The 111,344-nt window shown below is 44.5% G+C and overlaps 7 protein-coding genes and 1 long non-coding RNA gene across 15 annotated transcripts; 7 read left to right on the top strand and 1 right to left on the bottom strand.

Annotated features, from left to right (window-relative positions):
- Window positions 1-16,424: 16,424 nt before the first annotated feature.
- Window positions 16,425-17,668, top strand: LOC135447374 (interleukin-8-like). Its single transcript, XM_064712310.1, has 3 exons — window positions 16,425-16,488; window positions 16,663-16,798; window positions 17,581-17,668. Exons 1-3 carry the CDS (start codon window positions 16,425-16,427, stop codon window positions 17,666-17,668), a joined length of 288 nt encoding a protein of 95 aa, XP_064568380.1.
- Window positions 17,669-18,229: 561 nt separating this feature from the next.
- Window positions 18,230-39,586, bottom strand: LOC135446928 (uncharacterized). The gene is made up of 4 exons (XR_010439931.1): window positions 39,557-39,586; window positions 38,918-39,019; window positions 36,663-36,753; window positions 18,230-18,286 (listed from the first exon to the last, which is right to left on the bottom strand). It is a non-coding gene; the product is annotated as an uncharacterized LOC135446928 (long non-coding RNA).
- On the top strand, window positions 21,295-23,896 carry LOC135447426 (interleukin-8-like). The gene is made up of 4 exons (XM_064712365.1): window positions 21,295-21,362; window positions 22,034-22,172; window positions 23,114-23,197; window positions 23,793-23,896. The coding sequence occupies exons 1-4, from the start codon at window positions 21,299-21,301 to the stop codon at window positions 23,866-23,868; spliced, it is 363 nt and encodes a 120-aa protein (XP_064568435.1). The 5' UTR covers window positions 21,295-21,298; the 3' UTR covers window positions 23,869-23,896.
- On the top strand, window positions 29,876-32,405 carry LOC135447425 (interleukin-8-like). Its single transcript, XM_064712364.1, has 4 exons — window positions 29,876-29,974; window positions 30,760-30,895; window positions 31,647-31,730; window positions 32,290-32,405. Exons 1-4 carry the CDS (start codon window positions 29,914-29,916, stop codon window positions 32,318-32,320), a joined length of 312 nt encoding a protein of 103 aa, XP_064568434.1. The 5' UTR covers window positions 29,876-29,913; the 3' UTR covers window positions 32,321-32,405.
- Window positions 39,587-42,637: 3,051 nt separating the features above from the next.
- On the top strand, window positions 42,638-43,558 carry LOC135447373 (alveolar macrophage chemotactic factor-like). Its single transcript, XM_064712309.1, has 4 exons — window positions 42,638-42,692; window positions 42,832-42,958; window positions 43,035-43,118; window positions 43,471-43,558. The coding sequence occupies exons 1-4, from the start codon at window positions 42,638-42,640 to the stop codon at window positions 43,556-43,558; spliced, it is 354 nt and encodes a 117-aa protein (XP_064568379.1).
- Window positions 43,559-48,877: 5,319 nt separating this feature from the next.
- On the top strand, window positions 48,878-75,185 carry MTHFD2L (methylenetetrahydrofolate dehydrogenase (NADP+ dependent) 2 like). Of its 4 annotated transcripts, none has more exons than XM_064711495.1 (8): window positions 48,878-48,994; window positions 52,189-52,373; window positions 52,673-52,795; window positions 57,406-57,558; window positions 58,261-58,368; window positions 62,003-62,095; window positions 66,073-66,198; window positions 73,564-75,185. In XM_064711495.1, the coding sequence occupies exons 1-8, from the start codon at window positions 48,888-48,890 to the stop codon at window positions 73,674-73,676; spliced, it is 1,008 nt and encodes a 335-aa protein (XP_064567565.1). In that variant the 5' UTR covers window positions 48,878-48,887; the 3' UTR covers window positions 73,677-75,185. The 4 variants fall into 4 exon arrangements, with proteins under 4 accessions (XP_064567565.1, XP_064567563.1, XP_064567567.1 ...); XM_064711493.1 differs by lacking the exon at window positions 48,878-48,994 and adding an exon at window positions 49,648-49,898; XM_064711496.1 differs by lacking the exons at window positions 48,878-48,994; window positions 73,564-75,185 and adding exons at window positions 49,713-49,898; window positions 66,413-66,602.
- A 104-nt stretch (window positions 75,186-75,289) lies between these two features.
- On the top strand, window positions 75,290-89,326 carry EPGN (epithelial mitogen). Of its 2 annotated transcripts, none has more exons than XM_064711503.1 (5): window positions 75,290-77,341; window positions 77,856-77,945; window positions 82,330-82,450; window positions 83,163-83,315; window positions 86,166-89,326. In XM_064711503.1, the coding sequence occupies exons 1-5, from the start codon at window positions 77,305-77,307 to the stop codon at window positions 86,197-86,199; spliced, it is 435 nt and encodes a 144-aa protein (XP_064567573.1). In that variant the 5' UTR covers window positions 75,290-77,304; the 3' UTR covers window positions 86,200-89,326. The 2 variants fall into 2 exon arrangements, with proteins under 2 accessions (XP_064567573.1, XP_064567572.1); XM_064711502.1 differs by lacking the exon at window positions 86,166-89,326 and adding an exon at window positions 83,600-83,730.
- Window positions 83,187-110,985, top strand: EREG (epiregulin). 4 transcript variants are annotated; one of them, XM_064711500.1, is made up of 6 exons: window positions 83,187-83,315; window positions 98,180-98,285; window positions 108,647-108,730; window positions 108,877-109,000; window positions 109,565-109,711; window positions 110,573-110,985. In XM_064711500.1, exons 2-6 carry the CDS (start codon window positions 98,219-98,221, stop codon window positions 110,631-110,633), a joined length of 483 nt encoding a protein of 160 aa, XP_064567570.1. In that variant the 5' UTR covers window positions 83,187-83,315; window positions 98,180-98,218; the 3' UTR covers window positions 110,634-110,985. The 4 variants fall into 4 exon arrangements, with proteins under 4 accessions (XP_064567570.1, XP_064567568.1, XP_064567569.1 ...); XM_064711498.1 differs by lacking the exon at window positions 83,187-83,315 and adding an exon at window positions 84,625-84,704; XM_064711499.1 differs by lacking the exon at window positions 83,187-83,315 and adding an exon at window positions 86,157-86,248.
- Window positions 110,986-111,344: the final 359 nt, after the last annotated feature.

Below are 111,344 nucleotides of genomic sequence, written 5' to 3'. Positions count from 1 at the left end.
AGCTCTGCACTGTGTGCTGCTGAGCACAAATCTCCCCACTGACACCACAGACTGCTGGGAAGCTGTGAAACCAGCCACATCTGACACCTAAAAATGCCCCTGTAGTGAATATTGGCAAGCAACAGCCCTGAAGCATTAGAAAAATTCTTCACGGAGAGAACTGTGTAATATGTGTGCATTGGAGATCCATACAGACAGTAGAGCAGATGGCCCAGAAGCACCCATGGCACTTATTTATTAATTTGGTCTTGAAACCATGAGCCCAGAGAGCACTGGGGAGGAGAAAGTGCAAAGCAGAACAGACCAGGCTGACTCACTGAGGTTCTGCCCTGAGCTGGCTGTCTTGAGGGGACCACTGTGACTCCTCTCTGAGCAAGTTCATGCTCTCACACAGACACTCCTTGACTCAGCTCAGTCTTCTCACTGGAAATCACCCTGCAGACACTGCAGCTGCCTGCTCTGTGTCACTCCTGGCCTTCCATAATGCTGCTTTTCCCTTACAGGATCAAATAACCCCTTGGAGCATTGTGCTGCTAAGCACATTTCACCAAGAATAAATTCATTTATATACTTACTTCATCAAATTCTTATCCTTCTCCTAAGTGTCCGATTGTATGGATCACATTTTTCTTCTCATTCAGATACTCAAGGCCCAAATTCTTAGGGTCTAGAGCTTATGGTGGCATTTATATGTCCCCCTCAGGGCAGAGGCGGTGGCATTTCAGCAGCATTGGAGGAAACAATAGAGTCTCTAATTTGAAGGGCCAAACCCTCTTTCATGCTTGGCTCATCCATTTACCAAACTATGCTAGGCTTAGTGGGAATTAAGGGGGCTAAACTTTCATTTGATTGTCGAGCACATCTGAATGTCTTTCTGGCATAGAGGGGCTTTGGAAAAACAAATCCAGATGAGAGGGCCATGGAACGTGATGGAGTATCAAACCACTATCTGATTTGGACTGTGAGCTCTGCCTGTGCCTGTGCAAGGCAATATAAACAAGTCAATAGCTGTTTGGGAGATGCTGAAATTCTGGAAAGATTCTTCCCTGCGCAGTTTTTTGGAAGGTGTGTCTTCTAATTTGGAATTTGATCCGTCTGAAACTGTCATTCTCAGCCCCATGGGCAAAACCTTGATCCTAGCCAGTGCACATGTCCTTACAAGTGAAGAATCTGAATGCACTGGGAATGCAGAGTCAGCCTCTGAGTTGATGCTGCCCTAGCTTTTAAGAAGCACGCAGGAAACCGCAGGATGCTGGCTGACAGAGCCCATCTCCAACAAGAGGATGGTCAGTCAGCTAAAAAGCTGCAGAGTGTCTGTAGGACTGTTACCTGGAAGCTGTGCTCGCCCTGGTCTGTGCACAGCGCACAGGTTCTAACCAGTGCAGGAGCAGACACAGTTTCAGGCATGAAATGCTATGCCTGAGGTGCTGCAGAAACACGAACTGCATTGAGCAGTAAATGTCAGCGGTGGGTCTCAGGTGAGAGCAAAACCCTCTCGTACGTACACAGCTCGGGTGGTGTGAACTCGGTGTGCGTGACCGGGTCCGGCCAGACACGCAGATTTTGGCTCTGCTGTTGGACTGCCCGCACCACGGCGGGGAGCGGTGCCGTGCCTGGCCGCAGCCACGAGAGGGCGCTGCTCCCCAGCGGATCGCGCTGCGTGGGGCACCGAGAGCAGCGTGTTCCGAGCGTGGATGGACACGAGGGGATGCTGCTCACCCTGCGGGCTCCGGACCGCCGTGACCCCGGGATGTGCCTTGATGCTCCCGGGAGAGGGGTGTTCCGAGCGTGGATAGCACTGCTACGAGGGGATGCTGCTCACCCGCCTGACTCTCAGGGGGCTCTGGACCGCTCCCGCTGTGCCCGCAGGATGAGCCTCGGTGTTCCCGGGAGCAGCGTGTTCCGAATGCGGATAGACACGAGGCGGTGCTGCTCACCCGCGAATCGCTCTGCGGGGCGGCCCCGCAGTTCCTGGGGGATGAGCCTCGGTGCTCCCGGGAGCAGCGTGTTCCGAGGATGGATACCCTGCCTCACAGCTCTGTCATACACCTCCTCGCTCAAACACACACGGGAACAACTTGCCTTCCCAACTAGCCCGCCCTAAGAAGCGCTGCTGTTACATTCTGTTGTGCTGCGCTCTATGCAGCGACCCGCGGCAGAAGAGAGAAGGACGGACGGACGTGCAGCTGCCCTCCGCACGCTGCGTGGCACATGCTGAACGCCCACACCAGGGTTTCGCTGCCCAGGACTGCCCCTGTAGGCTCTGGGGCTGCAGGAGTGGATGTGGAACTTAAAAAAGGAATCCATCCTCAGGGATACTGGGACATGAAAATGTCAGTTTTGGTTACAAACTCGACAATGGGTCAGTGACAGGAAAGATAACTGGTCCTGGACAATACAGTACTACAGGCTCCTGTTTGGCTGAAGGTTAAAGAAGCACTTGAAAGAGAAATCCCAATATTCCTAGAAAAGCCAAATACTATTAAAGGAAAAAATCTGCACCAAAAGTGCTGAGTCCTGGACAAAACAAGAAATGGACATGGCCAGTGTAGCCTGTTGTGTCCTAAGGGCAAGATGCTGCTTCTGCCCTTGTGAACAGGAAAAGATCCTTTCTTTTAGCTTGCAGATTTGAGTTGCTATCAGGAAACAGTGTCTCCTCCCATCAAACACTGCAGTCACATAAACAGGGATCCTGTCAACTGGATCTAAATTGTTTGAGATACTGGTACTGCGAGGTGTACCAGCATTGGGTCACCTGCAGGAAGTGTAGGAGCTGTTTTTTACCCCAGCTGCTGCTCTGCCTGTCTGCTGGACACTGTTTGCATTGGCTGCTGGATGGCACCTTGTTAAATATTGTAAGCTTCTGACTAGTTATGACCCATCAGGATAACCTGACAATTTCTGGGTTCAGGCTGATGTGTCTGAAACTGACACAGCAAAATGTTACAAGCACAAAACTCAGAACAGACTAACGACACAATGCAGCACTTGTCTTCCAGAGAAAAGGCCCACTTGGGCAGTCAGCAGCTTGCTATTTCCTGGGTGGTTTGTGGGTGCACGCAGGGACGTGCTGCTGCAGGTTACTTCCAGGGTAGCTTCAGAAATTAATCTGCTTCTCATAAAATAAAACATGAGTATCTCTTTGTCATCATTTCTGAAAGTCATGTGGGCATCAGTTTGTTCTATTTCTGGAAAACGCAATCCTCAAGGACACAATTCAAGTCCATGTTTGGACACTGTTGGAGCGGAACCTGAAATTCAATAAGAAAACTTTTAAATATGCAGTTCAAAGCCTTTACAAGATGCAACCATTTTATTTTGGGTGTTTTTATACACCTCTCATGCATTTCACGGCCAACCCTTCTGGTGGTTATCAATGTGCCCTGCCATTGTGTTGTACCTTGTTCAAAATAAAAGCCAGACCAAAAGGTATTGGAAAACATTTAATCTCATTGTGTGTGATGTCAGGAGAAACTATTTAATTCTTTTTTTGCTAGAGTAGAAAAAGCAATTTCCCAGGGAAAGAATGTGCAGTAGCTGTTAATAGTAAAGAGCTGCCTCTATGTAGCACCTTTCACCTAGGAACACGAAGAAATTTAGTCTAAAACTTCCCCATTAGTGACTGAAGCATTATTATTAAAAACCTAAAAAATAGTGAAATCCGTGGACAAGGATTTTTCTAAACGCTGACATGACTTTGAGTAACCCAGATTCAAATATACCTGGTTTACAAAAAGAAGAGAAGGCTCACTCTGAAAATCACCCCACATCCAGGCTTTCAGAAAAACCAAAAGCATTTGCAGCCAACAACTGGACCAGGAAGCACACTAGGTAATTTCTGCCACCACTGCCAAGGAACAGAAGATCCACCCTAGAGCAAGCACATGTGATTTAAAGTTGTTCAGTTTCTCACTGAGCAAGGAACCTCACATAGGAAAGTAGTAAAGGCCTGTTTACATTGAGGCATGTATCCAAGACAATTAAAAAAAAATAAAAATCAGAGATATGTGTCTAAAACTCATCTGTCATTTAAAGATGGAAGGCCAGGAGATCCAGAAAAGGGTTTTCTGGTGTGCTGTAACTTGAAGGAAAGCTTCTGTATTTTACCTTTGCTGTTTCAGAAATTATTAAGATTTGAGTTTTATTTTTGGTCAGAGCACTTAGGAAAAAATCAGGCATGCAGAAAGGTCACAGAAGGCATCACAAGCTGAAGCTTGTTTGCAGTCTGTAGCTGAAGGAAGTTGAAGGACAAAAGTCCGTTGAGTCTTTTCTTCCTGCAGTATTTCCAGCTAAATCCTTTCATGACCCGTCAAGCTCCTCTAGCAATTTACCTTCATAGTCCTGGGACCTCTCCATGCATCCCTTCTTGCCCACAGGCTCAGAGGCCCATTTAAGCTTGGGCTTTGGCAATTTTCCTGGTTTTGAACTTGGTTGGAGGAGCGCTTGCGTTGGGCTCAGCCTCAGCTCCAAGTTTTCCTGGCCATGGATGGCACTGATCCGGGTGCCTGCCCTGTCACTTGGTTTTCTGGCTTCACCTGGGACTGGCTTCATTGCCCTGAACTTTGCTGCTGCTGTGGGCTTTTGGCTGGACTCAGAACTGCCAGGATCTCCTTGCTCAGGCTCTGTGGGAAGGAGCAGGGCCAGTGAGGTGCCTGCCCAGCTTGCTGGGTTTGGGTGCTTGGCTCCCCATTCCTTAGGGAGCTGCTGGTCCCTCCTGGGCCCCTGCCAGAACTTGCCCACTTGCTGCAAACCTGAGCACTGGCTGCTGGTAGTATTTTCTGGGTGCTCTCTCACTGAAGATGTAAAATCAATTGAAAATAAATGTGGAAAAAAATAAATATTATGATTCATGTGAGAGCAGGGGAGACACATAAAGATGCTTTCAAGTGGATGCTCTGAGTTCACTTCTGCTGCAAGTAGCAACATTCTCAGCTGGTACCCTGTGATAGCATCCCCTTCTTAGTGGTGTTTGGCCATCTAATGCTTCATCCTGGACCCTTTGAAGTGAAATATTAAATGATCAGATGCTTATTATATTCATCTCTTTCACACCTTCTGAAACAGCCATTAAACCTTTGAAGCCAAAGAGTAGTGAAGGATGCCCACAAGAAAGGAATGCCTCACATACCAACAGGAAGTCTTGGCACTGTTCTTTACTTTAAGGATCTTGTTAATGCATGTGAGATGGGAGGAAAATTATCAGATTACAGAAGAGGAAAGTGGGACAGGGAAATCACCTCAGTGACTTCAGTGGGGTGAATAAGACCCTTGCAATCCCCAACAATGTGTTAAGACAAATAATGCAGAAGAGAAGAGAAATAAATCATGCAAATCCTTCATTAAAGGATTGATACCTGTGTCAGCTACAAGCAGGAAGTTCAGCTTTCAGGTGGTGTCTGTAACAGGCACTACTAGGAAAACAAAATGGGCTGCGTTGAAACCAGTGTGTCACTGGTGGCTGAATTTCCTGGCTCTGAGGTGTGGAATGAAATGATAATCCACCTCAAATCCTTTATCCTGTGATAGTTTATTTGTTTATGAAACATGTTGAGGGTGAAATATATTGCTTGAGTCCTTCCCAAAGGATTATAAGGCAGATCTGTCCCAGAAACAAAGAAAGCAAGACACTATGTTTCTGAGTCACAGATTTACACGATTTATTTTCAAAGGCTTAAAGTGCCCAAAACATTAAAGATAAGATTATGTACCCATGATTTGTATTGTTTCACACAAAACATACAGAATAAAGTTGATGTTTCTTTCAGAGGTGTTCTAAGTCCACACTTCTAAGTATGCTTGGTAACTCCCATCCTTACTTTAAAAAGAAAGAAAGCCCAGTATCACTTACATTGTCCAAGGTCTGTACTACTTGTGTTTGAGAATTGTGCCATTTCCTTATCTGTGTAATCCATGGCAATCCTCTATTCCTGTTTTTAAAATGCATATATATGTATATAAATATTAAAATAATAATCATGACATTCTCAAGGCCACTAACTTTTCTCCATATTGTGTATTTTAGTGTTTCTTTTTCTGAACCTCTAGCAATTATTCGGAAAGCCTCAGTAACTCAAACTCATCTCCTGGTAGACAGGCACCTTCAATCTGTGCAGCCATGTAATTGTGTTGAGGAGAAGTCAGGCTTAAAGAAATAAAAACTTTGATCTTCAGCAGTAATTAATTTTCTCTGGCAGTACCTTTGAGGATGAGTCTCATCTTTGATGAGGACTTGGCAAATCCTGGCTTAATCAACTATCCCAGAGTCACAAACCTTTGCTCCAAAGCCAAGAGCTGCACTGAAATCTCTGCAGTTCCAGATTAACACTTTAGGCACGTGGTTGTCTTTTCTCTGAATCTATCCATCTTCCAAATCATGTGCATGCAATAAATATAATTTACTTGCTGAATTTGTCTTGGATAGTCCTTATAATTTTCTTTCATCACAGACTTGCCTAAAGCTGAAAATTCCCAATGCAGTACATTGCATTGCATTCTCTTGATTACTGCTTTCCCAGATACCCAAAGACTTCAACTGCAATTAAAATGTGAAAATCAGACCATTTATTCAATGGTACAGCTTTAAACATGAAAGGCCAGCCTGTTAACTTGCCTGCGAAAATTAGCCTCACATTCCACACATCCAGAAAATAGGCATATCACAAAGTGATTTCATATCCTTGGCTTGAGCCTGAGGGAAAATTCCTGCTCCTGGCAGGATGGTGCCCTGCTCTCCTGAGAGCGGGACCACCACATCTCTTCCAAAATGGCACTGTCCTCGTGTGTGTGCCACCAGGGCAGAGGTGACACCCCACACAGGGCTCCCAGGATGACACTGCAGTACCAGGACATTGCAACATGATGTGGGGAGGATTTGATTGTCTTGCTGGAACTCATTACCAAGTTCCTGCCTCTAAGAACAGGAATCACACGAAAATGCCCTTTGGATGTCCCAGCAATGAATCACTTTGAAATGGGTGATGGCTGCCTCACAGGTTTGAGGATGAGGCCCTGAAAAGCAGCAAAGGTGCAATGTAGTGGCCTTTTGCAATTCCCCTGGGCAGCAACTGCTCCTGTGCCTCCAGCCTGCTTGTTCTCCCTCTGTCCCATCACAGTCACATGCAGCTCCAGCTGCAGTGCTCCAGCTGGGATAGAAGATGTGCACTGCAGGTCATCCCAGTATGGTCTGATGGCTTCCTGAGCAGCACTGAGTGCTCCATGCCCTTACTGGCTGCTGCTGAGGCTCAGGGATCCAGCATGCTGTCAAAGATATCCAGCATTTCTTTAATTTACACCCACTTCTCCTAGCAGGAAGAGCAAATGTGACCCAACTTGTCATGAAATGAAGTGACCTTTATGTTAGTAAGGCTAGTTCTGTGATAAAATGGCATTATGCTTTGAAGTTCCATTGTGTTGTGTAATTGAAATTCATGGTGCCTTGGTTCATAAGGGCTGTAGAGCCATTGCCACTAATCCCTCAGGTATTTTCTGTCAGCTAATACAGTGTCTACTGTCTCTGGTGCTTCATGCTATGGATCACAGTAAATAATTTTCCAGGCTGTGCTGTTACACTGAGACACACAGTTTTGAGGAAGCCGCTCAGATGTTTTTATTTCTTTTCCAGTCCTGGCCTCTTGTTTCCACCTTTGCAGCGCAGCTTTTGCACCACCTACTCAGTTATTTCACCACTGGTGTCCTAGAGTCAGATTATAAAATGGACCCCCTCAAATAAGAATCACACTAAAAGCAAAATGACCAGCCCTGAAATGAAAGAAATCTGTCTACAATGACAAGCATCCCAGAAATCTCAGCCCATCCTATTCCCAGGTCTCAAAGTCAGTTCCAAAAGTCCTCCACTGAAAATCCACTGTGTCTGCATATTAAGGAGAACCACTATTCCTTTCTGGATTAATCTGTAGAAAACATAGTAAAACAGCACAATAGATGTATATTGGGAACTATCTTTGATTCAGAGAAGAAAGACAGACAAGCAAATAAAGGAGGACTCCAAGGAGCTCTCAATGTGTAACACAATTTCCCTTAATGCTCTGCTTAAAGAATAAAATGTGATTTTTGGTATCTTCAAAAGGGAGGCAATCAGTTTTCTGAACTTCTGCCATTTGGCTTATGTTTCCTACTGTCAAAAAATCACATAAGTACTCAAAAAATGTGTTTAAAAATCAAATTGCTTTGCTCTTATGCCTTCTGCCCCAGACACATGCTTTTCATCTGCAATTTCTTTTGGTAAATGATTACCATTATGTTTGGCATTTCCTTTTGGAATAGGCTGTGAAAAGGATAGGACATGCAGTGGCTTATAAAGGATTGCAAGGATTACTCTCAGAGTGCTCTGGGATGAGTTCAGACCATGACACACAACTTTGTAAACAGGGATCACAAAACACCCAATCCAGAAAGTGCATGATAAAAAATTCTACTGTGACAGAGAGCCTTGGACAGGATCTGACTGTCCATCATGGCAAGCTTGTTTACACCAGGACAACAAGGAATACAGCAACTTTTTCATTCTGCGTGTGCATTTCAGGGTTTTGAAGGTAGATAAATGGAGCCTATCCTGAAAGTGGACATAAAAGACAAAAAATTTTAATGAGGATGCACAAACACACTCCAGAACTCATTTTCTGCTTCCTGTCCAATTCTGTACCTTGAAAGTGAAGCTTTATTACTTGAAGTTTATAATAAGTTTACTGCAAGCTGAAGTGTGATCTGTAGCTATTTCCCACACCTCTATAATGTACTTCAGGAACTTGTGTGAAAGGTGAACAGTGACGTTCAAGCCAACAAGTGAACATCCTGCTCATCTTGCAACATAACTGGAAGGAAATTGTTTTCAAACTTTAGTTAAGTAACTGTTCTTTGATCAAAACCACTGTCCCATAGCTCTCACTAAAGTGCAAACCAAATCCTGATGTACCAATAATTATGCACCACCACTGCTACAGGCCTGGTAATTGCTGTTTATGACACTCTTGCCTGAAAACTCTTTGTGTCCCAGCTGTAGGAGCTTCCTAGGCCTGCTATGCTCATGCCGACTTTTGTCACTTGTCACACTCAACATGCAATCAGCCACCAAGGTGCACCCACCTATTGTTACAAGAGTAACAATAAAGCCCCTGTGCAGTAGGAGAAGAGTGGACTCTTCACTCCACTGTGTCAATGTGCTGTGAGAGTCTTAGTGGATTTGATGGGACAGAACTTGGCTAAATGGCTCAAGTAGAACAGTAAAACTAGAATACATGGGGAAAACCTTTTCAGGAGACAATCTTTAAAACCTTACATAAGCCAAAAAGTAGATGAAGCATGAAGTCCAACCAAGAAGAACTGCTCCTAGGTGTTATGAATTTCATATTTACTCTCTGACAGTCTGTGAGAAACTCTTCTGGAGGATATCTTACCAGCCAAGGAGTTTCTGTCCTCTAAGGCTGCTGAAATAATGGGGGTTTTTCAGGAGATACAGAAATGTCCTCTGAAGAATATGTGTGATTGGTGGCATGAACCTTATGAAAGGCTGCCAGCTGGCATGCAGTCACACATGCCAGTTCAGAAATGAAAATGATAAAAGAGTGGCTGGCATCAAAGCCCATAATGACTCCTAGCAGTTTCCAAGCTCTCTGGTGGTTATTGCACTTCAGAGGAATGGGGAAGGGATATGGTTTTCTGTGGGTGATTAAACATTCGGCTCTGTGCCCTGTGCTCATAATGGATAGTTTCCTGATGAATTGTGCTGGGATTGGATATCTCAGCTGGTTGGACCTAACAAACAGGTATTGTCAGACCTCCGGGAAAAAGGTGCTGGGGAAAATCAAACTGCCTGCTGTGGGTTTATATCCGTGATCTACATTAGATATTCAGATGTCTGAGTTTGGTATCGACCGCTGATGTTCTGTGTCATACAGCAATGCAGGTCTTCATGCTAAATAAAAGTGGGTTAATTCCTGACTTCTAATCATTCCTTCATCTAAGGAAATTAGCTCAGTCCTGAAAGTAGGAGAAAGAGTGGCATACAAGAGTAATTTCCACATTTCATTGAATCCAAATGACAAATACTTTTCCTAAAATGAAGAGGGGGATATGCCTTTAGTGCAAAGAGAATCCAAGCCCAGAAATAACAAACACGGAGCCCCAATACTGAAGAGAGGATAGGGTGGGAATAGCAGAAGAACAGTAGAACTTTTCCAAGTTCACAACACACCTTAGGAATTGCTAAAGGTATAGACACATTTGGAGTTCTAACAGTGAGTGTCCAAGCCAGCTGAGATCTTGGCTGGTGGTGGTTAGGCAAACATCAGGTCCAGGGACATGAGTCAGACATACAGAGAAAGGATCTTCCTCTGAGGAAGAAGATTGATCTGGGTGGGAAGTGATTACAAATCACTACTTCAAAATGTCCAGTCACTTTCTTCTGAAGAGTTAAAGATTAGCTTCATCCTTTTCTCCCAAAGCACCAGGGTGAATTACAAGCACACTAGGAAGTTAGTGTGCAGAGGAGATATGATTCAGTGTATAAATACCAAGAGAGTTAGGCAGAGATTTACACTCCTGAACAATGGTATTTTAAATGTTAAGTCCACAAAATCCAAGATGCTTTACACCCGTATAGTGTTGCTTTCCAAAAATGTTGTAATTCTTTAGGCAAGCTACAGAGGCTTAAAACGATATGAATTCTGTCTTTGTACCACAGGGCCTTTAAAAATCTAGAGAGCTACTTGTGAGTGCTTGGAAAAATCCAAGGTGCAAGTTCCCAAACTCTCCCTGTCACACAAGTATTCTGGTTTGCTGTTACATATCTGTGAGGAATGGGAGACGGCAAACAGGTCATACCTGAAGCATTTGTTTGACCAGCTGCTAACTCATGATCAGTGTTACAAAATTCACTGGAGTTAAAGGAAGTTCTCTATGGTAGGAATTCCCAACAAATCAATATAATGTAAATTATTCCCTTTCCATTTCACATAGGAATGAAACAATGAAGGAAAGAAGAGGAAAATCCAGTGACAAGAAAAATCAGTTTGATTTTCCTATAAATCATTACCTTCCAGCACAGTGTTCCCAAGCAGGGAAAGTAGATGCTGGAATTTGAGGCCAATGCACCCACTTTGTCTCCTCATAGCTGTTGTGCTTTGCACCATCTCAGTGCCTCTGAGTTCAGGACCTTGTTCTCTTTAGATCTATATCCAGTGCTGAGGTGTGACTCCATTGATTTTAATTTATTCCCGATTTACACCAGTAGGGGGGTGATTAGAACTGCAATGCCCATGGAGTCTGCCATAGGGTTGCTAATTCTTCTTCAATTCTTGAAAAGATGATATCTTTGGAAAAGCTGTCATTATTTTATCCTTCCCTCCCAAGCAGGTAAACCCTAGAACACAAGCTTCTAGATTTGGGACAACTGAGGCTGCTAAAGAGGAGGCTGGGGGGTAAGAAAGGGAGCATAAGCAAGTGCTACTCCCAAAGATCTTCTCCAGTCCTTTCCCTATTCTCAACTACTCTTCCTGCTCAGTCCTGGAAGTCTTGGCTTTGTCACACTGAATAAAATATTTTTCTGAGTAACTCTTGTTCATGCATTGTAATAGGTTTTCAGTTAGATATGATGATTAATGAAAAAAGGTATCTATCTAATAGGAAAGACAATACATGGTGATACCATGTATTGCAATACTGCAATACTGGAAAGTCCCTGAGTAATCCTACTGCAATTAGTTTTTTCCTTAAAAATGCAGTTAATGCAATTAAAATGGTCTCGTCTGTTCTTTGAAAAAGTTGCTGAGTAGCCTGAATGCCCTGAGAGTGTTTCAGGCACCATCCTGTCCATTTCTTCCTTTTCTTTTTTTTTTTTCCCCCAATACTACTTCCCCTTCTGGAGATGATTTCATTTCCTATGCAGTTACTACATACATGGGGAAAACCCAGGAATACACAAAGACAGATATTTTCCATCAAACTTGATCAGTAAATGGCTTTTGTTGTGTTGTGAATCTGCCAAAGGGCACAGAAAGGAAGAATTGCAATTTTGGAGTCCTTCAAAGCGCTGAAAAATGTGAAACAAGTTGTGAGTCAACCACAAATACTCTGCTGGAAGCTCAGGGTGTGCTGAAACAGGGCTCAGCATCTCCATTAGTGAATTTTAGATGTGCAGCTGCAAGCATGGAGTATTATATGCATAGCACCAGGACCTAGAAGAGCCAGCAGGATTAACACTGGGAAATCAAGCTGGCTGGCAGAAAATTCAGGAGAGAGAGAGAGAGAAGTGCTAGCAATGACTTTAAGTATGTGATATGATTGTGTATTTCTGGAGCAGCTGTGTGTGCTGCAGGGACATCCACGTTCCGTCTGCTCTCGAGACAGAGATCTCATCAGCAGGGCAGGTGGAAAAAACCATTCACCAGCTGAGATGTTGCAACTGTGCCTCTCTGCAGCAAGAATCACGGGCTGCACGGAAAATACAGGAATAGGGATCATCATCTCCTCTGCTCTGAGGAAGTAGTGCTGTGGTCCAGCAGAGCTCTGCCTCTCATCCTTGTTCTCAGAAGTCTGTGCAATTTTATGACTAATTAATACTCCTTCCTTAAATCACTTTGCACAGTGACCTCTGTAACACCTTCCCAGTGCAGGACTGATTTGGCAAAGACCCTTCACTCCATGCCCAGCACTTCTACAAGTGAACAATTGCTATTTCCATTTTTTAAAAATGAAGGTAAATATCAAACACAAGCAGTTTCAGGAAGTGGGGAGGCAGCCACACAAATTTCAGCTAGCGTCTCCTGAGATGGAGGGCTCAGCAAAACAAATTTGGCTTGCAGAATTGCACATTAACTAAACAAAAGAGAATTAATATTTTTGCACAGGACTGATCAGACATTGTAGAAGCTCATAGGAGACAGATACTAAAAGTGAATCTCATGGTTACATTTCTTATTAGCCCTTTATTCTATATTTTTCATGTAAAAGTCATTCACTGAGAAAGCTGGCAAATTTAAAATCTTGTGGAGTTTGCTAATATCTAATTAAGGAATAGTAGTGGGGAAAGACATAGAGTTATGGCATTTGTAACTATAATTAATTCTTTGTTTGGCCCTCTCAAGTCTGTCAAGGAAAGGTTCACATTAGAGACCATCTCACTGCTAAAACACAAATGAAACTAAAGATCCCAAATGCCAGGAAAAAAAACCACAAAGATGTTGAAGTCTTTTCCTATTGCAGATCAAAAATATGAGGAGATTTTGCATGCAGGGTCACAGAAGCGTAAGAAATTAAGAGGAAGAGTTTGCCTAAAGGAAATGTAAAGCAAAAGAAGACTACCCTTTCCTGTGGAACCTAGCACTCTTTCAAAAAACCCCATCAGGTCACAGGGACTGACTCAGCTGCTCAGCAATTTTAAAATCATCTTTTACATGTTTGGATGTAAAATTCCAGGCATGAGGCAGAATTACTAAAGATAGTAGTGAACAGTCATTAAGGGAAATGAGGACAGGGCACTGCAAGGATCCCCCCAGGGGAAAGAAATTCCTCACTGTTCATGTGGGCATAAGGAAATGTAAACTTTCTGGGCACTCAACACACAGAAAATTATCTGAGAACTGCAGTATTTTCACCTGGGTATCTCAGCCTCTCTCCTGCCCTTTGTTTTCCATAGTATAACTGATGTGGAAGCCTTGATTAGTGGAATTACTGAATCCTATGCCTACTGTAGCACCTCCAGGTTGATCTGAACTAACCCTACACGTACCAGTTTGCCATGTGATTTGGACAGGTACTGTTGGACCACACACCAGTGTCAGAAGTTGACACAGGACAGCCTGTGTGTCATATACTGCTGATAAGCATCAGTACTCAGAAATCTTATCACTTGGTAGCTGTTAAGGCACTCTCCTGCCAAGAAAGTGGAAGCTTGTCAATAACTGTATTCATGACCCTTATGACAAAAAGGTATTTATACAGCTGGGGGATATCAGATATTGTTTATGACACCCATATTTAAGGCTTAGCAATGGCTCTTTTCAGAGTGTGTGTGAACTAGAATCCAGCAGCTCTTAATTCACCCACCTCACGTCTCCAAACAAGATCCTTTGAAATCAATTGGAACAGCAGCCGCTTTCTTTGGACCAAATCACATGGTTTACAATAAAACATGTAACCTTTTCATTCAGAGTTCATTTCTTCTGACTTCTCTCTGTAATCACAAGAGAGATTTTATCTTTGTGGACTGTGAGTTTTTGCAGGCCACTCCTGAGCACTCTGCTCCCTACATCATAGCTCACAAGTCAAAGCACAGCCTCCAGTGCTCAGTTGTCCCACTGCTCCATATCAACATTTGTTATGCTGTAACCATGATGTTGTCTCTGATAGATGTAAAACACCTAAGCCCTTTCTTTATATTTGAGTAAAATACACAGAGCCACAAACATCTGCTCTGTCTGGACCAAGAAAGCAGAAATGGCATTTCCTTAAAACCAAACAGGCAGAAGGATTTGCACAAAGAGAACAAAGGATAAAAGCTTCATTGCATATAGAGTCCAGAAAGAATATCTTCTTCCTTGGGATACAGAAAATAATTTGTGAAATTAAAGAGGAATAACAGTTTGTTGGAAATATTTGGGAAAAAAATCCACACTCCTTAGGCCCTGCAATTCATCCTCCCATTTTCTCCTTGTATGCAGGCTGGAAGACTTTTCCATTGATGCTCTAGCTTGCATTTCTGTAAACAGCTTGCTCTGCATGGAAATGGAGTGTGAGAGGAAAATAAAAAGTCCAGAGATAGGAAGAAACGATCCAGTCTGTTGGACAGGACAACACTTGGTAAAAAGAGGTTAACCTGGAGACATGATAAAGCCTACAGAAGTATGAAGCTAGTGGAAATCAAGGATAAGGATCAATATCTACTTCTTGTAATCCTGTAAAAGAATCAGGAGGCAGCAAACGAAACCAGAATCAGACTGCTAGGGATAAGTCTCAAAGACACAGTCTTTTCTTACAGATTCCTAGACACCTGCTGATTGCCATGATTGAAGAGGAGAATCCCCAGGCAGACCTCAGGTCAGACAAGCAAGGGCTGTGATGAGGGGTTTTTCTATTTATCTCTTAACTAATCCAGCTGTATTTGCTGCACACAAAAGTGACAAGGAAACCAGGTGCTTAATTCCATAGCTTCTGGAATAGCTACTGTTCAGATCATGTGCTCTAAGGCAATTTATAAACTACAGACAGGGATAGATATGGTAATGGGAACTGGAATTCAGTCTGGCATATGTAAATCTCTGAGACCTTCATGATCAGCCAGAGAAAAATAACCTGCATTCATTCATATTTGGCCCTATGTTTTGTTCCTTTGACTTCTCCATTACCTGGCAGAGGAATAGTAATGAGAGTCCTTATTGTTTAACCCAAATAAGGCCTAGTTGTATTATAGTATTTGTGTCTACTGTTGAAAGAAATGGTTGAACACCTCTGACATTGTCAGAATAATCCTTCTTCATGATCCCATCTTCAGTTTTCTTTATTTCCATCATAATCAGAAGAAATCTTCTCTTTACAGGGTCAAATTTAAATTCACAAAAGTGCCTCACTTTTTTTCAGAAGCAGAATCCTACAGCAGCTTTTAGAATTTTCCTTTGCCCAAATTCAAAGCAGCAAATAACTAAGAAGTTTTTGCTTCAGAAGAAGCAGTCATCCTCAAAAAACAAAATCCAGCTTAGGTTAGACAAAGGAATTCATTGTATTATTTTCTGTTTGTTCTCAATGGTTCTACAGAGTCTCAGTGGTACCATTGCTTATTTCAGTGAATCTAGATTTGAATTCATCAAAAGAATACCGTAAATATTTCTGGTAAAGTTATCTCAGCATATAAAACAGTTTTTTAAAATGTACATGAATATAAGGATATGGAGAGCTAGTATCTATAATTTCTAGAATTATTGGCTCCTACTTCTGTCATGTCTTACAACAGAAAAAAATAAAAGTGAAGTCCAAACACACAGAGATAGAAAATCACAGAGCAAATGCCTTTGAGCTGTGGTAGAAAGTCACAAGGAGGACACAAGTACACATAAAAATTATTCCAAGAAGAAATTACAAACTCTCTACAGACTCCACACAGGTCACTGCAGGGCAACTCTACATGTCTTTACTTCATAAAGTGTTTTCTATGAGTGAGAAGCAGCTTTGTGGTCACCAAGGGAAAGGGGCTTACCCATTGACCTGTGACTCAGAGCTCAGCCGCATCTCGCAGGTTCGGAGTTTCCCGGGTATGACCCCCCCATCCCTGTGATGCCGGAGTGCCCCGGCTGGCCAGGCAGGATATAAACACAGCCTGCCCCAGAACACAGGCACTTGTCACCCTGGGATCTGCCACAGCTCACTCCACCACACAACCAGGCCCAGGCCACACCAGGAAGACACTCTCTTGCATCATGATTGGCAAGACTGCGGCTGCTGTGCTGATCCTGCTCCTGATCTCAGCACTTGGAGCACAAGGTAAAGAAACCTTCCCTCGAGCTCTGCTGACTAGTGGCCAGAGGAAATGCTGGAGGGGAGACACTGTGCTGTCTTACCGGTGCAGCAGAGGGCTCTCCCAGTGCTGTCAGCAAAAACCCCCAAGCTGTGCTTCCTGTGAAAATAATGAACCACTCCACTGCTTTTTTTTTCCAGGTGAGGCGGTGCCACGCTCAGCCATCGAACTCCGGTGCCAGTGCATAAGCACCCATTCCAAGTTCATCCATCCCAAGTTCATCCAAAACGTGAACCTCACCCCCAGCGGACCTCACTGCAAGAATGTTGAAGTCATGTAAGTGTTTTGCAAAACCTTCCTGATTACTTAACAAGAAGGAAGCAGATTTTGCTCTGGATAGTGTGCAAGTGTTCTGTGAGCAGTGTGAGCAGTCTGTAGAAGCAGCTGCTTAGAAAGCAGGACAGCAACATTCCCTGCCCCTACAATGTGCTATGTGTTGGGAACTGAGGGTTGTTTTGCCAATCTCTACTTGTTGAACGCATGCAGTATTTTTACCTAAATTCACAGTCATCAGGCAGCAAATAACTTTCTAAAACTCTGAATTCCACTGGCTTGTGAAAATGCATGGAGCCATGCTGAGCAAGAGATAAAAATATACTTTTTAAGGGTTAGGTCAAAAAAATGATCACACTTCTGCTCAAGTCTATGAAAAAAACTACCATTAGCATTCAAATCGTTCCAGTTACATTCCAGAACTTTTTCTGTAAGTAACCAAGTTCCTATGGACTGGTAGCTCCTCTGGACTGGGCAGTACAATTTCTGAATCAGGATGGAAAGATTTAACTCTTCAGTGAAAGACTGACACCAAGCCAGTTGGGGAAAAAAAACAGTTTTGAAGAGAGGGAGAGCCCTGCAGATGGTTTAATGCATCAAATAGACATGAGAATATACTAAACCAGTGAAAATGATCCCTTTATGTTAGGCTACAGCCTCAGTTTATACAGCTTAAAGTGGAACATGTCAGTGTATGCCTAGAATGATGTTATTATGAGAGAAAGGAGACATTGCCTTGGATTTCACTGAACAGCCCTTTTCCCGTCCTTTCTTCCCTGTTGCAGAGCTACCCTGAGAAATGGCAGAGAAGTGTGCCTGGAGCCCAGTGCTCCCTGGGTGAAGCTGATCATCAAGACAATTCTGGACAAGTGAGTAATTTCTCCTCAATAAGCACAGCTTATTGAAAACCAGTATTTTAATTGAACTACCAAACACAGACGGGTGTGAAGGGCTCCAAAATTCTGTCTCCTCAGGCAGTTATTGCCTTTGTGTTCACTAATTGTAACAAACACTGTGATTGCTTTGAGCCTTAATTACAGCATTAGCTATTGAAGCCTTACTGTGCCACACATCTCTGGGAAGGTTACCTTCCTCTCCCTTAAGGCAGAAGCATTTTGGAAACCTGCAGCACAAATGCTCAGAGAATCTGAGCATTAACTGACTGGTTTTCTCATGCTTGCAGTGGCAGAAAGCAGCAGTCAGTTTTTCAAACTACTGGCACATAGATAAGTGGGGGGAAAAACAGGCTCCAGTTGTCAAGTGAAGCATCAAATGATGGAAATGCACTGCTGTTGAATCATTTTGGGAATGTTATGACATACCCGTGTCCATTGGGTTCTGTCATAGCTTTTCAGGGTCCTGGGTACAGAAGCAGAGAGTGGTGGATTTCAGCTGACGTCAGCAAGCCTTACCTGTTCTATGGTTGTTTTTAATAGCTTCCTTTTCCATCTTCTTTCTTTCTAGGGCCAACACCAAACCTGAGACAGAGTCCTAAAACAAAGAAGAAAAATGTCCTGACTTCTCCAGCAAGGCAAGATAGGGAAGACACTCACCCAGCTTCTGACAGTTCACCTCCTCCTGCCTCCTGCAGTCACAATGTCACATCATTTAGAATATGGATTCCCTGGTCTGTAGTTAGTTGACAACCATACTTTTAGTCTTTTAAACTGGTCTCATTATGCAGGAAAGAAACCACTGCCACCTCAACAAGAAGGCAGGAAAAATGTCTTGTGAAGGAATATGGAGATGATTCTGGAATAATTTTTGCTAGACACAGCTGTAACAGTGCAGTGCATGCCCAGTGGAACTTCCACTAAATGACTCATTCTCTTTGTGCTAACAGTTTAGGAAAAGACCAGCAACAATTTCTCCCCAGCAAAGCATGGACAAGTAACTTCAAGTGCACCTGGCTCACTGGCACTCGCAGTGGGCTACTGGCTGAAGAGGGGAGTTCCACAACTAACACGCCAAGATTCTTGTACATCAGGTTTTGTGTCATAATTATTTATTGTGAATGAGTGTTGTGAAGGTATAAACATATATTTTAATGCCGTCTTTTGGCCAGAAAAAAAAAATTATTATTTATTAATTTATAGAACAATATTTATTTATTTATTTATTTGTTTGTTTGTTTACTTATTTATTTATATAAGATTTTTATGTTTACCTACCTAATAAATACTTGTTGAAATGTTTTCCCTTCGATTTTGTTTGTTATTAATTTCCTTGTTGGAACAGAGAACTGAAAAAAAGAGGAAGCCTTTTCTTTCAGTTTGTATCTCATAAGGGGTTCCAAGAAGGGCAAGGGGAGGATCTCATTTGTGGGAGCCAGCAAACTGAAACAGCATATTGCTGTGTCTGTAAGGTGTAGATAATGAGAGGAATTATGAAAGTTATCTACTGTCTTCCTCTTTCCTGTCAGTGTTTTCACAAGTCTGGACAATAAAATGCCCAGATAGTAATGACCACATACAGGTTAGTCACAAAAATCACAAGGCCATAGCAGTGTGGTGCTCTGACAGCACAGCACCTGAGAACGTGGCAGTGAACAAGGGGTTTCACTAGCTTAAAGAAACAGGGAAATCTGATAAACATTAAGGAAATCACTGATCATCCTCCCTAACTCCAGTTAGGGGGGAGGACTACATCAGGGGAAATCCTAAGACACAGAGCTCCAATTATATGGCCTTATATCTACCTGTAGCAGAGCAATTTACAAAGGAATGTTGAAATTCAAGCAGCAAACACTTGTGAACTGGGAAAGCTGAGCAAATATTTTGATATTTGTTTAGGTTTAGTCTTTTCCAACAAGAAGCCACTCCATATTCTGCACAATCATCTCATGTTTGCTCATGGTGCAAGACATAAAAGGAGTTTTTGGCAGTGTTTGAGCAAGTTCTTGTGCAAGAGGACAACTATTCTGACCACATTTTCCTCCCTGTCCCCATATTTGCCCCTGTCCCACTGCACAGCATTGTACAGGCTGCTACTCCTCAGAATGCAAAGGAGTCAAGGTTTCTTAAGGAGACAGGTTTTGTTCAGACTTGTCTTACAAGTCTAAGCCTTCCTGTAAATAATCCTGAGGGATTTTTATAAGATATCTCCTTTCAGAGATGTAATTTGGAGATAAGGATGTTGCAAGTATCAGCCAAGAATGGGGAGAGGTTGGGAAAGACCACTTGATCTGCACAGCCATAAAAATCTGGGTGTATCCTAAAGGATTGACATCAGTTTTAGTGTAATGCAGATAGGCATAACCTCTGCCACCAGCAAAATCCCAGTCAGGTTACTGGGAGCTGAACCACAGCTGAGAAAGGGCTTTTCTCATCAGTTCTTCTGTCCAAAATGTCAGCAATGGCTGCACTTGTAGGACCCTGGGCAGAGCATCTGCACCTTCCTCTGTAGGCTCATTGGTGAGACGCTATTCCAAGGGTAAAAATTCCAACATATCACATCTCTGTTCTGTGTGCAGTCACAGAATACCTTCCTTGGAAGCACAACAACCACTCTCATGCTTCCAAAAATGTGTTTTGGTGCTCTTGGAGGCTGCTAAGTGAAGCACTGTGGCTCTTCTGACTTGGTGTCTACCTTCACCAGACTGGGCTGCTCTTACTTGTCAGTAGAAGTCACTTATGACATGTGTTTATCTGCTGTCTTAAACACCTGTGATTATTCTAAAAGCATGAGGTTAGAAAGAAAAACAAGCAACTTCCTAAGTGTTTATTTTAACCAAGTATCATTACAGCCCTTACTGCCAGATACTTTCTCCTTTCATATTATGAACAGATTAAAGTTTCAGAAGAGCTTAAGTGACTTTGGTGATGATGCCTCAGTCATTTTAAGCTCATCATTTCCTCCTTAATGACTAGAGAGACTTCTCAGTACAGAATAACTAAATCCCTTTAGCCAAACTGAAAAAGACAAAATCCTTTCAGAGAGCAGGAGAAATTAGTTGAGTCTTGTCTTCATAAAACACTGACCAAATAACTTCATCCAATTCATATCAAAATATAGTGTGCAAGATTGGGATGAAAAGTTCTTGTAATTATGCTGGGTAAATGTTTGTGCACAAGGCACTTCAGCATGATGCAAAGAGCTGAACAGAAGTTCTATATGCACAGAGCAGGGGAAAAGTCTCTTTATTTTGGCTCTCTCTTGGAGAGATGTCTGGTAATGTTGCATTGATTTCCTAGTGCAAGCTTAGCATTGTTGGCTAATGTCAATATTCCATGAAGAAGTGCAAACAGAAAGTGATGGATAACAACAATTTAAAGAATAATAGAAAATATACAGCAGCAAAAGGCAGGAAAGTTTGAAGTGCCACTGAATGGACTGTACAGAAGTTTGGGTTTCTTATGCAACGCTCTCCTGTGTTAGGAAACCTGCATGTGCAGATCCCACCTCTCAGCACTCAGGCTGCTGGGAGTGCACCTTTCAGGTATAAAACCTGATGGGAAACAGCACCAGAGCAGGACCTCTGTCAAGAAGAAAATCTGCACAGCAATGGATGGCAAATCTGTTGCTGTCACTTTGGTTCTCTGCTTGGTCTCAATGGCAGGGTCAGAAGGTAAGAAAATTATTTATTAAAAATCATGTAAGCAATTAATCAGTATACACATGCAAATGCAAGTGGGCTTATGCTACGTCCATGACAACTTTTTGCAAGAGAAGTGCATCCTCAGTAAACTGTCATTCAGAAGCAAAAAGGATCATTTGTACCTCTTAGGAAGCTGTGGATGTTTCCAGGAGTAAAATATGCTTCTGTCTGCAAATGGATTTATTCCTATGCTACAATATATGCTTGTCTCTAGATTTTAATAAGTGCTTGAATTAAAATAGGACCTTTTCCCCTAAATATGTCAATAAAGATCTTCTTTTACAATTGACAATTCTATCCTTTTTGCAATTTTATTCTTAGTAGGCAGGTTGATGACAGAGCAAGAATTATCCTGTTTGCAAGAAAGAATAAGGAATATCTTATTCTTATCTGCCATGATCAGATGATCGTGGCAGAACCTTAGAAATCCAAGTTTAAACTCAAATGCACCTGCACATCAACAGATCTGAAAACGCAGCTGCTGTGTTGTGCAGATGCAATTACTTTTATCTTAGCACGCAGCAAATCTGAGTGTCTGAGAAACAAGAATGAGGCTACAGGAGAGAATGCAGTTTGCTTTACAGGGGGGCAAATAAAAACACTGTTCATGTACCCAGAGACAGCAGAATTTTGTTCCACAGGTAAGGCCCTGGAGAAGACCGATGAAAGAGGCTCCCAATGCCAGTGCATAAGCACTCATTCCAAGTTCATCCCTCCCAAGACTATTCAGGATGTGAGATTAAGACAAAGAGGACCTCACTGCAAACATGTGGAAATCATGTGAGCACTTTTCCTCAGCAGCACTTTGCTTCCTACAGGAGGAACCAACCCGGCATTTCTCATCCTTTTTACTCAAGTACTTTGAGTGGCAGGATGTTTCCCTAGCAAGCCTCAGAGACATCAAGTATCAGGGATGAGGCCCTATGTCCAAGTGAATAAGCTATTTCCCAGCCAGTGTTACTAGCAGCTTCCAGACAGTATTTTAATTCTCTTTCTGTCATCTTACTTATGAAGAACATCAGAGGGGAGAATCAGATCCCCACAACACAGAGCACAATTAATAACTTAGACATTGAAGAATCAAAGATACAAGCTTGATCCTCTTGACATGAATTAAAATGATTTCCTCTGCATGTGGCAAAGTTTGAAAGGCCCCAAGTTATTTCTTGTGTCAGAATTTCACATGGAGCATTTCCCTGTTTGAGGAGTGGGGAATTTGGATTATACTCCATGTGGGTACGAAACAAAAGATACAGTAAGCTTCATTTAAAACCACTCCTGGAACTATTCACAGGAACCAGAGCAGTGCAGTCAGCAAACAGAAAGGCTCTGTCAGGCTTTTATGCTTTCACTATGGTTTCTTAAGCAAATAATGGTTATACAATTATACCCTCTGTGCAGCACTGCATGGCATCCTGTTCCACCTCACTAGGCATTGGTAATTTAAGCCAGGCTTGGTTAAAAGAAATACTTTTAAAGATAATTAAGTTCCTGAAAGATCTGCTAAAGAGTGGCCAGATAGAGAACTGAAACCAAATAGAAAATTCATTAGGTTCATCATAAGATTATAGCATAAACACCTATACTGACATCATTCATAAAAACCCCCAAACACATAAGATAAAACCAAACAAGTCCTTCATCTACTGGCTAAGAGAAATTTGCAGCCATTAGCAGAAGTGTGAGGGACACACCTAACTCCTGTGCTCCTTTCCTGGCAGAGCTACGCTGAGAGATGGCAGGGAAGTGTGCGTGGAGCCCGCTGCACCCTGGATCCGGCTCACTGTAAAGACTCTGCTGGCCAGGTGAGCTGTTCCCTCTCCTGGAACACCTGCACCTAAAAGCTCATTTTAGAAGGCTACTTAAATTCTTGGCATGCAAATGTTCACCCTCTTCAGGCATAGGTAATTCTTTCCATCAGTTCTCTCTAAAGCAATATTTCTACATGCCTGAGGAGCGAAACAGTTTCCTTTGATATCTTCCTGGTGTGTTAAACAACCCAAAAGGCCATGGCTATGATGGCCCTAAACATCTGCTGACAGACAGCACATTTTGTGTGTTTGACACCTCCAAAACCCAAGATCTCAAAAACTCACTTCCTCTTTCTGGGTGTAATTCAGACAGGCAGCTGGTATTTCCAAGATCTCTCACTGCTGAAGACAACTACAATCAAATCCCTACTTTGCACACAGGCAGATGAAAGTTCTTTCTGTGGGAGCAGTTCATGCAGGAACAGTTTTGGTTTTGGTTTTTTTTTTTCTCTGCACAAATGTCCATTGGTTGGCACAGTAAAAATGAGTAATTAATGATTGGTGAGCACTTACTGCTCTCCCTTAGCTTGTATTAATATTAATTGTTTCTTTAATTTCTGAATTTACTTTATACTTAATCTAATTACAGGGCCAAGGACAATGTTGAGTCACCAGTCAAAGAAAAGTCAAGGAAGAATAAACCTTGGATTTCTGCAAGGATGTGAAATGAGAGAAAGCATTGCTGCTGAGAATGCCATAATTTCTGATGAGAATGCCCCTTCTGCTACATCATTACAGTTGATTATTTTTCTTTCCCTGAGATGGTTGCTGATTCATGCTATTTTCTTTGCTGTCGCTCCCTCTTAACTTCTGTCAGTGATAGATCAAGAAGCTCAAGGTTAATGAAAGTGTTTAAGTGTTGTAAGGATGAGAATAAACAAGATTAAGTTAGTTACCCCTAAATGGCCTGACTGAAAGAGAAATAGAATGGATACAATTAGCAAACACATGAATAAACACATAATAAAGAAGCATCTGTGTAGCTTTGAAGGAAGTCATCTCTCACACACTTGTTGCAGTTGTTTGAAGATGAAAACAAGACAGCATGGACAGATGTGATAGGTCTCACAGGCAGAGCCAAACTGCCTTTCTGAAATGCTTTCACAGCCCTCACTAAACATTGGAAATAATGAGGCAAAGAAACATGTCTTGGAAATGGATAAGTAACAGATGAATACATGGAGATGAAGGGCAGAATGAAAAGATCAATTTATCAATTTTCATTGATGAAGGGACATCACCCATGGATTCTTACACCACATTGTGTGGGGTCCTGCTAGGTTTGGCCATCCCACACAGGATCTGGGAAGGTCATTTGCCATGAGCTGAAGTACTCTGGTGATGATAAATGATGATGTGCAAACAAGGCTTATCTATGAAGAACTGCAGAAGGACCTTGGGAGAGTCACTGATTAGGCAACAAACTACTAGGAGAAATTCCCTGCAGGAAGTAGCCAAAGTGATTGACACAGGAAAAAAATTAGAGCTCCTACAGAAGTAAAACATTCTAGGCTGACCTTCAGCACACAGGAGAGATCTCAGGGAGATGCTGGGTGCACGATAGGAATACCAGATCAGGAATGAAGAGTGTTTGTAAGTGACTAAATGGGATATGACTGGGTGTAAGGAAGGTGCAAGCAAGCACGGGCTGATACCTGAAATACCTCCTGTCTCATCAACAGTTCCAAGTCACTGTAAGCCTGGGGGTAAAGACTGGGAGCTCAGGGATTTCAGAAGGGAGCAGCTAAAAATAGAGACACTACATCACCCTTGTTACTTCTGTTTGTTGTGCTGCAGTTTCCACTCGCAGACAGGAGGATGCAGGCAGAAAGACACACATACATATATATACCAAGAGAAGTTTAGAAGTCATCTTTCCAAAGAAAAAAACCACATTATTTACTTCAATATAACAGAAAATATTAGGTCAATATTTTTCTCTCATGTTAGTTTACAGATTAGTCTGAGTTGGAAGGGACCCAGAAGGATCATCAAGTCCAACTCTTATGTGAAAGTCCAATATGGGGATCGAACCTGTGACCTTGGCATTATGAGCACCATGTTCTATCTGACACCCTAACAGACCACATTCTTTATTATATAAAAGGATTTTGCAGCTTACGTATTTATTCTGTGTTGCTTTTCCAGGGTCATGGTGAATGGTTATATAGCTTAACATTATTGTTGATGTGTCAATTCCCATTGATTTATTGGTAATTTCTTTCTACAGTCAAAAAGATGTTTTGTCTTAGTGACTTGCTTCACACTGTTTATGGCTGGCCATATAAATCTGATTTCTGAGGTAGAAAACACTGAAGTGCAGATTCTAGCAGCATTCATCAGACTAGGCACACATGATGAGAGTGATGGAGGACTCAAAAATGCCATGAGTGCCCTGTGGGGTCAGTTTTGTGAGCCCCAGGGTGGGTGGTGGGGTTTGAAGTTTGACCCCCAGCAGCCCCCTTGTGGAAGCAGCTTAGGACTCAGATGTGAATCCATGAGCTGACTGAACATCTCCACTGTTCCTCCCTGCAGCTGCACCACCAGGCTTTGGTGAGCAGCAAGGTTTTACCTGTCCATCAGCCTGAGATCCATTGGGTCATCAAAGTTACATATTACAGTTTTTACACCAAACAGATCTCAGTTATGAGAGTCAGAGATGAGGGTGTGATGTGTGTTATGGCCACTGACCTCCTCTAATTTAATCAAAAGTTCCTGGCACAAACTTCTTCAAACTCACCATGTGTTTCCTCCTGCCACTTCCAGGTCCTACTTACATAGTCAGAAAATGCCTCTGGCCCAGCTGATAAGAGGCAGATGCAAGATAAGCAATAAATGCAGCCTTATAGGGCAGGTAAAGCCCAGGTGGTGGTGCCTAACAATTCTCTAGGTGGACTTAGTATCTCTTCTGTTCACAGCGCGTAGATAAATTTTATTTGTAGTAGGTATATTTGTTAATATTTTCTAGTATTTTATGTTAACGCTACAGGTGATACTAATGTATCCTTTTCTTCTATTACTTTACACCTTATATTAATATTTTCAATGCATTTTCATGTTGAGTTAGAGCAAATGAAGCATTTCATGGAATGCACAACAATTTTTTAAGTGGAAGCTACAATACAGAATTGAATCTTTTCAAGCAGAGCTGAAACACATATCAAAAATGAATATGCAGTAACATACAACTGTTTTTATAAATACATACATTAAAAGGCAAATCAACCTAAAAGCTGTGCTGCTACTTTGTGATTCCAGAGGGATTCAGGAAAGTCCAGCACTTGCTGTGATCTGACTAAGGCTACATAACCATCTATATTTAAACACTGAAGTTTGAAAAAACCCCACAAGCTGTCCTAAACCTTTCTCCTTTCCTTGCTACCACTTCCCCCTATAGCAATTCTGATGTCTAGCAGATATTTTGCTTTTTGCGTGTCTGTTCCCTAACCATTGCCTCATTGCAGACTTCCACAAGTGTTTGCACAACACTGGGCACAGCTTCTGAGCAGCGGAAGCGATTGTTTCCCAGCTCCTGTATTTGTCCCTTCAGCTCTCTGCAGCTCAAGTCGAATGGCAGCTGAATGCCAAGGCCCTTGTGGGCAAAAGGAGGTGGTTTCAGAGGCCAGAGTGAGATTTTCCCTGGGTACAAGAGTAGCTGGAACAGAGGACACACAGGAGGCAGGAGTTGACAGACCAGCTGAAACCTCATTCCAGCAAAAGCTTGGCCTCCTGGGCCCCTAGGTCTGTTTGCACAACTTCTCAAGGGAGAGGATGGAATTTGCCTAAAACAAAACAGACTCAATTTTCTCAGGGTAAATTTATCAGCTCAGGAGCTGGAGCATTCTTCTGGACCTGGAGCTACTCAAACAGTTATGGACTGAAGGTCAGCCTCAGTACACCAGAATCCCCCTTAGTGTGTCCCTTGTGCAGGGGCATCCTTTGCTACATGCAAAGACTAACGGGTCCCAGTCAAGATCCTAAAGATGCCCTTTTGACTTTTGTGCTTATTAGACAAGCTGATGAGTCACAACAAACCACTAGTTTCCATCCTGCAACATGGGGAACACAAGCTATATCCTGCCTTAGAACATAGGCACGGGAGGTATTTGCTTCCTTTTCAGTATTCTTTCAGTAGTCAGACTGTTGTGTAAGCGCTGTTTTGTTCCCTGCCAGCGTGGTTTTTACAGGGTTCAGCCTGGAAGGAAGGTCTCTGCTCGCGGCAGTATCAGCTCACTCAGTGACGCCATCCTTCCAAAGGAGCAGCAATTCCATTTGCACAAGTCATCTCTGATGGCTGGCAGGGAAACGAGCTGCCACAATCCCATAATGGATTTGCAGTTGTCATGACAAAAGCCTGGATGAGATCCTGGGCACAGTACTGAAGGGATGTAGGGAGAGCTTGGGCAAAACATGGCACTCCCAGAAACACAGCTCAGGAGTGCCTGGCCTTTGGGCTTGATCTCATGCCTCAACGTTTTCACACCTCAGATTGTCTCTCTTACTCCCCCTTCACACAGTCCCAATGAAACTGCAACTTTGGTGAAAAAGTGCAGGGATTTATATTCCATTACAAACATCCTGCTCTTTTAGACAGATACTCTTAGTTCAGGGCAGGGCTCATCATAGGTGGAGCAGGCTCTTGGCTTCAGCTCTGCCCTGGGGATTTCTGCAGATCTGTTACTGCCACACGCAGGAAATAGCTGAGCCTGGTGGTCAGGAGCACAAGAACTCACTGATTTCACTTGGGGATTTGAAGGGGAATTCTCTTTCATTTCCTCAGATATTGATAACATTTCAGCACACATCAAAATTATAGAATAAGGCTGCAAGTAGTAACTAAGAAAAGTGTGATCTCTAATCAAATGTTAATTTAACCTCTGTGTGTGTGCATACATATGTGGAGACACAGAGAGAACTCAAAAGAAAAAAAACCAGCAAAACCTTCCAAGTAAACTGGTTAAAACTCCAACATCTACAATCTGGCACCAATGAAACCACACAACATATACATCATAACAGAACATTAGCAATAAAATATAACCCTAAGTTCCTAGCACAACGCTCTCCTGATTCACATCTTTAGAGAAGTAAATATATTTTTCATTGCAGTTGTCTAAGAGACACAGTTAAGGAGCAGCACTATCAGGAGCCAGTATCTTTTGTCAACTTAATAGTCAGTAAGAGTTAGGAGTGACAAAGCTGCTGAATCTTTTTTTGACATAGCCCACGCAGTGATAGGAAACAAATTAATTTTTATCACAAAGTTCCTCTTATCAAGTTAATGATAAGTGGTAGTACACTTGAAACTACAATAAATTATGGGCAAACAAACATTCTTACTTTAAATAAACTGCAATGCTTTACATGCTAAAGAGGATTGAGTTTTTATGAAGGCCCCAGATTTGGGGAGAAGTGCCTCATTCAATCCACAGATCCCAAAACGACAAAGCTTTGAGTCTGAAGACTACAAGGAGCAAAAGTCATCGTGTCAAAAGGACGGTGTTTTTACTGCACTGAAACAGAAGGCTTTCTCCCAATCACACACATTCCAGCTGGGTTTGAAAATACAGATCTTAATTCAAGCAAAAGTTCAGCATTTGACCCCATCCTCCCTTGGAATTGTCTCCCTTGCAAGCTATTATCCCCAGCCACGGCAAATAGAAGCTCAGCATTCATACAACAAGGATCCCCAACAGAAAACTCTGTACAGTGCCATAGCTCTCACTCTTGTGTCCCTTTGCTAGGACCTAGGGTTGCTGTCACTGAAAAGATTCCAGGAAATACTTGTTAAAAATGTCTGGAATTATGGAGGAAACAAAATCAGCTGTGTTCAGCAGGTCATGCTGTTTAGCTTGCATATAAAGCTTCCTCTGTTTATCATCCATTAACACGTGTAACATGAAAAGTACAGGCACGATTTTCAAATCCATTCAGAATTGAGCATCTGCTTCCAGCAGAAAGCTTTGAATACTGCAGCATTTATTAGACACAAAGAATTAGTGATGAATTTACTTTGAACCATGCCCCTTGAACAGAGGAAGAAAACAACTAAAATGAAAATATTTTATGTCAAAATAATGCTGAGGTAAAATCATGACCCAGTAAAGAGCTTCTCAGTAATTTCAGCACAGCCTGAATTCCACTCTGGTGGCTTGTATCAGGTAAGCAAAAGCTGTCACCATAAGTGGGAATAAGAAATTCAGTATCTCAAGTATAGACTTGATACATCTACAGAGAACAGTTATAACCCTGAAGAAAATAATAATAAGTGACAATCTATTATTATTATATTATATATTAACTTATTATATTATTTTGATAAATGTAACTGAAACCCTTCTAAAGTTGCATTATTAAATAAGGATATGCTTTAGAAAAAACACAAAGTTTACAATTCTACCAAAATAATTGGAATGTGTGACTATCACAGACATATTTTAATAAATTAATGCATTATATTAATTGTATTTGCAGAATAATTCCTCGTCATCTAGGAAGAAGTTTCACAATAGTCATGTGACTCATTTTTACTGCATCTGGGAAATTCCTCTAACGCAATCTCTGTGCCAGCAGAGTAACAGAGGCTGGGCACAAAACAGTATATAAGCAGGAATCAACAGTCCCCACACACAGCAGGAATCAACAACCCTTTGGGACTCCAGCTCACAGAACCAGACCTAAACAGGCCAGCAAAAAACTCCTGTCCAACCATGAACAGCAAACTCGTAGCTGTCCTGGCTCTTTTCCTGATCTCAGCAGCTGTGTCTCAAGGTAAGTAAAGCTTCTCAAACTCCCCCTGGCTGCAGTTTTGCCGAGGCATCAACTGAGATGCTTGCCCTTGCAGGGTAGCTTTCTATTTGTCTCACTAAGTTAGTCTCTTTGAGAGATTTTCAGCACCTCTCTTCAGTCAGAAATCTACCATGTAGACCTCAGACTGAAGAGTTACTGACATTTTGTGGGAAATATTTTAAGGGTGCAACTTGCATTTGCTCTATTTCTGTTTCTATTGAAGTGTATAACCTAGAGACAGGTTCTTCTATGGCTAGAGACAGATTTTTGCTCTGGAGTGCTTTAATGTTTCTCTCCCTTCCCACACATATAACAGTTTATCATCTCTTATTTGTTGCTTAGTGGCCATGCCACCTCAGGCAAGTAATACATAGTTGGAAAGGGAGAGCAAACGATTTGAACATAGAACATGGGCAAACCTCCAAGTAGTGAACAAATCTAGGGCTTTGTCTTCTGCAGAGTGGCCAAGGTTTTTATCCAGATATTAAAACAATCCAATTAACCATACTGTGCAATCAGTGTGGTTAGTAACTGCAAAATATGTGGGTTCATTTTTAAAAGATTAATTCATTTAGTTTCCAGTGTAGTTGGGCATCAGTTCCCCTGGAACCCAAGTAACCCTCCCCATAAGATGAGGATTTAGGCAGCTTGGACAAATGCAGTGTTTTAACTGAGAATGTTGTTAAAATAGAGCAGCTGTGCTTTATGTCTGATACATGGACCATAAGAGCACCTGCCAAACCCCAATGTGCCCTCTGTGCTCACAGGCAGGACCCTGGCAAGGATGGGAACCGAGCTGCGGTGCCAGTGCATAGCCACTCACTCCGGGCTAATTCCCCCGAAGTCCATTCAGGATGTGAAGCTGACACAGAGCGGCCCCCACTGCAAGAACGTTGAAGTCATGTAAGTAGCTCTGCAAGAGGTTCCCTCCCCTTCCCCTTCTGCTGCCACTGCTGCTGGGCTTTCAGGCTTCACAAGCACCACAGTCAGCATGCTGACCTCATGCAGCCTGACTTGGCTTTTATTTCGGGAGGGATAGTTTTAAGTGAAACACCCTGTTTTTCACCATCACTATGACCTTAAATATTGCTGAACTGACCATTGTTCAGCTGTCAGGGGACATATGAAACATTTCTAGTAGTAGAATGTGAACTTCATGGACTTGTCAGCTCTTAGTATATGAGGTGATTATGTAGTTTGAATCCTGCATTCGTTAGGCAGGCAGACTCAAGGAGAAAAACTGAATTTCAGTAAGCAGATTTGGGGAAACAGTGAACCAACCTAACCTGGTCTGAACAGTGCAAAGGAACTAAAATGTTAAAGTTTTTATTCTGCTCAAACAAACCTTTTCACCACTGGAGGTTTCAATAATTGTGTAAGAAAGCTTTAGTAACATAACTACATCTGAAACAGGTATTCATATATAGAGGGAAAGATTTTTGGGAATGTGTGTCTGCTTTGAGAGCAGACACAGAGACTCACAGTTCTGGATGGTTCTGGTCTCTTCAGTTGTATAAAGCAAAACAGCCAAATCTAACCTGGAGTAGCTGGGATTAATTGACACTATCTGATCTAAAAATGCAAGATTACATTCTGTGAGTAAAATAAATCCATATAGTAATTTTCTGACTTTTCTTTATTCCCTGCTTTGCAGAGCTACTCTGAAGAATGGCAAAGAGGTGTGCTTAGAGCCCACTGCTCCCTGGGTGCAGCTGATTGTAAAGGCAATTATGGCCAGGTAAGTCCCATTACCTTTCTGTCTGGGCAGCTGAGTGGCAAACCTCCCAGAAAATGCCAGTTTGTAGGATTCTATGCTGATACTTCCCATTCTTTCTTAACCAGATTTAAAGCACAGAGAAGCTTCCTGCTCAGCTACAGAATCAGTCTCAGTTTTTCTGGCTGTGCTTCAGGGTCCTTGCTCAAGCTGATATGTCAGTACTAAACCTCTGACTACCAGCAACTCTGTCTGCAGGGAAGCACAGAAGTGTTTTTCTCCCTTTGAAAAATAAGGCTTTAAAAAAGTCATCTTCCCCTTACTTAGTTGCTATTTTTGAGCGAGTGAGGTTCTTGCTGTGAGGAACTGCAGAAGCTTGTGCTGCAGAGCTTTCCCAGCTGGACACCAGGCATGCACACAGTGGGATTTCAGCAGTTTTGAAACATCAACTTTATTCTCCCTGTGCTTCAAGATAGCACAAAGAATGGGAAAGAGACCCCGCACCCTAAACTGTTTGTGCTATGCTAAGCAGAGGTAACTTGAACCTTATTTTAAATTATCCTCTTCTCTCACCTCTTAACAGGGCTCAAAAAAATTCTGACTCTCCCCTCTAAGAAACGCCAGGACAGAAAAAATCTGGGAACTGCTTCTGCTCCTCAGTCAAGAGAAATATATGGGAAGAGCGTCATTGAAGCAGTGCACAATCTTCCACATGCTGCACCCGTGTTATGATGTTAATGCTGGATGGTTTTATTTATTTATCTATTTATTTAACTGTGTGTATTTAAGGAAGTCTCACTTTGGTCAGTGTTGTCCACGGGACAACACTGAAGGAAAAGTGGTTTGCTGAAGGACATGGAGAGCCCTCGGCAGCCACTTGAGCCAAACATTTGCAGTGAGGTGCAATGCACCTGCAGCACAGTTTACTCACACTAAGCCTGATCATTTTGCTATTTCACCAGCAAATTGATGAATCCTCCTGCTCCCCTGGAGCGCACCAGTATGTTGTGTCAACAACAGCTTCCTGAACCACAGTCAGCCTGTGGCCAGACTGTGAACTGTAATGTCTCCCTTGAAAAACCTAACCTACAGAAAGTGTAATGCTCTATTTGGTATTTATGGGTTGTGATTTCCATGGTATTTATAAATGTATTTATTGAGCGGTTTCTATGTGAGAAAGAAAAGTTATAATTTATTTAATTTTTACTGGATTTTTCATTCCTGCTATCTGTTGGTGGAGAAATATTCACAATCTCATTACTCTGTACTTGATAATATGTCTAATTAGCTACTCCATCAGCTAACGGAAAAAACTGTATTTTACATACCTAGAGTTTGATTATGAGAGTGTAATTATTCCTAAAAATGTACTATTAAAAGTTTTAAATTAAAAAAAATTGGTTTTCTGCTTGATCTTTTAAATCTTCATTTGCTTTATTTGAAAATTCTACTTTATTTTTGCCAGCCTGATTTCTGAAACTGAAATGAAAATTTTTAAGTCCATAGTGCCATAACTTTCCCTGTTATGGAAGCCCAGCAATCCTGACTACACTAACACAGACTCTTAAGGTGGGCTAAGTAGCTCACTCTCCTCTCTTCAGTCTGTTCCCAATCCATGGGGACTAGTGGGCTCTAGAGCAAGGCCCCTTCTTTAATTCCCTTGCAGATAAAAGAGTTTTATTCCCAGATGCCTAAACACCACTAAGTGTCCACTTCAGCCTCACACTTGTAACTACTACAACAAAAGGCCACTATCTGACCATCAAAACAGGAATTTGCCACCTTTACTTTGGATACCCAAAGAGCAAGCACTTGTCCTGATGTAACAACTGCTTCCTATTCTGGTCCCTGATATGCAGTGTGCTGAGCACATGATTCCTCCCTCTCTTAAAAACTTCCCAGAAGGAAACAGGGAATAAGAGACAAAGGGCATAATTTAAAGACTATTGTTTATAACTAGAGTATAACTGGTTTTTTTTGAGGGATGCACACTCTTATCTCACTTTTATCTATAATCTAGATAGTAATAAAACAGCAGAGAGATTTTTGCTGGGTAAATTTGGGATCATAAAATAAGACAGCTGTCTCTGGCTTGGTTTTTCTTGAAGACCCTTCTCAGTAAGCTTGATGCCAGTCCTCTTCTTCACCATTGTTACTTTGGCATCAGTCAGAAGAGTTCTGCCACCTTAAACAACGTGTCCTGGGGCCCTCCAGCTATCAGGCCATGCAGAAGCCACGGGGGAGAAGTGCTCACTTTGGAGACATGCAGGGCCTGCAGTCTGTGTCTGTCTGGGTACATGTGCATGTCTGTGTAACTCAGCAGGCAGCTGGCCAGCGAGTGATGAAGGGTCAGATGTTTGCACCACGGGGAAAGGATGGACCCTGAGATTTCCCTGCAGCTAACTACGTGCTCTTGTCCATCTCCTCCTTTTCCCATTCCCATGAAAGTTTCTGCTCCCCTCGGTCACTTCATTTAGCATTTAACTGTCTTTCTACAAGACTGTCAGAAGACCATTCCACTTTACAGCTGCTGTGTGCATTCATCACCTGTCTTTCATTTCAGCGCCTTCCACGTCATGAAATGCAGCAGAGGTGTTTACATATCCTTTCTGTCCTCTGCTATTCTCTTGGCCCCTTTACTTCACCTTCCCTTCAAACCACTTTTATTTTCTTCTTGCACCAACAGGTTAATTTGGGGGGCAAGAGAAGTGGCAACTATCAACTGACCAAGCCATGACCTCCTGTCATTTCTCTTTCCTCAAACTCCCCTTCCCATGCCTGGTTGCTGGAGCTCTGCTCTTGTATGAAGAAGTGCAATTTGTCTCCTCAAGTGTCTATGATTGCTGTCCTTGCAATAATGAAAGTATTTTTCTCTCAAATGTATAAACACTGCAAACTATAGAGGAAGTCATGAGAAGAAATACTGGAAAGTCCCTGAAAAATACTCCTAACTCTTCCTTAGAAGTACAGAGAATGCAAACATGAGTTTCTCGGCCCCAATTTCTCTGTCTGTGCTGAATATTGGCTAACATAAACATAATGTTGGCTAACATAAACATCCTGGTTTTGTGTTAGGTGAAAAACGTGCTTAACTTGCTTTTGGTTATGGACTGCTTCCCATTCTAAAATGATTGTTTTTCTTATGCTCTTATCACTTAACAAGGGAAAAACCCATTTTTCCAGGAAAGTTATGCATAGGATGGACTTAAATTGCAGATTTGTTTCAGGAATTTATTCTTGTTTATAACAAGATATCATGAGCAACTCTACAGGAAATGGATCCTTTGAAAATTACACAAACTGCCATGGAAACTTTGGGATCAGCAAATAGGCATTTTGTTTCTGAGTGCACAGGTGAAACAAGAATTTTGCCACCTATAAAAATAAGCCTGAGATCTCTGCTGTTGGAAAATGTCATGAAAATTGACTTTTATATTACCTGCAGTTAAATTACTTTTAGTAACAGTCATTGGTGTCAGCCAGTGCAAAGACTACTTCACAATCCCTGTGGAATTCTGGAGAGGGAGATTCTGTGGAAGAATCAGGAAGGTTATAGGTATAACCAGGCTCACTGATAGTGTTTCCTGTGCCCTTTCATGAAACAGGCAGCAGTGAGACGTCTCTACAAGCTTCTGTGGGCACATTTCAACATAGCTATGCTGAATAACTTTTCATCACTAACAAATGTCATTTATTTTAACAAGCATCAACCTCTGATACACCCAATTATCTTATTCCATGGAAGTTCAAATTCATGAGGTATGTGATCAACATTTTTTTGAAAGAAAAGGGTTGCACTAGGTTTCCCAGAACCCATCTCCACTGACTCAGCCAAGAACACTAGCAGAAAAGTGAAGCTAAGACTGCACTACCCAAAGTGCACATTGGCAACTCCAGTATCAGTCTGTCCATTTCTCCTATTCCTAGCTAGAGGACAGGTGAACTCAGGAAAATACTAATATTTTTTATCTTTTGCAGAAAACTTTTTGATACATAGACACCTTATAAAAATCTGTGGAAATAAGAAGTTGTTAGGCAAGTGGCTTGAGAACATATTCGAATCATCTTACCTCCAGTGAATCAACTTACCTCCAAAAGAGCCTTCAGTTTTCAAGAAGGAGAGTCAAGCAGCTTTTCTGACTCAGCTAAATACAACAATAATTTTTAAGCATAAAGTAACATTCTTGCTGCACTCCTAAGATTCACAATTTCTAGCTTTTTCCTTGAAATAATTTTCCAGAATGATGAAAGTTTCATAGCTCATAAGAGAAGCAAATTAATAAGTCCACTCTCTTAGCCTGATTGTTTTATTAAAGACATATATAACGTTTGCACTGAGATAAGGAGACTTTTAAAATACTGAGAATTCTTCTTTTCCTCTTCTGTTTTCAAGGTCACAGTTTTTACAAGTTTGTAAGCAGACAGGAGAATCAGAATTCAGCTGTTGTGCTAAAGCCAAAATGTTAATAAAATTGCAAACGCTTAAAACACCATTTCTGTGTGAAGAGTGTCTAAAGCATCAGTGGCAGATTTTATGAAGAGTGAGACAAGATATGAATGAGAGCATGGACCATATGGGCTTCTTTTTTACTTGATGCAGAACTTCTTGAAGGAATGAGAATGTGTGTAAAAAGTACAGGAGATGCAAGATATACTAAGCCCAGAAAAGGACCAAAGAGCTGAACTTGGAACACCCCCTGCATTTTCTTGCTATTACTGAAAAGTAAGAGTTTGTCCAGGCAGGTGTCAGACCTTTGTGTGCAAGGAACTTAGTCACTCAATACAAACAGAAGAGCAAATGACTTGTCAAAAATCCTGACTCTTTGAAAGCTTTGTGGTTGACTTATCAATAACCAATGAAGGAATGCACAGCCACCCAGCTCGTTCATTGCTGAGCCAGACATTGACAGCAGCAGACCAGTAATAAAGCAAATAAATCTAGATTTGCTGACTTACTGCACCCCTGTAGTCAAAAATTCCATCAGTTCCTCATTTTCTGCTTTCTTCTCTGTTTGGTGCTTCACCTCTGAGAGTAAAGCCCATGATCCTGCAAAAGAGAAGCAACTGACGTGAGCATTGCTCACTCTGAGCACAATCTCAATGAGAAGAGCCAAAGAAAACAGGCTCTGCTGTAGCTGGTTCGTGTTGAACACTGCAGTTTCACCCACTCCTTGTTACCACCAAGGAAAACCCAAGAGGTTTTTGCATACACCAATCTCACAAAGGTCAGCAGGAGACTCAGCTGAGGAAGGAACACGGGAAAGAGCTGTCAATCCACCTGCACACACCTGACCTGTTGGCAGGCCAAATGCTGGAGTCATTTCCATGTTGAAAAGTTCTCACAATACTATTCCTGCTTAGAGGAAAGGATAAGGGAGAGCATGCAAGGTCTTCTGGTACTAAAATGACCATTAAAAAAAGAAGAAAATGCATGAAAAATCCCCTGTGCTGTTTGTTTCAAATGGCGTGCACCAGGAATACAAGCCAGGGCCATCCAGATGGAAAGGCTGCTGGTGGGACAGTGCTCCCTTAGAAAAATGAAGATTTGAACAAACCAAAAAAAAACTCATTAGAAAGCAATGATTTTGTCAAATTCAAGCTTGTTTTCAAGAGCTAAGGGCAAAGTTCATCTAAATTAAACTAATCTTAGCTCACATCAAAATAGAAATTGGAGCTAAGTGAAATTAGTATTTCAGTCAATGTCCTGATCAATTTCATTTTATGGGGACTTTCACTGTCTAGAAGAAAACCAAAGGTAAAAATGCTGCATTTCAATGAAATCAAATGTTGCTTTTTTTCAGTAGCCAGTTTTTCATGGAATGCTCCTAGCTTGCTTATTCTCTTGCCCCCTCAGTTTACTCCTGACAGCAGCACTCACTAGCAATTTTAATTTCTTGGTTCTTAAGAAAGAAAAAATGCTTTCCTCATGTTTGTTGCCACAGCTTTTAGCACAATGTCTTGGCATAGTCCTGTATCCTGTGTGTACTGAAGCAATTTGGAATCACACTATCTGGAAATTTTAAAAAAGGAAGGGTAAAAAGAAAGAAAGACAAGATAATGGGGAAGAAAACCATTGACAGCAAACTCAGTGGTGATCACATTTATCAAGAATGTTACCTGTGTGTTTCCTCCAAACATCTCCTTCTCTAAACACCTCCCTATAACAAGCTGAAAGGATGCATGTCCCTCTTGCTGCTTTGTAGGCCATTTTGGATAATTCAGTAACAATTAAGCAAATTCATTGGGATTATTTTTCCTTCCTTCCAACAAATAGCAGCCATTTTTTGTTGTCAGGAACAATCTAATTCATTTTACTACAGAGCCCAAGTACTCTGGAGACTAAACCTGCACATGGCACCCAAAGGGCTGTAAGGAAGCATTCATTCCCTGAGATGGCAGCTTCAGTGTCACCTAGGGTGTATGTCAAATATGACTTCTTCATTTTTCCTTCATTGCAACACAAGCAACGAAAGTAACAGACAGGACTGAAGTCTGGGGGTCATGAGAGAAGACTTCAAACATTTTGTGATTATTCCAAAGAGTGTTCCCATTTTCTTGTGGTCAGATGTCTCGTGTCACTGTTTTCCCAAGTGATGCCATCACTTTAACCAAAAGACCACAACTATTCAAAGCACACTCCCAAAAATTACTCAGCTCCACTGAGTCCAAAAACTGAAATTGCCTCAAGCCATGTTGGGGGGAATGTTGATTCTGGGACCATGGATTGGGGTTTTTTGCGTTGAATAGCTCATTTTTTAAGCGACTCATACTTTCTTTACTTGCAACTCTCTGCAGATGGAACAAATTTTATTGTATTTATTTCCAAACAGATAAATTCTAAGTTGACTGAAATATTTGTTATGCAGTTCACACAGATCCAAGGACAAAAGCCTGCAGGCAATTTGTAAGATGAAAAGCATTTTCTGCTCTTGGTAAGGCCAAGAGGAGCTCTTTCTGCCTTTCAGAAGCTGTGATGACCTCAAAGGCTTATCAATTGAACAACTCTGTGGGGGTGGAAGGAGTCACACAGTTGTAATCTTTGTCCAGGATCATGCCTGCCACTAAAAAGCCAGGAGATTTTTCCCCCTCAGCAGAGGTAAGATCAAATTGCTTAAAGAGTTGGGTCCCAAACTCAAAATAAAGCCCCTCTTGTCTCCTTATATGTTAGGTGTAAAATACCAGAACCAGTGAATCCACCACCAGTCACTCACTTTTTGGGAATTGTTGTGTGTCCAGGAGTCCCACTTAGTAAGGTGACAGTGAAACCAGTCTCCACAGTCCCATCAATGATCTCAGAAAAGGTCAGCTGGCACCTGAAACAGAAAAACAGAAATGATGGCCAAACACATGGATTGCAGAGCCAACAGGTCTGTTTGCCAAGGTAATGCCTGAGTAATACAAACACATTCCTTTCAGCTATCAACAGTGTGTGTGTGTGTGTGTGTTCACGCTCTGATAACCAGCAGTGGGCACAGATGAAAAACCTCTAACTCTGGTGAAGGGAAAAAAACCCTGAGGGCTCCTGAATGTTAAATTCAGGTGAAGATGCAGGAAGGCAGGCAGGAAGATACTGAGCATCATTTGCTATAGATCATTTTTTTAAATGTGAATTTTCACATCTCAAAAGGTATTACAGAAAGGAGCACACAGAAACATGTGATGTGTGCTCCAATGCAGCTGGCAAAATGGAGCTGGGGTTCTCCATGACACAAGGTGAACACCAGGACACTTCTATCTCTTACATCTTCTGGTATTATTTTCAAGGGCCTATGGACTGGAAACATTTCAAAACTTGAGAAACACACAGGGAAATTGAAGGAAATAAAACATCTGATAGATATAAAACTTACCTTGCACAAAACTGTAGCTTGAAATTTGGTTTCTGCCTCCAGCAAATACGTTTGTACTTCATGACAGAGCTGGATCCACAGGAGGAGTTATAGGTGCTAGGGAGCAGCACCTCATACAGACAGGGAATGCTATGAAACATACTGCTATAGGTAAAAAAGGTAACATAATGAAGATGAGAGGATATCAGCAGTCCATACCCTCTGACTTCAGTCTGTACTATGTAGCAGTGTCAGCATTTTACAGATCAGAACATAAATAATTCCTAATAAAAACCTTGGAGGAAATAAGACTGCTCCTTCAGAGATTGGCCATGTTAAATGGTTTCTAGGCCATGATCAAAGTTGACCTTAGTCTTATATGTGGGACACCTCCTCCAAGGTAATTCTCGTGCACTTAGGAGAAGTCCTCACTTGTTGAAGTGAGACATCTCTTGTTTAATTGTCTTGTAGCTCTCCTGGGCCTGCTGCCAGTGAATGGCTCCCACTACAGGTGCCAAGCCAAATAAATACCTGCTGTGGAAAGGCACACAGCCAACGACTGAAACAAAGGAGCTAAATCATTTCCTGCATGTAATGAATTAAGGACTGGATAATGTGAAGGCAATTGAGCCATAAGGTTTATTGTCTTTATGTACCTATTCAGGGCCTGCCTGAGCTGGGAGTGCTTTCTGTGTCCCAGTAACCCCAAGACCCAGGCTAAGGACACTGAGAGATTTCACAGAATCACAGAATCCTGGCGTATCTTCACACAACAGCTTCTGCTAAAGAGCTGGGTGAGTTGAACGGGAACTTCAGTGAGGCAAATACAAACCTTGTGGTGAGCTCTGTCCCAGCTACACTGACACCACAACTTAAAATAACTAATTTAAACTTAATCCAAAATTACCTTCAAAGTCTCTTTCCAATTCAAGCCATTTCACGATTCTATTTGTTCCACCTGCACTCAGTGCATGGCAAACATCTGTAATGAAAGAGGGCAGCAGGCAGGGAAAACTCAGCTTTCTGAAGTGATGCTGTCTGTTCCCTATCTTTTCTGTGCTTGCTAAAGGCATTTTGTCAAAGGTGGTGAAGGGAAACAGGGCAAAAGTTACAATTGAAGAGAATTACTCTGCAGCTCAGCCTTGTTGCTGCTGTCATCTAGACTGAAGAGACCTTACTCACATTTCCCCACAGAAGGGAGCTAGAAGCAATCTGAAGTCTGCAGGTACAAAGCCTTGCTCAGGCAGATGGTCTTGCATGTTGAAATAGCCCCAGAGACAACCATTTCCCTTGTTCCAGGCCTGTTTGTGCAAGCCCTGAGTCAGAGGACCAGGCTCTGTACCATCTGCTGCACCGCAGCATGTCCATGACCTGGCTGCTGCTCTCAGGGAGAGCTGGCCGCAGAGTTTCACACATTGCTGCTCCGTCTAAAAACAGCTTCACACTCCAGACCCCAGGAGACATCTGGAATTTCCTCAGCAGTAACCACTGTGGAATGAGGCTGATGGGTCAGTTCTTGTTAGCAGTCATGCAAGCATAAAGCCAAGTGCCGTCACGTAAGCTGTCCTTACTCATGCGTACTGTCCAGAGCAGTGTGTAATCTGACTGCGCACGAGTGGCAGTGAGGGATCTGCTCCCCACATCACTCTGAGCTGGATCTGCCAAGGATAACTGCAATGACCCGGAGCAGACTGTGCACCATCCTACCTGCTTGTTGCCTCAGTTTGCTGCAGCTGGGCAAATCCTTCTTGCTGCAAAGAACATGGCACTTCCTTGGGACAACCATATGGGGAACTCCCAGTCCAAGGCTTGTGTGGCTATAACCTGGAGGGAATGGTGATTCCACCTCCATCATCTCAAAGGATCTCAGTGAAGGTTTCTAATTAGTGGCTACCCCTAAGCAGACCATGTAGCTTCCTTTTAAGACCAAGCTAAAAGCCAGATGCTCCCAAGGATGTAGTTACCAAACTGCATCTGGATAGGGGTCCAAACTAGTCATTAGATATTTCCTGACAACATGGGTCAATCACCATTTGCTTGTGACATAAAATCTTCCTGCAGGGCTGATCTCCTGAGGAACTAAGCCAGTAGCTGTATGAAACAGCTGAGCTGTAGATGATGGAGCCCAGGAATGAGAGTCTTTGTGTCCCATCAGCTTGCTATCTCCTTAATCCCTTTTCAGGACTGCTTTATACACTGTATCTTATCTGGTTTGGGTCCTGACTTGGTTTTGTTCTCAGACAGTTCATCTAATCTAAGGCATTCAGGCAAATGGGGCAAGACACACACGGCTGACTGATCCTGGAACAAATTGATTTGCTGAACCCCACTCATGCTCACAAAAGTCTGTGCAAGAAAACAGATTTGCTAAAAAAAAACCACCCCAAAACCAAGACAAATAAAGTGCAATATTCTATTTTGTACTAAAACTTATTACAAAAGAAAGTAATCTAAGTGATCTAAACCTGTGTGTAAATGAAATGTAGAAAACCTGTATCATTTTGCTTCTTTATAACTGAACTCAGCAAAATGCCTTGACAGGAATGAAGATAGAGAGTGACCTCTGTATGTGAAGGAGTGGAACAGAAGGCTGTCAGTAGTAGAGTGTACATATGGAAATCCGAGGAAAAAAGTGTTTTCAAAAACTAGGTGAATGAAGGGGTGCTCAGGAGAACAATGCCCACTGAGTAAGAGTGGGCGGTTGCACATGGCTCGGCAGCAAGGCAGCCTCCAGAACCCAAATTCCCCTTTGGCGCAGCACCCTGCACCCTGCAAGCTAACGGAGAGCCCCCACAAAAAGCCGCCGCTCCTTTCGGAGAATGGGGTCCCAGCAGACGCTGGGCGGTTCTCGGGACGGTGCAGTGCCACACTTCCCTCGCTCCCGGACCTAAAGCAGCCGCTGTGCCGGGAACGGCCGCTCTTCTCTCTCCGCCCTGCTCCTTTAGCTGCATACACCCACCGGTGGAAAGGGGCCAACGGGGCACTGCCCTCTGGCTACACTCCGGGAAATTCCCCGGCAGCTCCCGGCCGGGAATAAAAGCACGGGAGGGAAAGGGGGCCGCCTCGCCGGCTCCTGCACCCTCTCCGCCGCCAGCACCAGCCATGAACCCGTACCTCTCTCTCCTCCTCCTCCTGGCCGCCGCCGCTCTGTGCCAGGGTAAGCGACCGAGCCGCGGTTACCCATCCGTCCGCGGCCGGGCCTCGGCAGGGGTGCGCGGGGGGCCGGGCCCGTCCGGGGGCCGGGGGGTTTCGGGGACTCCGGAGCCGAGGCTCAGAAGGCTCCTCTCGCCTGCCAGGTGCGCCGCTGGCCGGGGAGCTGCGCTGCCGCTGCGTGCGGACCGTGTCCGAGGTGATCCCGCCGCGGCGCCTGGCCCGCCTGGAGTTCCTCGCCGAGGGGCCGCACTGCGCCGTGCCCGAGGTCATGTAAGTGCCCGGCCCCGGCCCCAACCCCAACCCCGAGCCCGGCCCCAGCCTCACCCCCTCCCTGTCTCGCCCGCAGAGCCACGACGAAGAAGGGACTGACCATCTGTCTGGACCCCGTCGCTCCCTGGGTCAAGCTCCTGGTCACCAGGATCCTCCGTAGGTACGTGCCGGGCCAGCTGTCACCAGAGCTTGGGACCAAACTTACCTTCTTAAACCCAAGAATAACGAGCCACATTCTGTTATTGATTCCTGTGAGGAAATCTGGTTAGTTACTCCAAAAATATGTCCAGAAAGTGGCTTCTGTGCTGGGGAAGAGACAACCCAGCAGGCTGTCAGGGAGAGTATCCACAACAAATGCCTGATTAATTGCAAATCCAGCCACAGTACGTTCCATCATCACCATCAGGCATCTTTTCCACACACCCTATGCGATTTATTATCTGGTGTATGCAAAAAAAACTTATGGAAAAACTTCCTAGTGGGCTTTACAATTTGAATTCTACCTATTGCAGCTCAGCCAACAAGCTGTGCATGAGGGAAGGAACTCCTCGGAATGAAGTTACCTGTTTGCCACAAGATCCCAGGAAACAGATGCTGTGAGGACACAATAGCTCAACTCTCTAGTTTTGATGGATTTGTAGATCAGATGTTCTATGTTTCATTCCCTCTCCTCATAGTTGTTATTGCCTAATCCTCTGTATGGTTTTATTGACTGAGACAAAATGATTGAATCCATTTGATAAGACAGTGGAAACTTTGCTGGACACCTCTCAGCAGCCTTCTCAGAACTTGCTCCACCTTTGTGCAAACTCCTTCTTGCCAAATTCTGTTTGCCAATAAGTTCCTATAAAATATTGATATCTGAAAAGAAGATGAATGCATCATGAAGATGATTTTGTAAAGGTCTGCAGAGAGTGTGACAGGAGAGGTTTGAATGGATTGTGCCGATATCCTTGCATCAGGAGTAACAAGAGTGCTGGCTGGCACTTAACATTGCAGTGCCTGTCCAGGATTACATGGGAATAAAACCTGGTTCAGGCAAGAATGTTTTGCTGAATCTCTTTTTCCTACTCCAACTCTCCAGCCTCTAATACAGAATGCCTTGGACCTTTTTGCACAATGTGCTGTCTAATGAAATCACAAATTTTGCCCTTGAAGTCTTTTTCTCCTATTCAATACTTAGAAGGATTTAATAATTTCTATGAAATTGTGGGGGTTTGTGCCATGGCTGGTTTGGGTTTTAACCAGATAATGTTGAGGTTGGTTAGCTGGTTTGTTTTAAAATGAGTTTACATTACAATATTTGGTATTTATGCACAAGATCTAAAGGAACAGTAAATGTTCTGGAGAGACTTAGACATTTTATGTCTACTCGTATGACATAGTGTCATGACTCATAAAGAATAACTAATATTCATTATTCTGCTTTGGAAAATTGTATGTAAAGAGGTGGATTTCTCATGATAATGTAATGAAATATATAATGCAATAAAAATGTTTTTGTGAATTCCATGTTAACTGGAGCTGTGTACCGGTGTCAGTTGGGCCAGTGGGATGCAGAGAAGCAGCGACCTCTGTGTACCCCGGGATTCCTGGACACACCTGCAGAGCAGCTCCCTCTGAAGGGTCAGGGGCACTTTGTGCCAAGCAAACGCGTTTCTATATTCAGAGGCACATTACTCAAACCCTCTGATGTGAAGCTGACCTGAGCTGCTGGTATGAAGAGAGATTAACCCCAGGACGGATGAATGGAACCCAGGCCCACCCCTGCAATCTGCAGGAATTTCCATTCTTCTGTTCTCCAGCCCACCTTGAAGCTGGCTGTGTTTAAAGTTAAAGGCATTTTGCTGGGTGGGAAGGAGTTAACAATGTTTGCTATGGTAGGAAACAGTAAAAGTTTGCAACAGTAAATTTGTTTCCAGAAGAGAAATGGTTTGGGTCCCAGCTGTAACAAGGATCTCTGGCACTTCTGAAAGCCAAGAATTCCCTTGTCTGGATTCCTCAGTGCACATTTCCAGGACAAACAATCTCTTCTGTCACTAGGTACATGGTACTACTTGTTTAGTGACCAATCTACTGAAATGAAATCCACATGAAATCCACATGAAATCCGACAAAACCTTATCTGAAAGCACACCCACATGGTGGCCTTGCTGGCATGGGGCAGTCATGAGTGTTCTCCTGTGACACCTGAGGAAAGCTGGCTCATCCCCAGAACACGGGACAGACAAATGAAGGTAATATGGAAATCTGTCTCTTTGACACACCCATGAGTAGAGAGCATGAAATGTTCTTCTGTTTCCTTGTGAATTTCCTTGCACATTCTTTTCCTTGCAAAAATAAAAAGGTGAATTTTTTCCCCTGCCATTTAAAGGTGACCTGAGACTGTTGCTCCCTCTTCAGAACCTTGAGAAAGACCTGCCTGCCCTGGCCACCTCTCAGCAAACTCCAGTGTGTCTGCACACATGATGGCTTTCCCCCTGGGAATGGTGTCTGTCTGAAATGACCACATTGCCCTGTTACACCATGTCTGTCTCAGGAACAGCCCAGACAGAGCTACACACAGATTCACTTTACCAGAGCAGCAGACATTTGCAAAATCCCAGGGCAGATTTTTCACTTTCCCTGCCTAGTACACACCAAAGACCGTGACCAAAACACTAACAATAACCAGATTCTTTCAAAAACTGAAAAGTATAATTTACCAGCAGCAATAGATGCCTATTTAATATGCTCTTTTTTTGGAAGCCATGGCTCAGTAAAAACTTCTATAGTTCTTCCCTTGTGCTCTATGTCATATGTTTTTCTTCAGATGCAAGTTAATAGACTAAAACAGCAATGGAAGAATCTTGTGCAACTCTGGATTTTTGCCTCCCTGTTTACAGCAGGAAAGTACATTGCCCAAGAAAAAATGCTGGTAAAACAGGACACATCAAAAGCCTCCCAGGTTTTTAAAGTCCTCATGAGGTCCAAGAAGTGTTATCATCCGTTCTTTGAAATTGTCAAGATATTAAGCATGAATAAAGTTAATCTTCACAGCACTCTAAGGGATTCACATAAGTGACTGTAGGTAAGTCAAATGTACAAAGTCACAGTAAGCCTATCATTGCAACTTAAAACTATGATTTACACTTGAAATTGTTTGGGTTTTTGTTTTGGTTGGCTGGTTTGGGTTTTTTGGCTGTTTGTGTGTTTTTCACCCTGGAATTGAAAAGAGTGTTTGATTTTCATGTAAAATTCCAGCTTTGAGTAAATAGCATATTTTGTGCTAACTGGTAATGAGCTTGATGAACTGAAAACACTTTTAAAATATTGGAAGGAATGACTAGAAAATTGCTTAGTTTTCAATAGCTGCAGACCATGGAGCCAAATGCTTTCTTGGTGAAAATAAACATGCTTACTCACAAGGGTAAAATTATGACAATCAAAAATTATGATTGTCACCATCTGAATAACATGTCAGTCGTTTGTAAAGACCTCTCTAGGAAGGCAGGAAAAGTCCTTGAAAAATATATTCCATTTAACATCAAAAATAGAGGAACACTTCTGCAAAAACCCAGCCAAACACCTTGTTCCGTGGACCTGAGCTCACTATTCTCTTCCATACAAAAAGAGCACATTCAGAAGCTATCACCCTCCAAGACAGCAACAATTATTATAGAGCTTAGGGGTTTTCACCACTACTATTTGATTAAAGCGGCTGAACACATTTCAAATGAAGGCGCTACACTTCAAGGGTTTCAACAGAAATAAAAAGCAGATTCTTCTGCCCTCTGCAGAAACGGCTTGTCACGAAAAAGAAATAGCAGACAGGTTTTCTTAAAGCTCCCCTACGGACTGCGGAGATTTACCTTAAGGATGAGCTTCTCCCGCCCTCAGCCCCGCCCGTCCCTCAGCATCTCCCGTCCCTCAGCCGCCACCTGGATCTCTCGGTCTGTCCCCAAGCAACGTGGCTTCCACCTGTGGGGTGCGGCCGACATGGCTGCGGCCTCCTCAGGGCTCTTCTCCCTCTGCTCCGCGCTGCTGCTCCCGGCCTGGGCGCCGCTGAGAGGCTGGCGAACCTTCCTTCGCCTTCCTCCCGGAGCCCCGGGCCGGCTGCAGCGCCAGCAGCGCCCCTCGCAGCGCCGCCAGCTACGCGGCCCCCACCGGGGAGGTTTCCTCCTCGCTCCTTCCTCCTCACCCTCCTCGTCCCCCTCACGCTGAGGCGGCAAGCGCGGGGCGGGCGAAAAGGGCGGGAAACGCCTGAGGGGACGCCGAGGAGCATTTGATCAGTGTTTGGGTGAGGGACCGAAAGCGGCACAAAGGTTCTGGTACTGCTTTTACAAAGTAATAACAATGAAAATAGCATTAGAAAAACAATGATTTTAGAAAGTAATAACAGAAAAAAACAGCGATAAACATTTATAATGCCATTCACAAATATTACTGGATCATTTAGACCTATTTTTCATGCATGTTTTCGAGTAGAAACAATCTGATTTATCTGAAATAGCAGTTTCCATATTACGAAATAAGTGATAGACAATAATACCTATTCCTACTAGAAGTAGTAACAATTCTTTTTATATAGTGACAGTCTCCAAATTCTGTCAGATATTTGCAGAAGTGTGTGCTATTTTGACTTTTTCACTGGTTTCCATCATTAGGCAAGAGAACAGGGATTTTCAGCTTCTCTTAAGCTTGACTGACATATTTTAACTTGGTTTAACTTGTCTTTTGGGTAATTCTATAAGAATGATTAAGAATTACAGATGTTGCCAAGAATTCTAGTGTGTAGTCTAAGCACGCATTACAAATTCTGTGTGGTAAGGGGATCTTCCTGAGGATCTCACCTTAAAGCTTATTCTATTAAAGGGGGGGAGGGGGAAGAAAATCACACATTAAAGTTCTTTTTCTCTGATAACAAATCATCAAAACAAGCCCAGCACTTTATGTTTCTTTTACTTGGGTATGCAGATGAAATTAGCGCTGCTACTGAAGTCAACAAAAGATGTCTTTGTGAATTTAAAACAAATCAAACCCACACGGAAGTTCCCAGCAATCCCCATACCTGTTATGTCTGTCCTCTTGTCACTTGCCCCAAACCATTCTTCAGCTGACTTTGGTTCTGACAGATCACTCACCAGATGATTTAAAGATTTGGGATAACACTCATTTGTAGACAATCCCAGAAATTAACTTCTCTCCACGTCAGTCACATAACTAAAAAAAGCCCCAGAAAATTTATGTCAGGTCACAATTTTCAATGTGCTTTTCATATTAAAAGTTCAGCAAACGTGTTGCATTGCTGATGTCACCTATATAAGCCTCTCTAAGATTGTGGCATTTTCCTTATTGAAAGTGTGTGTTATTTTTCCAAAGCCTCTTGAAAGTTGCATAAACTCCAAAGAGTTATGCACATATTGTTGGTATTCCCTTCTATACCTTCGCAATGTTACCATATTCTTCGTGGGAATTAGACACGCTGTAGCATTAATGTCCCATAGCTGCAGAGTTCCCGACTCTAATCTGATTGGTTTTTTCGATTTTGGTTTTGGGTTTTTTTTTAACAGCACAGAGTTTGTGCCTGAAATTTGAAAGTCTCTACTTTACCCTGGCTGAACTTTCGCGTCTTCTGAAAGTAAAACCAGGACATTTGTGCCTCGTTAGGTCCCTCACCAAACACTGATCAAATGCTCCTCGGAGTCCCCTCAGGCGTTTCCCGCCCTTTTCGCCCGCCCCGCGCTTGCCGCCTCAGCGTGAGGGGGACGAGGAGGGTGAGGAGGAAGGAGCGAGGAGGAAACCTCCCCGGTGGGAGCCGCGTAGCTGGCGGCGCTGCGAGGGGCGCTGCTGGCGCTGCAGCCGGCCCGGGGCTCCGGGAGGAAGGCGAAGGAAGGTTCGCCAGCCCCTCAGCGGCGCCCAGGCCGGGAGCAGCGGAGCGTGGAGCAGGATGAGGAGCCCTGAGGAGGCCGCAGCCATGTCGGCCGCACCCCACAGGTGGAAGCGGGGTCGCAAGCGCGGGACGAGGGGAAGGGCCGGGACAAGCAGCCGAAGCCGGTGAGCGGTGGCCGGGAGATGCTGAGGGACGGGCGGAGCTGAGGGGTGGGCGGACAATGGCGTGTTTTTATCCAGGGTATAATGTGATAAGAATAATATTTTAGAAAGGGCAAGCCATTAAAACCCAGCATGCACATTGTCTGTGGAAGCACCTGAGCCACATTGCTTTTGGAAACATTTAACTTGTCAGAATCTTTGCCAGGACCATAGCAGAGCATGAAGCCTCACTAAGTTGACACATCCAAAGCTTTTCCCAGCTTTATATAGGAATTTTCCCGCTGTCAGTAGGCTGGTGAGAGTGCTGTTATTTTGGCATGCTTTTTAAATGCTATTTCAGATCTTGGTTTGTTTACTCCTTCCGCTCTGCACAGGCGATTTTTTTACTATAAAATCTGCCATTGAACATGACAGAAGTCACCAATATGCAATCTGCAAGCGATTCCCTGAGTTTTCCCCTCAGAAAACACGGGGGTGCGGGGAATAACTATGAGCGGCAGCAGCGATGCTTGTCCGTGGAGCTCTGTGTCTACCCACCCCAAATTGCGACGGGAACAGCAGCTCACGGGAGCCAAAGGCTGCAGCCAAGGCATCTTTTGCGCGGCTCCTGCTGTACCCTGAGGCTCCAAATCCCTGTCACGCAGATTCCTCAGCTCCAGCCGTCCCCAGCTCCGCCCGCTCTGGCCGCGGTCCCGGTGCCGGCGGTGGCCCCGCCTGCCGTCGCTTGGTTGCGGCGCCGCTTCCGTCGGTGGGGACCGACCGAAATGGCGGCGGCGGCCGCCACAGCCTTGTCCTTCTCCTCCGCCTCCTCCTCCTCTGCCGCGTTGCTGCGCCCGGGCTGGGCGCCCCTGAGGCGGTGGCGAACCCTCGCTCGCAACGCCAGCAGCTTCCCCCGCAGCGCCGCCAGGTACCTTGCGCCGATCGGGTCTTTTTCCTCGTCATTCTCCTTCCTTCCTCCTTCTCATCTTCCTCATCCTCGTACCCCTCATGGCGCGGCGGGTCCAAAGGGCGGGGAACGCCTGAGGGATCAGCGGGCTCGGGCCCCCCGCGATCGCCCTTCGGAACGGATGCCCTCCGATCCCCGCTGAGTTCCGCGGTTCTTCCCGGGGAAACGGGGAAGAAGCAGCGGGAGAGCGGGGGGCGAGCGGGCCGTGGCCCTGGCCTTGGTGATCCATTGGGGATTTAAGCGGTGCCCTTGAAATTGAAGAAACCCCTCGCAATGTGACCTTCCTGCCCCCTGCCTGAGGGAGGTCTGCGAGTTTGCTTGCTCCTGATACCTTAAAGATTTAGACAGAATTGCCGTGTATATTTATCATTTGGTGGCAAACAGGGCATGCTTTCTAGCGCTGGGGATCAGTGTCCGGACAGTAATCACCCCCTGCATTTAATTTATTGTGCTGTCTGCAAATGGATTCTGGTGTTGGTTTTGCAGCACTGCAGCTCTGAGCTCTTGCCTGGGTCTGCAAGGGAGGGTCTGTTTGAGCTCCTGCTTATGAACCTTTTCATTTACATGTAATTGTGTTAAGACCTGCCTGAAAGCTGACTAAAGAGGTTCAGCACATCACAAGTGCCAATGCTGAGAGCACTGTCTTTGTGATTTCAAGAATGAAAAGATCAGCGAGCTGAACAGCCATTGAGATAAGCATCTGACCCCTTGGATGTTCTGTGTATTGGTATTGATTCTGTCAGTTTTGGGAGAAACAGCTGTATTTCTGGACCAGTGCATATTCTACTTCTGTGCTACGCTGCTAGTAACTGTTTTTTCCAGTTCTGCAAAACGCAGATGTCCCTGCACTAATAGTTTTCCAGAGGTTTTTATGGGGTGTGGGACATGTCCTGTCCTGTGATGCTAGATGTGATCTCGGGCTTTTAGAGTACAAATTGATCTAAAATAGCAGTGCAGATCTTAGTTTGTGTCATGGCCTGCAAGTCACCGGGTTCATAAACAAGAAGAATTTTCTGTGGTAAATCCATGGTGGGTTCAGAGTAAGAGCATCCCTGGGTGGGTGGGATGACAGTGGGACAGGATGGTGCAGTGACACATATTAAATCTGTCATTTTAACTTGGTCATGAAATCTGTCACAAATCTATCATTAAACCTGTCATTTGCCAACACCTGGTCAATGTTTTAATGTGTGTAAAATTTACAATAATAAATTATTCATGACTTAGCTTCAATGTCTTGAATAGCCTGCTGCAGTGTAAGCTTTCTGTACAGGCAGTGATTTAATTTATTCATGCAGTTCTTGTGTGATATAGCCATCAAAGGACTTATCTAGGTTCTAAACCTAAGAAGCATCAACGTATTTCAGTATTTGCTATTTTTATATTTTACAGATGTGAGAAGTGCTATGTACTGACTCCTTTCCCATCAGCTATGAAATATGAGAACTACATCTTTGAGGCTTGGACAGAAAATAGTGTAAATAATGCTACATCAAATCAATTTTTAGGGAAATTTGAGGAGGGAAATGGGTAAAGTAAAACTTAAGGGAGTAAGACCATCCTCATATTTTATTCCAAAATGCAGGAGTTCATGTACATTTACATGGCTGGCTGTGTGTGTTGGGAAATGAGTTGTGGCTGGTGAGCTTCTCTTCCAAGTGCACTGATGGCACATCCACACTCTTCAGGTAAGAGAGTGGATGTGGGCACCCAGTTTGTGGAATTGGGAGTGGGGCTGCTGAACCTCATCCCCAGTGGGCTCCAGCTGTGAGCAGCAGGTGAACCTTGTTGAAGGGAACAGCCATGGAGTGCCCAGGGGCACTGGCCAATCACCACAGGGAGCAGAGGGCACACAGGTGCAGTGCATGAACATGAGGGTGTAAAAGGCTGAACAAGAAAGAGCAGAGGCTTGCAGCTTTCTGGAGTTGTGTGCTGTTACTCTGTGTGGGTAAGGGCACAGAGTCATCTGAAGAGCCATGGTGTCACTGTGTATGGATGAGTGCTGAAAGCCTTCTGAAACTGTATGGTGATACTTAGTGTATTGTGGCCATCTCAACTGTGACAAGTGGGAAAGCACTTCTTCTCCTGTGTAGGTTTGTAGTGTTTTAGGGTTTTTGAAGTAATAATTGAAGTACCACTACATGAATCAAAACATTTGGGAGTGTTGAAAATAGTAGAGTACACACTTGAAGGTGCCTTCTTCCTGATGCAATTTTAGCCCTAAGTACTGTGTACCTTTTTATCTTTGTAGTGATGAAGCAGCTGTTATCTCAGGGACGAGGCTTGCACACCAGGTTTTGAAAGAAGTTCGAAGGGATGTGGAATTGTGGATATCTGCTGGCAACCAGAGGCCTCACCTCACTGTCATATTGGTAGGAGACAATCCAGCCAGTCACATCTATGTCAGGAACAAGATAAAGGCAGCTGCAGCTGTGGGTATGTCATATGAGTCTTCCTTTAGTAAGCTTTAAAGAGAAAAAAATAAAGCAGGAGGAATCGCCTTAGTGTCTTAATTTAATTTTGCACCAACTTCTTCTACATGTGTTCTGATGCACCTAAGGGATTGCATGGATGTATGGAGAAAGTAGTTTTAATGTGATTTGAATGGGTGCTGCAAGTGTCATTTTGTGTTTGGAAACAGTTCTTAATAATCAGAATGATTTTTGGACTAAATGACTAAGCTGATCACTCTGTGTTCTTATTCTGACATGTCCTCTGTCTTTTGTTTTTATCAGGCATTTCTAGTGAGATCATACTGAGGCCTAAAGACATTTCACAGGACGAGCTCTTGGATATGACAGCAAAACTCAACAAGGATTCCAGAGTTAGTGGCTTATTAGTTCAGCTGCCTCTCCCAGGTGTGTGGCATCTTTGTCCCACTTCTCATATTACATGGTCCATATAAGAGGAAAGAGTTAAATAGTTTTGGGTTGCAAGTGTACCTTAGGGCCATAGGAAAGTCTTGAAAGAGGATCTGCATAAGGAAGGGTTGGGTGAGGTGTTTTTTGTTGAATATGCAGTTCATTTTAAAGAAAATAATTTCATATGTAAGAGTTGCCTTTTTTAGTGATCTGTCACAGTGGTGTTTCAAGGCATTTCACTTAATTTATCCGGTTTAATCTTCTTTATTTTTTTGCAGTTGTTGCACTGGTTTGCCTTGAATTTTATGCTTTCATTCTCTATATCATGCAGCATTATGATACATAGCAGGTGATGCTCTAGTCTTTCTCATAGCGATTCCAGGTTTTGCCTTAAACATTCAACATTTGTTTTCATTGTTGGTCCTAATGTTCCAGGTGAGCATTGTGCTAAAAAGCCTTGACTAAATTTTTGGGGTTTTATTTGCCTTCTCTTAATTTCTAATAAAATCTCACTGAAATATCACTGGGGAGTAGTTGGCCAAGTGGTATTTTTTCAGGGATAAAACTTGCAGAGAAATAAAGAACTAAACTGAAAATGTTTTTTATCTATAAAACAGCCAAACTGAGTGTTATGAAGGAAAAAATGCTTTGGTTGTATTTGTAATAAGCAGCAGTGCTCATGGTGAGGAGGGTTTGCACTTGGCAGTACATGAAAGCTGCCCAAAATGGGCCATGTAGTGAAATAAGTTCGCCACAAGGTGGGAGAATAACACCAGTCAGGAGCCACGTCCAGGCCTTCAAGGTAGGAGCTGATGGAATGTGGGCATTTTCCTTTGGAGGAGCATCTCTCCCAGTGACAGGGATTTGCAGCAGCAGGTGATGTAATTAACAGAGTTTAATTGCAGCCATGAGAACTGGAGAAGATGAAGCACCAGCAGCTTGGGGATGGGAATCATCCTGTCTGACACCTGTAGCAAAGGAAGTAGGCTTGTACACTGGACTCCCAGTGTTCCCTAAAAATGAGATGTCTCATGTGTCTTGCTGGTGAGGGTACTCAGGGGAATGGTTAGGTACCACTCACAGAAATGCATTTATTAGGAGAATATCAGGTTGCTAAAGTCTGCTTTCATCAGTGCACAGTTCAGAACTTCTTTTAGTCTGGTCTTCAGAACTTCTTTTAAACCTGGTCAACATGAGGAAAGAAAAAAAGCATGATGATAATTCTAGCTGTGTCAGTTGAACTGTTTGATGCTTCTGTGCTGAAGTGCTCAAGTCCTTAAGTAAGGATTAGTCCTAAAATTGTTTGGAGATTCCTCCCAAGAAGTGACACAATGACTACATGAAGACTAATTAGCCTCCCTCCAACCTAGCAGACAGGCACAGATGTTGCTTGTGGTAGGAAAAGCTTTAGAACAATTTAATCCATAGCAGAACTTTGTCAATATTGCAGTGTCTGTATAGTAAAGTAAAATGTGCAATTTGTCATGAACTGGAAATATTCAGTAAGCTCTTGCTGTGTTAAGTAGTTTTTTTTTTTTTTCTCGAAGGAACTTAATAAACTAAAGGGTTAAAAGCTAAGTTAGCTCATTTTCCAAATTTTATCTTTATATCTTTATAGTGACTAAGATGTAATGGAAGGAGACAAAGCTCAGAAGTTGTGAAAACTCTGTCAGTGGAGGCTGCTTATTCCAGAACTGCGGTTGTGGTGTGGGGTTTGGGACTTTTTTGCAGTAAACTACATAAGGTGTGGCTTTTGATCAACTTTGGGTTAAAAAGGGAAATAGCTTTGTTCTGTTGCACTATTGTAAGCTGGGGCAACTTAACTTTGAGGATTGTAATCTTTGCCTCAGGAGAAATTATTTTCTGTGCACTTTTGAGTGCCTTTCTTGTGATAGTTTTCTAGAAATTTTCCTTTTTTATTGGTTTGAGTTGCCTGGGAGAGGGCCACAAAATATTAATATATTTGGGACAGATGATGAAAATCCATGCAGTATTTTTTTCAAATGCCTTTTGTACTATGTTATTATTTTCAATACTCTTCCCTTTTGAAAACCAGCCTTTATTTTCCATGTCTTAGCACCAGAGGCAGTTGTTGTGTAAATAGGAATTTCTCTGTGGGCAAATGCTTGGCCAGTGATGCCCAGTGTAGTCCTGCAAGTTCAGCCAAAAAGGGAGAAGAGGAGTGGCTTGTAATGACAGCAAGGGAATTTGTATGGGTATCAGCTCATGTTTTATGAGACTGACAGTAAGATAATTAAGAAATTATTTTGTTCCTCTGGAAATTAAGAAGGCATGTGTGAGCTTCTTCTCTGGCTCACAGCTCTCTTGTCCCCAGCTGTGCAGCAGCATTTCCTCCCAGTACTGTAAATCCTGCTCTGGAATTCTGCAAATCAATTTTGAGTGTTGAAAATATCCATGTAAAGCATGATTTTTTTTTTCCTTTAACATAGTTGTGTCCATTATCTGTCAGGTTTTGGGAAGCTAAAGACAGTGTGGAGGAGGTGTTTTTCAGAGCAGTGTTCTGCACATCCTAGGCACAAGGAAAAGCATGGCTGCCAAGTTTGTGTTGGAAGAACAACTGACTTGCCTAAGGGTAACAAGTTCTTTTGCAAAAGCCATTTAATAGGTTACTCCAAATTTCTTCCTTGGTTTTGTTTTCCTTTTTAATTCCCAAGTTGACACGAAAACAGGGTTATGGTTGCTTTCAGTCTCTGTGAGGCAAGTTTCAGTTCTGAGAGACTCTTTCATCAATGTACTTAATATCTTAATTTCCGCAGTCTTTTCTCATTAGGATTCAAAAGCAAACTTGCTCTCATCATAAAGTGGAGAATTAAACTGTAAATCTTAGCAGCCTGGTTTAACTGTAGGGGTTTTCTAATTGGAAATCTTTTAACAGGAGATTAGCATGGTTTAAGTTCTACAGCATGCTTATCTTTTAATTATCTACCTCCTTTTAATGGAAAACCACAAAAACCTACTAAATTAAAACATCCTGTTTATGTCTTTAAAATATTTTACTGGCAACATCTGAATTTCCTTGTTGATGCATATTTTCCTTTATTTGGTTTTTTTAATCCTCCTGTACTGCTCTCTGACTTGGACACTGGGACATTTTGCCACACAGTTGCAGGATCCTGTTCAGGTTGTGGGTCATGTAAGGGATGCAAAAAGCAATTGCTCTGAGATGGAAATGATAAACCCTCAGCCTACTTGTCGGGTTTAGGGGAAAGTACTTTGGTTCACTCTTGCTGGGGAGGAACAACCAAATTCCCAGGAGGTTCAGTAACAAATAGGTCATTAACTCATAGAGGGTCAGTGGCTCTCGCCCCATCTACCTGCTCTGGGGGTCAGCTTGCCTTTCTCCCAAACAAAACCTTTCAGCAGGTCTGGGTTGCTGCAGGCCCTGGGTCAGTCAGTGCCATTATGGGGCTCTCAGCAGCCCATGGGTCAGTCATTAAGCCCAGTTTGCTTTTTTGGGTTAGTATGGGATGTTTTGTGGAGCTGTTCCTCTGTGGTGTTATGTATTCCAGGTTTATGCTTGGGTTTGTAACTCTGCAGGGAGAGCTCTGGCAAACACTTTTTTTTTTCATAATCAATACTAATGTTTATGCTGTGTAAGCTTTAAGCAGTTACAGAACTGTCTTGTATCAGTGCATATGAAAAATGTTTAGTATGAGTACACATGAATACAAAATTTGTGCAGGCAATGCCATTTAAGCCATATTCAGGGTTTTGAGATCACCAATATCAAGCAGTTTGGTGTCTTCTTGGTTTTTTTCATGAAGTACACTGTGTTTTGGTCCTACTGATGAACAGTTGACTAAAAAAAGTGTTGTTGGAAAAGGACAGCTAGACCTTCAAACTTACTTCAGCTTGAGATTTCCATTAATTTGTTTAAAAACTAGCTCGTGTGTCTTCTGTGGGCTTGGAAACCAGAAAAATGCATGTAACTGTTCTCCTGTGGTTTGTTGGGTATTGTACTCATATAGCTGTTATATATTGCATTCATATTGCTGTTGTTATATTTCTAGAGTCCTGTGCCTTATGAGCAGTTCTTCTCAGCAGTGTTGTTTATTCCTTCACAGTCAGGGCTCCTCCAAGACTCTCCCTAACTGCAAAGCCCACCCCCTTTTATCCCAGTTGCCTTCATGAGCCACAGCTGCTGTGGCACAGTCCAGTTAAGGACTTCACAGCTGTAGCTCATTTAGAACAATTAGGATTGGGGCACAGCCATTTACATAATACATATATTTTACAAAGACTCCTACTACAGTTGGACTTCTTGAGTCATTCCATGTTTTAAGAATTCCAGGTTGCAGAAATTACTTCCTTAAATATTTCCTCTAATAGTTACTGTCCTCATTCTCAGCTGCATACTGGGCTCTCATATTTTGGCAGGGTCTGTTGTATCAACACTGTAACAAATGGCTTAACCTAATCTTCAGTAAAGTGTTTGTTTGAAAAGGTAAAGCTGCCTTTAGGGGCAGTGTAGCTGGCTCAATGAAGAGCAGTAATTGATCACCCTGGCCAGGTCTGGGCTGTGTGATGATGCATTGATAGCACCTGACAAGGGAAGGAGCTGTAGCTGAGGGCTGTGTGTCTCCTAGATCACATAGATGAGCGGACAGTGTGCAATGCCATCGCCCCTGAGAAGGACGTGGATGGGTTCCATATCATGAACATTGGGCGGCTGTGCCTGGATCAGCCTTCCATAATCCCTGCCACCGCTGCTGCTGTCTGGGAGATCATCAAAAGGACAGGTAAGAGACTCTCCTCTCCTGGAACTCTTCTTGTCCTGGGAGGTGAACAAGGGATCAACTCAGGGTCAGGGTTCTCTAAATGCGTTGGGCTGATTGAAGAACGAACATTTAGAGTATTAATCTGAATAAGGAGCTGCCAAGTCGATGGCCACTTGTGCCATTAGCACAGCTATTATTTAAGTGTAGACAGTAGTATTTGGTGGAACACTTCAGTAAATTTCTGGGTTTTGTAGTTTTGCAGGAAATTTTCGGTGCTGTTGTTGTTCTATTTGTCAAATAAAAGATGGGATGCGTAAGCTCTTGTAGAGAAGGGAGTAAAACAAGAATAAAAAATGGGAGCACTTAATTCAGTACTGGAAGGGGGGAAAATGCATATGTTTTCAATAGTTGTAATTTTTTATTTACCATGTACGTGTCCTTACTGGTAGACATAAATACTTCCTGTTGTGGCTGGACTGAGGAAATTAAGTCTTTGCTAAGGGTGATTCAGGTACCCTGAATGAGCTGTCAGTTTTCTTTCTCTGAGGTGAAAGCTGAAAGTTTTGTGGATTCATCCCTCAAATTCAGCCTTGTGGATTTTCAAGTCGTGTTGATGTCAGCAATCCACAACCATAAATAATTCTGTTGTGGGGATTGAGAAGAAGGGTTTAGATATATCAAAATACTGGAATATAATTTTTTACTTTTTTTTTTCCCTGCAAGGAATACAAACATTTGGAAAAAATGTTCTTGTAGCCGGAAGATCCAAAAATGTTGGAATGCCTATTTCAATGCTTTTACATACTGATGGAGAGCATGAAAGGCCTGGAGGTAAGTCCAGGAATGTTATCCCAATGTTTCCATTTGTGAAGTCCTGAAAATAAAGCTGGCTAGAGGACTCAGATTTAAGACCAAGCTTTCCACACTTTTGAATACTTTTGACCAGACCAAGAAAATAAATTTGCTAACACATTTCCTGCCTTATTCTCAGGAGAGCAGTTTCTGGACTTGACTTTTTCTGGTGTTAAGTCATCACTTCTTCCTCCATTTGAAACAGCTACTATTTCAAGTGATCCTTGAGCATAGCCTTGAAGAGCTGCAGAGGCTCCTGTGATGTTTTTACCATGTAGCTGTTTATATGCCTTACCCTCATGCTTGTTCAATATTGATTTTGTTGGTCATGCACCAGTGAGCACACGTACACATATGTCTACATGTACACACACAGATTTAAGTATGAATAAACAAAAAAGTGTGGCATGACCCTTGAGTTGTGCTATGTCAGTGAGGTGTTGCTTGTAAAAGTACCTGAATCACCAACCAAGGAACTCTACAGTGTGAGTACCATGATTACTTGTTGGCCTGGGGAGTGTTTCTGCAGTGCAGTTTATATCCCCCTGGAAATTGAGTGCTGTGGTGGAAATATTTTTAAGGAATCCTAATTACAGAAGCCTACATGTGCTGCTATAATGGTGCTGTAGAAATTAAAACAAATATAGCTTAGATAGAATGCTGCCCTTTTGCTGCTTCATTTTGATGTTAGAAACTGCTGTGGTGGTATCCACAAATGAGGTGAACATGGACATTTAATTCCAGGCCTGTTTAATTGGAGCAGAGTGAAATCTGTTATTAATATAATAAAACACTAAAAGCTTTATACTAATCATAGAGTTGGTTTTTCCATTCAGCCTCTGTGGGAAAGTTGCTATTTGGAACTTCTCTCAGTGCCTGGATTGTAATTACCATTGCTGCATAGTTCTGGTCTCATCCTCATTCCCACGGAAATTAGTAGCATTTTTGCCATTTGCTGCAAATATTGGGTGACATTTGTTATTGGCAGTGCAGCTGACGTTTGAAGTAGGCTTGGTAGAACACAAGGTCATGTTACAAACTACTTACACATTTCCCACCTGGAAATGAGGGGACCTAGTGACCTGTGATGCTTTCAGCAGCTTGTTGCAAAACCCTCAGCAGCTGCATGGGCAGATTCTAGCTGTGACTGAATACTGTTTGCAGCTTCCAGCTTTTGAGTGGATTGGATCCACGGCTCAGTTTTGTTGTCTTGTATCCTGGCTTTCTAGTTCCTGTTTGACTGTCTGGTAGTGCAGCTTGGTTTGGGGGGTCAGTCCATGAGATTTTTGTGGTGCTTCATGGTCTTCTGCTAAAGTTGTGGTTCCTGACACGTCAGAAGGCTTTGATTGAAACCCTGCTTGCAGGCATTGCCAGTGGTTCTAGGTATGTCACGTATTTGGTGCAGGGACAGAAGAATCTTCATGGTCCCTTGCTGACACTGGAGCCTGGATACAGAAAGAGTTAACTCATGGAAGTTCTTTGCCTAATCTGAAGAAATGGATTTATTTGTCAGGTAGTTTCATAGTTTCCCAGTCTGCTGAGTGCTGGCACACAGTATAAAACAGCTGGCAATGAGAAAACAAAAGAATGTGTACTCCTGATAATCAGCTGGCATTAAGTGTCTATGTGCTGTGTATATGATGGTAAATAATTCTGTATTTGGGGTAATCTGGTGGAATTTTCCTCCCTGACTCACAGATGGGGCTCTCCTTGAAGTTCATCTTTTGCATTTGGGTTTAATTTCTGCTTTGAGCAGCGAGAGATTGGCCTGGATGGCATGTGAAAAGGAAGGGGGGCCAGGCCATGGTTTCAGCTTTTTTTCCTTTTTTGAAACTCGGGAGGATAGGGACTAGAGAAGAACTACAGTAAGATGCTGAAAAACCTTTCTCAGGTTATCAGTCAAGAAAGAGGTTTTTTCATCAACTGGGCTGATTTGGTTAATGTTTTTACAATTGAGAAATGATGCAAGGGGTGGGTATACATGGTACTACTTTTTGTTGTGCATTTTGTTTGGTTTTCTTTCTAGATTATGAACAAAAATTACAAGTTGGGGACTGTCATAATTTGTGACGTTTCATATGTAGATGCACTCATGTCCTGCAGGTGGCAATATCTGATCAGATGGAAAAGCTATGTGAACCCCTTCCAAAATAAATACTGTTCTGTGTTGGTAGGTCAAGAGACTATCTCTGTTTTGTAAGCTAGAGAATTGGCTTGGGAGTATGATGTGGAATCTTAATTGTTAAATATATTCCTCTTCTTTCACAGAAGTAGCAGTGTAAAAGTAGTTGTTTATTTTCTGTTTGGGCATGATCACAAAAAAAATGGAAAACCTCCCCTTTCTGAGGTGTCTGTAAGCTTCTGGACTGCTATTCTCAAGGTAGGGGCTTTTTTTTCCCCTTTTTTTTTCTCCTTTCATTTTTGGTAGTGAAGGCAGTTGCTTGATTTCAGGAGCTGACTACAGACACATTAAAACTTTACAGACAAATTAGCACCTATTTTATTCCTCAGAGATAACCTTGTAACTTTGGCTTTTATCCATTGGTTTTTCTCAACCTTTATGCTGAGTCATGATTGTGGTTTTGGGTGAGACATACTTCTTTTGCTTAAAGCAGGTATTGGAAGACTCCTCTATTTTTTTCAGCCTGTACTTTTCTGGTTTTGTCATCTGCAAATATTTTGATCTGCTTGTCTTTGGGGAGATAATGTGCACTGTAGAGCCTGGAGAAGAGGCATAAAAACTGAGGGGAGAGAGCAGTGAGGCCAGGGCACAGAAAGGTTGAAGATGAGATGCCTGAGAGAGATGAGAGGCACAGATTAGACCAGTCAGACACATTCCAAAGGAAGCAGATGTGATGGGCATGTCTGGGAAGGCAAAAGGTTTCAGTTTAATTGTAAATAACATGGCCTAGGTGTCTGTGATGAGCGGAAGGCAGAGATGGGGGTATGTAACACCTGAACACTGTGCAGTAAAAATAATTACAGAAAGGCTTGGCAGCAGTTTCTTGGAGAGCTGTTCTCTGCTTGCTTGGGCAGCCTTTAAGGGAATAGCACCCTGCTGTTGGATGCAGTATGAGCCTTTGGGCCCTCTCCCTGTGACTGCTCATGTTGTGGTCTCTCCTCAGTGTCTCCAAACATCACAAGGGTTTTCATGTCTTAGCAGGAGAGTTTATTATGTGTGCTTCTTGTGCTTCTACTGATGGTCTTGTGTTGAAGTTTGTGTGTGGCAAACAGCTGAGTCATGTGGCACCCTCTGCACACTGACCTTGGTAAAACACACTGGCTTCTGTGCTGGGTTTGTTTTGTGGCATTCCACTGAATGTAACAAAGCCATGGAAGGTTTTCCTTTCCCATGGAAGGGAGTTGAGCCCACAGTACATAAATGAATTCAACCTATGAGAACTTTTAAGATCAAATGTTTTTTCATGTGTGTGAGCAGCAAGTCTTGTGAGTGTTCTGCCTATGCTGATTTAAAAGTCACATCCCGAGACAAATCTGATCATCTGTTCTGTTGTTAATGTACCAAAGTAAATAATTTGCACCTGAGGGTAAATGCTGTGCTTTTTATAGTATTTTACATCTGACAATTAATTGTTTTTCTCTTCTGTTTCAGGTGATGCTACAGTGACCATTACTCACAGATACACTCCAAAAGAGCAGCTCAAGATCCATACACAGCTTGCTGACATAGTAATAGTTGCTGCAGGTAATGCTGGTTGGTGTTGATGCTCCAATTGCAGTATTTCAGACCTTCTGAAAAGAGGACTTTGCAGTCTGTGTCTGTGGCACTGGCTGTTTCACACCTCACTGAATAATCAGTTCTTGCTGAGGGTGTTGCAGTAGGTAGGATTTCTCCCTGTAGGAAGGGCAAGTGATTTGGCTCTTTGTTCTTGCCCTTCACATTTGCACACTCATAAACTGCTTCTTGTCACATGCGACACCTTTCCCTTAGGGAGACTTTGGAGTGAACTCAAGATTGGGAACTAGTCAGTGCATAGTTTATACAGGTGTAATTATGTAAATTAAAACATTCTCTGTGCCATGGAAAAATCATGAGTCATTTAAATTTTGACAGGAGGGTTTCTTTAAATCAGCTGGAGCCTGTATTCGTATGCCCACAGTATCATTCCACCACTGTTAGAATTAAGGCCAACCTTGCCAAATTAACTGGAGGTTTGGGTAAATGTTAGTAATGGCTGGGGCTTTTTTTCCTTTACAATTATCATGTCAAGAGAAAGACAATGGTAATTGCCTAGAGGAAGGGGACTGAAAGAGCAGTGTCTGTACTCTTAAAGCAACATAAACTGAAATACTTGGGGTTTAACTAATCTGTCCCAAAGAAACAAAAGGAACTCTGCTTCTAAGTAGCCTTTTTTATTTGTTTACATGTATTTGAAGTAGAATACAAATTAATTTTAAAAAATCAAGTGACCCAACTTAGTATGACCTTGGTAAAATTCTGGGTCCCATTGCAGCTCAGGGGTATCATCCTTCTCTTGTACTGTTTTGTTGGACTACAAGAGGATTGTCTTTCCTTTTTTCTGCTCCCTTTCCTCCTGTTTCTCATCCTGAAGACCCAAGACTTCCTTATTATTTTCTAGATGAAGACAGACAGGTACCTGTGTAAAACTTGTCACTTCATGTTGAAGTGACATGCCCTTGCCTTCAGGGTTTAACATTCGCTGGCAGGCCAGGATCAAGAAACAACTTATTTATCCCACATCTAATTGTTCAACTGTGGGCCTGACCAGAATTCACCACTGTGAATAAAAGACAGCAATGGTGTGCTAACTGGAAGTAAACCAGTGGCATTTCATCCAAATTCACTGCTTCCAGTTTAATCATTGCTTCTGATTTCTGTGCTGAACACGGTTTGTCATTGTTTATGTTTGGAGTTAGATGGTCCGGTAGCCATTCAGCCATGTTTACCTTTCACATTATTTTCCTTCTATAATTTGTAACAGGAGCATGATACAACACTCATTACACAACTTGAGATATACTTGGAATGATGAAAAAACCTGGGGCTAGGTTGTGCAAACAGGACTCGGCCCTGCCCTGGTGTGTGCTCTCGGGAAAGTTGTGTTTTAGAAAGGTGGAATCACTTCAAGCTTCCTTTTATTGCATGAGAACTGTGCCCATTTTACCTCTGGGATCACACACTCCCCGGAAATGGGTGATCTGTTGAGTCAGTGTTGCCTTTCTTGCAACTTGTACCTTGCCAGGTTGGAACAGCTGCTTTTACAGGCCCCTGCAGAATATGTGCAGAAGAAGAGAGCTTTTTTTTGTGTGTGCCTGCATTGGAAGAACAAGGTTCCTTTTCCTGTGTGGTACTTTTGCAAGAGCCATCTGCATCCTGGCTCCTGATTGGTGACTTGTTGCAGTGAGTCCCTTCTGATCTGGTGTTCCACCTCTGAGTGCTTTCCTGTTCACTTGCATTCATGGTTTTGGTGGTACTTCAGATCAGGTGCTTCTTTTCTCTTACTCCTGAAAGTAAGAAGATCTGGCTCTGTGTGCTGTCTCTCATTTGCCCCCAGGCTTGGGGCACCAATTTTCCTGATTTGGATTGAAACTATCCATGCAGTTGATTCCTTCTTATTCCTACCCAACTCCTTGCATCTTAAATTCCAACAGGCTGCTTTTGTCCAGCCTACTCCTCCCTAAAATTTCTTTCAATACCACGCAGCTTTTGGATTTCTATCTAAGGCATTGTTTCCTGTTAAGCACACCTGACACTTTGTATCTCGCCACAGGAGTTAGCCCCCTTGGCCTGTACTCCCTGCCTGTACAGACATCCCATGGAGTCTGTTCTTTTTGCCATCAGCCCAGCCCCGTGGCAGCAGTGCAAGTGCAGCTTTACCCAGCAGTGCTCCTAGAGCCACCTCAGGACAGGCAAGGCTGTGATGGAAGCAGCAGGACTCTGGAGCCAGTCAGTTTGCTGCTCCTGCTCTCTGGGCTTTCCAGTCTGCTGGGAGAAACAGGGCTCATCTGCCTGCCACGTTTTGGAGGGGGGATAAACAGGAAAAGTAGTGACTGTGTCAAATTCCAGACGAACTTCTGCTTGGACTGCTTGTGCTGTCCCTCAGGACATAATCTGTGGTCTTCTTGTGTCGGAAGTGCTGGTTGATCAGACCTTTTATTCTGGTTAGCTTCCTTGGAAATTCACAGTTCTTGCACCTAAACTCAGATTAGGTAGGGCCTTGTTCTTCCTTTGTTTAAAATGTGATTCATCATTTTCTGCAAAAATTGCCAACGAAAAGTTTTTCCATATTCTTCACTCAGTGCAGTTTAGGAGAACCTACCCTAATGTTTATCCCTTCCTACTTGGTATGTAAAGCAGGCTTAAGTAGCTAGATATGCTCATTTGGTTTGGGGGTTAGTTCATTTGTTGCTATTAAGTATTTGGCTTATTATCAAACCATTTTACAAAGCATGTAACTGTGCAGCTTCCATTAATATACTTGCAGCCCTATCACACACAGATCATTTACCCCCATAAGGCTGAAGCATTATCCAATTACCAGCCAGGTTACCATGGATTACATCAGATTGGGATGAAGGAGATGCAGTCAGATGTTATCAAACAAGGTAGGAAAGAGTTTGTGATCTTGGCTTGCTCAACATGAGAAGCAGAGTTTCAAGCAAGTATCTTATGGGGGAGTGAGAAATGGAGAGCAAGGAGTGTCCTGGTACTGTCTGTATCCAAATGGCTGTGTCAGTGCTTCAGCACTGCACATGGAGCCAGAGCCTTGTACACCAGCCCTTCCCTCCAAAAAACTGCAGTTTCAACCCATATGGATTTGGTTTCTTTTCCTGTTCGCCTTCTCCCCACCTGAGAGAAAGCTGCTTTGATGGGGAGAGGGGAGTTCAGACTCTCTTTTTGGAGGTAGTTTAACATTGCTTTCAGAACAAAAAGCTGATGGCATTGCTCAAGAAGCAAGGTGAGTTGTAATATTTAGTTTGGAAATTCCCACTACTGAAAGTTGGAGGTTGCACGGTAGGGAAGAAATTCCTGACAGGAGTCATAGGGCCATGGATACATTTCATTAGCTAGACTTTGAAGTGACCTTTTAGGTTTTCTGGGTCCCCACTGAAGCACATATTTGTGATGAGTATCAAGAAGCTTCACATTTAAATGTGCTGGAGAAATATGGTGCATATGAAAAAAGATGAGGTGGTTTGTTGTGGCACTTTCAGGTGGAATTTTTCAATAGCCAAATACTCCTACTCCAGGACCCCACACAGAGATGAAGAAGCCCATAAAGTTTGCAGTGCCCGGGGTGGGTCTCCCAGGACAAGTGCAGAAGTCTCCCAAATTGCTGTAAAGAGCAAGAAATGGTCCATTGTCCCTGTGGAAGATCAGTGTTGTCTGCTGGATTACTGTAACAGTTGAAATTTCCTTCTGGTTGAGTGTGTTTCTTGGCCCAAAACCAATCCCATGGCACAACTTCTGGTGGGATGTTTTTTGTGGGTTTTTTTTCCTCTTTTCTCTAGTAGTGGTTACAAACAGTGTGCAATTGATGAATAGTTGTGTTCAGTGTGGGGTGTACCAAGAAATATTCAGTGTTGTAGATTTCTATTCTGTGCATGCATAGCTGTGCATGCACACCCCTTGATATCATTCAAAAGTGATAACTTCAGGTTGCCTGGCCAGGATAGTGAAATGTGTGTTTATGATTCCAGGTATCCCAAAGTTGATTACAGCTGATATGGTCAAAGAAGGTGCAGCTGTGATTGATGTAGGCATCAACCATATCCATGATCCTCTTACAGGAAAAACCAAATTAGTTGGTGATGTGGACTTTGAAGGTTAGTGAAACACTCTTTATACAAATCCATTGGATAAATATATTGAAGTTCATAGCATTCACTCATGGTAAGTTTTTGGACTAGGCAGTGTTTCAAATAAGACTATGTTTTCAGGAATTTTTTATAATGTGTTTACTTAAATAAGAACAAAAATCTATCTGCTATTAAGAAATTGCTTGTTAGTTAGGAGACAAAGTGTCACTTTTAATTACAGGTACCAGCAACCCCGAAGAGACACAGATGAGCTCTTTGGCAGTGGTGTAGAAGGTGCCTGTGTCCAGTTCCTTTAATCTTTTGAGTTTGTGGAATGTTTGAAAAGTAATCAATGAAGACAATTTCTGCTCTTTCTCAAGCATAGGGTCTCCTGCTGTTTGTAGCAACTTATTAAACCACAGCTTCTCAAAGCCTCCTTTTGTTCTCCTCCTCTACACTTGTCTGTGAAAATGCTAACTTGGCTTTAGAAATATGCTTTATGCTAAAGTTTAATGTGTGCTCGTCTAAAGTGCTTAACATCTTAGTCCAGGCAAGCCTTACAGATAAAAATTGTTGTTACATATTGATCTTTTTATGTTTAACTTGTTGCAGAGCAAGTTCACAATGTAACTTGATTAAATATCTCTGCTCTGGAGGAGCTCCAGACTGGAATAGCAGGATTGTTGCACTTATTGGCAGGGTTGAGTGTGGGAAGCTTAGACAGCATTTACCCACATTATTAATGGTTCTCAACAGTTCCTTGTTTTGATAAGTATGAAAATCACCCACAGGTTTTTTTTCCACAGTTATTAACATCTTGGCTGGCATAATGTTTCAAAGCTTAATTATATTCAGAATGGTTTTAGCCAGCTGTGTGTATTTCTAATTACATCACTCCCTTAGTTCCCTGCTGCTTTTATTCATCATGCGTGTTACCTGTCTGTTAAAGTCTGTGAAATTACCTGCATGAGTATAGCTGAGCGACTGTCTTGGAATGTGTTTGGAAATGTGTAACTGGATGTGTGCAACAGGGCTCCAGGAAAAGAAACCTTTTGGAGGACAGCTTGAAAAAAAAATTTCCCCCTTATCCTGCCTGATTTGTGGTATCACAAAGAAAAGGTTCTATTTTCTGTTTTCAGAGCTGAACTAAAGTACAGACAGTTTCCAGGTATTTGGTTGGCTTTAGCAGGTAGGGGAGTACAAAAGCTGTGGGAACTTTGGGAACGTTTCACGTGAACCTGCATCCTTCTTGTTTATTTCTCTTCAAACACGGGACCTTGTGCCTGCAATAAAGGTGTAGATTCAGTGGCAAGGCCATGATTCAGAGTTTCAGCAATGTGCTGTATCTGTCTCATCATGTCTGCTGTGGGCTGTTCTCGAGATTTCACCTGGGGGGAGGGAAGATCCAAAAAAGAGGGAGGAACTTCAGCTTGGATTATGCCACTGCAGTTACAAGTAGCATTTCTCTGTGCATTGCCAAAGGGAAGCTGTTGTTGGTTCATTGGTATCGGTGAAAGTTTCACTGAATCTTTAACAACAACAAAAATCATCCCAGTGTATACAGTTCTGAAGACTAGCAAGTAAACCACCCTTGGCAAGTACTTGATCTGGTAGTTAGGAAATGGAACAAGCCAGCAAGTTTGTGTAGCAAATAATTTTATCCTTTTCCCGTTTGATCACTTGGTTGGAACTCTATTTAAGCCTGAGTGGAAATGGATTTTGCAGGTTGAGGCTAGGCACATAAATGGCTGTATTGAGATGTGGCCCCTGTGTAACATCACATAGCCCACCAGTATGTATTGTCTCTTCATCCACTTCTTTAGGAGAAAAATCCGGAGAGAGAGGTTTAAGTGGCCAATCAGAGTTCAAATTTCATTTACAAAAACTAGAGGGAAATGTCTTCCTTCACCAGGTCATCTGGCTGAAATGTTCCTGTAGTGGAAATTAATTTTATTAGGTGGGTGGAAGGTGTTTTGATTCAGTTGCTTATCTTGCAAGTACTTGGATCCCATCTTCTAATCTCTGCAAGGTAGGTGAGACAGTTGAAGTTTATTTTTATCTCCTTAACAACTAAAGGATGCATTTAATTTCTTTTTTGTGTCTTTCGTTGTTGAATTCAGTGTACACATTTGTGAAATTAACGGAATGCCTTTAGTAAGCAGTATTTGTGATTTCCCATTTCCCCACGTGTCCTCTTTATTTTGACACTCCAAACTGCGTGCACATCAAAAACCAGTAGTTGCTTGGTCCAGAATAGTTTACTGTGCAGTTCCCAGGTATCTAAAAGAGCAAGACAGGAGAACACTGTGCATGTGGAGGTCACTGCCAAGCACTGAGTTATCCAGCCTGATACTGCAGGGATAAATGGAACTGCATGTGCTACTCTTCATGTAAAACTACCACAGCATATGGAGAATCCCTGCTTTCTTAATTTATGTTAAGAATTCTATGCTCTGGGGAGTGGCTGTCCTCCCTTGTGGAGGCATCAGGAGGAAGAGTGAAGTGCCAGGAATGAGGAGAAGCAGTGGCATCCCTGTGTGATCCCCAGTGCCGTTTTAGCTGCTTTTGGGCAGCAAATTTCAGTTACAGAAAGGGAGATCTGTTTCTCTGAGCAGCCTAGTGCATGTGTGGGTGCACTTGGCCCTGTTTTATACGCTTTTGTTGCCACAACTATAATACCAAGGGAGGAGGAGGGCTACAAGGACCAGGAACGTGAAATAAAGCAACAACTTACCCAGAAGATTTAGCTGAAACAGCTCTTTTGGGTGGAGCATCATTTCCAGGAGTAACTGGTTGAGCAGGCTACTAACACGCTGCAGTAGTGGTTCACCTGTGCAAGTGGAACTGGAAATACCAATGAAACCGAAGTTGCTTGTATTTCTTTACAATTCCTTCCAGATTTTTGACAAACAGCAGTGCTGATTGTTCAGTCTTGATTAGATGCCTATGTAGAAAAGGTATCCTTTGTGTGAGATTTTTGTTAGGTGATGCAGTTGTGATGTGAGTGGAGGGCTTTACACATGAGAACTGTTCTTTCTGACTGGACAGTGTGAAAGATTGTGGAGAATTGGTGCCACCATGAGCAGGGAGGGATTGCCAGCACTGAAGAGCAGAAGAGGGAGCTCCAACAGGTGATTGATGTGGTCTGAGGTGATGGGCCTATATTATGCATTTTCTCTAAATAGGATTACCCACCATAGTCTTCAATTCCAATGAATTGGTGGAAGTGGTGGTCCTCAGGTGTGTCTTGGCAGCAGCATGCAGGAAACCTGGCCTCTGTGACAGCCACTGCATCTGACGGTGTTTGCTGCCTCTCCGCGTTCATTGCAGTACCTGCCTGGCTATAGGCTGCTCCTGACTCCTTGAATCTTTTCCAAACTAGCTCCCTGTGCAGCTTTCCCAAACAGTGGTCACAGAAACAGAATGTGCATGTTCCAGGTGCTTTTGCTATAACTTTAGTTAGTTCCTTTCTCAGTTGATTTCAAAGATCTGGCGTTTATTTTGCCATGGAGAAGAGCCCAGTCTGTGTGATCACATCACCACATCGCTGCCCTGCAGACCTTAGGGGAACCATTGCATATTGTGCTCCATGACTGCAAGGAATGAATCAAAAGGTTGGTGTTAGGCTGTGACAGAAGCCAGTAGGCTGCTGGCTAACTGGGGTCAGTGAGCTGCTGCATGGCCTGTCAAGGTTCTCCTGCACAGAAGAGGGTGGTCTTGTTCAGCAGTGTCACTGATACACACTGTTGGAATTACAGCACTGCACCAGAATTCCTTAGTTTTCCTTTATATTGCAGTTAAAATAGCTACAATAAGAGAAACAAGGATGAGAAAAAGCAGGAACTCTGAGAAATGGGGTAGATGGTTGCTGGTTGGTGTCCCACAGTGCATAGTGAGAAGAATCCCAGAACATGTGGAGCAGAACATGGGATATCTAGTGTGGCTGCTGAGCAGTGATTTCACACTTCGGCAGTGCTGCAGGGATCTGGTGTAGCTTTACAGGGACTCGTAAAGCCGTGTGGAAACAGTGCTTAGGCAGGAATTGCTCTGCATCACTTAATGCAGATGCATAGGACCCAGAGCTGCCTTCAGGTTGAGACTTGCCATTGGTTTGTGTGATTAACCCTATTAGGTGTCTGATGTCCTCAGCTTTAAAGGAACCTAGGAATGAAGGGCTGTCTCCAAAGCAGTGGATCCTGTTTTTCAAGGAAACAATCTACATTTCATTTCTTCTGAAGAATCAAAGGAAGATTTCAAGGTTCTACAGAAGCTGCAAAACAGCAGCTCCTCCCCCATAGGTGTCTGATTTGCATTTTCCAGATTGTCAGGGGAAGGCCTGGGAGACCAGGGCCCATCTGGAGAAAGCAGGAGAAAAGCTGTGGACTTTTTTACTTTGAAGTAACTGAAAGTTACTTCATTCCTGAGAAGCAGAAGCAGGACCTGATGGAACTGACAGCACACCAGCTCACCTGCCTTCATGAGATCAGTCACACATTTACGTGGTGTCTGAGAACTGTGCTTGGGCCTATTTCACTTGACCAGGAAAGTCTATTGACGTTTTTGAGGCCAAGCTATCTCCCCCCTTTGGTTGCTGGAATTCATCTTGGAAAATTGCACTCACCATATCTGTATTTACTCTTACCAATGGAAACTTATCAGATGGCAATTTCCCCAGCACAGACACCTGTTGTGTGTTCAAAAATCTGGATCAGCTTTTGTGCATGAGCTATCTGGGTGGTTTTATGCTAACTGGCAAAAAATTTGGCTTCTGCCACGCCTCTCCACAGGGATTTCCACAATGGTATAATATGGGCAGAGGAATTCCCCAACAACTTGGGAAAACAGTGCACTGTGTGTTTCCTGCTGGGTAGGGTTACTGACACCACAGGCAATGCGTGCTCTACCTGATAGTGACCTGACAGGCATTGAAAGCCTTTCTTGAGGAAAGACAAGGTCTGGTTGTGGGCTGTCCTCTTTGTAGGTCAGGTGGGAGTACTTTGAATAACACCACAAAAAGAGGTAGGTAACATTGCCATGAAAACCATCATATTTCAGTTTAAAGTGCCTACAGTATTTTCTGTGTGAATGGCTGTGTTTTCTTCAGATGTGGGTACATTTCAATAATTATGACATTAATCTGAAAACTCATAGTAACTGTATTAACTCTAAGCACCATTCTGAAATGGTATGTACTTCAAAATAGTATTACTATTAAAAAGGTTAAGTGTTTGTTTGAGAATATTGAGACGTAACTGTCATATGATATCTTAATTAAATTTGTTGAATTTTACATCTGAAGAAAAACCACATTGTAGCCTGATTTCCTTTCCATATATTTTAAGAGTTTACCTGGTGGTGCCAGTCAACAGGGTAATTAAAACCCTCCTGGTTGTATTTACCAGCTCTCCTCAGTGAGGGTTGATCTTCTGTTCTTTAACTCAGCGAGATATTTGCTGTTGACTTTGCAAATGCTCTCATGAGTTCCCTGCCATAGGGGACGTTCAGACAGCATTTTAATAATTTCATTTATGTCTGGCTCCTCAAATCTAGTGAATATCATTTTCCAAAACTCCCAGTGTCCAATTTTTCAAATTCTTTTGTAATATTTCTTTTTTTTGAGATCTTATTCCTCAGTTGACAGACAGTTGAGCACCACATAGATTCCAGAGAGTCAAGATAAATACCCTAAAAGCAGTAGCAAGTGATCTTGTTTGTTCCAAAGCCAGGTGCCTAGTTTTCAGTCTCTTAACATCTTCTGATAGGCAGGCAGAGTCTGCTCTGTAGGGACTTCAGTAAAATGGAATGTGTTTCTGTCAGTTATGCTTGCTTAGGTGTCTCCTGTGTGTTAGTCTTTGAAAAAGCAAAGCTTCTGTAAGTGGGAAATGATTTACCAAGAACTTATTACTAAGCAAGCCAGAAAAAGCCCCAAACTAACAAACAAAAACCTCTCATGGTGGTGCCCTAAGAAAACCCTGACTCTCAGTATTAACAAGGTGAGCTCCTACAAAGTTGAGCAGAACTCTTTTGGCAACAGCCTGTAATTCTGATCAATGGCATTTTGCACAGTAGATAAGAAGATCAAGCCAGGATTTATTGCTGTGTTGTATGAATTCCTCATACAAACAGGTTAACTTAAATGCACTTAAAGTGTACACTGAATTTCAATAGTCTAACATGACTAATGGTTGGAGCTGCTTTGGTAAGATTTTCCTTTGTGATACTTCACAAAGAACCTGCCCCTTTGCATCCTGGTTTAACCTAGGCACCCTAGTAAAACTGATCTTTAAAAATGTCTTTTCTGGAGGAGCTGAGTGTTTCCAGCTGAAATTGCAATGGGAATTCTGCCACTAGAATTGTTTTTTTTTCCTTGAAGAAAACTCTTGCCCTTGTCTATAGTGTGAATCAGAAAAACAAATCAAACAGAAAATAGTACTCTCTCCCTCTTCAGTTTTAAGTTTCTTTCTATGATCTCAGGGTGTCTTTATAGCTTGTGGTGTAGGAGAACAGATTATGGGACTGAGGGAGTGGGGCTGTGGCTGAGCCTCATCCCTAATGGGGTGCAGCTGTGTAAAACAGGTGAACATCATTAAAGGAAAATGAGCAGGGAATGCTGAGGTGCATTGACCAATCAAAAAGGAGTAAAAGGCCATACAGGTGTTGTACATGTGAGAAGCAGGGTAGAAAAGGTTGTACTGGGGAGTTTAAATATGCTGATGCTTGAAACCATTCGTGGTGTTGGTTGTGTGCTCTCTGTCACATGGGGGACAGAGGCTGACTGGGTGACTTGGCTGCTGCTCTGCTGTGGATGGCAGCAGTTCCAGCAATCTCGTGCTCTGCGTGCTGCTCCTCAGGAACACAGAGTTGTGGGGGGGGGCGGGGGGGTCGCCTCCTTACCTACAGAATGGCATCCCCACCTTCCATAGCCCTCCTGGATATTGGAGGTGCAGTGTCCCAGCTGACAGATGGGTGTGATGCATGTCCATGCTGCTCTCCTGGGCTCATCCTGACCACCTGTCACACAGATGTTCCTGGGACAGCTGGTCAGCTGTGTCACATGGGCAGAAATTTTACCTTACCAAAAGAATTCCTTGGGATTAACGTTCCATCTGTCTGAGCACAGGCTGTGTGAGTGCCTGTGCTGCCATGGGGAGAGGGCAAGGTGCTGCAGGTAGATCAGCTGGAACAGGTTGTGCAGCCCTGGCCCAGAACTAGCCCTGGGTGATACATTCACATTAGGAGAAGAACCTTGCAGCCCCGATGCTGGCCCCGTTCCATCCCTGCCCTGGCTGGTCCCTTCCCTGCAGTACCTGCCAGTCACAGCCCTTCCTGCATTATCTGGGAAAAAAGGTTTGGAAGTGTTCTTAGTCAATGCCTTTTTCTCTTTTCTCTTAGAAGTGAAGAAGAAGGCTGCCTTTATCACTCCGGTGCCGGGAGGGGTAGGACCTATGACTGTTGCAATGCTTCTGAAGAACACACTCCTGGTTGCTAAAAAGCTCATTTACTAGAGCAAATGGTTTACCTTGGAAGAAGAATCTGGGTTGTTCTATTTATTGATACACAAAACACTTTTTTACTATAAATATATTTATTTCTACCTTGTATTTATTTTTACATGTCAGGTATGTTAAATCTGATGGTTTATAAAATGTTCAGATACTTTGTCTTTCCTCCTACTGACTTATTGTGAGCAAAATCGACTTGGAGAATGCAGCCTACACGGGTATGTTGGTGGTGGTGGCCAATTATGCGTTGGAGAATGAAGAATGAAGCATAAATTACAACTTCACCTATGTATTGGGGCAGTTATCAAGGTCCTGTAAACACTTGGGACCTGTTCAAACAATATAAAAACTAAGACATGCTAAATATCTTTCAAATACATGGTTTGGGTTCTGAGGTCACTAAGCACTCTGGATGTAGTTCAGGGTCTTTAAATACTTTTTTTGAACGAGTAGAGCCAGCAGTGGCCAGGCAGTAATGTTGACATGAATGCGAATGTTCAGTAAATGTTTTAAAAGAGTCAAGCTTGAATGCTGGTGAAATTCTGACTTGAAACACCTGCAAGAGGTAAGCGTGAATAAGTAGCTAGAATTGAGACTGGAGTTATTTTTTTTCTATGTCTGGGCAAATTGCTTTGGTGCCTAATACTGCCATCTCATAAAAACCCCTCAAACCTGGCCAGTTGCTTGGGCTGAATTTGATTGAAATTGAACGGAATGGAATCAAATTGATTGGAATTGAATGGAATGTAGTTAAAACTTCTCTATATGTACAACATTTATGTGTGGCAGGAGATCAAGAGGAGGAGAAAACCAAAGCTTTATCCCTCATGAAATATTTGTGTTAGAACTTTAAGCCATTTAATTATTCTCTTATTTTTCAAAACTGCATAAAGAGGGCTTTTTTTAATCCATGTTGTAAGCCTCGCCTTCAATGGCCACAGTATTTTGCTGGTTAGAGAAGAGCACATGGGATGAGATCAGTGTGCCTCTATTCCCAAAGCTGTTTCTTGGATGGATCTAGAACAGTTACTGCTGAGATGCCAGTTCAGCTGAATGTGTGCATGCTGATGTTCCCACTGAAGGCACTGGTAGACAGTTAGGATGTCTACATCTGCACCAGGATTACTGATTTATTTTCATCAGGAGCCATAGGTGTTTGCTATTGGGCTATAGTTAACTTGGAAGGGGAAGGAAAAAGACTGTGGTTAAGTTCCCTTGCTGTTAAAGGGGAACATGCCTTTACTGTGATAAGTCAAGGTGGAGCATCCTTTCCATGCTCACTGTTCTTGTGATGGATTTTGAGTTTGCTCTAGCACAGTGTTTGCACAAGTTTGACAGGATTATTGCTAAATATACAATGCCAATGGTGCAGATGCTTGTCTTTTTAAATGTAGGTGGTAATATAAATTTATGTGGTAATGTAAGTGGTAGGAGGATGAAGGCACCTATGGAGACTGTACTTGGACTCATCAACCCATGTCTGAAAGATGGAATAAAACTTGTTTGCTGTTACCTTGGTCTTGCTGGAGGCTGTTGATGTGGTTTGGGGCATGGTTGTGTTCTTCCTTTGTTTATTGTGTTCAATCATTGCTGTGTCCATCTGTTTGCGCTGTTGTTTGTTTTCTTTGGTTTAACTGTGATCATCTCTGTGATTTTTGTCAGAGTAGCCATTTAAGGCACTGTGCTTGTATTCCTTGAGTGAGCCTGCCTGTGTCATGCCCTCCAAGCAGGTCACTGTGCATGGTAAGCCTTTCCCTTGATCCTGTGGGAGCTGGGTTAGCATTACAGCACAGCCTGTGGGGCCTGGGCTTGGCTCCACTACATGCTGTCTGCAGAGCTGCTGGAGGCTTCCATGAGAGTGCTCTCTGCTGGGAGAACATCCAGAGGGAAGGGCCCATTAGACAAGCCAGAAAGCAGGCTGGTGTGCCTGACCTGGTCAAGGTTTGTCCAAGGACAAACGCCCTGCGGCAGACAGAGCACAGCCTTGCCCATTGCAGCCTTGTCCCAGCCTACCGCACCCGCTGTGCTGCCTGGTGACAAAACCTGCCCTCGGATTCAGGCCAGATTAAGCTGCCATTGTGCAGCTGAATGTTGAAAGCAAGGCTCACCAACCTCATCCCTGCTTGGGACTGATAGCAGAGGTTATCCAGGTAGGCATAAACACTCCTGTCTGTCCAGGGAGCGTGCAAGTCGCACTCAATCAGTGTGCAGGCATGCAGTAATTCAGGATAGCAAAGGAAGGGAAAAACCTTCTGGAATGCAGTCCAAGAGCAGGAAAGGGCATAATTAAAATATGCATAACTAGCTTGTGTTTTTTCCTGAACACGTGAAGTGGTTGGATGTAGTCCTACAGATCACTGAGGAGAATGCCATGGAGAGGGAGGATGTGAGCTGATTGGAGTTACCAAGGCACTTATTAAAAGGCTTTGGGTTTTAAAATCTAAAAATTGTGAAATGTCTTTGCTGCTTGGAGCTCACAGTTGAGGAAGTGAGAGTTGCTGAGGTGAGCCATGTACCGCTCCTTTGGTCAGTCAGGTTGTGGATGTCTCAGTGTGTTACTGAACTGGGATTTTCCAATTAACTGCTCTAGTCTGGGCACATCAGTACCCTTCACAGAGACCAGTCCTACTTGTCCCAATCTGCCTGTGACCAAGGAAGCTGTACAGTGTTTGGAGTTGTGGAGAGTGGTTTAGTACAAGAAGCGTGTTTGACAGGTCTGTTCTAGAGACCCTGCAAACACTATGTAACAAGTATGAGTGTTTGCATTAAGCATAGTCACTTCTTGGAGAGGCAGAGATGGGCTTTTCTGGCAGGAATGAAGGGCACTGCTTCTATGGGAGGCAGCAGTTTACCTGCTCTTTCAGCCTTTGTCACTGCTTGTGCTTGGCCAGGTCTGGACTTGTGCCCCGCAGCTCTAGCCAGCAATCCCAGGCCTGGCACCGGCCGGTGGGCTGCCTGGCTTCCCGGGCTGTGCACAGCCAGGCTGAGTGCAAAGTGATTAGCACAGCCCTGGGGCTTGCAGGGCCTGGGATCAAAGGCCTGCCGCTGGCAGCCACTGATGAAGAACACCATCCATTATCTTTGTGCCTCATCGCTTCCTAATCTCGGCACTAGCTGTTCCCGCAGTTCCTCTTCTGGATGGCAGGGACTGAGAGATGGGAGGAACAGGGGAGCAGAGCAGGGACTGGCGTCTGCACTTGAACTCCAGTGTAGCATTCTGAGGGTGAATATCCTTCTGGAAGTAATACAAGACCTGCATTATGAGGAGAAAAAACCACCACACTTTCAGTCGTGTTTTGTTTGGCTCACCTTTGTTTGGCTGTTTTTTTGTTCTTCTGCACTGTCAGATTCTGGGTCTCGCTCTAAAACTGCACCTTTATGCCCACAGGTAATAGGAAACCAGGGTTTCAAAAGAAAACCTGATGCCATTGCTAGATAATAGCAGTTTCCTAAATAAATGTGTGGTTGCCCCGGGGGTTAGGTTGTTACCAGATGCACCTTTTCTTGATTGGTGAGAACAGGAGATGACGCTTCCTGGAGTATAAGTGCAAGAGAAAACACGGGAGCACAGATAAGCACAGCAAGCAAGCCACCTGGAAAGAAGACCTGAGAAGGTGTTAAAGCAGCTGCCATGGCATTTGGAATGCTAATCTATATTTTGCTGAAAGGTAGGTTTGGAAGAGGCTTTTCTGTGTTGTGAGGTGCCAGGGTTTGTTAAACAGAAACAAAGCCTTTCTCCTTCTGAGATAGGTGGTGGGGTGGGAGCAGTGCAGAGATGTAGGAAGCAGAGCTACTTCAGCCATTTGAAACCTGGATGGAATTTTAACTGATGGGGTGTAATTTAGACTCTGAAAATAAGCTACTTAAACTGGTAAATAGGTGTAAGGTTGTACTATGCTGCATGTACCTATGCTGCCAATTGTGCAGGATAATAGAATGGAAAATAGGATGGATTTGTATTTTGGGACATTTGCAAGCCATCGTTTGTTGTCCCACAGTCATAATTATGCTGTGTTAAAAGGAAGTTTGAGGCAAGAGTTTTAAGTGAATTGTTATTGTATTGCTGCCTTCTCTGGGGTTTGTTTGAAGTGCATCTTGTATGAAGTGCTTTCTGGGTGAAATGAACCTTGAATAGATACACTGAGTTTTCTGTTCCAGTAAGCATCTATTTGCATTACACAGCAATGGGGGCACTGAGTGAAGAGTCTGCTATTACTGCTTCATCCCTCAGCACGGACTTACGGATTAATTGGACAAAAAACAATGCTGAAGGTATTGGTTTTTTGTTCTGTTTGTCTCTGTTAATCTGTCAACTGGGGGAAAAACCCAACCAACAAAATAAAACTTCCACCAAAATCTGTGATGCTCCATCCCTTGGACACTGTGGGATTTGTGAGACAAGCTGATTTCTTCATGGAGCCTTTGAAGCCTCTCTGGACTAAGGGCTGCCACCCAGCTGGGATAGGCTCAGCAATGAGCAGCTGAAGGATCATTGAACTCAAGTTTAGTCATGATTTGAAGGATACATTTTAAGGCTGCTGTCCAATTTCTGTTACTTTTACCTGGTGCTTGGTTTCTGTCTGTCCTCAGCACGCACCTGAATGCGCAGAAGTGAGAAGGAACAGGCACAACGTCAAGCAATGCCTGTCATGAGTTGTTACTCAGTAGTTTCTGTCTTTTGTTGCAGTTTTGCTTTTGGCTGTCTGGGCTTTCTCAGCTCTCATCTGAGTGCTGGCTCTCTCTTCTTCCTTTCTCTTTCCTGACTGAAATGTGAACTCAGGCTCTTTTACCTGCCAGCCTCTGAGAGCAGAGCTGTGTTTATCCTGCCAGCTGCATTGATGTTACCTGAGATGCTGGTGATGTCATTGCTTTTGGAGAGCTGTGCCATCTGGGAATGAGGTTTTGGCAGGTCAGTGAAGGAGGAGAGGAATCTAACTGCAGTACTTTTTAGTGTCTCTGTACTTTGAAAGGCATATAAACCTGCATACAAATAATCTTCTGTCAATTCTATGTCATCACAGGATGTCTTCCAAGCCTTTTTTAGTAGATCCATAAGCTTTTTATTATTTTCTCATAACAAGTCCAGCTGTTTTGTTTTAATTTCTGATCTGTTGTAATGGCAGAGTGTTACATATACATTCATCCACACACATACTGTATGTGTGGGTTCTTTATACATATACACATAAAATATGGATACACACACTTGTATGCATGTGAAATCGGTAAGGTGTTGGTTTTTGACCACAGTACTTTGGTTTATCAGTGCAGCACTGTGGTCTGGTTTAGTCTGTGACGTGATTCTTGCTGAGCTGCATACACCAAACAGGAGGATAATGAAGTGGAAATACCCTGTGGCTTGTTAAGTGCCCTGTTAGTGTTTCTAGAAAGCAGGAGCAATGGGTCATGTTTCAACAAAGAGGAGGCTTATTTACAGGGTCACAGCCATGTCTGCAGTATTCTGTGAACCTTTGTCGCAGCTGGAGCTGTGGTAGTCAACTGGACACACCAGCATTTTCCTTTAAGAGAATTTCACTCAAAGGTAGTAAAGGAGGCTCTGGAGCTGGGACTGAGCCCTTCCCTGCCTCCTCATTCCCACTGCCTTTCCTCCCTGATGCACCATACTTGTGGACTGAGCTGTCATGGTCTTACTGGCTGCCTCCTTTTGTTGCCAGTCTGTTAGTTTTGGCAAGCCCAGGCTTCCAAGTACCTGTAACCCTGATTTCATGTCAGGTCTTGCCAGGTGCATCTCTTTGAATGACTCAGTTGCAGGCAGCTGTCAAGTGCTTACATGGCATGTTTCTCTCTCCTCATGTGACATGAAAGGGCACATGGACCTGTTTATTCAACAGCTTGTTTAGGATCTAGGCGGGCAGTATGATAGGAATTAACATAATGCTCTGGGGCAGGCTAGGAAATCATCCTTTTTGTTTTTGAGACTCATTCTTTCAGAGGTAATTTGTACTTCTGCAATGTCAAAATAATTAGCTCACGGAATTTTTGTGTGTAGACTTAATAGGTGATGTTACCCACAGTGGACCAAGCTGTTCCTCCTGACAGCGAAGGAGGAATGTGCTGGTCTGTCTCAAGTGCTTTCTAGGCAGGCTGCTGCTCCGGGCTGACCTGGGTTTCTAATGACACTGGCACTCAGGGAAAGGGGTTCCTGTGCCTGTGCAAAGCCAGGTTTCCTGCAGGTGTGGGTAGGTGGAAGTCTGCCACCTCTCGGCAGAGCTAGCATGAGCAAGGAGAGATTTTGGGATGTGGCAATCCATCTGGTCGAAGTTGGGATAGAGGTGGCTGGGGATTTTGTGCCTCTGGGGTGTGAATTTGTACCTTCCTCATGTTTATTTTCTTTCTTCCCCTCGTGGAAGAAATGGAAATGAAAGGCTAAACGTGTGCAATAGACACCTTCTCAGGGCCTAGGAGAAGAGCAGTACTTTGGGTAGTGGGAAATGCTGGCTGAAGTCTCCCATTGAAGGATATTTTTAGTGGTTTTCCAGTGCACTTTGTGCTGAAATGGTGATTCAAAACAGTTGGTGCCTGAGTGTTTGAGGAGGCTCCTGGGAAAAGTGTGCATGTGCCATTGTCTGTTTTCTGAAACTCTTCCCTGTGGAGCTTAGGTAGCTGTTCTGCAGGTACTTTAGACCTAACCAGAGTGGGCTGTTGAGAGTCTCTGGCACCCTGGATCTCCTTGGCATGCTGAGCCCTGCAGCTCTGCTGCCTACATGCTTTCCTTTGTGCTTTCCTCATCAGAGAGCAGTGTACAGTTCTCCTGTGCAGCCAGTAGGGTCATCCATCCCTAGCCCCAAAATCTGTCTTTTCATCCTGAAAACTGCCCTTTCTTAACTCCTTCCTGAAGTCTGTTCCACTAAGGCCAGGTCCTTGGCTGACTGTGCTCTTAGCCAGCAAGCCTGTCTCCAGAGATTGTCAGCAACCTTCCCAGAAGCAGCCCAAAAAGAGCCAGAGCTGGACACTAAACTCCTGTTTAGCCAGCACAACTTCCTCACTTGCATTGTGTTTCTAGGCCCCATAGTGTGAAGAGAAGCTTGGGGGTAACTTTTTCTCTGTGGAAGGATGGCTAAGATGCCCTTTTCTCAGCCATTAGAAGTTCATTCTGAAACAAGACATGCTTCTCGCACCTCTGTAGGTTTTCTGAGGAAGTGCAGTAAGCCAAGGTGTCATTTTTTCAGGCAGACCTGAATTGTCACTTGTTCTCTCTAGGTCTCATGCTAAGCTGGGAGTCTGGTTACTCTGTCAGGTTTGAGAGACACTGTTCTCAAAGGAATTGTTTGATCTGAGTGTCAGTGATAGCATCATGCCTTTTGGGTGTCCAAACCACATCATTCACAACTCAAGCTGAGAGCTGCTCTAGTGAGAACAGCTGTTTGCCATTGCTTGTCGCCTCAGATAAAGCTGCAGAGAGGAGGAAGGAAAAAACCTCAAAAACTACTTACAAGAGCACACAAAGGAGGTTCCTGCAGTTAGATGGTTCAGACTGGAATTTGATTGGGAATTTAGGGGATTGGTGCTGTTAATCCTGAAAAGTGTGTGGTGGGCTCACAAGTTGCCCTCAAGGAGGCTTGAGGCTTGTGTGTGTGGCAATGATTCCATGATTGTACCATCTCCAGACCTTGATTCAGCACTTAGTCAGAAAGGAAGGGTTCTGCTTGCTGTACCTTTGAGTCACCTTTGTTGGGTAGACCTTGTCACCTTGCTGCAAGATGTTATTTTTGTTGTGGTCATAACTGAAAGCTGCTGTTGACATGCCCTCTGTTAGGAAATCACCTTCAGCTGTCACTGATGCAGTCCCCTGAAATAGCAAGTCATTGCTTGGACACCCCACCCCACCAGTGATTCCTGGAACTGGGTAGAGAGACCAGTTGGAACAGATGCCTGCAGTGATGGCAAAGCTTTGGAGCTTTCTCCTCACCTGCTGCACCCCTGTTCCTGTGACTTCTTTATTCCCATTTGAACCACCATGAATAAGGGAATAAGGTAGTGTTTTCTGTGTGAGAAGTGTGCTTGCTGACCCAGTTGTGTAGAATTCAGCACAAGTTCACAACCTTGCTGGCCATGGACTGTGCTTTTGCACAGCAAAACCAACCAGGCAGTCTTGGCAGCTTAAAACTATCCTGGGACACTCAGCTAACATTGAACCATGGAGAAGGGAGGGGAGGGAAGAGTCCCACCATTCATCTTCACCCAGAGCTGATAGGCAGGAGCACCAGAAGTGCAGTAGTTTGTCTTGGGACAAGGAAAAATTAGCTATTAATTGAATCCAGCCTGGGACAGATACTGAGAGTAATTCAGTGCTCTCCTTGTGGCCTAAACCCCTGCTATTACTGGGGAAGTTTTTCTGATTGCATTGCAGATTGGATAGTGCTGATGTTACCCTGTGTGAATCTCCCATAGTAATTTCTGTACGTGTTGCTCAAGAGCAGATGATTTATTTGCAGTTAGTGCTTTCTCAAAGCTGTGCTGGACTGTCTGGGAAGCTTGCTCTGTTCAGTGCTTGACTGAACCAGCTCACGGGACACCACACAGTAAATTGACATACGGAGTGTTTGCTGCACATTGTCTATTCTGCTCCGGGTGTGAAGATATGTTCAAACAATATTCTGTCCTAAAAGTAACATGACTTTGTTCTGTTTCACAGTAGATTATTCAGAGCAGCCAAAGCTCTTGAAGCTGATGCAGACCTGCCTTGAGGAGCACCACAGCTATTGTATCAATGGGCTCTGCGCCTTCCACAGCGAGCTGAGGAAGCCCATATGCAAGTAAGGAATGCTGCCTGTTATACCCTTCTTCAAAAATGGCACTGGCATTGATTATTCATGTGCTGCATGTGCAGCTTCACAGTGTCAGTCAGATATTTGCAGGATTAAACTTTGTCACAGACCTGAGTGCTGTGGTGTTTCAGGACTGCAAACAAGGCTGCAGTACTGTGCTAGTGGAAAACTGAGGAAGGGAGAGGGGGAATTCACAGCTTTGTAGGTCACTCAAATCACAGCTGGTACTGGAATTAGTAGTAGAGGAATCAATAGATGTTCACAGTGAGTATTAAGAAGGGAATGGCACCTTCCAACATATCAGCTCTAACTGCCTTATTCCACAACTCCATACCAACCAGAACCATGGTGTCCTTATAGTTCTCTAGGATGCTTAGTGCACAGCCTTGGCCTCTGGAGACATAACAGCTGCTGAGGATCTGCAGAGCACAGTGCTCTTGTGCACACCCTGCACAACCAGGGGATGTTTAGACTGTGTTGCTGCTGTGACTGCGGTACTCAAGTGAGCTTTAACCTAGATAAACTGGGACAACTGGTAGTCTTGGTGGAGGGAAGAGGTTCTGAGTGAGCAGCAGGTTCAGCCCCTCCTTGTTTAGACTTCTTGTGATCTGTTTGAAACTGATGGAAACTAATGTGTATTTGAAATAGAAAATGAAACAAGCTCTGAATGATTTTTGCGTGATGTGTATTTATTTTGTAGGTGCCTTGCAGGTTACAATGGAGAGAGGTGTGAACATTTAACACTAAATTCATATGCACATAATTCTTATGAGCGCTACATTGCTGTGGGGATTGGGATTGGAATACTGACCAGTGGAATACTCGCCATCATCTACTGCTATGTAAGAAAGAGGTATGGGAAATCTGGAGTCTTCTGATTACATTGATCTGAATTTCAGTGGGCAGAGTTTTAGGGGCACTGGGATTGTGTCTTCACCTGCTACTAATCTGTGGTGTGATTTTCAAGGAACTAACTCTCTATACTTCTGATTTCTGATCTACCAGTGGTGCAGTTGTCTGAACCGTGGGGCTCCTCTGGGCTACGCAAGTGAGTTAGGGGACTAGATTTTGGTTCTGTGCAGGCTGCTGCAGTTTCAGGTTTGGCTGATGCAAATCACATGCTGGTGTCTGCTTCAGATGCAGGAAACTGCAATCCCCCTACAAGGTGTGTGTGGGTGAGACGGCGCTGTGAAGCCCTGTGCTGGAACTCTCACCGGTTTGCCTGCTGAGGAGGAAGGCCCCTGCGCCATGGGCCAGGTGCCCCGGCCTTGCTGAGGAGATGAGCCCGAGGGAACGGCGGAGGAGCGTGCCAAGGGAGCTCCTGCAGCACTGACAGGCTCTGGGTGTGGTTGAAGAAAGACTTCCTCTCTTGGGTGAGGGTGGATGGTCCCCAGGCCCAAGCAGCTGAGGACACTGCAGGCATCTCAGCACTGTCCTGTGCCTAGTGTTTGCTCTGGGGGAAGGACTGGTTGGTTTTAGCTGTTTTCAGTCATTTCAAGCACTCGTACAGTGTTCTGCTTTGGTCTTTTGTGTGTTCTGTTTGGTTTTGTTTTCTTTTTTTTCTCCTCTGGAGGATAAGCACCACCTCCCTCATAGTGGAGCTGTATTCTGGACATCATGTGCTGACCACTAACCATTTGGGTTCTGATTTTGTTGTCTGCTGGCTGTGTGTGGATAAACAGTCCTCTCCCAACCCAATGGTTACCCTTGGTGGGCTGGGCCACGTATGGGCTTCTGGTGCCATAAAGGACAACAAATGTTTTGGACTGAGGAAAGTGTCTGGTTCTGAAAACCATCCTTAAATTAAAATATAGAGACTAGGCAATTCTCCTGGAAAATCAGACCATGACACCTCTGGGCATGGCATGTTCTTATTGTTTTCATAAGCAAAGCAACAGGACGCCTTTCTCAAAATGGATTGTGGAGTGTGATTGTGACAAAGAACTGTCTGCTTCCCAAACATCCTACAGCAGGTCCTCAGTTCCATGGAATTTCAGGCAGAACATTGCCTTGCTGCACCCTGATTCCTGCACAAGACTTGAATTGCTAGAGAAGCTGGAATTTTGATATGAAACTTCACTGCAGTTTTTCCCAGGAAACAGACTTTCTCTATTCCATTTGCACATTATGGGGACAATGTAACCACTCAAATAAGAAATTATTTTAGGGATTCAGTTCCACCCTGGACTAACAGATTGCATATCGGATGCTTGGTTCCATTCATCTTATCTACAAAGAATTGGTAAGGTACAAAGATTTGGTTCAAGGAAAAGGGAAGAAAATTGGTTCTGAAGATGATGGCACTAACTGGGATGTCTCACAGACAGCTGGAGTGTTTGCCATGTTGATGTGGCTAGAGATGGCTTTCAGACATTTTTATTTCAGCTGTTGCACATTATAGACTCATCTGCTGTGCTCAGCCATCTACCAGAGAAAGGCAATTGGTACTTTGAAGTCTTGTGGAGTCATATTGGCTCCAAAATTCAGGTGCCCTGCTGAAAGCTCAGTTTTTTGGTTATGTGAGTTAATTTTGACAAGAGGGATGCATGTTTTTGATTGAAAAAAACTGTGTATTTGTGAGACTACAGTGACAATGCTGAAATGTGTATGAAAGGTGGGGTTTGAAAGGGTAAAGGTGCGTGTGGCATGTCAACAGTCTGAAGTTCAGGGGCTTCTCATGTGGGCATCCTCATCAGTAGCTGAGCCATCTTGGCTCTGTGGTACCAGTAAATAAAACAGCACATCACACACTGCTTGGAATCCCGTGTAACAGAGGGAGCAAGCAGCATATGCACACACAAAAAGGATTGCTGGTGAGAAGTGGATGGACACCACTCCTCTGCACATTGACACCATTGTATTCATCCCTCAGCCTTTTTGTCTTCTTCATCTCCAGTCAAATCTTCAAATCTTTGCACTGCTTGCTTTTTTCCGTTCTTCTGACCTTTTCTTAGGTTCTACTGCTGGGTAACTTGTGCTCGTGACTATCTTCAAGTCAGCTTTTGGTAGTGGCCCTATCATTTTGTGTCACACATATGTGGTGAGAGGACAATTAGGTATAAATTACAGTCTGCACATCCTCACAAATGCAAAACACTCTTCACCCATCTCACATGGAAATGGAAGATGTGCATGTCGTTAGGAAAACACAGGTGAGAGATCCTGCTTGTTGGTCTCAGGAGAAAATGGTGGAGCTGAATATCCAAAGGATGAAAAGCCTCAGGGTTTTTGTCACATGAGTGAATCTGCCTCTCCCCAGTGAATTGTCTCTCGTGCTCACACTGCTGGTGTTGGATTCACTTCCCAAGGACCAGCCCTTCTCCATTGCAGAGGCTGTCTTGGAGCAGACACGCACCCTGCACAACTGCCTCAGGGGGTCTGTGCACTTGGCACACAAGTTCTAAGGGCATGAGTTGGAACATCTGGACTTCACCTTGGCCAAAGAGAACTGTTGGAGAGAAGCATTTTGATTGCACGTTCTCTTACTGATGTTTGTTACACCCCTTGTGTACCAGAGGCCAAGCAGGTGTCCTGCAGGATGTGCAAGTGCCTTTTCACTGATTTTACTCATTGCAGTGAGCCGTTTTGTACCTACAGCAACATACTCTGATTTTTTTCAAGTTTGGTTACTCGTAAGTGAAAAGGAAGGTCTACTTAAGGGCCACAATTCAGCAGGAAACTATATAGTGAAATGTTTTTCTAGTTGTCTTTCAGGCCCAAGGAGGCTTTGGAAGTGAGAGTTTGCTGGTATTTTTTTGCCAGTGGAAGTGCAAGGTGAAGCACCAGGTAAGCCTGTGCTATGCAAAATGGGACTTGGTGTCAGGACAGCATGAGAATAAAATAGAAAGATGACGATGGGAAGAAGGCAAGGCAGGAAGGAAAAGAAGGTGCTTGTTTTATTTTATTTCTCTTTTTCCAAGTGGAGTCATGGCTTCCAGCACAGTGTTCCTCACCCCCTGGGTGCTGTGTGCCCACCCTGCAGAAGCACAGCCTCAGAGCAGGCCCTAGCTGTGTGTGAGGCATGGCTGCCTGACTGACTCACGGTGCACTTGGGCTGAGGGAATCTGCATGGCCTCACATTGCTGCAGGGAGTCAGCCCTGCTGAGCCCTTCCTTGATAAGTGACAGATGCTGCCAGCCTGGAATGGTGTGCTGCTGCTTACGGTGCTGAATTTCCTGCAGAACTGGCCTGTCAGAGGATCAGGATCATCTTTCCTAGCTCATTTATCAGGCTCACTACTCTTTGTGTAGTGGCATAATTAAGAGAGTCTTAAGCTTCTTCCCTTTCCAGCTGCACGTGCCAAAAACTGTCATTTCAAGAGGAGCCTCTGCTTTATGTGACTTTTAGGTAGGGCTGCTTCAGCTATGGGAGACAGCAGCTTAGCAGGGGCAAGCCAGAGACATCAAAGACCAGGATATTCCTTTCTCAAGGACAGAGCACTTGCCCTGTGAATGATCCAGGCTGGTGGAACCACACTGGCTTTTGCTGCAGCACATCTCTCACGCTGGGTTGCCCTTAAGCTACCCAGCCCTGAACCTGCTCCACTGGCACCTGCAGCCACTGTGCAGGTGTGCTGGGCTGCCACTGGAACATCTTCCCTGCATTCAGCTCCCATTTTCTGCTTAGCTGTGTGGGTGGCCTACAAGTTTCCCTGATCCCAGCAAGGTCTGTTGCAAACACTGAGATGTAAGCCTGGGGACAAGATGGCTTTAAAGACATTTGATTTGGTTTTGGAGGGAAGTGTAAGGAGTTGAATTGATGCTCTGAGTGCACAGTGTCCCTGTCCCTCCTGCTGGCTGGGGCACACTGGTGGCTGGCACACAGGTAAGAGACAGTTTTTCCTTGGAGGTTTTCTGTTATTCTTAGTAGCCCACAGTATATTTGGAAAATGACACACCAGGGTTTGTTCTCCATCCCACTTACAGTAAAAGTACAAATCTCATTGGTGCTGCTGCAGCAGTGCAACCCTGCCTTGTGTTTGTGTACTAAGAACCAGCTGTGAAACTAATCGCTTCTAAGTTACTCTCAATTTCATGCAAAAAAACCCCAAAACAAGACTGAACCCCCCTCCCCAAAGAACCCACTCCAACTCTCCCCTCCACCTCCAACAAAACCCCAAAACCAAAATCAAACCCAAAAAATCATATTCCTCTTGGCAGAAGAGCTTTGTAATTCTTTGTACGTGTTATATGTTTTGTTTCATTTCTGGTCCATGAAATACACTGTAGCATCCCACAAGGAGAAGGCTAATTTGGTAATGCAATTGATTTCATAATTAAGTTCAGAATAACTCCTGTCACCCCTGAAGGTTGCAGTTCTTAATGGATTGCCTTTTGACCATCCCTAGGAAGCAAGGCTTTGAGAATGATGTTCATTATTCTTCTGTGAGTTCTTTTAAGAAATGGTGCTTGGGTAGATCAGTAACACAGTAAGTGTTAAGAGACAGGAAAGATGGGTCAGATTTGGTAACATGCAAGTTTGAGGGCAAACAGCTAGAATTTCTTTCTGAATAATCATTTCAGTTCTCTCTTGTGTGATATGAGTGCAGATTTACTATTTGTGTTTTAACTTTTAGAGCTATCCTGAAAAGTATCATGGCAAAGTGTAAGTGTTAGAGAGCAGACAATGTGCACGATAAATAATCTGAAGGATTCCGATTCAGTCAGAGCTGGATTCAGTGAGCTCCAGCCTTGTCAGAGGCAGGGTCTTCATAGCCCTGCTGATTTCAGTGAATGCTGGCACGGAACCCAGAGCTGGCTGCTCTCTGGTGTGTGTGTCACAGAGCTCTGGTGTGGCTGCTCTTACCTGTCCTGAGCCTTGCTTGGAGAAGGGAAATGCCTGTAGAGGTCCCTATTGTACTGCAAATCCAGGAAACCGCTTGGGACTCCTCCTTTATGACCCAGTTGAGGAACAAAGGCAAAAAAAGTGCAGGTACTCATTAAAATCTCAGTGTAAGTAGTCATTAATTATCATGGCAGCAATAAAATCTTGTACTATGACTAGACTTGGGGCTGCTCCTACTCTCGCTGAACTGAGTGGAAGGGAGAGCAGGTTCTGTGAGCAGCAGAGGTGGCTGAGCTGGAGGAGGTGTGTGTGAGAGGGGACTGTTCACTGGGCTGCTCTGCGAGCTCTGCTACTCCGGGCCCTTTGGCTCTTGGCTCCTTCCCTCTCTGTGGCTGCCAGTGTTGGGAGCTGGGACACAGGCTGGGTTTGGTTGAGAGCAGGGTTTGACTTGGTATGAAGCCCATGGCCTGTGGGCAAGCAAACCTGTAAATGAGAGGTTGCTTGAGTCAAATTAAAATTCTAATTTCAATTTTCATAAGTATAAACATAAAAATAGCCCATGAGACACAGTTTCAACAGACAAATTAGGGTTAAAACTGCTCTAAATGCTTATTCTCTGGAGCAGTTTGGGATGAGCTGAACTTGCTAGTTGAGGTATGTCTTGCATAGCCATTCTGGGGGAATTTTCCATTTGATGGTTTGGGGGTTTTGCCCCATTGTGGAATTAGGGCCATCTGTGAATGGTCACCTGCCTTAGCTCTGGGCTCAGTTTTCTAGTTCATAAAAAGGTTAAAGGTATCCAAAGGCGAGGTTTTGATTCCATGTTTAAGGCCAAATCACTTAAATGGTAATTTTTAATCAAAACTTCTTGTTGAATTTATCTGGTTGGTATTGGCAAGGAAGTTTCCTTGTATAGATTCCCCAGTGCCTTTTTTGCCTTTCTGTGAAGGTGTTTTGTCCTTTAATAAGCAAAAACACAGTTTACTGCATTTTTAATACCTGATATTCAAATGCCAGCTGTGTTTCCTGGCTAGGACTGAGCAAAATTTGGCATGGCAGCATTGCCCCTGTTATGCTCTTTGCATAAATCTGTTATGCTCTTTGCCCTTTTTATAATTGTTATTCAGGTTTTCTTGGGGGGCACAGGGAATGCAAGAACCTTCCTTTTTCCTCCTTCTCCAAGGCTTTTGTGCAGAGAGGCCTCTCCACAGCTCCCTCTGGCAAACAGCACAGCCAGGGTGAGACACCAGAGGACAGGGCTGAGCTTTGCAGGAATGTCTGAGTAACTCGGGCAAAGCTAATTTGTTTGACATCATTTCAGTACGTAAGGCTGTTTGTGTCCCATTGTTATGGCAAATCCCGCGATGGATGGAATTTTATTGACTCGTGCTGGCTGCTCGGCAGAGCCCGGCAGCGGGTTTGGCCAGAAGCACTGTTCCAGGAGCTGCCTTAATAGGTGCCAACACTGAATTCAGAGGCTGTGTGGCAATGTAGGGGGATAGAATATAAGAAAATAAAGATAGGGTAGAAAGTAATTTTACCCCTAAGGAGTTGCAGCTGGGCTAATTATCAAAGACTAGGAACAGGCCTGACTTTAACAGGCCACAGCTGTAACCAGTGAGAAGAAGAGTCTTTAAAAGAGTGGGGTGGCTGGTTGAGAAGGGAATTGGAGTCAGGTGGCCACTTTGTGAAGAAGAAAGAGTCAGAGCTCTGAGGAGCAGTCCATGAGAAACACCAAGAAGGTCTGAAACTTCTGTGATAAGGAGACAACAGTATGGAACCCCTGCAGTAAGATGACCACACGGCCACAGCGGGGCCTCGCAGGGAGCTGTGGCAGCCTCGCCACAGGGAGGACCTGAGCGCTTCCCCTGAGTGCATCCCTGGTCTGCCGCCTCTGGGCAGGATGAGTCAGGGACACGGGCTGGGAGAGAGACCTTCGCTTACAGACCGCGCCAGAACATGCAAGATGGGGCTGAGAATTTTCTGCTTTTCCTCATATTTTTAGGTAGCTAGGGCATTGCATGTTCATGGGGGTTTCTTGTAGGGATGCTCTTCTGGCAGGCAAACTCAATGAGGGCCTCCAAGTGACCTTGTCTGTGTGATTCTTGGAAACTCAGCATCTCAGGTGCCAAGTTTTTGGGTGTAAGTCTTTGTAGTTCTGACAAAGTAGTTCAGGAGCTTAATCTGCCTTGTGTCTCAGGATGGATGACTGCTGCACTGCCCTTTCAGGCCGTCCATGTTTGCCAAAGCAAACCAATGCCCTGAAACACAGGCAGGACTCCCAAGGAGCTGAAAGAGGAAATTCTCTTGCCCTTTCCCCTTGCCTTGTTAATGCTTCTCTTGACTTTGGTGGCATGTTCACGACGTGTCTTGTGCAAATAGATATGAAAGTTCTCCCTCAGGCATTTCTCAGCTGTCTCCTGAATTCCTTTCTCCATCACTAACAACGTTTTCCATCAAGATTACAGCAGGAAAAAAATGTTCTCTATGGGCTAGGTGCTCCCCTTTGCGTGAAAAGTGTGTGCAGGAGCCAAGAAACACCCGGAGTTTCTTCCTGATTGTTCCCAGGAAGAATGGAGAGTGACGCAGTGGAAGGACACGACCTTACACCAACACACACACTCCAAGACCTGCACAGAAGTGTCCAGGACCTCAGCACGACAGTGAGGAATTTGGGGTGCCCTGACCCAGTTGGGTGTCCCCTTGCATTCCTCCCTGACATTTTCCTTGTGGCCCAGCAGAGTTCCTTTCAGGGTCATCCTTCCTGGTCTACCCAAAAGAGGTGCCTCCCAGGCAGGAGCTGGTGTCCTTGTGTAATTCAGGTGCCACATCCAAACTGCAGCCAGAAAGGAGTTCAAAAGGGTTGTAAAGGTGATTCTAGTAAGGGTTGGTTTGATTCCTTTTTAAACCATGAAGCATTTGTGAAATGTACTGGTGGAATGGCTGTACTGAAGGCTTTTCAAGACAATCATAAAGTAGGGCTCTGTGATTTTCCCAGTCAGTTCTGGCCTAACTCCAAGCCCTGCTGCAGGCTGTAATAAAGCATTTGTTGCCTTCAGAGGGTGCAGACTCAGGCTACTTGCACTGCCTTCAGTTCACAGGTATTTAGGTGTTTATGGCTTTTGAGTGCTGTGGGATTCTTAAAAATTCCTATTTGTTTGTGGTGATTTCTTGAGTGAGAAGCACCATGATAATCAAGAACAAGGTGAGAGATACAAGCCAAGGTGACAACAGTAAGACAACAGTAACAGCATGTACTCTGAATGCTACTTGAAGGTTAGAAACCCTGGGTGGAGGAGGAAACTCAGGGGCACTTGGCCCCAGTGTGTGTGTGTACATAGGCACATTTTGGGTAAAGCCTCTTCAAGTCCTAGGCTGCCACGAGGTTTCTGGGGACTGTGCATTGTCCATAATTTCAGTGAATTGAAGTGAGACTCTTTCTGTCAATACAAGTAGTCCTGTGTATGTGCAGTATGTGCATTGAAAGAAAACATGACACAGATGGGAAACTAGTTCCCTTTGTCTTCCAAACATTGGAGTACATTTGTTTAGGATTGTGCATTGCTTCATTATTTGCACATCTTTCCTTCAGCACTTAAGCTGTGTGCTGAATTCCTATTATGCCAAAGGGTATTTTCTGTGATCAGTGTCCAGGTGACATGGAAAAGCATGGTCAAATATTGACAGGAAGTGCCCTCTATGTGTCTGATAAAAAATCTCAGACTTTATTGTGCATACCATACCTTGTGCTGATGAGGAGCTGAGGCTCTGCCCTAGTAGATATCGGGTGGTTCTGTAATGTTGAACAACAAGTTTGTCTTTATTTCTCATAAAAATAATCTTTGTTGACCCAGAGCTTGGGTTCATGCAAATCAGTACATCTGCAGAAAGCATTCCATTATCCTTCAAAAAACTCAGGGAAGCCCAAATCCCACCACTGTGGAGTAGAGTTGGAGCCCCTGTGCCCCCTGCCCTGTCCTTCCTGTGGCCCGTGGAAGGTTTGGAGTGGGGGGCTCTGCCTTGGCACAGGGGGCAGGTCTGTATGCAAAAGGTGCAGATCAGGGCCTGCTCCATCTTCTTATTCTGCACCAGAGCTGTTGTCCAGTCCTTTCCACACAGAAATTCCCCTAGGGTCTATGGTCCTGTGCAGAATGCAAAAATGATAATTGATAGAAATTACAATTAATATAAATAAGACAAATTACACTTCTATGTGATTTAATGCAAGCCACTGCCAGAGAAGTACAAGCAGAGCTTTCCACATATCACCAAGAGTGAGATGTTGGAAAAGCAGCTTGATCTGCTTCAGGTGGCCTGTTAGTTCAGAGGCTGGACTGAATGTGGTTCCTGTCTCTTGCAAAGCAAGAAGCTAGCTGGGCCCCAGGTAGGAGCAAACACGGATTTAGCCAGTGCTAAGGGTGAGCAAAGGGAATAGCATGGATTGCTGGGCTGAGCCTGCCGTGCACAGGGTTAACCTGTCTTGGAGGAAGGAGGCCCAGGGGACAGCAGTCATGGCATGGGAATATAATAACCTGATGGTTTTCCACACTTAACTCTCTCTGTGGTCACATTTAACTTTCCCTTCTGCAGTATGGATCAGGACTGCAGCATCAGCAAGAGGAGCCTGGGAGGCAGCAGCGCTGCTCTGGCTCAGCATCCACAGAAGAAGTGATCCATGAGAAGGGCAGGAGTGGAGCACAGGGACAGAGATAGGAGTCCCTACCTCTGCACATGTTTGATAAGTTGCAGACCCTGTGCTTGCCTCCCTGCTGCCATCACACAAATATCCAGATAGCTACAAGGATGCCACGGGGATGAAGGTGTTACAGCCTTTGGAGGTAGTTCAGAGATGCTGGGGCATGGTAAACCAGCACTTAGTCCATACCTAACACTTTGCATCTGTAGATGAAAATGCAGCCTTGCTCCCAGTGTGACCTCTGGGGAAGCAGACAATGTTGCAGTAGCCAGCTGAAATTATCCAGCTGAAATGATCCAAAGCCTCCCTCGGCCTGTCACGCTGCAGAGAAAGCGGAGCCTTCTCTGCCTCTGCTTTTGCTCCTTGCCTCCTTCAGCCCTGCCATCCATAAACAACTGGGGGGAGTTTCGGGTGTTACTAATTTTAATAAAGTGGTTTTAGGAATGTTTTGCCTCTCCAGAGCTTTCATAACATACAGTAATAGAGGCTTTTGGCAGGAGCAGTAAAGCCAATTGCTCCCACCCTCCCTTAGCATGCGGTAAGCTGTGTGTGTCCTGGCAGCCACGTGACTGAAAGTCGGAGCACGGCGCAGCACCTGGGAAACTGGGAATGCCCTTGTGGAACACACAGGCTCCCTGTCCTGCACACAAGCACCAGCCTGTGTTCTCCTACACTTGCTGGGCCCACAACCTCTGCCAACTGGCGCACTTCTCTGGAACTGCTTATTTTGGAGATGATGGGGAGTGTTCTGTCACTGGGGATGCACATCCTTGCACCATGTTTTACTCTAAGCCTTAATTTTCTTTGCTTTTGAGGGCTTGCATCAGATTGTCAGGCACTATTGAACAGAGGCATTTGTGTTTATCTGCCTACCTGGTGAGGGAAAGGTAAGCAATCTTTATGCTTCAAATGCCTCTCATATCTCCCCAAGGGCATTTAGTTATCTGGCTCCTTGGCTGTAGGTACACTTGTAGTGGGTGTAAGTTACAGCTTCCTCCTGCTCTATCTGCAAAGCAATCTGGATCCCAGCTGAGTTCATAGTGCAGTATGCAGTGATATACCTTAGAACAAGTGGGGTCAGGACTTGACATTGCTTCCTTTGCCCCTTGTTTTAAATAAAACCAGTTCCTGATGATTTCCTTTCCAGTGAACGTCTGTTGCAGGTGCAGCTGTTGCTGTCCCGGTGGTGCTAATGATGGGTTAGAGGGGCGTAATGCAGGCCTGACATTTGCAGGTGACAGTAGGGATGTCACCAGAGCAGTCTGTGCCACTCACAGGAACAGAGGAGAAGAAAATGGTGTCCCTCTGGGAAGGTTTTGGGAACGCCACTGAGGTTATGCTGGGAATCAGACTGAAATGAGACTGGTTCTAGTATTTTCTGGCTTGTGACATAGCATTAAAAGTCTTGTCCTTTTAGCCAAAGTCAGGGGGAAGTAGCTGAATGCTTTGCTGGCATCTGACCTGATGCTACCATGATTGTAGCCTGGAGTTACAGTTCTTCAAGGTGCTTTTTTTTTGTAGCTGGGGATGTCCTGTCAGACTTCTTGGCATCAGCATACTCCCAGTAGTGGGTTGTTCACATGCGAATGAGTGGTGACTAAACTCGGTGCTTCTGCTTCTACACCAGAGTTCTTAGTATTGCTCTTCTGTTTTCTTCCAAGCTGGGGCTTCCCTGTGCATGAAAGCAATTCCTCCATCCCTCAGAGCTGGCTACCCAGTTTGTCAAATATGAGCCAACCAGGAGAGGTGTGCCTTGCTTTTAATAAAGTATTTGACTGACAGGGAACTTTGAGCTTCTCTCTAGCTCTGCTAGGAGATTCTGTCCTGAGATGCCCTGCCAAAACAAAAGAGTTAGGTGTTATGACTTCTTTTTGAAAGCTATATTTGGATTTACTGCAGAAAATTTGCAGATTACAGACAGGTATCTAATTATTGACCATCAGAAAACCCCATTTTGCAACACTGAAGAAACTCACAAGAAAATTTAGGTTTTTCTCTGTGTGTCACTTTCTTTGTTTAGCTGGAATGGATTGTTTATATGAAAGAAAAAGAACCCCTGCCTTGAAGTAAAATGTAGCAACAAGCATTCCACCAGTGTAACTCCTGGCCTTCTCTACCTGAGTGAGAGCTACACAGCATAAGCCTGTGGGAAATAATGCCAACAGTAATGTATCATTCCTATGACTTAAAATTCCCCAGAAAGCGCTCTCCAAGTGCACCAGCTCTACAAACAATTTGTAGAAGCCACGAGGTAGAAGTCCTGGTATGTACCACGAGAGGCAATGCGTGGTCAGTAGGGGTTGTGCAATGTTACCAGTGAAGCCATAGAGGAGAGAGGCAGACTCGCCGCAGACAGGCATGCATCAGCAGCTGAGGGGCTTCTGACAGGATATTTACAAATGGGTGATATCCTGTTTATGGGAGCCACGTAAACAATCGAAGGCCGTTGCCCAGAGGCTCCACTGTTACTCAGATGTGCGTAAAAGGCAGTTCTGACACGAGCAGCGCAGCGGGCGCTGCGATGGTGTGGCACGGCCATCAAAGCTGCTGCGCTGTAATTAAACGTGCTCAGCAATGCACAGCATGTTGCATAAGGTGCAGTGTGAGATGCTGGGAAAGGGCTTGCAGAGAGACCTCTGGTTTAGTTTAGTTAACCTGTGTGCCCTTTAAAGTGGCTGCTTTGGAAAGATGGGTAATGAGCTTTGTGTACTGTAGCTCTTCCTGGAAATCTCTCTCCTGGTTCACAAAGGGGACTGTTACGGGAACAAAACGAGGGGGAAGGGTTGAGGAGGCAGGGTGGAGACAGAAGAGCAGAGCTGTGTTCTGGACAGGATCTCAGGTCTGGCATGTTTCACCTGAGACAGATCTTCTCCTGTGCTGGCATAATGGGCTTCAGGCTGATGTCAGGCTGCTTGTGTGATGGGTTTGGAGGTTTGGACAGGGAAGCTTAATCTGGGTGTGGAGCTGGAAAGGGAGTGTGTGATGCTTGAGGGGGTGACCTCGGCTGTAGGCACGCTGCAACTCAGAGGCCAAAAGTGTCTCATCCTGAGCATCTGATGTGCAGCCTCACAAAAAAGGGGTTCTCAGGGATGTCTGTTGAAAATCCTCTAGAGGAACTATTGTTGTTCAGAAGTTTAATGAGGTTCAGAGACCAAATTTGTGGTTGGCAGCCTTGGCCAATTCATCCTTCTTCCCTAGCCCTTCATTTCCTCTCTGAAGGACAGAGACCCTGCCTGCAGGAGAATCAATCAAGAACTGCCAGCCATAGCTCAGTGCTGTTGCTAATTTAATAGCATCACTGATCTAATTGAGCCCAGCCCTGGCCTTTGTCCTGTCCCACTTGATTTACACGCATGCGCTCCCGGTGCCATAAAGGAAATCTCCTGCCTCTCTTAAATAACACTAAGCTGCAGGAACGAGGACAAGGGGGTGGATGTGTAGATACCACATCGAGAAGTTATGTGGGAAGTGGCACAGTCAGCCACTGCCACCTCCCCCCCAGGACATCCCATGGCAGATTCCTGCCTTGTCCTGTCTCCTACTTGCACCTCAAACAACCAGCACCCCCTGTACGTATGGATGGAGAGACGGACAAGTTCCCTGGGGCTGGGGCCTTCGCCTCCACTTGGCCTTTGGGCAAACCCAGAGCTCCTTGCTGAGAGAGCAGAGAAACATGCAGGCACTTTTATTTTGCTTTTTGGTGTGGGAGGAATCCAGGCTGCACTCTTGAGATAGGTTGGAAAACAGCCAGCTCTGACCAGAGAACTGGGGTCTGTCTCCTTTCCTGGTAGCTGACAGCAGCCTGACCTGCATAAATGAGAGAAAAAATCAGCACTGTAGGCAGATTGTTTCCACCTGTGCAGGAGCTCTCCCTGCCCTTCTCAGCCCCACAGAGGCCTACAGTCCTTCCCTGTGGCTTCCAGTCAGTACCCAGTTGGCTAATCCGTTTCTTCCGTGTGTAACCTAGGAACGGTGTCCAGGGAGACTTGGATACCTGAGATGATGCTCAGATCATTGATGGGAGGAGAGGGTGACTAGATGATTTCTCGTAGTCTTGGTCATTCCCAAACCAAACCCCAGAGGTTTCCACATACCGTGTGACTCATGGACTCTCAAGAGTTGGTGGTATTGAATTCATTGGAGATCAAAGAATATGGATTTTATAGCAGGTTGAGCCCAGTGAGGGAAAACACCGAATGGAAATGTCTTGTTGGGTGTTGCTACGTCAAGGTATTCCTGATCAGCTTCTTTCCCTTCTATCTGCATCTACCCATAGGCAGAGAGCATAATATCCAGCCTGGCTCCCAGCTGATGTGAGCTGGAGGGATTATTTTTGCTGGAGTTGTAGGAGATCTTCATTGGGGGCCACAGTGTCCTAGTTTGAAACATGACTACAGCAGTGATTTGGGCACCTGTGTTTATGGGCTCCCTAGGGCAGATTGTCTCATCACCTCTGCATGACAACAGCCAGCACAATAAAGGCCTGATCCTCACAGCCTCTTTTTTTTTTTTTTTTTTTTTTTTTTTTTGGTCACTTCAGTAACAGTAATGATTAACAGTAATTATCAGAACAGTAGTGGGAGTGTCCCATAATGCTAGTGGATGGGGGAATTCCACTAAGTGCATCTGCTATAGTGCTTAGTGCCAGTTACCAGGCCAAACAAATACACCAGAGACCTGTGGCTCTTTCCTAGATTTGGTTTCTGGAACATGTGCTGGCTGAGCTGGTTTCAGGTGGATTGCTGTTTACTCCATCATCCTTAATGACACATTGCTCCTGCCAGTGTGCCCCAGCTCCCGTGTGCATGGCTGGCGTGCAGGTGACAGTCACTGCTGTGCTGCAGCCAAAACGTGGAGTCTGTGGACAGCTGAAGTGCCAGTGGTGGAGCAGGGCCTGGGGTGAGTCACAGCTCGGTGCCGCTTTGGATTCAGCAGGCCCAGCACAGGCAGGGAACAGCCTGCTAGTCAGCCTTTCCTCTGCTCATATATGCTTGAGGTATAAGAGCAAAATATTTATCAAGGGCCAAAATAAACTTGCCAAAGGGATTGAAACCAATGCAGCTGAGGGCCTGTGACAGCCAGGCTTCCCAGATGGAGCAGTGAAGAGTCAGGGGCTCTACTTATGGTGTGTGTGCAGCACATATTGCTCAGGCTTTAGCACAGGCCTTAGAGGCTGGTGCTGTGCTTCAGCAGGTGTGTGCTTCTCACTGACAGTGTCTTCCTCTTGTCTTCCCCAGGCTGGCACCAGCTGTCCTGATGGGAGGTGCAGGAGAGGCATGGAAGGTCGAGATGGAGAGCCCACAGCTAGGAGAGACTGCTGTGCAGAAAACCTGAGAGCAGCTGGTGAGTTCCCTGTTGCAGTGGGCTTGCCGTCATTTCACTGTCCTGAGGGGGATGTCTGTCTCTGGGCAGAGCCATCGGGTGGGTGGGCCATAGGGGCATCCTGCCATGTAGGAATTTCAGTTCCACTGGCCACTGATCAGAGGCATGAATGATGCTCCCCTGTGTGCACATGGTGACTTGTCAGAGAAGGCAGTCTTCACCTCTGCATGTGTTCTTCCTCTCAGTGGTTAATCCTTGTCCTGGAGAACAAGAAATTCTGTGGAAGAGATGACTTAATAAACTCAAAAGAGCTGCTGATGGACAGAACAGCACACAGGACTCATGGGTAGGGGGCTGGTGTTCTCCCAGCTTGCTTGCAACCTAGTACATGCTGTGGGGAAATCCCCTTTGTTTCAGGCTTTGTTCTTCTATTATTCTGTTCTATGTAATTGTTGTAAACAGTTCAGCCAAAACAAGGAGAAACAATTAATATATAATAGGGACAGTGATATTGGGGAGGACTTGGCTTGATACCACTCTCAGCAAGGGCATGAGTTTGTTTATCACCAAGTAAAGGCAAAAACCATGGAAAGACTCCACAAATTAGAAAGGCTTCAACCCCTCAGAGGCTAAGAAATCACTCAGCGTGGAGCTGTAATTAGGAAAGGGAAATCACCAGCTGAGCGTTAAGAAGCTCTTGCTGTCCGTGAGATGCGTTGAGGCATTTAGGATTTGCCCAGGGGAGAGTAATGGCAAAGTCATACAAGCCAGGAGAATGAAGTTTTAAAAACTGCCCTTTAGGAAGGAATGCAGCATGAACTGGGAGACCTGTCTCCCTTTTCAATGCCATCTTCTGAGATGGATGAGAATTAGCTGCTTGGGTGGTTTTTTTCCTTTCTTTTTTAAATTGCTGGTTTATGCTGACCCAAGAAGTTGGTAAAGAAGTCAGTGAATTTGGGGAATTGTTCTTTATTTTTAATAGCACAGCATCTTTGTTGTCCAGTAACTTTGACCTCGAGCTGTGTTTACAGGAAGAGGCATTGGCCACTTTCAGCCCTGGGTGCAGAATTTGAACTCTCATAGTTTATAGGAGAGAGTGGTTGTTTAATTCATCCCTTGCATTCACGGCAAATTTGAATCTGACCTTTAAACGGAGTAATTTGGCTCAAGGTTTTTCTCTACTCCATTTCCTCCAGCCAGTTGCGTCTACGTATTCCAGTTAAAAATACTTTCCCTTCTTAGGGCATTTGTCCTAAGGGCATGTTCCCATGAGTCTCGAGATTTTTACCATTTATGATTTTCACAAAATCATGGAATCTTTTGGGTTGGAAAGGCTCTCTAAGATCAGAGTCCAACCATTCCCCCCAGCACTGCAAAGCCCACCACTGAAGTGTGATTCCAATTGCACATCTACTTGCCTTTTATATCCCTTTGGGAACTTTATATTAACCTTGGGTAGTTCAAATGAAAGTGCTGTCAAGATTGAAGTGCATTCCAGTTGATGTCTGACCTACTGAGAGTATTTCTTGAGCACCTCTCATTTTGTGCAATGAAAGCTTGCTCTATGTAAGTCTGCTAACGGATGTACTGACATGTGCACTCATGCTGTTTGAAAAATTCTAGATGATTTTCCCAAGAATTTACAAAATTGCTGCTCTTTGTTACTTTGTGGAACAGTGGTGAGTGCATCAGTGCAAGGCTAGGAATGATATTCTTTCCATTGCAAAAGTACTTTCTAGCAAGAAAATATGTTGATTCTGCAAATTTATCTTGTTTTCAGGAGATGAAACCAAGGCAGATCTATGCCCACAGCAGCAATGCATAAAACCAGGTACAAACCCTACAGAAGGCAGCTAAAGTAAGTGGTACAGACACTCACCATGTATGGTTTTAAGTATGTAAAAACGCACAGATAAAGTGGCTGTTCATTGCTGTGAAAACATGTATTCTACAGCGAGTCACCACAGAAAAATATACATTTCATCTGTGTTTTTTCCTCTTTAAATCAAAAAGGGCATGTTGTTCATAGAAAGTGCAGTGCCTCATCACTGATGGATGCACTGACAGACAAGGCTCAGTCAGTACCCGGGAAATAATCACTGCTGTGAATCTGCTGCTCTGTCCCAGAGGGGGAGGTGAATGCTTGAGACCTAGCAAGGACTGACACAAGCTGAAGCAAGCACTTCAACTGAGCCTCTGTACTTTGTAAAGAGAGATTTCTTTTAAAGGTGGTTATTAAGGCAGTGCAAGGTAATAAAAGCAAGCAACTCTTTCGCACAAATTCTTGAGGTACTTCCTCATATCCTTGTTACACTTTGTAAAGAAAAAAATCCCTAAATGTCGAAGCATTCAGGGGTGGTGAATGCACCCCACACTGGTGGGATGCCAAAGGGCACAGATCCCGGGGTGCCTTGCCCTGGGCGTGCCGGTTCACCCCGGCAGGAATCGAGGCCAGCAGCAGCGGCGATGCACCCGTGATGCTCTGTTGCCCAACCAGCGCTGCCTCCCAGCATTGCACAGACTTGTTGCTCCTACCGGCACCTGTGGGATGCAACGAGCCTGCCTTACAATGACCCCATTGATGCTGCAAGGCCTCTTGGAAAACTGGCTGTTAAGGTGCGTGCCAGCCTTACCCCAGGAGGCATCCTCCACGTGGAGGAGGGGATGGTGAAAGCCGCACGCGGGGATGCCGGATGCGAAATCAGGCACTGTGAAACAAAGCACATTACAGAAAGGTGAAACAAAGATGTGTCCGTGATACTTGTTTTCCACATATTCAGATCTGAAAGAGGAAATTCCAATGAATTGCTCCAATTGTGTCAGCGTTACTTGGTATCTGGGTACCGGTACAGGACTATAATTAAATGTTGCCCTTCAGAGGATAAATCATGCAGGAATTTAAGGGTAAAATTAATTATAAAGTGGAAGTTCTTCGGTGATGCTGCTTTTTAAGGCATCTGTAAGCCCACACACAGAAACAGGTTGCTAATAATTGCAATTCCTTCCTTTACTCATTATGATCCCTGAAAGAGCAGACAATAAAATCCTTAATAAGGGGGATCAGCACAAATTAAGGAAGCAACAAAAACAGTCATGCGGCATCAAAAAAGACACCATCTACATGGCATGACTCATTAGAGGGGAAAAAAGGGGACTTAGAAAAAGATTCCAACTGTATCATGAAACACTTGCTGGGGAGGGCATCCTTCTAAATGCTACTTTCACACCGAGCTTTATTACTTTATCTTGCCAACTCTCATACCACTTAGGTAATTAATAAGTGGTGCTGACACACAATTCTGTAGCAACACACTGCCTTTTTTCACTTCAGTATCTCCATGCCACTGTAAACCTAAGAAAATGATCCGAAAATAAGGAGTATTATTAGTTAGTACCAGATCTATTGCAGCCCCCTGAATGAATGTCTTCACTCCTTAGAACTGCATTCTGAACATAGAGTTGTGGAATATGGAATTCTGCAGTGTCCAGTATATCTGCATTCTGCAGTATCTGCAGTATATCTTCTACAGCTACCTCTCTTCAATATTAGTATCAATAACTGCTTATAAAACAGAGAAACTAGGGACACTTGAGTTACCAGCTGGTGCAGTGCAGCTCAGTGTCAATTCTCGGATTCCTTTCAGTGTGAGATAGGCTTATCAGTGCCACAATAAACTGGGTATCGATGTGCCTTTATGGAGAGCGGTAAGGCAGGGAAAGATGATTTCTCCTTTAAAAGGAAAAGGAGTAAACCATCATTGCTCTCAGCAGCTTGTTGAGATGAAACACACTTCACATTTTAGGCAAATGCGTGCAGTAGGGATTTGGTGGATGGGATCCCTCGCTCACCTGATGTTGGGATGTAACTGCTGAATGAGGTCTTGCCTAATATAGCAACAGAGTGCGTGGGCTTCAACAGCAGGCTTGAAAGGAATTTTTTAAAAAGTAGCTGTTGGCTGCTCTTTCAAGGATCTTATAACTGATAGAGATGTTGCTTCCAGGAACTGCCTGGACTGTGGTGCTGTTGGGCTGTGGTGAGCCAGGGGCTGGAGGGGAAACATGGCAAACACATCCCCTGAGCTCAAGACCATTGTGGCCAGCCCAGGTGCCAGGTGAGGTGCTGGCATTCCTGGTACCTGTGCTGTAACCTAATAAGCCATTTCTGCCCCTAGCTCCGGAGTTCCCTGGCAGCTGCTGAGGGTCACTTCAGAAATGCCAGGAAGTGGGAGATTTGCCCAGCAAGTTTCCAGCTGCCCACCCTGGGGTGTTTCCCAACCCTTGGTTTAGGCACAGGTGCTGTTCATGGCAACGCAATGACCCAGTGGTCCCTTGTGTGCTGGCAGGGGCTACCTGGGCAGCTGGCTCTGGGTCTGCAGGGCCTCTTTCCATTTCAAAGAATCCAGGATGGATGCTTTGAAAGCAAGCAGAGGCAGCGGTCCCGAGGTTGTGCCGTAGGCATCCACAGCCCCGGGAAGTCAGCGCATGGGCTAGACTGCTCAGAGGGCTCGAGTAATTTTACGGCCCCAGGTACTATTTGCAGTGCTACTTGCTGGAACCAGGGACACCTAATGTACCCGGGCACCAGCCGACGGCCGGAGTGGGCAGAGCTGCCCCCTGCTCCGGGCAAATGGCTGGGACAAGCCGGGCCGGGGATGCTGTCGCTGCCCACGGTCGGGGCACGGCCCGCGGGCAGAGCAGGGGGCGGCCGAGGGCGGGGGGCAGGAAGCGTGGAGGCCGAGCCGAGCCGCTGCCCCGGCCGGGCGGTGTCAGCGGTGTCACTGCAGCGGGCTCCGCCTCTCCGTGGGCACATAAAAGTGCTGCCGGCCGGCCGGGCGATTGCACAGCGCTGCGCCGCTCCTGCCGCCGCCGCCGCCTCCTTCCCTGCCGCCTCCTTCCCTGCCACCTCCTTCCGTGCCGCCTCCTTCCCTGCCGCCTCCTCTGCTCCCCGGGCACCGAGGGCGATGGACGCCGGCTGCCTGTGGGCCCGCAGCCTGCTGCTCTTCCTCGGTAAGCGGCGAGGTCCCCGTTCCCGCGGGCAAGGGCTGGGAGGGCATCGGGTGCTGCGTCCTGGGGCTGGGGCATTCTTTGGCTGCTGGGATATCTGCGTCAGAGCATAACGTTCAGGTTGCCTTCAGGTGAGGCTGATGCGTTTCTCTCCGAGATGAAGTCCCGGGCGCTGACAGGTGTACCCGGGTGGATTGTATGAGCTGAGGAGTGGAGCACACAGCACACTGTGGTGTATTCTTACAGGATGTTTTGTTGCTTATGCGATGCCCAGGTGTGTCCTGTGACTGAGTGAAGGTGGACATTCTTTCCCTTCTCACCAGCTCTGCTCTCAGTGCAATCTTTTCACTTTCACCTTGACCTGTCCTGTTTGTAGCCTGGTCCTGCTGCCTTTTCCCGGGCCATGCTCTGGGTGAGTTCAGTGGGTGAATCCTCACAGCAGCAGAGACTTCCTGATCATAACAAAACAGGTTGTGGCCTCCTTCTGCTTGACACTTCTCCACCTCCTCGCTGGGAGTGTGTTACTCCATTGTATGACATAAGCTACCTGAAAGTCTCAAGTGAACACGTGTATCCTTAGAACATCAAGAGTCCTGGGGCCTGGGTGTGCTGTGATGCAAGAGCTGATCCTTGTCACACACCTCCATGGGGTGCTGGCAGTGACAGGTGATGACTGCTGAGAGCTGACCCTGCTGGGCAACTTGAGCTCTGTGGGCAGCAGGTCCTGAGACCTGGCACACTCACACCTTGCTTTAATAACAAAGCAGGTTCTCACACTCAGGAGATTGGGCTCGAGGTCGTAGTTGATGGACAAACTCAGTTCCCAACACTTCTCTTTTGGGACGGATGTTTTCCTCCCCTTCTGAGCCCACTGCAGTATGAGTTTGTGTCTTTCCTCTTAGCTGGGTCTTTCCATAACAATTGATGGAGCAGCTGCTGCACAGCATCTCAGTTGTCAGGACAGCAGGCTAAACGTCTTGTAGTCTGTGAGTCAGCCATGCTTTGCACAAAAATTACACTGGTAGGAACTGGTATGTCTTCATGGATCTGTATATGAATTTCTTTGTTTCCGGGGCAGGCACAACATCTAATAGTAAGGGATGGGTTAGTCATAGCTAGGTGCCATCATAACAGCTGCTATGAGCACTTTACTGCCTTCCCCTCCCAGAGCAGGACTGTAAGCAGAACTTGGTGCTTCTGGGAAGACTGGCACTGGTGTTATGCCAGACTGGAGGAGGTTCCCTGCTGAATGGCTGAAGCCGTACTGAAGTGACAGTCTCCTTGCCAGGTTCATTTCCTGGCTATGGTGGGCTTGGAGACAGCAGCAAGGGAGTGGTGAGATAGAGATGTCTCTCGCTCCTGAGGGGACACGGTGCTATGCCAGCCACATGTGGATGTGGTGATGGTGGGGACAAGCTGGGGACCTGCCTTTTGTGGGAGTTGTTGCAGGAGCCTCGGCACTGATCCCCTTGTGCTCCCTGTAATGCCCACTCAGAGGGGAAGGCAGGAGTTGGACCTCGGACTCACTGGACAGTTCCAGGACCTGCTGTCCCTATGTTTTCCTGTGTCACATTCTCCTGGCTCTCAGCAAACTGGCTCAGCATAAAGGCTGCTGCATCTGAGGATGGGGCAAGTGTTAGTGGCCGATGTGTCTGGCTGGAAGTCATAAGGGATTGCTGCTTTTGTGGCATAGGGACCTCAGCCCCACGCAGGAGGTGGGAAGCAGTGTGGCTGAGGCACAGGGGCAGCGCCTGAGTAAGATCACTGGTGTGTAGGTCTCCAGAGGGATGGGAGCACTACTGGGATGATGGGGTGCACATAACTGCATTATCTCTGCCCAAGGGTAAGTCCTGGCACGATGGTGAAGATGATCCTGTGGGCCTGTAGCAGTTTTGGAGCACCAGTTTTCCCATGATAGACTGGTATTTCCAGGGCTGCCTTAGAGCTGCTGTGACCTGATCCTGGACATCCACAGCTGTGAGTCTGTGGCTCTGGAATTAAACAGTGGTAGTAGGGATGCTCACAAAGCCAGTGGGACAGACTGGGTAGCTTCCATGTTCCCGCTTGGTTTGCCCAAAGAAGACAGAAGACAGTGAAGACATCCCCTGGATATCCAAAATCAAGTGGTAGGGATGCACCTTGGTCTGTCTTTGCAGTTAAAAAGGGCTGAGATCCTTCAGGTATGTGTCACCTGGGCACCTCTACTTTGGAAGTGCAGCCCATGGGGAGGGTATAGGTGCTGCTGCAGTGGCAGAGAGACCATAGAGATGCCAAATGGGAGGTAGCACCATTCAGGTGAATTAGTACAGGACTGGCAATCTCAGTGACAGACAAAGGCAACTCAAATAATGATTGAGCTCTCAGAAACTTGACAGTTCCCCAAGTATAAATCCTCCACAGAGCAGTCCTCAGTTGAGTGTATCTTGCCTGTGCATCCTTCATCCTTGGCAGTCATCCTGCCACTGGAAACTACGGCTGGCTCACAGTGGGCAAACTGATGATTAAGCCTTGTAGGTAATCTCTGATGGAGATTGCAGGAAATGAAGGCATTTGGTCACTGGCCCTTATTTTCCTTTCTTCCCTCATGGAAGGACAAGTAAGCAGCAGCAACATTATTCCTGTTCCAATGAGTGCTGTCAGTGTGAACCTTGCAGGAATATCTGTGAAGCTGGATGGGATTATGATGTAGGAATACAATTTGTAACACTCACATTAATGCAAGACACAGACGAAAATCCACCACCTAATTACTCTTATCTTGTACCCTGTGTTTGCTTAATGAACAGTGAAGGAATAAAAATATAACCTCTCCCAGGTGCTGTGTTTAGTATGCATCATCTGATAAATATCCTGGGAAAGGCTCTCCTTTGCCAGGGCTGTGTGCGAATCCCTTATCCTCCCGGTGATGTCAGAGGGGAAATATGTGCACGGGGGAAAGGGCAAAACAGAGCAGTGCAGAACAGGAAGAACTTTGCCCAAAAGCAGCAAATACTGCTGGGTGTCAGCAAATATCCACACCTGCAGTCCAGCCTTTCCGGCCCTGCAGTCTGCAATCAGGTGGAGGAGGCACCTGCACATGGCTGGGACTGGGAAAGCCCTTGGGCAGTGTTGGAGGAGGAGGTTATTTTTAATTTGTGCCCCATAGATGTCTGAGTTGTAGCCTTTAACTGGAAAGCCATGCTCCTTTCTGGAGCCAAGAGGAGAGGTAACCTGTCTCTTCCATGGACCTTTTGGTTGGAGTTTTCTCAAATGTGAAAGCCAGGTTCTGCTAAGTCTCCAGCTGAGAACTCCAGCTTAAAAAGCAGCTGCTGGTGTTATGCCCAGGTCAAGGAAGCGAGCAAACTGTGACAGAAATGTGTAGGCTGCATGAGATCCTCAGCTGGCTTAATCCATCTGCTTAACAAGTGGGTATCTCAGGTACCTCTGGCAGGTGTAGCCTTGACTTTTTTTCATTTCTGTCTTAAATTCTTTCTGTGACATGATGTGTCCTTAGTCGGACACTGCTGTCTTGTACCGTAGCTCCTCCCTTACAAGGGAGCAGCTTAGTCCATGGAGCACTCCTCAAATGTCCCCCTAGGCCCTGGGAAGAAGAACTGGCTTGCTAAATCTTTTTCCAGCATCTTTTGGGACCCCACGTCCCTGGGCTGCCTGTCTGACAGCTGGTGGCTCTCCTTTTACACACTTGAACTTATGTTTTAGCAACTCAGATGGGCCTCACAGAGATGTTAAACTGCTGCTGCTGAGGCAATCTACAGTGAGCACACTGCTGCTTAAAAAAAGAAAATCCCACCCTGAAAGTAAACTTGCATGTCCTGCCCCATTGGAAGTAAAGGCAGGTCCTGCTGAGTCATGCCAGTAGGAGGCACAGGAGTCTCCAGCTGGTGCAGGTGCTGGCATCATGGACCTGTTACTGTTGCTCTGGCTCTGGGGGACCTGGGCTTTGTTCTTTCTTCTAGAGCTTGGTGGAAATCTGGTTTATTAGCTTTGCAGAGGGAGGTAAGAAGGAGGAATGATGTTTTTAAAAATGCAAACACAGGAAGAGGCCCCATCCCTCTTAGATATTCCAGCTGCTTTGGTGTGTAGCTGGAATGAAGGATAAAGGAAGCCTACCTATCACCCAGAAGTAGATGAGGTGCCGGAAACCCATAAATTACCACTGCTAGATTTAACCCTGAGATGTAATGACACTTTCTAATAACTGGAGTTGAATTAGAATGATCGGGAAATTATGGAGGCACACTCCCTCCATTAGACATGCATGACCTGACAAGTTAATAGAGGCAAACAGCCCAAAGACACAAATTACAGACTTCCGTGGAATGGGGCTGATGACTAAGCAGTTCATGAGCAGGTTAATTTGTGACCACAGCAGGAGTTTTAGCCAGGTGGATTTCATGGCCAGCCAGGTCAGATATTCACTATTCCTCATGGACTCACTGTAAAACTACAGGCACCTGTGCTGGCTTTCCAATCCTGCTTGCAAATGTTCATTTAACTACTGGAACAGCTGAAAGCTGTGCCTGTTTCTTCTGGTATTCTGCTAGGTAACAGTGGCCCAGGGTCCATAAAGTGGTCAGTAACCTCTCCAAGCCCATGGGCAGATGAGGAGTGTTTGGTATCTCATGTTAGTGGCTTTGCAAGCGGGCCTTTCAGCAAGGAACTTCCAAAGGAGTGTCAGTGCAGGAACTGTCCAGCCCTTCAGCTGTCTTCAGCAAGGAGAGGGCTGAGCAAGTTCTTTGCTGGTAAAGAGCAGCTTTTGTGTTAAGCCTACCTGGAGCAGTTTGTGGTCTCTGAAGCCAGTGGTGGGGTGCTGAACCTGGCTCAGCACTGACCTGGTGTGCTCAGTCACCAGCTGCACTGACTTGCAGATTCCTAGGAAATTCTCTTCCTGTGGGCTGTTGTGAGTCAAGGATATCTTGATTTTGATCAGCAAAAGGACTCCTCCTGTGATGAGTGCTGGACTGTCATGCCTAATTGTGGAAGCCTGGCTATTTCCCTTGCACAGGTGCCATGCCAGACCAGTCAGAAACCTAACATAATCATCAAATGGCCTAATTCCTGCCTCTCCCCATAATCTCTCCAAGCCTGTTCCTGCCCAGTTTCACTCACAGTGAGGGCGAGAGGTGGTCACAGACACCAGGTTTCTGTTGAATCTTTTTGTTCTGCATTATAAGTTTGCATTTCAGAGATGTTTCTTTCGGCTGCCGTATATAATGTAGGCAGCACATCACTCAGACCTGTAGTTTTTCAGCTTTCAACCACAGGTCTTTCCCACCATGATGAGAAGCTTCTGTTCTTCTTGCATTAATTACTACAGCAGCTTAAACACTTAACTCAAAATACATCTAGTTTTGACTGCTGTTTTTATTGTCTTTTAGGTTACCTATTGCAAGCAGTCCTGGGCACAACAGTGATCCCATTATGTGGGCCTGGTGAAATGGAGAACTGCACAACAGCACTCAGTAAGTACTGCACAGCTCTGTGTAAATACCAGGTCTTTGGTTCCCATCTTACTTGGGCTGGCAGCCTCACTGAGGTGCCCTTGGGAGTCATTTTTCTCTGAGCAGCATTGCCCACATCCTGAGGCGCTAACGAAATATCTTTGCAGTCCAGACAGAGAACAGCCCACGTGTGGCCCAAGTTGGGATAACAAGATGCAAGCCTGAAATGAAGGACTACTGCTTCCATGGGCAGTGTGTGTACATCGTGGACTTGGATGAGCACTACTGCAGGTATGGACAGGCCCCACTCATCCTGCAGGTCTCCCTGGGGTGGGCTTTGAGGTGGACTTTGCTCTGGCTGCCATTGACACTTAGCTGAAACAGCAATCCAGCCAAGTATTAAATGCTCACAAGAAAGTGAAGAGGAGCACCACATCTGTAATGCTCAGCTGCATTTAAAGCAGTGTTAAGCACATGTGCTGCCTCCAGTGATCTCTGTGAGAGTCTCAGACACCTGAAATTAGTGACCAACCCAGCTTAGACTTGGGACATTCTTTCTGATATGCTTCCCTGTCCATCTGTATTTATACTAGTATGAGATCCAGAGCTCAGGCACAGCACCAAGGTCTCTCCTTTGATCCAACCTATGAAATAAAGATGCTTTAGGCATTTTTAGCGGTATTGCTCGTTTACCTGAACAATTTGCAGTCGTCTCTAGGGCCACGTGGCCTTGAGTTACATCAGTTTAAGTGTTTGGTCCCTGAGGAAACAGCAGGCCAGCAACCTGGGATGCTCTGTGAGCTGCTGAGGTGTAACTCCGGTGCTGCATGTGTGACTGTGCCTCTGTCCCCTCAGGTGTGACGTGGGTTTCTCGGGGGTCCGCTGTGTGCACTCGGAGCTGGTGCGGCAGCCCCTCAGCAAGGAGTATGTGGCGCTGACCGTCATCGTGGTCCTGCTCTTCCTCGCTGCCCTCTCCCTCGCCGCCTACTACGTCTGCAGAAGGTGAGACTCGTGCTCCTGGTGGCTCAGGAGGCTGGGCCAGCTGGGGGTGGCAGGCATCCTCTGAGCCCCCGGGTAGCCTGGAGCAGCTCACTCTCCGGGCAGTTCCGCACACAGCCCCGCTCAGCTGCGCCTGAGGCGCTTAGGGCAGGCAGCGTGCTGGCAGCGTGGCACAGGCCCGGCTGCAGGCCAGGCAGCAGCACTCCCAGTGCCTGTTCACTCTGGGGCTCTGTAGGCTGGTTCCTATCTGGCTTAAAGGGTGTGTTGAGCTCAAGCAGAGAGCAGACAGGGAGTAGGGAAATTCTAGTTCTTTCATTGGTAATGCCATTCCCTCAGACATCAGGGGCAGAAGAGCAGCTGGATTTCTGTCAGCTGATTTGTTGATCTGGTAGGTTATTGTGAGTGTGACATTATGAGCACTGCCTTATCAGCTTTACCATGGAGGACAGTACTCTTCTCCATGAACAGATCCAAAGCAGCAGGAATCCTTCTCCAGCCTAAAAACTAATGGTAAGCATTTGTCAGAGAGCTAAGGAGATGGAACAAGTCCAGAAGGAGAGCTCAGCTTCCCAGATCTGGTAGGCAGCTAGATGGTAACCAGCAGGATTTCTCAAAGACAAGCCTAGTACCAGCAGGAAGACTTTAATGCAGATGTGGAATTGTCAGTGAAGGGTCAAGAAAGGAGACTGCATTCAAATGAAGTCAGACCTGGAAATGAGCACAGAGAGAGCCCAGCTGCTAGAGATTTTAAACAAATGTGAGGAGCTGGTACAGCTTTTTTCCTTCTTTCCTTTGCTCCCACTCCCCATCACTCCCCAAAAGCAACTGGCTTTCCAGAACTGACATTTCTGTCTTCTACTCCAGGTACCGCAGCAAGAGGAGACAGACAAACGCCAGTGAATACAAGGAAGTTGGTGCCCTATAGGAGAAGCTGTGGCTTCCTGCAGTGTTCAGTTCATCTGGATGGACTCAGCGCCTACACGTCTATTTAAATGTTATTTTTGTTAATAATATTTACAATATTTATAACCTTTAAAAAATTTCAATTGTTTGGTGATTCAATAAGCATAGGTCAAGCGTTTTATGTTCAGTATTTTATTTTTTTATTAAATAATATTTCCTAAAGGGAATCCCACCTAGGTGGTTCTTTGGGATAGAGATATATTTTTATAAAAACTCATCTTCTTGCTCTGGAGAGAAGAATTTTATATTTATTCTTGTGAATATACTCAAAGCAATTGTATTCCTTGAAATAAAACTTCTAGACAAAGCCAAAATGTCTGCTGATTCCAGCGAGTGGTGGTGGATGGAGTTATCTCCAGCTGGCTGCCCCTCACTGAGCATGTTCCCCAGGGCTCAGTCCTGGGGCCAGTCCTGTTCGTATCTTCATCAACAAATCCTCATGAAAGGAAGGATATTGAGAGCCTGGAGCATATCCAGGGAAGAGAGGTGGGGAAGGGCCTGGAGCACACTTCTGGGGAAGAGCAGCTGAAGGAGCTGGGGGAGCTAGGCCTGGAGAAAAGGAGGCTCTGGAGGGAACCTTCTGTCTCTTAACAACTCCCTGACAGCAGGGGTGGATCAGGGGATCTGTTTCCAGGGCACAGGGACAGGACAAAAGAAAATAGCCTGGGGAGGT

The sequence above is a fragment of the Zonotrichia leucophrys genome, chromosome 4, assembly GCF_028769735.1.
Source record: "Zonotrichia leucophrys gambelii isolate GWCS_2022_RI chromosome 4, RI_Zleu_2.0, whole genome shotgun sequence".
Taxonomy (NCBI): domain Eukaryota; kingdom Metazoa; phylum Chordata; class Aves; order Passeriformes; family Passerellidae; genus Zonotrichia; species Zonotrichia leucophrys.
The sequence above is the reverse complement of the archived record's forward strand: the minus strand, read 5'-3'. Positions and strand labels throughout refer to the sequence as shown.

What these genes read in the sequence shown, in the direction of transcription:
- EREG (XM_064711498.1), top strand. Translation starts at nt 84,669, where the DNA reads ATGCTTGGTTCCATTCATCTTATCTACAAAGAATTG. An exon ending in AGAAAACCTGAGAGCAGCTG is followed by an intron (nt 98,286 to 108,646) that starts GTGAGTTCCCTG and finishes ATTGTCTTTTAG; the next exon opens with GTTACCTATTGCAAGCAGTC. An exon ending in GCCTACTACGTCTGCAGAAG is followed by an intron (nt 109,712 to 110,572) that starts GTGAGACTCGTG and finishes CTTCTACTCCAG; the next exon opens with GTACCGCAGCAAGAGGAGAC.
- LOC135447426 (XM_064712365.1), top strand. Translation starts at nt 21,299, where the DNA reads ATGGATGGCAAATCTGTTGCTGTCACTTTGGTTCTCTGCTTGGTCTCA. An exon ending in CTCAATGGCAGGGTCAGAAG is followed by an intron (nt 21,363 to 22,033) that starts GTAAGAAAATTA and finishes TTTGTTCCACAG; the next exon opens with GTAAGGCCCTGGAGAAGACC. An exon ending in GTAAAGACTCTGCTGGCCAG is followed by an intron (nt 23,198 to 23,792) that starts GTGAGCTGTTCC and finishes ATCTAATTACAG; the next exon opens with GGCCAAGGACAATGTTGAGT.
- EPGN (XM_064711502.1), top strand. Translation starts at nt 77,305, where the DNA reads ATGGCATTTGGAATGCTAATCTATATTTTGCTGAAAG. An exon ending in GACAAAAAACAATGCTGAAG is followed by an intron (nt 77,946 to 82,329) that starts GTATTGGTTTTT and finishes TCTGTTTCACAG; the next exon opens with TAGATTATTCAGAGCAGCCA. An exon ending in TACTGCTATGTAAGAAAGAG is followed by an intron (nt 83,316 to 83,599) that starts GTATGGGAAATC and finishes TGTCTGCTTCAG; the next exon opens with ATGCAGGAAACTGCAATCCC.
- LOC135447374 (XM_064712310.1), top strand. Translation starts at nt 16,425, where the DNA reads ATGATTGGCAAGACTGCGGCTGCTGTGCTGATCCTGCTCCTGATCTCA. An exon ending in CTCAGCACTTGGAGCACAAG is followed by an intron (nt 16,489 to 16,662) that starts GTAAAGAAACCT and finishes TTTTTTTTCCAG; the next exon opens with GTGAGGCGGTGCCACGCTCA. An exon ending in TGCAAGAATGTTGAAGTCAT is followed by an intron (nt 16,799 to 17,580) that starts GTAAGTGTTTTG and finishes TCCCTGTTGCAG; the next exon opens with AGCTACCCTGAGAAATGGCA.
- LOC135447373 (XM_064712309.1), top strand. Translation starts at nt 42,638, where the DNA reads ATGAACCCGTACCTCTCTCTCCTCCTCCTCCTGGCCGCCGCCGCTCTG. An exon ending in CGCCGCCGCTCTGTGCCAGG is followed by an intron (nt 42,693 to 42,831) that starts GTAAGCGACCGA and finishes CTCGCCTGCCAG; the next exon opens with GTGCGCCGCTGGCCGGGGAG. An exon ending in TGCGCCGTGCCCGAGGTCAT is followed by an intron (nt 42,959 to 43,034) that starts GTAAGTGCCCGG and finishes TCTCGCCCGCAG; the next exon opens with AGCCACGACGAAGAAGGGAC.
- MTHFD2L (XM_064711493.1), top strand. Translation starts at nt 49,756, where the DNA reads ATGGCGGCGGCGGCCGCCACAGCCTTGTCCTTCTCCTCCGCCTCCTCC. An exon ending in AAAGGCAGCTGCAGCTGTGG is followed by an intron (nt 52,374 to 52,672) that starts GTATGTCATATG and finishes TGTTTTTATCAG; the next exon opens with GCATTTCTAGTGAGATCATA. An exon ending in AGAGCATGAAAGGCCTGGAG is followed by an intron (nt 58,369 to 62,002) that starts GTAAGTCCAGGA and finishes CTTCTGTTTCAG; the next exon opens with GTGATGCTACAGTGACCATT.
- LOC135447425 (XM_064712364.1), top strand. Translation starts at nt 29,914, where the DNA reads ATGAACAGCAAACTCGTAGCTGTCCTGGCTCTTTTCCTGATCTCAGCA. An exon ending in CTCAGCAGCTGTGTCTCAAG is followed by an intron (nt 29,975 to 30,759) that starts GTAAGTAAAGCT and finishes CTGTGCTCACAG; the next exon opens with GCAGGACCCTGGCAAGGATG. An exon ending in GTAAAGGCAATTATGGCCAG is followed by an intron (nt 31,731 to 32,289) that starts GTAAGTCCCATT and finishes ACCTCTTAACAG; the next exon opens with GGCTCAAAAAAATTCTGACT.